This window comes from Sorex fumeus, unplaced genomic scaffold, assembly GCF_029834395.1.
Source record: "Sorex fumeus unplaced genomic scaffold, SorFum_2.1 ptg000047l, whole genome shotgun sequence".
NCBI classification, from domain to species: Eukaryota; Metazoa; Chordata; class Mammalia; order Eulipotyphla; family Soricidae; genus Sorex; species Sorex fumeus.
The window spans coordinates 5,369,419-5,505,782 of NW_026606104.1; the positions used below are offsets into that span (position 1 = coordinate 5,369,419).

Sequence of the window (136,364 nt, forward strand, 5' to 3'; positions counted from 1 at the left end):
TGGGTGTAGCCCTCCAACAAAACAAGCATAAGCAGTTTCCAGTTATTTCAAAGTTTATAATCACCTTTCTTCCTTTAAAATAAAGGTGTTTGGGCCAGAGAGACAATACTTTGGGTAGGCTACTTGCCTTTCATGCAGCCAACTTGAGTTCCACCCCCAGCAGCCCATAGGGTCTCTTGAGTCCTACCAGGAGGGAACCCTGAACACCACCAAGTATGGTCCAAACACAAAAGCAAAACCAAAGTTCTAACACTGAAGACTTTTGGTGCCTGACTGCTGTTGCTACGTGCGGCTCGGAGGACCTGCAGTCAGATCCGTGGCAGTATTTGGCATGTTATCACTCAAGGGGTTGCTGGGTGCACATGGGCCATGTGGCAGGAAGTACAAGGGCGGGAAGGTCAGTCAGAATAGATGCTCCTCCCCAAGGTGTCGCTGAAGGTCCACGGAGTCTGGCTCTGCAATGTGGCCCTTGATCTTCAGAGGCCACATCGCCAGTCCAATGAAGTGACTGGACACATGTGGGGGTTGCGTGCCCCCTAGAGGTCAGTGTGCATTCAGATAAGACCTTGGGAACAAGGACTTGCTTCTTATGCACATTCCGTTCTAAAAACCCTTCCACACACTTCCCTCAGGTCCACCTGCCTGACTCTTCCAAGTATTTCCTTTCAGCACCAACATGCAGTGAAACCTGCCCAGATTAGGACTGGAGCGATAGCACAGCAGGTAGGGCGTTTGCCTTGTACACAGCCAACCTGGTTTCGATTCCCAGCATCCTGTATGGTCTCCCGAGCACTGCCAGGAGTGATTCCTGAGTGCATGAGCCAGGAGTAACCCCTGTGTATCACTGGGTATAACCCAAAAAAGCAAAACAAAGCAAAGCAAAAAAAAACTGTCCAGGTTACTCCCATCATGTTCGCAATATGGAATATTGCCAGGGCAGGCCAGCCCTCCAGCCCTCCAGCACTACACTAGGTCCCTGTGTTGGCCAGACCTCAGGCCCAGAGCAGCCCCAGGGCAGCCAGGGTGTCCTCTCCTCTTTGCCTTGTGGGTCTGTATCGCCATATGGCCGCTGCTAGTGCTTGGTTGGACGGTTCTAACGCAGTTATTCACCCATGTCCTGCATCCCACCCCTAGGGAATGCAGCTCAGTTCCCTAAAGAATAGAGATCGTGAGAGAATGCTGTTGAGATAGTATTATTATTTTCTGGCCTCAGTGGGATATAAAGTCACAAAGAGTAAGGTACAGTTCCCTGTGTGTTCAAGTGCCCTACTCTCTATACAACAGGCTAAGTACCTGGACTGTAGGAACAGAAAGAATTCAGGCTACACGGTGAACCCACATCCACACCGCAAAGGAAACTCTGGGCCCTAATAGGATACTGTCAAGTGTGGATTCCAGGATATGAGAAAACAGCCGAAACCTTCCCTGTGTGAGAGCCTGAAGGACATGACATTCTGCTCTTTGGGGGATAAGACAGAAAACTGCTTTTCTGGCCTTGAAGGAAAGCTTTTTTGTTTGTTTGGTTTCTGGGCCACACCCAGCGATGGTACCCACTGCTCTAACCCCTCACTGTTTGCTTTTCTATGTCTAATTGAGTCAAGAACTCCAGTGCTATCCCTAACCTCTCAGAAATGGACAGGGGAAGGGCTTACGAGGTTGTGGCAAAGCTAAAGTTGGTGCTTGGGTTCAAGTTTGTTTCACGGTCAAGAGAGACAGTAAAGTGGGTAGAGCATTTGCCTTGAATGTGGCCGACCCAGGTCCAATCCCTAGCATCCCATATGGTCCCTTAAGCATCGCTAGGAGTGATCCCTGAGTAAAGAACCAGGAGTAACTGATATACCAGGAGTAGCACACCACATTGGATGGGATATAAAGTTGAAGGCAACCAATCTTGATTAAGAAAATATTAGCACATAGGCTCAACCTGTAACAACATGTTAGTCATCTCTTATACAAAGCCTTAATGGCTCCAGGGTGAGATGCAACAATCTTCACATACTTTCTCCTAAAGAAATCTTTTTTTTTTTGGTCACACCTGGCGATGCTCAGGGGTTACTTCTGGCTTTGTGCTCAGGAATTACTCCTGGCAGTGCTCAGGGGACCATATGGGATGCTGGGAATCGAACCTGGGTCGGCCACGTGCAAGGTAAACACCCTACCCACTGTGCTATCGCTCCAGCCCCTAAAGAAATCTTTTTTGATCATTTTTAGAAAATTATTCATAACAATCAATACAAAATAAATTATTTAGGGCCTGCTACTGGGGTAGGCTTGGGTGGTGGGAAGGAAAATTGGAAATAACGGTGGTGGGAAGACATAATAGTAGTGGGATTGGAGTTGAATATTGAATGTAGTAAATCATTGTGAACAACTTGACAAAAATAAAATTAGGGGCTGGAGCGATAGCACAGCGGGTAGGGCATTTGCCTTGCACACGGCCGACACGGGTTCAAGTCCCAGCATCCCATATGGTCCTCCACGCACCACCAGGAGTGATTCCTGAGTGTATGAGCCAGGAGTAACCCTATGCATTGCTGGGTATGGCCCAAAATAAAAAAAAAAACAAAAAAATTCAAAAAAAAATTTTAAAAATCCAGGAGTAAGCCTGAGCACAGCTGGGTGTGACTCTGGAGTGTGACCCTGTATTTAAAAAAAAAAAGTAAAATGAAGTAACATCGAAAGCCAGGCGCCTGGGGGATGAGCTCAACAGGCTTTGTGAGTAGCTTAGCACAGTCCAGAAGGGATTGGTGAACGCTTCCCCAGGAGTGGCCTCCCGGCCTCTCCACCCCACAGTCTATCCTTCCACCACAACCATCACTACTCTGAACATTATGGAGGAAGTCTTCTTTTTTTTTTTTTTTGCTTTTTTGGGGGTCACACTTGGCGATGCACAGGAGTTACTCCTGGCTCTGCACTCAGGAACTACTCCTGGCAGTGCTCAGAGGACCATATGGATGCTGGAAATTGAACCCGGATCAGCCATGTGCAAGGCAAATGTCCTACCCACTGTGCTATCGCTCCAGCCCCTTGTGGAGGAAGTCTTCAAGGATTTTATAGATACAAATTTTGGTGTTTGTTTTGGAGCCACAGCAGCGGTGCTCAGGGCTGACTCCTGGCTCTGTGCTCAGGGATCACTCCTGGAGGGACTTAGGGAATCAGATGGGGTGTCTGTGATGGAACCAGGGTCAGCTGAGTGCATGGCAAGTACTCTACCTGCTGTATAATCTCTCCACTCCTTTTTATATTGTTTCTTAAAAGAAAGTTAGAAAAATTCCCCTCTTGATTTTATTGATAGCTACTGAGTCATATGTTTGCATATATTTAAAGAATGTTCATTATACAAACATACTTTTTAACAGCTGAATACATATGCAACACTTTATTTGCCTCTAGATATTTCAATTAATTTTCAGTTTTATGACTGTAAATAAGGCTGCAGAGTATGCCTTTTCTTTGAGCGTTTCACATAGTGTGTTGGAATGGATCTCTTGTTGACTGCTCTTAGAACCATGACCACACACCCACTCCATCCCACCCCCGTGCCCCCTCCCTTCACTGCTCCCCCAGTCTCGAAGGATCATTTCACATCTCCTCTATGACTCCTCCTCGGGCTCCACTGCTCACCTCTTTCCTTCCTTCCAGGAAGACACCTGTGGGGTCCTGTCCCTTTATCTGTTGGTTCGGGATTTTGGGGTTTTATTTTGTTTTGGGGCTATGCTCAGTGGTGCTCAGGGCTTACTCGTAGCTTTGTGCTCAGGGACCACTCCTGGTGGGCTTGAGGGACCCTATGGGGTGTTAGGAATAAAACCCGGTCTCTGCCTGCGAGGCAAGAGCTCTACCTGCTGTACTATCTCTGCACCCTCGGGACAGAAAGAATTCTAAGGGGAAAGAAATAAGGAATTCCAGGTTTCATGGACCCTGGTTTCATCCCAGATACTCCCCTGAGAGTTCCAGGAGTGATCTCTGAGGCAGAGCTAGGAGAAGAAGGAAGAACATTCCAAGCAGCAAAATAGCGTCAATTGCAACTTGGAAAGGCAGGTGCGGGGGACCAGGTGGCAGGGGACTGGCAGAGTCACAGAGGGTTGGGGAGTCCAGTCCACTAGGGAGCCAAGGAAGGTGGGGGAGGATGGATGCTCAGCTTCCCCCGTCCCTCTCCTCACTTGTAGGTTGCTCTTGGTTGCCCAGGCCTCTGTGGGTCCACAGCAGTCACAGTCCTCTCCCAGGACACAACCCTGACAGCCACCAGGGGAAATGGGGACAAGTCTGCACCCTCAGCCTCCTGGGCTCCTCAGACACCACTGTCCTGCCTCCTCTGCCTGCCCTGCTCTCCCCTACCCTGCAGTCCCTTCTTACCCCTTTCCCTCCTCTGCCCTCCCCTCCCCTCCCCTGCCCTCCCTCCTCTGGCCTCACCTCCCTTCCCTGCCTCTCCCCTCCCCTCCCCTCCCCCTGCCCTGCAGCCTCAGGCACTTACAATCCTTGGGCTGCTCCTGGGTTCTTAGTACCAGTTTGTGCCAGCTGGCAGCTCACACCGGAGACAGGGGGCATGAAAATGGGGGAAGGGAGGAAGTGGGCAGGGGCCCAGAGGGAACAGGGGCCAGGATCTGAGGGTCTGAGGAGTGGTACTCAGAAGCTGGGTGGCCCATATGGGGGCCCTAGGCAATGAGAGTGGGGCTGTCCAGAGGAGCCTGGGGGTTTCCCAGGGAGCAGAGGAGGTGGGGGCCCTTCCCCCTGCACTGGCAGACCTAATCATCTCCCTCCTCGCCCCTAAACCCACCCCCTAAGCTGCCCCCACCTAATGCATCTGGGTCCCTTTAAGAGCCTCCTGGGAACTGGGACACTGGAGGGGGCTGGCAGCCCCCACCCCTCCCTCTGCCATGGCCTCTGCGCTCCGCCTTTGCCAGGGCAGACACGGCTGGAAGCAGGGCCTGGTTAGGGCTCCTCTGCTGGCTGGGGTAAGGCTCGAGCGGCTGGGCGCGGAGGGAGCGTGCTGCGGCGCAGTGGGTGGGGGTGCGGAGCAAGGAGGGTCTGGGGGTCAACTACAGTGGGCACAGAGGGGCGCCGGCCACGAGAGCCTCTGCTGCTACTTGGGGTCTGGACGTGTGCAGAGGCCGCAGGGGGCTGAGGCTGCAGAGCCCCTCCGTCCCCCATCCCTTCCCCATGACCTTTGTGGACTAAACTCTCAGCCACACCCGACCCACCTGTAGTGACAGACACGCCGCCCCTCTCGCCCCTCTTCCCCAGGGTGTGGACCCTGAAGCTTGGGAGCTGTGTGCAGCGAGTGGGGTCTCTGGGGTCTCTGCTCGACCTCTGCCCCAGATGATGCCACCCAGCCCTGGAGTGACAGGCTCTTCCCACCCGCCCTCTGCTCAGCCCCAGGGAAGTTGGGGTGTGCCCCTGCCCGGGAAGGAAGTCTGAGTCCCAGATAAGGTGCACCCACGGAGGCCTGTTCTCCGCACTCCGTGGTTCTGTGACTTGTTGCCTAAACAGATTTTCTTTTTTTCCAATTGTGCCACTGAGAAGGGTCCAGTGCAGAAAACCAAGGCGTCCCCTGTGTGTGAGCCCTGCGGTTCAGTCTCTTACTTCCTGAGCCAAGACCCCAGACTCCAGGCAGCCTGTGATGTCGTTGTCCCCCCACCCAGGCCCTCATTGGGGGGCCATTGAGCCTGAACCCAGAGGAGTCCCCCAGGCCAAGGCACTAGGGACAGCTGTCAGGAAGTGTGTGTGGTTAAGGACAGCTTCCATTTCTGCTTTCATCATCTGTCCAGCCTGGGGGAGAGTCTCGCCCCACTCCCCACCCCCAGACTGAAAAGGGAACCGGGCTGGTCCACGCAACCCTTCGCCCCATTGGGCCCAGCACACTCATTTCCGTCTTGTTAAAAATATCACTTGGGGGGCCAGAGCGATAGTGCAGTGAGTACAGCGTTTGCCTTGTACGTGGCTAACCTGGGTTTGATCCCTGGCATCAACATATGGTCCCCACCAGACATGATCCCTGAGCATAGAGCCAGGAGTAAGCTCTGAGCACTGCTGGATGCGGCCAAAAAAAAAAAAAAAAAGATAAGAACATCTCTAGGTCTTGAGAGGAGCTTGGCTGGGGCAGGCCTGCGTGAGTCAGGAGGGCCGGGCTGCCACACAGCAGATGGCACTGAGCCGGCCACATCTGGCTCAGGCGCCCTGGCCCGCCCGCGGCTCAGTCTTTCTGGAGGCCGAGAGGCCATTCCAGAAGGGTCTGTCCCAAATCCTAGTTTTACTAATGAAGAAGCGAGGCCAGAGGGGTTGGAGGACCTGGTACCAAGGTAACTCAAGACCAGAACTGGGATGAGCCCACCCAGAACTCCACTTTGTCTCTGCTGGTCCTGGGGACAGGGGTGTCATAAATTCAGCGCAGGCTTCCCTGTGTCTGCAGATGTCTCTCGGTCTCTGTCTTTCTCTGTCTCCATCTATCTCTTTATCTTTGTTTATCTCTCTCTGTCTATGTCTGACTCCTTGTCTCTGAGTCTGTCTCTCTCTGTCTGTGTCTATTTCTATCTCTTTGTCTCTGTCTGCCTCTGTGTCTGTCTGTCTCTTTTTGTCTCTGTCTCTCTTCCGATCTCTCTTTGTCTCTGCCCCCACTCAGCCCAGAAGGTTATGAAGAAAGGGCCAAGGGTGAGGCTGGCAGCGGGACCTGTGGGGACCTGAGGCTGGACAGGACATCAACAGGATCCTGTCTCGCCCGTTGTTTTGCAGAGATGTTTGATTTATTTGCATCGATATTTGGGGGCTCGTTCGCATCCTCACTGGTAAACTCCATTTGCCTGGGGTCCAGCTGGCTGGCATCCAGGGGTGACCCCCACATCCACACATTTCCCAGGGGGAGTGAAACCTAGAGAAACTGACCAGCCCAGAGCCGCCGCAGGCGCCCAGCCCACGTGGGTGCAGACAGCCCCGCAGCGGGCGCGATTGCGGCAGGGGGGCCCCCACATCTGGAGCTCCAGGAGCCGCAGAAGGTGGGGCTGGGGGGACCCGGGTAGGAGGAGGCAGAAATGGGGAGATTGTAGTCCCTCCCACTTAGAGATGCGGTCGCCATGGTGACCGAGGACCAGTGAGGCGGGCTGGGGATGGGGATGGGGGGCGGGGGCGTGGCCGGGACGGAGCCCCGGGGAGACGGTTGCCGGCATTCCAGAAGGAGGGAAACGCCGAGGCACCCCCCTGCTCCAGGTAAGGAGGCTGCAGCGAGCAAAGCGAGTGGCGGGCCATTGTCTGACGCTGGCGGGGCCCCAGGGGGCAGGCGGGGGTCGGGCCATTGTGTGTCTGGGTCCGCGCCCCCGCTCGTCCTGCGAGGACACTTGGGCTGGGGCTCGGGGGCTGGGACTGGGGGCGGCAGGAAGGCTGTGGGGGTGGCAGTGCCCGCCGCTCCGCTCCGTAGGCACTTGGTAAACACAAGTTGATTTGACTGGAGGGTGGTCACTGCTGGGAAGCTGTGAGGGAAGCCGGATGGGGTTCTAGAACTGTGCTCCTGGGGTTGGGGGAGCAGGTGTCGGGGACTCTGCACCCACTGGTGCCTCAGGGAGGGGTGCTGAGCCGCGTCCCTGCGGCCACAACTCACTGTTCCAGGGAAGACAGGCAGGCGGGTGGGGGGGGCGGGGGGGACCTTCCAGGGGCTATGGGGGCGGAATTCCTGGAGCAGCTGGGAGGGGTAAAGGGGACAGGAACTCAGCATCGTTATGGTGGGGGTGTCTCCTGTCTGCACCCCAATGCAAGGGGAGAAAACAATTGAGGGATCCCCAGATTAGGCTGGAAGGAGCTGGGTTCCTGCGACCTGTCCCACAGCGGCCACCCGCCCCTATCGCTATGCAGGCAGCCCCACCAGCAGCCACGGCACTTCCTCTCCCGGCCCCAGTCCTGGTACATCCTGGGGTGTGCAGGCTCCAGTCTTCCCTGCAGTGGGAGTGGGCAGGCCCGCTGCACGCCTGGCAGGACCCAGTGCTACAGGGCATCTGGGACCCTCACGGTGCCCACGTTCAGACAGCAGCGCCGTGGCGGCAGCGGGGGGCCCTTGCAGGCTGCCCTGGCCCGGCTCTGCCCACTGCTGGCGAAGGCGGCTCCTGACTTTGAACCTGGGGCCCGGTGGCACAGGGACGGTGCTTGGGGGAAGGACAGTTCTTCATTCCAAACTGAGTCAGGAGGCCTCAAAAAATGCTCCAGAGATATTATTCCTTAGCCCAGACCAACTGGTGCTTGGACAACTCCCCACCCTTCTTTAAAGTGTCTGAGTGCTGGAGCAGGGTCTGGGAGAGCCGGGACTCTGCGTGATGAGACTAAGATTTAATTGAGGAAGATCTGGGTTTCACTTGGCTTTTTTCTAGTGCTGGGACTTCACATAGCACATCTGTGAAATGGGAATACAAGGCACCACCCAGGGTGGGCTTGGGTTGTGGGTCACAGCCTGACGAGGGACTGGCTAGAGGGGTTGGTACAAGGAGGACTGGGGCCGTGCGGAGAATTTCTGGGTGTCTGCAGAAGGAGGAACTAGGCACTTCCGGGGTGAGGTGGGGGTGGAGGGGGCAGGGCTAGGCACAGAGCTGACCCAGATAAGCCAAATCTGTTCCATCAGACAGGGCAGGGAGGGTCTGTCCCCAAATCTGAGCTGGGGGGTGGAGGAAACTCAGGAAAGGTGGGGTCCAGGTCAAAACTGTTGTTCTTTATTTTAGGATTATTATTATTATTATTATTATTATTATTATTTTGGGTTTGGGGCCACACCTGGCAGTACTCAGGGCTGACTCCTGGCTCTGTGCTCAGGAATCGTTCCTGGCAGGGCTCAAAGGACACTATGGGGTGCCAAGAATCGAACCTAGGTCCACAGAGTGCAAGGCATGTGTCTTACCTGCTGCCCTGTCTCTCCTCCCTGAGTTATTTTGTTCTAGGCCCTCCACTCTGTGCACAGGGCCCACTGCGGCTGACCCTCAGCCTGGTTCCACACTCCTGAAGCCTCAGTGCTCCTCCTGGCCTTGTGGGCTCAGTGTCTGGGCAGGCACTGGGCTTGACCAGGGTCACACCTGGCTTGGGCGGTGGGGGGTTGGGGGGAGGGCACCCAATGCTAGGGATGGAACTTGGGGTCTCTGCATACAAGACACAAGTTTTGTGCTTTAGTCTTCGCTCTGGCCCTGGGAGTCTCTTTGATGCGGGAGAATCCAGCAGCTTTCCCTGGGCCCCCCAGCCGCCGTCTTTCCTCAGGGACCTGGCAACCAGCTGCCAACAGCTAGGGGGCTAAGAGGGATGGTTGGCGAGGGGTTGGGCTGAGCCTAGTGCCCAGAGGAACCGAGGGAGAGCTCAGTGACTAGCTGGGCATCAGTGTGGGCGTCAGCAGCAGGAAGGGCTTCCTGACCCGGAAGGCGCGTGGAGGAGGGGGGCCTTTATTGGAGTCATCTCAGCCCTGGGTGCTCCCTCACCAGCCTTCAGCTAGTCTCAGGCAGACTGCACAGAAGCACCCCAGTTTATAGGTCACAGAGCCCAGGGTGCCAGGTGCCTCATTAACCCTGCGTTATGAGGTTCCCCCTAGCTTAAGGGAGGGGTGAACAGCCACCACTGTGGGGGCTGGGTATACTCAGGAGCAGGTTCCAGAAGTATGAGCTCAGAGGGGGAATTTTCTAGCCCTCCTGAGCCTGGAACTCTGGTAAGAGACACGAAGGTCAGACTTCAGGAGGGACTTTCTCAGAAGTGCTTAGGCAGACTTAGTTTTACCTTTCTTTCTTTCTTTTTTTTTTGAAAAAAGAAATCATGTAATTTGGACCAACGCCCCCATCAGTGCTCAGGGCTTACATCTGGTTCTGTGCTCACTCCTGGTGTGTTCAGGAACCTTACTGGGTGCTGGGGATAGAACCTGGCCAGCCACATGCAAGGCAAGTGCCTTATCTTTGTCCAGTCTCTGCAAATCCATGCATGTTTATTTGTGTCATTATTCATCTAATATTTATATAAATATTGTTGTTTGTTTTTATATTTGAGCCACACTGGAGGTGCTCAGGTCTGACTCTTGGCTCTTTGCTCAGGGATCAATCCTGGCAGGGCTCAGAGGACCATACTTGATGCAGTGTATGGAAACCTGGGCTGGCCATGTGCAAAACAAGTGCCCTACCCACTGTCCTATCTTTCTGGCAGCATTTTTTTTTTTGGCAGCAAAAAAGCCTAATTGAGGGAACTGGAGCCACAGTACAGTGGGTAGGGCATTGGTCTTACGTACAGTCAACCCAGGTTCGAGCCCTGTCACCTCATGGGGTTCCCTGAGCACTGCCAGGAATGATCCCTGTAGTGCAGAGCTACGAGTAAGCCCTGAGCACCGTCTGTGCCCACAAAACAAAAAATAAGAAGCCTAAGTGGGCAGGAAGTGGGCTGTGTGAAGGTTACCGACTCTCTCCCCTCCCCCCAAGGCCCTGAGGAGGCTGTGGGAGGGCGAGGTGGGCTCCGTGGAAAGAGGACCCCTGATAGCTGGTGTCACGGGTGCCACGGCTGTCAGGAAGCCTGAGTGGAGGCAGAGACCAGCCGCTGTGCTGGTTCAGTGGGACCTGATCAGCAGGGCCAGGGCTGAAACGACCTTCCCGTGGTCTCCCTGGACGGAGTGAGGGGCGGAGTGAGAGAGGCGTGTCTGTTCCCTCCCGTCTCCCAGCTTCCGCCCCAGCGGGATCTGTCACAACTGGATAGGTGGAAAAGCAGGTTTCCCAGCCGCGCTTGGGCTGGTGTTGGCACTATGGGTACCCGGAGGGCCGCACACTGGGCCCCGGCGGGCCGAGCCTCCTGCCCTTGCTGGTCCCTGCTGGCCCTTGCCCCTGGGGTCTGAGAACCCCCCTCTCTTCTTCTCGGATGGCACCTGCACCCCGGAAGCCGCCTTTCCAACTGTGGCTGGCTCGAGGGTAGGTGAGATTGGTCACTCTGGGGTCAGAGGTGCCGGGGACGCTGTGTGGTGGGGACAGAGGACGTGGCTCAGGGATGGATGTTGAGGGAGCTGCTGGGAGACGGGTGGGCACCCTCTGCCCTGCCTGGGCAACACAGCCCCTGATCCCCGCTGGCCCCGGGGAGAGGCTGGACGGGCTGGCCAGGCCTGGCGGGCCGGCACAGGTCAGGGGAGGGCAGGGTGGGTGTGAGGCCCAGAGAGTCATAGAGGTGCCAGTGACGGGCGTGTGGGGCTGGAGAGGCTGTGTTGGAGGGCAGGGAGCCGGTCCTGCCTGGGACCTAGCAATGTGCTAGACTCTGGACTCCCGGAGGAGGCCAGGCCGCCAGCAGGCAGCTGGGAGGCTTCCTGAGATGATCCTGGAAGGCAGGGCAGGAGGGGAAAGCAGGGTCAGCCTGAGCCGTGATGGAAAGGAGAGGCTGGTCCAAAGAGGAACTGGGACCCCCTGCCCCTCCTCGGCACCCGCCTTCAAGCTTCTGCCGCCTGGGGCTCTCCCATTGGTCCCCGAGGGGGATGTGGTGAGGACTCGCTCACCCCAGCCTTCCCCTGTTTCCCCAGTGCCAGCTGCTGACGGCTGCCCGCGGAGCATGGCCCTCCCTGTCCTGGGCCTCGACCCCTGCAGCCTCCTGGGCCTTTTCCTCTTCCAGCTGCTCCTGCAGCTGCTCCCGCCAACCACGGCAGGGGACGGGGCACAGGGACCCGTGCCCAGGGTCAAGTTCCATGCAGGTAAGAGAATGCTGGGCAGGTGGCCGTGGGCACTGAGCTGGCGGTGGGCAGACGAAGGAGACAGGAAGTGAAGGGAGAGGGGCAGGATGGAAACGAGATGGCCAGAGAGACAGGAGGACAACTGGACTGAGAAGGGGGGAGAGAGAGAGAGAGGGAGAGACAGGGTCGGGGGAGAGGGAGAGAGAAAGAGAGTGAGAGAAAAGTAGACAGAGAACGGACGAGAGGAGAGGAGGGAGGAGAGGGAGAGAGATCAAGTATGGTCATCAAGTATGGTCCCCCAAGCCACAGAGGGAGACAGAGAGAGCAAGAGAAAGAAGAGGGAGACAGAAAGACAGAAAGAGATGAAGGAGACAGGAGACAAAGAGGGGAGAAAGAGCAGGTGGCAGCACAGAGTTATAGCATGAAGGCGTGTGGGGTGAAGTGCAGGGGTGAGGATGTGGGGTGAAGCACAGGGGAGAGGGTATACAGGGTGAAATGTAGGGCTGAGGATCTGCAGGGTACGGCGCAGGGGTGAGGGTGTGCAAGGTGAAACACAGGGGTGAGGGTGTGCGGGGTGAAGATGAAGGGATGAGGGTATGCGGGGTGAAATGTAGGTGTGAGGGTGAGTAGGGTGAAGTGCAGGGGTGAGGGTGTGCGGGGTGAAGGGCAGGAGTGAGGGTGTGGAAAAGAGAGGTGCTTCCCCAGGCATTGGCCCACTTCTCTAAATTTGGGGATATATTTTTTTTCTATTTTCATTTGTCGCCCACACCTGGCTATTCTCAGGGATGACTCCTGACTCTGTGCTCAGGAATCACTCCGAGAGGGGCTCTGGGGACCATATGTGGTGCCGGCATCAAACTTGTGTTGCCTGCATGCAAGGCAAGAGCTCTACCCCCTTGGACTATCACTCGGGCCCCTGGTGATTTTTTATTTCCTCTTGAAATGTCACTGTCACCTCTGTGCCCCTCAAGCCCCTCAGTGAGTTCCCACCAGGGCCCCTAAAGCTAAGTTCTGAGCTGGAGGCCACAACAGGCCGAAGCCAGGCAGAGATCAAGCTAGAATTCCTAGTCAGGACAGCGGCCCCAGGGTGGAGCCGCGGGGTTGAGGGCTTGTCACCTGGGGACAAGGCCAGAAGGGGAACCCCGGGCAGAAGCTTTGTTGTTATTGTGGTTGTTGCTTTCTTTTGGGGTCACACCCAGCGATGCTCAGGGGTTTCTCCTGGCTCTACCCTCCTGGAACGCAGGGGATTGAACCCAGATCAGCCGTGTGCAAGGCAAACATCCTACCCACCGGGCAGGAACTTAGCTTTAGCACCTTTCCAGCTGACCTAGTCAAGGCAATGCATGATGCCCGTTGGTGGAGCAGCGCGAGCACCTGGCATGGGCATGCCAACAAGGCCCAGACTTAGCCCCCTGCCCATGCACACCACAGGGCATTTCACTTCCCCAGCTCCTCCCTCCGTCCTGACCCCTGAAAGGAAAGAGTCGGCGTGTTCAGCTCCCCCAAAGTATGTGTCCGTTTGAGGGACGCGTCCCCCAGTGTGAGCCCTAGGCAAGCTCAGGGCCCCCTGTAACCCTCCCCCCCACCACGAGCCCCCACACCTGCTCTCACGCCAGCAGACAGGTACACCCACGATGCTCTGCACAGAACTTTCCTTTCTGGGGGTGGCCACGTCCTGCGGTAAGAGGAGGAAGGAAGTGGGGCTGGTGAGTAGGACCCCATGACTTCCGAGCCTGCCGGTAGCGGCCAAAGCTTCTGCCTATCAGCCCCCACCCCAGCCCCATCAAATGCAGCCCCAGGTCTGGAAGCACCTTTAGTGGGGCTCACTTGGGTTCCTGCCCTTTTGTCTGTCTGTGGGGGCAGACCCTCATCCCCAGCTCCAGGCTGCTATTACCACCCCCCACCAGTCTCACTACTGTGGGCAATGCACACAGATTTTGGGGGGCCTGCCAGCAGGCGCAGTGAGCAGGAACCACCGCCAAAGAGCCGGTGGTTCAGCTGCCAACGCCCAGGGAGCACTCTCTGCCAACTCCTCCCAAACCCACTCTGGTCACACTTGGAAAAGATCCGCTTTGCCCACAAACTTCCTGTCACTCACCCGCAGGGGACGGGCGCAGGGGGCTCAGCCTCTTCCACCAGAAAGGCCTCCAGGATTTCGACACCCTGCTTTTGAGCAGTGATGGTGGCACCCTCTACGTGGGGGCACGAGAGGCCATCCTGGCCTTGGACATCCAGGACCCAGGGGTGCCGAGGCTCAAGAGCATGGTAAGGAGGTCAGGGACAAAGGGCAGGCGCTGGGGATGAGGAGGGGTGGCAGCTGGCCTGGGTCTGCCGTCTGGGCTGCCCGGGCGATGAATAGCTGAGCAATTGGTGTTATTTATAATTGGCAATAATCAGCAGTTCCTGTCTTATTTATGTATCTGGTCCTGTAACAGACGAGAAATGTCAGAGTGGCCTCACCATGCCTCCCACACTGCTGGGTGAATGACAGTCATTGTTGAGTGGCTGAGAGGCACACCACTGATGTGGAGAGAAACACTGATTCAAAGTGTATCAATAATATGATCCCCGCCCACTCCCAGAAATCCCTGAACCTGGGTGTGAACAGCCGAGGAAGCCAGAGAAGGACAGACAAGGGGGGTGGGGAGGCAGGGACCAACAACCCATCATGAGGGGGCGGGGGCATTTCTCTGCAGGGCACCTGCTTGCCTGGGGTCCCAACTCAAAAGTCAGATTCTGGAGCTGGAAGTAGCTCAGTGGCAGAGCTCCTGCCTTTTTTGTGTGAAGCCCTGGGTTCCATTCCCAGACTGAGAAGGAAAAAAGGCTGGTGGGAGCCAGAAATGGATATTTTATTTTTTTTTAATTTTTTTTTATTGATGTGTATATGCGTGTGTGTGTGTCTGTGTGTCTGTGTGTGTGTATGCACAACCCAGCCGTGCTCAGGGCTTATTCCTGGCTCTGCATTCAGGAATCATTCCCAGCTGGGTTCAGGGGACCCTGAGGTGGGGGCTGGGGACATTGGGGATCAAACCTGGGTCCTGAGGTGGTTCAGAGTTGAAAGTGTCAGAGGTGGTCACAAGCTGATGTCTCTGTAACCCATCTGATCCCATAAACCATCATGGGGTCTGGGGCTTACACCCCTAAGCCAAGGAGGTGATGACCGCCCCCGCCCCAACCCCCCCCTCCCCCGCCAAAAAACTGGAATTCAGGACCCATCACTGCATTTCATCTCTCTTTTCCCACTTCCTGCTTCAGATACCTTGGCCAGCCAGTGACAGGAAAAAGAGGGACTGTGCCTTCAAGAAGAGCAATGAGGTGAGTGGGTGGGAGGGGGCTCGGCAGGGGGTACAGGGGCCCACAGAGCTGCTCTGGGTGACCGGAGAGGCACTTGCCTGCATGGCTGTTGCTAAGTTCTGTCCTGGTATTGAGGGGCCCTCAGACAGTGCTCTGAAGGCTTGAACTCTAACTCCCCAACCCCAACCCAGAAAATAATGCTCCTTTTTTTTTTCCTCCCTTTTTTCTTTTTTGGCCACACCTGGTGGTCTCAGGGTTTACTCTTGGCTCTGAGTTCAGGGAAACTCCTGGCAGGGCTCAGGAGACCCTATGTGGTGCCGGGGACAGAACCTAGGTCAGTTGCGTGCAAGGCAAGTGCCTTACCCACTGTCCTGTCTCTCTGGCCCCCAGACACAGTGTTTCAACTTTCTTCGAGTCCTGGTCTCCTTCAACACCACCCACCTCTATGCCTGCGGTACTTTCGCCTTCAGCCCCTCCTGCACCTTCATTGTGAGTTCTCTGGCTCCTCTCGGGCCCTACCCATCCTGCTCCACTCCGGGGCCCTGGAAAACCCTTCTGGAGATGCAGACGCGGCCTTGGTGTCTGACCTCCCCGATGTCCGTTCCCCTCCTCCCTCATACCCCTCATTTCCCCTGACATGAGACTCTGGCGTTTTGGCCCCTCAGCTTCTCTTCCTCCCCCTTCTCCCCCCCCCCTTCCAGGAACTCCAAGATTCTGACCTGCTGCCCATCTTGGAGAATGGGGTCATGGAGGGGAAAGGTCAAAGCCCCTTTGACCCTGCTCATAAGCACACAGCTGTCCTGGCAGGTGAGCATCGGGCTCTGGCCTCTGTGAAGTACAGGCTCTGATAGTGGACGGGAGGCCAGGCCTCAGGAGAGTGAAGGGGGATACACAGAGGCAGGAGGGTTGGTCTCAGGCTAGGGAGAGGCCTCACAGCCAGGAATCCCTTTACCCATGAGTCAGGCCTCTTGCTAGAATTGGAGGGCCTTGCCTTCCTGGACAAGAGCTGTTAGTTTGTACCTGGCTTCCTGGAGGTGATGGTCTTTTGTGTGGGATATGGAAAGAGAGCCAGATGGGGAGAAAAGAAGTTTTATGCAGGAAAGCAGGATCCAAGGTGCGGAAGCAGAAGGCGCCATCACCTTTGGCGGTACAATGAACAGTACTGCGTGGCAAGTGGTTCAACTGGGCATGTGGAAGGAGGAGACTAAATAAAAGTAAGAGAAAGGATGGAGTGACAGTACAGCAGGGAGGACATTAGCCTTGCACGCAGTCTATCAGGGTTTGACCCCCAGCATCCCATATGGTCCCCCAAGCTCTCCAGGATTGATTCCTGAGTGCAGAGATAAGTTACCCCTGAGCACCACTGTGTGTGGCCCCAAAGCAAAGAACAAAAACAACAATAAAAAAAGGAAGCTGGTAAAGTGCTCAAGTCACAGAGAGCCACAGGACCTAGGAGGGATGCTCAGTGGAGGGATGGTAGCTGGGCCTGGGTTTGGGGGGAAGGGGTTGAACTCCATAAAGGGGAGAAGACGGCCGTGAACGACTGTGAACACAGCCCCTTTCCCCTGCCCTAGATGGGATGCTCTATTCTGGCACCATGAACAACTTCCTGGGCAGTGAGCCCATCCTGATGCGTGCACTGGGACCCCAGCCTGTCCTCAAGACCGACAATTTCCTCCGCTGGCTGCAGCGTAAGTGCCCAGACACTGCCCCCTCCCCTCTCGGGCTGAGCCCTTGGCCGGGTGCCTGAGACCTGGCGCTTGAACGGCTATTAATTCCTTCCGCTCCCTTTTGTGGAGGGCGTATTGTGTGCGAGGCATTACCCTCAGGTTCCGGGGTACAACAGGGATGAAGACAAATATCCCCTTCTCTTGCAACGTGCAGCTTACGTAAATAAATTAACCAGTTGGCCCGGATCCCCCTCCCCACGATGCAAGCTCACTCCTAGGCCAGCTGCGGGGTTCCGGGCATCCTCCCGGGGTCTCCAGCGGCAACCCAAGGCATGGGGGAGGGGCGTGAAGGGGGGGTCCAGGCCACCCTCAGGCTCAGTGCCTGTGCTTGTCCGCCCCGCCCCCGCAGCCGACGCCTCCTTCGTGGCCGCCGTCCCTTCGACAGATGTCGTTTACTTCTTCTTCGAAGAGACCGCCAGCGAGTTCGAATTCTTCGAGAAGCTGCGCACGTCTCGCGTGGCCCAAGTCTGCAAGGTGGGCGGTCTGGGCGGGAGGGGCGGAGCTGGCCTTAGACGAGCCAATAGGGAGACGGTGGAGGCGGGCCGAGCGCCGAGGGCCCAATGGCAGCGGGGCAGGGGGCGGGGACTCGCGGGTCGGGAGGTGGGGAGGCGAGTGTCCCCTCTTGAACTCCTCCTTTGCCCCTAGAATGATGTGGGCGGTGAAAAGCTGCTGCAAAGGAAGTGGACCACGTTCCTGAAGGCCCAGCTGCTCTGCGCCCAGCCGGGACAGCTGCCCTTCAATGTCATTCGCCACGCGGTCCTGCTCTCCGCAGACGACTCCTCTGAGGCCCACGTCTATGCAGTCTTCACCTCTCAGTGGTGAGTTCCTACAGAATGCGGGGTTGGGGAGACTGAGCGTGGCATCCCCGACCCAGACTGGGCAGCTTTGGCTGGCTAAGAGGGCAAGGGACTGACCTTAACTGATTGCATATTTTGCATTCTCATCAGAAGATGGTTGTGGGGCCAGGGTCGACTCAAAAGGCTGAAGACAGGCAGGAGGCACAGGGTTTGATCCCGGGCACCCACCAGGAATGGCTTCTGAGCACTCCATTTAAAAAAAAAAAAAGGACATCTGGGGCTTGAGAGATAGTGTAGCAGGTGGGGCGTTTGCTTTGCATGTGTTCTACCTGGGGTTGATCCTGGAAATCCCAGGTGGTACCTGAGCCCTGCCAGGAGTGATCCCTGAGCATAGAGATAGGAGTAAACCCTGAGCATCACAGGGTATGGCAATAAAAAAAAAAAAAGGCATTTGTTCATCATCCCTTCTCAGGCAGGAACTTGACTCATGCCTCTTATGTAAATGTGAAAAATCACACTCAGAGAGGTTCTTATTAGTCTATAGGAGGCAGCTTACCAAAGCCAAATATGAAAGTGAAACGAAGAACTGGAAAGATAGTACAGAGAGTAGGCTCTTGTTTTGCATGTAGCAGAACCAGGTTTGATTCTTGGCACCACACAGAGTCCCCCAAACACTGCTAGGAGTGATCCCTTGTACAGAGCACTGCTGGGTGTAACTCTAAAACAAAGAAAAGTCAAAAGAATAATGTGAAATGGACTCGATAGGGGAGTGGGAATAGCAGGCAAATAAGGGAATCCAGGAATGGAGTCAGTGCAGCACCCAAGGACTGTTCAGCCCTGGCTCGGTCATTCTTTAGCTCAGAGCTGAGGGAAAGGCTCTCCGTGGCCTGAGATGGAAAGGAAGGAATTGCTTGAAGGCTGCGGAAGGCCCACAGTTAGTTAAAATAATTTAAAAAAGAAAAAGGAAAAAAAAAAGAAAGGCTCACAATTTGCTTGAGTTTTCACCATCTGGTCTGTCTCCACTTAAACACCTGCTGATGGGCATCAGGGAAGGACTGGTGTCCACAATCTCCAGAGTTTAGGACGAGGTGTGCCTCAGGTCAGAGAGAACAAGAGAGAATAAGGGAGGGGCTTGCCCTTGCCTTGTATGTGTCCAACCCAGATTCAATCCCCCAGGATCCCATATGGTCTCCCCAGCATTGCCAGGAGTGATCCCTGAGCATAGAGCCAGAGCACTGTCGGGTGTGGCCCCCCTAAAAAAGAGAGAACGAATAGACAGACCATGGCTGGAGCCAAGCATAGTATAGTGAGAAGGGCATTGCTTTGCGTACTGCAGACCCGGGCTTGATCCATGACATCCCATATTGTCTCCAGAGCCCCACCAGGATTCAGCCCTGAGCTCCACTAAGTGTGGCTCAAAGACGAAAAGAATAAAAACAAAAGCCAAACAGCTAGATGGAGCCGGAAGGAACAAATTCAGCCAAGTTGGGCTCTTGTACCCTGAGAACTAGGGATAAGGGGTCCCGAAAGGAGGGTTTACCCGGAGCCCTGCTATGATCTGTGCACCACCTCTCATGGTCATATAATAGTTGTATGGGCAGGGGCCAGGTGGGAGAGAGGTCTGAGAGCCCTGATGAGGGCTTGGGGGATGCAGGGCTGAAAGGTAGCCTCCTGGGACAGCGGGCAGTCACACAATGTCCCCTTCTCCCTGGCTCTCCCCAGGCAGGTTGGTGGGAGCAGAAGCTCTGCTGTCTGTGCTTTTGCACTCAGCGATATCCAGAGTGTGTTTGAGGGCAAGTACAAGGAGCTGAACAAAGAGACATCTCGCTGGACCACATACGGGTTCCCGGACATCAGCCCCCGGCCCGGCAGCGTGAGTACCAGCCCTCTCAGCAGCGTCCAAACCCAGACACAGAAGCTGCTATTCTGGGTGATGAACAATGATCATGGTCCTCCCTCCTGATCTGTTGCTCAGATGTCCACCCAGTTCCACAGCCCCACTGCCACTAGTGGCCAGTTCTGTCCCATACATAGAGTGTCTGTCCCTCATCCGTCACCAAAGGGCCTGCTAAAAAAACCTGTTTTATTGTGTTCCTGTTTTGGTAGTATCTATTAAATTCCTTTATTTATTTATTTATTTATTTATTATTTTTTTGGTGGTGGTGGACTGTAATCCGCAGCGCTAGGGGTTGGGAACCAGGTGGTGCCAGGGACGGAGCTGGCCCCTCTGTGTGCGTCATGTCTGCTCTAGCCCTTTGAACTCTCTCTGGTCCTGAATTCCCATTCTGGAAGGTGGGGATCTTTTGTTGTTGTTGTTGTTGTTGTTGTAGGGTTTTTTGCTTTTTTTTTTTTTAATTTTGTGGCCACACCCGGCAGTACTCAGGGCTTTCTCCTGGCTCTGCGCACAGGACTCATTCCTGATGGGAATCGGGGGACCCTGTGGGTTGCTGGGATTCACCCCAGAGTTGCAGTGCCCATGGCTGCATGCTAGCAGGAACCTGTAACCTTTGTGTTATCTCTCCAGTCCCTGTAACTGTGTTCTTGGTCTACCACCAGCTCTACCAGATTGGGCTGCAGCAAGAACTGTTTTGATACATCCCTTTCCAAATCTGTGTTCAGTGATATTATGTAGGTAGCTTGAAATTGACCGTAGCAGGACTATATATAAAGCAGGGAAATCAGTCAGTACAGCCCAGGGTCTGCTACTCCACTCCAGAGTTGCCTCGCTTACACTCTGTCACATCCCCCAGCATTGCTTTACATTTAGATCAGATTTTGTGTGTGTGTGTGTGTACGTGTGTGTGTGTGTGTGTGAGAGAGAGAGAGAGAGAGAGAGAGAGAGAGAGAGAGAAAGAGAAACTCCTGGCAGGTTTGGGGATTGCTCCTGGCTCAGTGCTCAGAGATCATTCCTGGCAGTGCTTGGGGGACCCTGCGCGATACCAGGGATGAATCAGGGCTTGGCTGTGTGTGAGGCAAGTGTGTTTTCAGCTGATTGGCTCTCTAGTCCTCTAAGTTCTCATTTTTTCTTCAGTTCCCATTTCGGGCTCAGTGATCTCAGACTTTCTGACCCAGAGGTTGCCTTGTAGTTTCTCATTCCTGGAAATTCCTCGCAGGTCTGAGATATGCAGCAGTGCAGATTTCTGTCATTCGGGAATCCCCATCCTTGTCACTTGGGGCATCCCCTATCGTCTTTCTATAGTGCTCTTCTGTATCCTATGGCTTCTTCTTCTCCTCTACTCTTCTCTATGTGATTGTGATGAGCATTGTTCACACACCCTTGCCTGCGTTGTTCTCACTTTGTTTGGTCGTGGTGATGGCCAGGAGTCACACTCTTCATTTGTGTGGTGTTGGCACATGCCTGGCTGCTGCATGGCTGGAAAGAGAGGACAAAGTGAACAAGGTTACAGCACTTGCCTGGTGTGTAGCAAACTTGGGATCATCCTTTGCATACCATAGTCCTCTGGTCTTTCAAGAATGATCCCAGAGCACAGAGCCAGGAGGGGGCCCAGAGCATAGTCAGGTGTGACCCCTCTTACAGAAATTAGGGGCCAGCGTGATAGTAAAGCAGTGAGGACATTTGCCTTGCACGTGGTCTACCTGGGTTAGATCTCTGACATCCCTTATGGTCCCCCAAGCACTGCTAGTAGTGATCCCTGGTAGGAGAAAGTCCTGAGCACAGCTAGGAGTGGCACCCAAACAAAAACAAAAGAAAAATCAAAAAGGAAGAAAGCAAACTTGTGGGGCTAGAACGATAGCAGGTAGCCTTGCACACATTGACACATGTTCAATCTCCAGCATTCCCTCGAACACCGCCAGGAGCAATTCCTGAGTACAAAGCCAGGAGAAACCCCTGAACATCGCTGGTGTGACCCAAAAGAGGAATTAAAAAAAAAAGAATACAGAAAGAAAGCTTGTAAGGCCCAGGACCAGAGTGCCCACACCCTCATAGCAGTGCTGGCCGGGCTCTATACCCATCACACTCTGTGGCATGCGGGAACCCAATGCTTTACTGAACTCTTACGCAAGCAAGTGTTCCAAGCTTCTGAACTATTCCCTTGACACCTCCTTTCTTTAGGGGGGCTTTGAGCCACACCCAGCAGTGCTCAGGGGGCCCTGTGTGGTCTCAAGTGACCTAATCCTGGTCAGCTACGCACGAGGCAAGCACCTTCCCTGCTGACCTGTCTCTCCAGCCCAGCCACCTTGCTCTACCTTGGTCTATATGTCAGTGTTGCTCTTGAGAAGCCCAAAGGTATTCTGATTCCAAAGTCTTTGAACAAACCTTTTTCTTTCTCACTGGAATCTTTATTTGTCCCCCAACCTTTTTTTTTTTTTCGGGAGGGGGAGTCTGGGGTTTTCCCCCCTGAAATTTCATGATGTTATGCTCTGTTCAGTTTTGTTTCTGCTTTTTGGGTCACACCCAGCAATGCTCAGGGGTTACTCCTGGCTCTGCACTCAGGAATTACTCCTGGTGGTGCTCGGGGGACCATATGGGATGCTGGGAATCGAACCCGGGTTGGCTGCGTGCAAGGCAAACGCCCTGCCCGCTGTGCTATCGCTCCAGCCCCCACTGTTCAGTTTTTTTTATGTTGGGTAAATTATTCCAATATAAAGCACTGGAAACTTAGTTTCTTCAGTTCTATGAGGTTTTCCTTAACTATTCACTTTTGTACTCCTTTCCTATTTTCAAAGCCTTTGCTTTTGTTCTGTTATTCTGCTGTGTCTCTTTGAACTATTGGTCAAAGTTTTGTTTTGTTTTTCTGGTAGAGTCTTTTGTGCTTCGAATATCTCTTTTTATCAAAAGAGTCTATAGAGAGGCCAGAGTGATAATACAGTGGATAGGGTGTTTGCCTTGCATGTGGCCAACTTCAGTTCACTCCCCGGCATCCCATATGGTCCCCAGAGCATTGCAAGTAGTGATTCCTGAGTGCAGAGCTAGAAGTAGCCCCTGTGCATTACTGGTGTGACTCAAAAAACAAAAATAAATAAATAAAAATTCTATAGAGTTAAAAAGATAAAAATTACAAATACCAGCATAATGGACCTTCATATGTCTATCAAAGAGCTTCAACTCAAAGCCCGAGTGTGTGACCAACCAGGTTCAATTGCCTGAACCCCATATGGTTCACTGAGCACCTCCAGGAGTGACCCCTGAACTCAGAGTCAGGAATAAGCCCTGAGCACAGCTGGGTATGGCCCAAAACAAAACACAATGAAAGGCCAAACAAACCTGTTTTGTCTCTACCCCATCCACTGCCCTCATTATTTCATTGAATCGAACCTGGGCCTCCCAGGAGCATGTGTTCCGCCCTGAGCTCTCTCCCAGTCTCTGCATCATTTTGGAGCCAAGTCCAACCCTATCATCTCATCTCCATTAGCTTCCCATGTGATTTCAGAGCCAGGAGCGGGCTTCCTTGTGGCTGTGGAGCCTAGGAGCTGGGAGCTGGGACCCAGCACGTTTAGCTCGCTTGTGGGTTGTGAGCAGAGTCTGCTGCATGCCTCTCACCTCGCCTGGCGAGCTGCTGGCAGGCCTGCTGTTGCTTGGCGCATACCCGCCTGTCTCTGCCTTCTCTGTCTGTCTCTCTCCCTTCTCCTGTAAGGATTGACTGCATGGGAGGTCCCCATAACCTAGAATGATCTCATCTCATCTCAAGGCCTTTACTTATGTCTTCAAAGATTTTTTTTTTTTTTTGCAAGCAGTGACATTCCTTGGTTTTACTGTTTTGTTTGATTTTGTTTTCGGGCCACACCCGTGGTGCTCAGGGCTTCATTCCTGGCAGTATTTGGGGACCATATGGGATGCTGTGGATTGACTTTGTGAAAGGCAAGTGCCCTAATGCCTCTACTGTCTCTCTGACCGTGCCCTAATGCCTCTACTGTCTCTCTGACCTCAAACTCTCTCTCTCTCTCTCTCTCTCTCTCTCTCTCTTTATATATATATATATATATATATATATATTTGTTTATTTTTCTTCTTGGGTCACACCCAACATTGCTCAGGGGTTACTCCTGGCTCTGCACTCAGGAATTACTCCTGGCGGTACTCAGGGGAAGATATGGGGATTGAACCCAGGTCGACTGTGTGCAGGGCCTTACCCACTGCACTATTGCTCCAGCCTATCTTTTGTCTTCTTCAGTCTCTATGTTCCCTCTCCATCTTTTTTCATCTTGCGACTGATTTGTCATATCCAGAGTTCTTTCTTTTTTTATGGTGCCCAAGAGCAAACTCAGGGTCTCACACATGTGAGGCAAGTGCTGTACCGCTGAGCCACATTCCCTGTGCCCTGCGGTCTGGATCTTGATGAACACTGATGGAGTTTAAGCATCTTCTGTAGCTTTTGGTCTAGACTCCCAGAGGAGGAAGTGGGTTTGGGTGGGTGAGGCTGTTTCATGTGGCTCCGTGCCTTCCCTCCAGGCAGCACACTCTTTACTCTGCAGGAAGGAAGAACTGCTCTCTCTTGTGGTTTTTCCAGCTAATAATGGTTTGTACTGCTGCCTCGGTTTCTGGTGGACAGCTTTGCAGCATCTCACCGTTGCAGCTGTACCCATCACACCATGGCCACCAAATGTACCCCCACCAGTGCCCTTCCAGCCTCCCTCCTCTTTTGTAGCCGGATTCCATTGTGAGTATCTAAGGGCTGGATGCTTTAGTCTGGGCGTTGTCAGCTTTGTTTCTTTATAGTTCACAAGTGAGTGAAATCATATGGAATTTGTCTTGCTCCTTGTAATTTATTTCACTGAGCAGATTGCCCCCAAGGCCCACATCTGTGTTGTTGCAACTGGCAAGATTTTATTTATTTATTTTTCTTGGTGGAGTAGTCTTTGAACCAAATTGGAGAATAGGAACTATATCTTTCTTTTTTTTTTCTTTCCTTGATTGATTTGTGTCAGATCTGGCAGACTTCTGGCTCCATTTTCAACAGTGCTTGGAGGCTCTTATATTGTTGGGGATAGAATAACAACTGCAAGAATAATAAATCGTATTTTATTTATCTATTTTGGCTTTTGGATCTTGCCCTGCAGTGCTTGGGGCTTACTCCTGGTTCTGAGCTCAGGGATCACTCCAGGAGGGCTCAGAGTATCCTCTGGAATACCACGAACTTAGATGTACCAGGGGTCAGCCACCTGCAAGGAAACTGTTTCTTCTGGATCATCTCTCCAGCCTCTTGGTTTGGTTTTTTAAAGCACACCCAATAGTACTTGGTAGCTACTCCCTGTGATGTGCTCAGGACTCACTCCCAGCGGTGCTTAGGAGAAGCAACTGGTGTCAGGGCTCGAACCCAAGCCTCATGAATGTACAGCATGGGCTTGGGGGACAAAGTTATAGTACAGCGGGTAGAGTACTTGCCTTGCATGCAGCTGAGCTTGGTTCAATCCCTGGCATCCCATATGGTCCCCCAAGCACCACCAGGAGTAATTCCTGAGTGTAGAGCCAGGAGAAACCCCTGAGCATCACCAGGTGTGGCCCAAAGACCAAAAAAAAAAGGCATGTGCTCAACCTGGGAAGCTCTCTCCAGCCCTTGAAAGCACATTTTCAGAAAAATATATGCAACCCAATTGTTTACTGCATCATTATTTGTAGCAGATATGAACAGATCCATATAAGTTCCCATCAGCAGGTGGCCAAGCGACTGTCATGGGTCCGAGACGCTCACAGGCTGAGCACATGCTTTGCAGGGATTGTGCTGGTTGCAAATGGGACACAGGATTTGAATTCATGGCCTTATGCTTGCAAGGCAGGTGTCCTCACCTCTGTGTTCCTCGACCACAACATTTTTTCCTTTAATTTTTCTCAGTTTGCAGGCCACACCTGCCCAACCCTCAGGGGCTACTCCTGGCTTGGTGCTTTCCCTTAGAGGTGCTCAAGGGACCATGTGGTGCTGGCAATTGAGCCTAGGCCTCCTGCCAGGAAAGCAGGTGCTCGGTCTTGTGAGCAGGTACTTTATATGCATGAGGCCTGAGTTCAGACCCTGACACCAGCTGGTTCCCCTGAGCACTTCTGGGAGTGAGTCCTGAGCACATAACAGGAAGTAGCCACCAAGACTACTGGGTGAGGCTCAAAAACCACACCAAGGGGCTGGAGAGATGGTCCAGACAAAGGGCAGATGCCTCACAAGTGGCTAACCCCTGATGCATCGAAATGCCTGGCACTGCAGGGAATGGCCAAAAAAAAAAAAAAAAGCCCCAAAAAACCCTGGTCAAAATGAAACAGAACATTTTTAATTCTTGTTTGTTCATTTGTTTTTGTTTTGCGGCCACACCCAGCAGTGCTCAGGGCTTACTCCTGGCTCTGTGCTCAGGGATCACTCCTGGCAGACTTGGGAGAGATATAGTAAAAGGCCAACCTGAGATGGATCCTGGCACCCCATAGGGCTCCCTGAGTCTCACCAGGAGTGATTTCCTGAGTGCAATGCCAGGAGTAAGCCCTGAACACAACTGTGTATAGCCCAAAAACTCAAAAAAGAAAAAAAAAATCTCTTTAGGGGACTGGAGCGAGCTCTAAGGGCTGGGCACAGGCTTTGCATGTGGACAACCTGGATTCCATCCCCCGCACCACATGGTCCCCTGCCCGGAAAGACCCCTGAGCAGTGAGCTGGGAGTAGCCCCTGAGCACTGCGGGCGGTGTGCATCTCCTTCCCCAGTCACTTTGGGAGGAAGCTAGAGTGAGCGTGTGCTCCGTCTGGCATCACAGGAGATACAGCTGTTGCTTTGCCGGTGAGAAAACTACAGCTTGGGTGAAGCCCCTTGTCCAGGGGACATGGCTGGTTGGTGACAGTTGGGGCTGGCCACAGAACAAAAGGGGGGCAAGAACGTGACCAGAGGCCAGGGCCGGGTGCCAGTGTTGGCAGGGCTGTGAGGCAACAGCCGGTGCAGCCCCCTCATTGCATGTGTGCCCAGAGCGGAGAGGGGCGTCTCCCCGAGTCGTGCCTCGAGTTCCTGCCTGCCGTGATGAGACGCGCTCTTTCTAGTCATGGTTCCCACCGTGGGTGCTGCGCCTCTGGGGGACACCGGGAGGGTGTGTGTGGGAGGGGCACAGAACCAGCCTCTGCCATCAGGGTAGCATTTGTTTATTTGCTCACCCCAGGTTAATTTTTTTTCTTTCTTTTTGGGTCACACCCGGCAATGCTCAGGGGTTACTCCTGGCTCTGCATTCAGGAATTACTCCTGGCGGTGCTTGGGGGACCATATGGGATGCTAAGAACCGAACCCAGATCGGCTGCGTGCAAGGCAAATGCCCTACCCGCTGTGCTATTGCTCCAACGTTCCCCCCCCCCCCCCCCCCGCAGGTTGATTTCTTTTTTTTTGAAGTAAGATTAAGGGCTTTTTTGTTTGTTGGTTTGGTTTTGGGGCCACACTCAGTGTTGCTCAGGGTTTATTCCTGGCTCTGCACTCAGGAATCACTCCTGGTGGGCTCGGAGACCATATGGGATGCCAGAGATTCTTTTCAAAATTATTATTAATTTTTCCTCACTTTATTTAAACACCGTGGTTTACAAAATTGCTCATGATGATTTATTACTGGCATTCCTATCCCAGTACCCATCCCACCACCACTATCACCTTCTTCCACCACTGTCTCCTTTTTCCCAGTCACCCCCAAGCCTGCCCCCATAGCAGGTCTACAGCAATTTTTTTGTACTGCTTATTACCACTAACTGTTTAACAGGATGATTACAAAAATATTTCTGTAGAAGAAAATTTGTGGAAGTTGTTGTATCTCACTGTGGGGACATTAAGTCTTTGAGGGTTTGCTAAGCTATTGTTGCAAGTTAAGCCTTGTGTGTTAATGTTCTGTTAGTCAGGATTGGTTAGCCTCTATGTTACACGGGAGGCCAGAGCTGAATCCAGGATCAGCCTTGTGCAAGGCAACTACCTTCCCTGTTGTACTATCTCTTGGGCCCCAAAGCAAGATAGTTTTTACCGAATGAAACTTACTTAGAAGATTGTTGTGCCAGGGCGGGGTCGGGGAGAGGGAGGGTGAGGTGGGCAGGGGACAGGAATAGCCACTCAGGAGAGAGCTTGAACTTGAAAGAGCAAACAAGCGAGGAAACAGATGAGTGAGTGAGACACATGTTCAAGGGATAAAACGGACTTGAAGAGCAAGCTAAAATTTCTTTTAAATTTATGGGGGGCCACAGTGCTCAGGGCTTTCTTCTGGTTCTGTGCTCAGGGATCCCTTCTTGGCCAGGCTTGGGGGAACTATATGTGGTACCAGAGATCGAACCTCGGTTAGTCGTGTGCAAGGCGAGTGCTTTTGCCCCTGTAATATCTCTCCAGCCCCACCCAGGTGAATTTCCAGGGGGCTACTGAGTGACTTTTCTGGAAAGTTCAGGGGCACCTGTAGTGTTTGGCTCAGCAGCCACTTGGCTGGGTGGCTGTGGTACCAGTCCTGGATGGATCAGGAAATAAGGGTTTGGTTTGCAGAGGGACCTCAGCCTGTCTCCTTGAGAAAGGGGCCAGGGGCACTGCCCAGTGCCCTCCTACAGATGCTCCTGCCTCTCAGCCACCGAGCCTAGAGGTGCCTGGTGCCCTGGGAACTCAGCACACAGAGGCTGGGGTTCAGTACTAGGCAGCTCCAGGGGGGCATAGGGCCTGTCTGGCATGTGGGTGCTGGGGACTCATTGTGTGGATGGGAGAAGGGGGAGTCGGAGAGGAAATGCTGACCACCTGCCTTCCCTCCTCCCAGTGTTCAGCCGGCCCTTCCTCTGATAAAGCCTTGACCTTCATGAAGAACCATTTCCTGATGGACCAGAAGGTGGTGGGACGCCCCCTGCTGTTCAAGGCGGGTGTGGAGTACACGCAGCTGGCAGTGGAGAAGGTGCTGGGCACTGAGGGACACCGCCACCTGGTCCTGTACCTGGGCACAGGTGAGTGAAGGCAGCAGCCTGGGGCAGGGAGTCAGCTGGTGGAGGTGGGTTTGAGCCAGTAGCCAGACATTTTCCTGGCCCCCCTGCTTTATGCCTGCGGGTGTGTGTGTGGGGGGGGGGGAGTCTCCCAGTGCCTCAGTGAGGGTTGTTTATCTCAAAGGGGCAAGGCATCTTGTGAGGGGCGGGCTGGCAACCTGGGCGCGGAGATCTCCTGCAGCACGTTGGCCAGAAAGGCGGTGCTGTGTTGCTGTGATTATTTTTGCTGTTAGGGGTGGATCCAGGGTTTCACACATGCAAAGCAAGTGACCTCCTGCTGGCCCCCTACTGGACTCAAGGACTCCAGCAAGGACCAGCTGGAGTGGGCAGAGGGCCACTGACAGCAGGCACAGAGAGGGCGGGAAGCCTGGCACCAGTCAGGGAGGGGCTGAGAGCCTGAGCCTCAGCTCCCCAACTCTGTCGGGGTGGGGGGTGGTCGGGGGCATCCCCCTGCAGGGTGCGCTCTGCAGGACTTGCGGGGGTGGGGGGAAGCAGGACTGACCAGGGCTGAGGCGGGGAAGAGACCGCGTGGGGGGCATGGAGCCGCTGAGGTGGATATACTCGAGCCTGAGTTAAGCGAACTTACCAGGGTTATTCTTTTTATTTCTTTATTATGCCTTGCTAGTTCTTCATGACTAAAATATGTTGTCAGGGATTGGGAACATTTTAAAGAAGAGTTCATTCATTTATTCATTCGTTTTTGATGGAGGCCACACATGGTGGAAACCTGGTGCAGCCATGTGTAAAACAAGGACCTTATTCGTTATAGTATTGTTCCAGGCCCAAAGGATGAATGTTGATGTTTTTGTTTGTGGTCCAAAACAAAAGAAATAAAATGTAGAGGTGTGTGTGTGTGTGTGTGTGTGTGTGTGTGTGTGTGTGTGTGTGTGTGCGCGCGTGCGCGCGCGTGCATGCATACTCAGGACTAACTCCTGGCTCTTCCCTCAGGGATCAGCCTTGGCAGGGCTTGGGGGGTCCTATGTGGTATATGGATCAAACCTGAGTCAACTGCATGCAAGGCCAGCTCCTTATTCGCTGTCGTATCTCTCAGCTGTGCCCAAGAACGTGCAATTTGCAAAGGAAGGATAGAAAGGCCATGAATTGCAAGGCCTTTGTGACTGGCACAGTTCAGAGGAGCTTCCTGGGAGGCAGAGGGGACTCAGTAGTCAGTCAGTTGGGCACTTGCTTTGCAGGCGTGAGGCCCTGGCTCCAGTACTGGCACTGCCAAAAGAAAACATAGAAGAGCCTTTCCCTGGGGCCAGAACAAGAGAGTGCAGTGGGTAGGGCATTTGCCTTGTATGGCGGCCTGGGATCCCTGGGATCCCATATGGTCCCCCGAGCGCCACCAGGAGTGATTCCTTAGAGCAGAGCGAGGAATAACCCCTGAGCATCAATCGCTGGGTGTGTGACCCAAAAAGCCAAAATAAAAATTAATTAAAAATAAAAGCCCTTCCCTCTGCGGGGAGGCCAGTGGCGTCGGGGGCTGCGAGGGGTGCTGTGAGTCCAGGCCTGCTCTCTGCCCTAGCCGTCGGGTCCCTGCACAAGGCCGTGGTGAGCGGGAATGGCGGTGCCCACCTGGTGGAGGAGATCCAGCTCTTCCCGGAGCCTGAGCCCGTGCGCAACCTGCAGCTGGCCCCCTCCCAGGTAGGACCATCCTCGGGGTGGGCGGGGCCTGGGTGCTGCTGTTGGTGCTGAGCTTTGCATCTCTCTCACAGGGCGCCGTGTTTGCAGGCTTCTCCGGAGGCATATGGAGGGTTCCCCGGGCCAACTGCAGTATCTACGAGAGCTGTGTGGACTGCGTCCTTGCCCGGGACCCCCACTGTGCCTGGGACCCGCAGGCCCGCACCTGCAGCCTCCTGCCGAGCCCCATCCCGTGAGTGCCTGTCCCCGAACGCTCCACCCCAGCCTCTGCTCCTCAGCCTTGCTGGCCCTTCCGACTTGCTCCCGGCCGCAGTGGGCTTCTCCAGGGGTGGGTTGATTTGTTTACCATGCTGGGGATCGAACCCAGGGCCTCGCACACGTAAGGCAGTGCTGGACATCAACGAGCTGGCTCCAGCCTGCTACCCTGCGCTCTCTGTTTTTTTTTCTGTTTCGTTTTTGTTATTGAGCTTTGGGGCCACCCCTCGATGGTGCTCAGGGGTTACTCCTGGTTCTGTGCTCAGGGACTATGCTTGGCTCTGTGACAGGAGTGCTCATAGCTAGCAGTGCTCAGTGGGACCCTATACAATACCTGGGATTTGAGGCCTAGTCACAGTTAAGATGCCACATTGCTGGGGCCGGAGCAATAGCACAGCAGGCAGGGCATTTGCCGTGCATGCAGCTGCCCAGGTTCAATCCTCGGCGTCCCATTTGGTTCCCTAAGCACTGCTAGGAGGAATTCCTGAGTTCAGAGCCAGGAGTAAACCCCTGAGCATCGCTGGGTAGGACCCAAAAAGGCAAAAAAAAAAAAAAAGATGTCACATGCTGCCCATTGTCCTGTCCTATCTCTCCGGCCCCAGGCTCACCCCCTGCCTGCCCCCAGCCTCCCCCTCCTCTGTATTAGAGCTTTTCCTTTCCCTGCCTTCTCAGGACTTCATGGAAGCAGGATATGGAGCACGGGAATCCTGACTGGGCATGCACCAGTGGTCCTAGGGGCAGGAGCCGGCCCCCTCTGAGACGCCCCCAAATCAGTGAGTGTTGAACCGGGGTGGGACGTGTGCAGAGATACAGGAGGACTCACTAACAGGAGCAGGCGTTGGCCCCTCAATTTCCTCCCCCCAACTTGAGACTGAGCGCGGGGGGTTGGGGTTTTGGGTGCAGAGAGGAGGGGGAGGAACCATTGCAGAGATTGGGGATTGGGGTGACCTTTGCCTTAATGGGACCATCAGAGTCGGGCATGGTGGGTCTGGGAAAGGGCTCAGAGGTGAGTGTGGGAGAGGAAACAGAAGTCAGATTTGGAGAGATAGGAGACATTTCCCCTGCTTCAGCTCATTACACTTTTGCTTCTCTGCAGTTAAAGAAGTTCTGGCTGCCCCCAACTCCCTCCTGGAGCTCCCCTGTCCTCATGTCTCGGCTCTGGCCTCATACCGCTGGACTCACGGGCCTGGCCAGGTCCCTGAGGCCTCGGCCGCCGTCTACAATGGCTCCCTCTTGCTGCTGCTGCAGCCCGGGCTGGGCGGCCTCTATCAGTGCTGGGCCACTGAGAATGACTTCTCCTACCCCGTGGTGTCATACTGGGTGGACAGCCAGGACCAGGCCCTGGCTCTGGACCCTGAGCTGGCTGGGATCCCCCGGGAGCGCGTGGAGGCCCCGCTGACCCGGGTCGGTGGTGGAGCCTCCCTGGCTGCGCCCAGGTCCTACTGGCCCCACTTCCTCACAGTCACCGTGCTCCTGGCCCTGGTGCTCTCGGGAGTCCTCATCCTCCTCCTGGCCGCCCCTTTGGGGGCCCTCCGAGCGCGGGGGAAGGTCCAGGGCTGTGGGACACCGCCGCCTGGGGAGAAGGCCCCTCTGAGCAGGGAGCAGCACCTCCAGAGCCCCAAGGAACACAGGACCTCGGTTGGGGATGTGGACGTAGACAACAACCGCCTGGGCGCGGAAGTGGCCTAGATGGCAGGCGTGGCGGGGCCATCCCAGGCTGGCCGGGGCACTGGGGCAGCGGCCAGAACCCGTGGGAGCAGCACAAGGACCATCTTTCTCCCAGAGAGAGCTCTGGCTGGGGCTCCTGAGCATGCCCCCGGGCGGGCCACAGCCCACTATGGGAACAGCCAGGCCTGGGCCTCGAAGGAGCTGCTGGCATCTTTCCTCCAGAAGCGGATTACTCCAGGACTCCCTCAATCTCCATCAGGACATGTGAGGATGAACGCCAGCTCCTGAGTCACTGTCTGAAGAGCGCTCCAGGGCTGAAGGCACTTGCCTCGCAGGCAGCTGGTCCTGGTTCATATCCGGCACCGTTTAGCGGTGCTCCTCAGGAGAGATCGTGAGTGCAAGCCATGAAGAAGTACTGAGCACCAGCCGTGGCCCCCAGAAACACACACTGACAAAGTCTTTGGAGCCAGAGAGACAAGACAGGGGTTCAGGTGCTTGACTTGCACCTGTCTGACCCAGGTTTGATCCCTGGCAACACACAGGGCCCCCTAGTGCCCCCAGGAGTGATCCCTGAGCTCAGAGCCTGGAGTTAGCCCTGAGCACTGCTGGGTGTGACCCCCCACACCCACCCACCCACACACATGCACAAAGAAAGGAAACAGCCGCTCCCGTGGCTATTCGGGCCAGTGGCCACCTTGATGCCAGCCTTCCTGGGCTGCAGGGAGGGTCCAGGTCCTCAGGGCTTCTGACCTCCTCCCTGAATTTGGCACCTTCCCTGTGCTTCAGGCCTGCCCTGGAATAAGACCCTCTGTCCTGTCTGCATGGCAGGACACCTGGTGAACCTTGCTCTGAGCCTGGTCCCTTCCTTTTCACCCGTTTCACCTCACCACCTCTCACTTCCCTTTTTGATTCTAATATTCAGAAAACTGCTTGGCACTGTTTATTTTTAATTTTGGTTTTTTTGTGGGGGGTGCACACCCAGTGGTGCTCAGGGCTTACTTTTGGCTCTGTGCTCAGGGATCACTCCTGGCGGGATTCAGGTATCATATGGGATGCCAGGGATTGAAACCGGGTCGGCCACATGCAAGGCAGGTGCCCCACTTGCTGTACTATTGCTCTGGCCCCAGGAAGTTTACTCTTTTTGGGGGGGTGGGGAGGGGATTGTTGTTGTTTTAGTCTTTTGGGCCACACCTGGTGGTGCTCAGCAGTTACTCCTGGCTCTGCACTCAGGGATCACTCCTGGCAGGCTCGAGGGACCATATGGGATGCTGGGAATCGAACCCGGGTTGGCTGCATGCAAGGCAAGCACCCTACCCACTGTACTATCACTCTGACCCCAGACAGTTTATTTTTTATTAAAAAGACAAAATTAATGACTGGTGTGCTACAAAGTGTGCTCACAGAGGACAGTGGGGCTCGGGGAACAGTCTGTAGGGGTGGGGACCTGGCCCCGGCACTAGTTCTGGCTCTTTTCAGACCTCTAGAAAGGGCAAACTGCTAGCATGTCCCTCAAACCTGGCCGTTTGGGGGCTCACAGGTACTGGTCAGCTTCAGTGTGGACCTGCAGGCCAAGCCACAACTCCCCACATGGCCGCTGACTTCCCAATCCTTCCTGAGCTCAGTTCTGTCCCTTGCCCACTGCAGCCCTCTTGGATGGGATTTTTACAAAGATGTTCAGTAAACGTGACATCCCCTGCTACCTTTCCCCTCCCTCTTGTCCCGAGGGTCCCTATTCATTCTCCAGCTAAGTCTGATCCGTGCATTTGCCCTGCCATGTGGTTCTTGTGTGGACCCTCTAACCACTCCCTCATCTGTAAGCCCCATTTCAGCCTCCAGCTGCTCCCCAATACACTGAGGCCTGTCAGGAGCAATCCCTGAGCACAGAGCCAGGGTTAGACCTTTTAACCTCTTGGGGTTTGGATCCCCCCAACTCCTGTGTTCAGATGCACCACTCCCCAAGTTTACTCATAAGTCTGAGTTTCAGACTCACACCTTACCCATAGACCACCTTCCCACCTCATGACCATCTGACTCCTCACCATCCTTGTATAGTGGCTTCCTCTTAAAATAACTTACTTGGGATGTGGTAAAAAGTGCCTCATACAAACAGATCCCCCTCTGCCCTTAAGAGAAGAGTTGTGTGGTGTTAGCTCAATGCACATCATTGTGTAAGAGACTGCGAGAACACATCCATCTTGCAAAACTTACCAACACTCTGACCCACAGTCACTCCTTCCAGCCAGCCCCTGGCAGCCAGCTTTTCTTCCTTCTGTCTCAAGGGAGCTCTCGTCGCCTCCAAAGTCAGATGCGACCAGCGTGTACTCAGGTCACTCAACAGGTTCAAGTTTGCACCAGGCCACTTGAAGGGTTTCCCTTCCAGAGGTGCTGTCTCTCTTCCTCCTCTGAGGGAGAGTTAGTGGGGTTCGCTTCTTGGGAGTTCTGAACACAGATGTACAGATATCTCTCCCAAACTGGTGGTTTCCTTATTAGAGAAATTTGACTTCACTAGCACTTTCTTCCTACTGGCTCCTTTTCTTCCTCATACACCTGCACCCCAATGCCAACCAAGTTCTAAGGAACTTTCCAGACATTCTCTCTGTGCTTACTGAAGGGACTGAGACCAAACATCCTGGGGTAGCTTGGGGGAGACCGAAAGACGGTGGATCACAACTGGGCTTCTGGGGACTTCCCCTACTACTTCTAGATTCAATCTTTCCTATCGAACCTCAATTTTCTCACCTATCAGGAGGAGGAAATGAGGGTGTGAGAGCAATAGCTTGGGGACTTACAGCCTAACTTCCTTTTTTGGCAGGGCACACCTGGCAGTGCTGGGGCTACTCTCAGTTCCGTGCTTTTTGGCTTAGGACGGATCTTGGGGCCACACCCAACGATGCTCAGGGGTTACTCCTGGCTCTGCACTCAGGAGTTACTCCTGGCGGCGTTCAGGGAACCAAATGGGATGCCCAGGATCAAATCTGGATCTGCCACATGCAGAACAAACACTCTCTCCACTGCAGTATTTCTCTGGCCCTCAGCTATGGGCTTATGAGTTGCTCCTGGTGGTACTCAGGGTCATGAATGTAGGGTTTGTGAAAACTCTGGCAACAGTAACAGGTTACTGAACATCTGGGTTTTTTTTGGGGGGTAGGGCGCCACACCCAGCAGTGCTCAGAGCTACACTTAGCTCTGTGCTCAGGGTTCATACCTGGTGGTGCTTAGAGAACATATGCAGTGCTGGGATTCTAACAATGTTAGAGCAGCCATAATCACGTGCTTATAACCATCGTACTAGCTCTCCAGCCCCAAGGCATTTGCCTTGCACGCAGCCAACCCTGGTTCAACCCTCTGGATCTCGGGAGGAACTTCTGAACACGGAGCTAAGTGTGTCCCCCCCCCCCAACAACTGTCACTGTCACTGTCCTCCCGTTGTTCATTGATTTGCTCGAGCGGGCCCAGTAACGTCTCCATTGTGACAATTGTTACTGTGTTTGGCATATAGAATATGTCACGGGTAGCTTGCCAGGCTTTGCCGTGCGGGCAAGATACTCTCGGTAACTTGCTGAGCTCGCCAAGAAGGGCGAAGGAATCGAACTTGGGTCGGCCATGTTGGCAGCTTGCAAGGCAAATGCCCTACCCGCTGTGCTATCGCCTCAGCTCCCCTCCCAACAACAGCTATGTTTATTGAATATGAGGTGGTTTTGGCAGAGCTCATCCATTGAATTTTTTTGGCAAACAGTAGAAAATATATAGAAAGGGGCTGGAGCCCCTCTATACAGGGGGAAGGCATTTGCCTTTCATGCAACAGAACTGGGTTTGATCCCTGGCATCCCATATGGTTCTCCAAGTACTACCAGTAGTAATTCCTGAGTGCAGAGCCAGAAGTAACGCCTGAGCATCACCAGGTATGACCCAAAAAAGAAAAAAAAAGAAACCATTAAGTAGAAAAACTTAAGAAGCTCTGACTTAGAGCATCTTCCTTGCATACACAAGGATGCCAGAGTTTGATCCCTGGGGTCTCGCATGCACTGAGCTTGCTTGTCCTGGCGGCTCTGCTCTCTGCTGTCGGGTGCTCAGCCCTTCCTGGCTCCACCGTAGAAGGTGTGCGATGCCAGCAACAGATGTGCCAACACCACTGCCAGAAAGTGTACATCCTGGTGAGTCCTGGCTTGACTCCCATAGGGACGCCCAGCAAACACATGTGCATGAACCCTACAACAACACTGTGTGACCTCCCCCACACACTGCCTAGCCATCAATATAGCCAAGTGTGTGAGTGCCAGCACCACAGTCCAGAAATGTTAAGAGCAGCAACAGAAAGAGAGGATGTGGATAAACACCCCAAAAAAGTCAGCAGAGCCGTAACACTCAAAACAGAAGAGGCCGGCCTGTGCAAGCAGAGTGGCGAAGTCCTTTGCCTCACATGCAGTCAACCCTGGTTTGATTGCCCTCACCATCGAGGGTCCCCGGAGCCCCTCCAGAAGTGATCCCCTGAGCTCAGAGCCAGGAGGAAGCCCTGAGCACTGCTGGTGTGGCCCCAAAACTAAACAAAGATACTGAATGTACTTGATGTGCTGGAGAACCAACCTCCCTCCCTGGGAATGTAGGGGTGTCAAACGCTCCTGCCCCCTCCACACACACACCTTTACAGGCCCGAAATGAGGCACAATGCCTCAGGAAAAGAAGCCTGGAGGAAATGTCACTGTAGTGAGAGCAAAACCACAGTCAGGCTCCTCCTGCTTGGCCTGTCAGAGACCTCTGACCTGACCTGAGGAGCACTTCCTCCCCCAAGGATTCTCTTCTCCATGGAATTTTGCTCACTGTGTCCTTGCTTCCCTTTCTGGCCACCGCTTCTCCTTTCCCCTTAACAGTCTTCTTTATTCATCATCTCTTACAAGTCACTTGGAGGGGATGGAGAGATAGTAGAGGGGTTAAGGCATTTGCCTTGTACACAGCCAACTGTAGTTTGATCCCTGGCATCAGGTATGGTCCCCTGTGCCCTCTCAGAAGTGATCTATGAGCACAGCGCTAGGAGTAAGCGCTGCTGGGTGTGGCCCCCAAACAAAAAGAAGTAAAGTTCCTATGACAGGACCAGAGAGATTGTATAGCGGGTAGAGCGCTTGTTAGTCCAGGTTCTATCTCTAGCATCCCATGTGGTCCCCCAAGCACTGCCAGCAGTAATTCCTGCGTGCAGAGCCAGGAGTAACCCCTGAGCACTTGCAAAGAAAGAAAACAAAGTTCCTTGGAGGAGCAAGTGGACTCAAAGCATGGGAGGGAGCACATGCTTTGCAGAAAGCCCAGGTTCCATCCCCACGATCCCCTGACAGCATTGGGAAGTGGCCCTCCTCCCCCTCTCCCCCCAAAAAGAAAGTAACTGAAATTCAGAACATAATGTTTTCAGGTTTTTTTTTTTTTGCTTTTGAAACACACCCATTAGTGCTAGGGGACATTCCCAGAGGTGCTCAGGATTCATGAGGAGTCAGCACCTCCACCCAGGGCTGGCGGATGTTGTGTGTGCCCAGAGATCGAAATCAAGTTGGCGCAAGTAAGGCAAGTGCCTTACCCACTGCACTACCTCTCCAGTCCTGGAGTTCCGTTTTCAGTATGCTAGAATCAGGCAGGATTCTCTAGAAGAAACATGACTAGTAGGACATGCCAGGATGTGTGTGTGGAATATGTGGGATTTTTTTTGGGGGGGGGGACCACACTTGGCAGTGCTTAGGGATTACTCCTGACTCTACTCAGGGATCAGTCCTGGTAAGGCCCGAGAGACCCTGTGGGGTACCGGGATTGAACTCGGGTCAACTGTATGCAAGGCGAGTGCCCTACCTGCTGTGCCATCTCTCTGCCTGGAATGTGTTTGTATGTGAATACACACAGATGTGTACATGTGCATGTGTACATGTACGTGTATGTACACATGTGAACTGCACTTGTGACGGAGCCTGGAGTCTGGCTAATCTGAATTCGTAGGGAAGCACTCTAAAAACTTGGGGTTGAAAGAGCTGCAGACATTTTTCCTTAAAGAAACCTTAGTTTTGCTCTGAAAGCCCTTCAACTGATTAGACGAAGCCCACTTATATTATCAAGGTAGTCTCTACTTAGGAGCTATTCTGCCACACCTGCGAAATACCTCCACAGAACACCTGATTACTGTTTGAATAACTAGGTGCTGTAATCAAGTCAAACTGACACAAAACTAACCATTATGTACTGGAAATGCCCATCTGATATTTGTCAACACAAATCTGAAGTTTAGAGGAATTTACTTATCCTAAAAGTCTCAAATATTTTTTGTTTCAACATCTGGTGGTGCTTAGTGCTCACACCTGGCTCTGCACTCAGAGATCACTCCTGGCGGTGCTCAGGGACCATGTGTGTGGTGCAGGGGATTGGACCTGGGTGGTTGCATACAAGGCAGGCACCTTACCTGCTGTACTATTTCTCTGTCCCCAGCTCAAATATTTTATTGCAGTAAAGTGAATGCAACATAAAATTAATATTAGTGACATCTAGTCACCACTGTCTAGTTCTATACTATTTTCATTACTCCCTAAAGAAGCTCCCACTAAATGCTTGTTCCCTAATCCTTTCCTGAATCCCTGCAAAGAGTAATACACTGATTTTTTCTGTGTTTTTGTAGGATTCTGTTTCCCCAGGTATGTCTACTTTGCATAGTTCAGGACCTAGCCCTGGACACTGTTTGGTGTGGCCCCAAAACCAAAATAAATAACTCATTTGAGGGGACCCCTCCTGGCAATGCTCATAAGAGTCACCTGTGTGCAATGCAAGCACCTTACCCCTTGTACTATGCCTCCAGCCCCCTTTTTTTGTTTTAGTTATTGACCTTTTTGTTGTTTATGGGCCAGACCTGGCTGTGCTCAGGGACTACTCCTAGCAGGCTCAAAGGTCCCACAATCTACAGTGCCGGGAATGGAACCTGGTCAGCTGTGTGCAAGTTCCCTACCTACTGTACTCTTACTCTGACACCATTAGTTGATGTTTTTGTGATGACAGGGGCCCCGACAACCACACTTGGTGTGGTTCTGAAGATCCCAAACAGTGGACTCTCTGGGATTGCCCTTGGACCTGTGGGGTGGTACCAGGGAGAGGATTTGTGGTTTGCAAGGTGGGCGCTTTTTTTGCTATTGAGCTTTCCCTGGGCCCCAAGTGTTTTTCAATAGTTGCATTATTTTACATTATAAAGGCCACACTGAGGGTTCCTTATTCATCCCCATTCTCTTCCACATTTGCTACTTTGTGGATTGTTTGAATTCCAGCCAATGATAGCTCATTAGTGTTTCCATTTGTATTTCCCCCATGACTAATACTATTTGTATATATTCTTTGGAGAATTGTCAATTCAAGTAAGTCTTTGATGTGTGTGTGTGTGTGTGTGTGTGTGTGTGTGTGCATACACACAAGTGCATACGTGCATGCACTCACTAGAATGGAACAGGATCCTCCACATGTAAAGCAAATGCTCTATTGATCAACGTTGGGTGTATGTGCTGTGGAGGTTGATCTTCACAGTATGCTAGGGGGTCACTCACTCCTGCTGGTGCTCACGGAACCATGAAGTGCTGGGAACTCAGGCCTTCAACATGCAAACCCGAGGCTTAGTCCATTGAGCTGTATCTCTGCCCCCACTTTGTTTATTTTTCTTGGGGGTGCTGGTAGTGGTGGTGACCTACTGCAGTGCCCAGTGCTTACTCTTGGCTCTATGCTCAGAGAGTTCTCCTGGCAGTGCTAGGAGACCATGTGGGGTGCTGGAAATCAAACCTGGGTCAGCTGCTTGCAAGGGAAATGCCCTGTTTGCTGTATCACTCTATGCCCCACTTCTTGTGGGGACATTTGGGGTCTCACTCCCTGGTGCTGGCTTTTCTCACCTCTGTGCTTGGTTGTTTCTGGCAGTGTTGGGAATAGAACAGATCTTCATGCAATGCAAGTACCTTAACCCCTATACTACTTCTCTCTTTTCTCCGTTGTTTTGGTTTTGGGGCCACATCTGGCTGCTGGAGCGGGCCCAGTAACGTCTCCATTGGAGACTTCCTTGTTACTGTGTCTGACATATGGAATACATCACGGGGAGCTTGCCAGGCTCTGCCCTGCGGGTGAGATACTCTCGGTAGCTTGCGGGGCTCTCCGAGAGGGGCGGAGGAATCGAACTCGGGTCGACCATGTTGGCTGCGTGCAAGGCAAACGCCCTACCGCTCAGAGTTTACTCCTGGCTCTGTACTCAGAGATCATGGGACTGAGGCGATGATCGAACCTGAGTCAGCTGCGTGCAAGGTCCCGTTTCCCCCCTCATTTTAAAATTTAGCTCTTTGTCTTTCTGAGTGGTAAGTAGTGTCACCTACCGGGCAGCAGTATGTTTTTAGTTCCTCAAAATTGTCTAACCCAGTCCTTCCAGCTGCAGCCTGCCTACCGTTTTAAAATGTTCTAGATACGGAAATGTATACAAAAATCAGACTAGATTTGAACTTAAGAATTACAATAGAGGGTCACGGATAGGGCGGGTAGGGCTCTTGCTTGCCTCGCATTCGGTCGACCGAGTTCGACCTTTGGAATCCCAAAGCTCCAAACTTCGGAATCTCGAACCCAGCCAGGAGTGATTACTGAGTACAGAGCCAGGAGTGAGCCCTGAGCACCACCGGGGTGGCCCCCCCCAAAAAAAGAGAAAAAACAAATTACAATAGACACGAAACACAAGGTGACCCAATTAGAACCGGATGTCCAAAGAGCTGCCGTCACTCAATTCCCACCCCCAAAGCTGGAAAGGACACGCACGCGCCGTAGAGCTGAGGGCACAGAGAAGGCAAAAGAGGCGGGGCTACTGCCCCAACTTAAAATGTCCTCCCGGCCTCGCTCCGGGGGCGGGGCTAGAGGCGGAAAACTATCAGAACCCCATTGGTAAACTTGTCCGCCGCTCATCTTCGCTCTGCCTCAGGGGCGGGAGTGAGAACGTCCATTTCCGGTTCCGTCAGTACGGGGAGCCGGGTCGAGATGGAGGAAGATGCGACCCGAGGCCGAGAGTCGCCGGGGCCAGAGGCGAGAGTGGGAGCTGCGGCCTAGAGGTCCGGGTCTGGGGTTCGCTTCGCTGGCGGCGGAACCTCCCTGATCTCGGAAGGTGAGACCGCCGCCTCGGGGGCCTTGAGGACAGCAGTGCCCGAGGTCCTGGCTGGAGCTGTCAGGGAGGCAGCGGGTGTCTTCATCGTTGGAGCACCCGCCGCGCACTTTGGGGGGGGGGGGGGATGGAGAGTGACTGCAGCCCGGCAGCTCTTTCCGTCTGAGGAGCATGCGGGGCGCTGACAGCGAGAGGAGCGTGGTGTGGGGGGCATGCGGAAGGACACGGAGGCGGCGGTGCGGGAGGGGGCTGGGGGTCCGCACCGGAGGTGCAGAAAAGGCTGTCACGTGGAGTGGAGGGAGCACTGTCATGTGGTGTTTGCGATGAGGGGTCACATGGGGGAGCGCTCGGGTGGGAATCTCATCCCGACTGCGGGGCGCTTGCAGTTCTCCGGCGGCCTGGGACCGCAGCTAGGCCGAGTGCTCACTAGGAAGCTGGGAGAACCGTGGGCGCGCCGGTCGGCGCTGCCATGCGGAGCCTTGATGCAGATGCCCTGGAGAGAACAGCAGCAGCGGGGAGAGCCAAGGTTTCTTTGTTCCCAGCTGAGGAAGGGGCAGCAGTCCCGAGGGCTGTCCAGTGGACAGAGGCAGGAGGTGATTGGAGATGATGGGGTGGCCGTGCAGGTCTGAATGGATCCAGCAGATTGTCGGTTTTAGTGGTAAGTAGAATAGTCACAGGGTTCCTCACCTAGTTGTCATCGCCCTGGACTGGGTTGTTACCATCATTTTAATACTGACGTCCCTTAACATTTCCAGCGGTACTTTCCAGTACCTGAACATAGGTTGTCAGCAGCAAGTCTAGTTAAAATGTTACCTTTTGGGCTGGAGAGATCGGACTGAAGGTGAAGGGGGAGGGGAAGGCTCATTGCTTGCGTGCAGCTGATCGGGACTCGATTTCCATTGGGTCCCTTGAATCCCACCAGGAGTGAACAGTGAAGAAACAGGAATAAGCGCTGAGCATAGCTGGGTGTCACCCTCCCTACTGTCACTGTCCTCCTGTTGTTCATCGAGTGGGCCCAGTAACGTCACCATTGTGAGACTAATTGTTACTGTGTTTTGCATATCGGATATGTCCTGGGGAGCTTGCCAGGCTTTGCCATGGGGGTGAGATACTCTCGGTAGCTTGCCAGGCTCTCTGAGAGGGGCAGAGGAATTGAACCTGGGTCAGTTGGGTCGGCAGCGTGCAAGGCAAATGCCCTACCACTGTGCTATCGCGCCAACTTCTCGGCCTTTGGGCTAAGATCAAGTGTAATATCACCCTCCCTCAAAAAAAAAAAGGAAAAAAGAAAAAAGAAAAAGAAAGTTAGCTCTGTTCAGCAGGTCTGGGTGACATTCTGAAATTCTGCAGATCTGCCCCATCATTTATCCCAGGAGGTACCCAGGCTGCCCCACTCTGAATGTCAGGAATGTAGAACAACCCATCCACAAGAACTTTCTGCAGAGAGAGAAGCACTTTCTCGGTGGCCCCACGTTTGTCATCCAGTGGCAGAGTTCATGTGTTTCATCTATGAGGTCCAGGATTTGCGACTGGAATCACCACCTCTGCCCCTCCGCTGCCTACCGAAAAAAAAAGAGCAAAACATACTGTTAAAGGCATTCACAGATAAGCTCATGGGAACTATGCCACTCTGCCACATAACTCAGCTCCCCATTTCAGAGATGAGCAAACTGAATTTCAGTGCCATGACTTGGTCACCAACCTCGTAAATAATGGAGATACAACTCCAGCTTGCCTCTTTGGATTACAAGTTTGCTCTGTATCACTTTGCTATCCAGGTGACATTGTCCCTCAACCTAAATCTTCCCAGTGATAGTGTGGGGAGAGAGAGGTCACACTTGGCAATGCTTGGGGGACCATATAACATCGGGGATCAAACCAGACTTGACAGTATACAAAGCACCAAAGTGCCTTAACCCCTGTACTCTCTCTCCAACTTGCCTGGTGTGGTTTTTAGTTTTTGTTTTTGTTTGTGTTTTCTTTGACGAGGGAGCAGAGAGGCGCCTGTTGGGCGAGTTTGGCTCTTGCTGTGGTGTGTCAGTAGAGAGGGTTCTGCTGAAACGCCTACTTGGTGACGTGGGGTCATCAGGATCATTGTTGGATCTCCATAGAAAGCACTGCAACATTTGTGCCTGGACATTGTTCACATCTGGGAGAAAGGCCCAGAAGGGAGGTCATGCACTCAAATAAGCAAAGGGAGAAAACTGCGAGCAAGTGTGGGAGAGGGAATTGGGTGCCAGGAAAGGTTGAAGGCAGCTCCCTGTAGGTTTCTTGGAGGCGCATCCAGAGCCGCAGGTCTCTCTCTGCGGGAATCTGGGCAGCTTCAGGGACACGGATTGAGACCCTGTCCTTAGGGACAGCTCGACCCTGTGTGGGCACTGGGTGGGGTTGCTCCTCTCTCAGGTGGACCCCTTCCTGATCTCTGGCCCCTAGGACAGTGGTAGGAGTCACCCACATGGGTGTCCCTTGTTCCTTCAGAAGATTTGTCATTTGGGAGTTGGAGGATAGCTGGGAAGCGGGGCCCTGAGCCCTGTGCTGCTCTTCGTCTTCTGTGTTGGTAGAGAAGCGGCATCTCTGCTCCTGTATCTCGGCCTACCCCTGCCAGTACCGCGGTCCTCCTTCTGCTTGTGACAGCGAGGTGCCCACCCTGCCCCTTAGTCTGGCCACCTCACAAGCACCCAGGTAAATCGGGGGCAGTCTGCAACTCCCCCCCCCCCCCCCCCGCAAATGTACTGAGGAGACCCCGGAGCTGTGCGGAGCCCTTGCATGGCTGGCAGTTCTGAGGCCCACCCCGGTGGGGGGGTGACCTGGTTCTGGACCGCTCAGGGTGGTTTGTGTTGGAGGTCACTGCTCACAGGGGCTCTGGGGCCTGGCGGTGCCTAGGCGAGTTCCTGGCTGCATTCCTGCCACCACCTCTGACCTCCGGCCTGACCTTGGTTCTTTTGACCTCTCTGACTTGCGGTTTCATCACTTGGTAGAAGTGTCTAAGTGCCCAGGGGAGTGTGAAACTCAGCAAGTGAAAAGCACTCAGGACACCTCGTTGTCCCCAGTTGGGCAGTAGTAATGTTGGCAGTGACGGGGAGTCTTGAAGACAGTCACCATAGTGGGAAGACAGTGTGACTCCTTCTCTGGAAGTGACTCCCTGGAGAACATCATCCCTCAGGCTGCAGGGGAGGCAGGGAGGAGGCCGCTGTGCCATCTGTGGGGGTCTTCTGGAACCCACTCATGACCCACACACCAATTCCTCGTCCTGGCCCTGCCCTGGGCTTCTCAGCATCCGGCCGTGGTTGCCTCCTTCCCACGGTGTGGATGTGCCCTTCCTTCATGGTGGTGGCATTCTGTCAGGAAGCCCAGTGTTCACAGGAGCACCTGGCATCACCACTAATATGTGCCCAGTACGTGGTGTCCCCTTGTTTGACCATTCTTTTTTTTTCTCTTTTTGGGTCACACCTGGCGATGTACAGGGGCTACTCCTGGCCCATGTACTCAGGGATTATTCCTGGCAGTGCTCGGGGGACCATATGGGATGCTGGGAATCGAACCCGGGTCAGCCGCATACAAGGCAAACACCCTACCCACTATGCTATTGCTCCAGCCCCTGTTTGACCGTTCTTTGTTTATTTGTTTTTTTTTTTGCTTTTTTGGGTCACACCCAGCAATGCTCAGGACTAACTCCTGGCTTTGCACTCAGGAATTACTCCTGGCGGTGCTCCAGGGGCCATATGGGATGCTGGGAATTGAACCTGGATTGGCCGCGTGTAAGGTGAACGCTCTACCCACTGTGCTATCGCTCCAGCCCCTGTTTGACCATTCTTAAGTTTGAAGTTACTGGTTTGGGGCAGGGGGAGCAGACAGGGCACATGTGGCAGTGCTCAGGGCTTACTCCTGGCTCTGTGCGTAGAGATTACTCTTGGCAGGGCTCAGGGGACCCTCTGGAATGCCAGGGATTGAACCAGAGTTGGCGGTCGTGTGCAAGGCAAGCACCTTCACCCTTGTCCAGTCTCTCCGGTCACTAGAAGTCACTGGTTTTATCTAGTTATTAAGCTGGTCAGTGTTGCGACTTCCTGGCTGCTGGAATGCTACCTCAGTGTGCTCCGGTTTCTTCATCATGTGTTTTATACTGATGCTCTGGAGGACACCCGGGCTTTCTTGAACAGACCACACCTCCCTCGGAGGCAGAACCTGCATCTTCTGTGTCACTTGAGGATGCCAGGGATATCTTGGATATCATGGGCGCTGAGATGGAAGGGGCCAACCATGTTCTCTTTGCATTCTCTCCAGGTTCCAGACGTGACTCAGTGAAATGCCTCAGCCCATGGCTGTGGCTTTGTGTTGTCTGGAGTGAGTTATCTAGTAACCACACAGGACTCTGACCTTTGGCTGCTTCCTGACTTTCTGACTCCTCTCCCTGGAGCCAGGGGGATGGTGATGGGGTGTGAGCGCCCCATTTACTTTCTGCCTCCGCACTGTTTTTTAAGGCAGCCCAGGGAAGACGAGTGCAGGGAGTGTGGACGGGGGAGTTCTCAGGGTTGGCAGGGGATGCCAGCAAGAAGGTAAGGTTTGGACTGGAGTAACTATGGTGGGGAGGGCATCGGCCTTGCATGCAGCTGACCCAGGTTCATCCCTGACACCACATAGGGTCCCTGAATTCTAGGAGTGATCTCTGAGCACAGGGTCAGGAGTCAGCCCTGAGCATAGTTGGGTGTGGAGCACAGAACAAAAGAAAGGTGAAGAAGTTGTTAGCAGATGGGGGCAGGTGAGGGCAAGAGTCAGAGGCGGTGCCACCTCAGGACCCAGAGCATCCTATCCCCGCTCTGAGTGCGTCCCTGTGACCCTGGGACAGCCCTTTAGCCCTGACGGCTCTGTCCTACCTCCTGTGCTCTCCTGAACATCTGCACAGCGGGCCTGCGAACAGATGCCGTAGAAGCACCGAGCCCCTAACTGAGGATGAGCGAGTCATGCAGCCTGTATAGCAAGGAGGGCTTCCTGAAGGAGGGTTCCTGAGTCAGGACTGTTCAGAGCCGACGTGATGGGCAGTTTCCTTGTCTGTGAAGGGAGACCCCGGTAGCTGTTGGCACATTCAAGCTGGTTAAGTCGGAGCCTTGGGAGTGTCAGAGGGGCACCTGCAGCAATCGGACACAATCATATGCCCACCCTTGTCCCCTCCTCCCCTCCTAGCCCCAGGCCTGCTGCCGCCATGGAGGACAAGCGCAACATCCAGATCATCGAGTGGGAGCACCTGGACAAGAAGAAGTTCTACGTGTTCGGGGTGGCCATGACCATGATGATCCGAGTCAGTGTCTACCCCTTCACGCTCATCCGCACGCGGCTGCAGGTGCAGAAGGGCAAGAGCATGTACCACGGCACCTTCGACGCCTTCATCAAGATCCTGCGGGCAGATGGTGTGAGCGGCCTCTACCGGGGCTTCCTGGTCAACACGTTCACGCTCATCTCTGGCCAGTGCTACGTCACCACGTATGAGCTCACCCGCAAGTTTGTGGCCGACTACAGCCAGAGCAACACAGTCAAGTCGCTGGTGGCCGGCGGCTCAGCCTCCCTGGTGGCCCAGAGCATCACGGTGCCCATCGACGTGGTCTCGCAGCACCTGATGATGCAGCGCAAGGGGGAGAGGATGGGCCGTTTCCAGGTGCGCGGGACTTCAGAGGGCCACAGCGTGCTGGCCTTCGGGCAGACCAAGGACATCATCAAGCAGATCCTACGGGCAGATGGGCTTCGTGGCTTCTACCGAGGTTACGTGGCTTCGCTGCTCACCTACATCCCCAACAGTGCAGTGTGGTGGCCCTTCTACCACTTCTACGCGGGTAAGTGGAGGAGTCTGGTGGGGGCAAGGGTGCGGGCGGGCAGAAGAGAGGGGCAGGGCTGGGGTGAGGGGCCAAGGGGGCCAAGATTTCGGTGTGATGCCTGTTGAGGTTGGGGTGCTGAGGGAACATTAGACTGTTCATTCAGCCAACATCTGAAGAATTCAGAGATGTGCTTCTTTTCTTTTGTTTTGTGGCCACACCTGGTGATACTCAGAGCTTACTCCTGGCTCTGTGTTCAGGGCTCACTCCTGGTGGGGCTCGGGAACCCCGACATGGTGCCAGGGATGGAGCCCAGGCTGGCTATGTATGAGGGAAATGTCCTACCCACTGCCCTGTCTTGAACTGTGTGGAAGTGAAGAGGTTCAGAATCTCGCAGAGTCGGGGCTGGACAGTGCTGAGGAAGGCAGCTGGCCCAGAAGCTCACTGTAGACCTGGCAGGTTCACCTTCCAATTCCTGCCTCCAGGGCTGGGCTGGCACAGCGGGCAGGACCATTCCTGACACACCTCCAACCCAGGTTCAGTTTCTAGTACCGCACGTTTCCTGAGTATCATTTGGGTAGTTCTGGAGGCCCCCAGCACAATGGGGTGGCCCAGTCGTCCCCGGAAATGGGAGTCACACAGATAGGGACTCACAAAACCCACTGTGGTCCTGAGGAGGCACCGCCTTTGGCTTCTTGCCTTCATCTGCCCCTGTCTGCCAACTCTCTCACCCTTTTTTTTTTTTTTTTGGTTTTGGACTCCACACCCGGCAATGTTCAGGGGTCATTCCTGGTTTTGCACTCAGGAATTACTCCTCGTGGTACTCTAGGGGGACCATATGGGATGTCAGGGATTGAATCCAGGTTGGCCATGTACAAGGCAAGTGCCTTTCTGCTGTACTGCTGTTCAATCTCTGCTGGATGTGACCCAGAAACAAAACAAATAAAAAGAATAATTTTGTTCATAGATACTTGACTGTTTTGGGGGGTTAAGGGAACACAGTTTTACTCTGGACTTACTCCTGGCTTTATGCTCAGAGATTACTCTTGGTGGGCTCGGGGACCATATGGGATGTTATGGATCGAACTTGGGTCAGCTGTGTGCAAGGCAAGCGCCTGACCTGCTGTACTGTCGCTCCAGCCCCAGACATTTTACTTTTAAGGTATTTTCCAGATGGGGGCTTACTTGGTTGAGGGTAACATTTTTAGGGCCCTCAGTATGCATTCCCCAGATGTCCGTCTGAGGAGGGGGTGGATGGAGGGATGGAGTGTATTCCCAGAGTCAGCACTGAGGGACTGTGAGAACTCTACAGGCTGAGCCTGGCTTTGCAAGCGACCCTTATGTACCACTGGGAGGGTCCCCACTCCCCCCCATAATGTGGAGGTGCATGGGACCTCCGTGTGCCAGTTGCAGCTTTGGGTGGCAAAATGCCCGGTAGGGCAGGCCATGCTTGCACCATCCCTGTGCTGGCTTCCAGCCCTGCCAGTGTCCGTTTGTCCCCTCCCATTTGGAACTTTCCTGATCAGGTTTTGTAAGAGGCTCCTAATCTGTGACCCTTCAGTTTCCCTGGCCCTGTGCTTTCCTGCTTCTCCCCGTTTCTCTGATCTCACCGTCTATGTTCTCTTCCTAGTTCTATTTCTTGGCTTTTTCACCTGACACAGTGGAATTCAGAACCTGGGGCTCCGCACTCCTCCCTGTCTTCTAAAATTCTGGGTTTTTTTCTTCTTTTGTGCTATCTCAGATTGAACCCAGGTCTCAGATATGCAAGCCTTGACTTTACTACTCTATTAGACTTCCTTTGGGCCGGGGGGGGGGGGGAGTGTTAGAGGGAAAGCCAGTGATGCTCAGGGGCTGCTCCCCAATCTGTGCTTGGGGTTCCAGGCACTCCAGGCAGTGATCAAATGATTTTGCAGTGCCAGGAATCGAACTGTGGTGTCCTGCCTGCAAAGTGTGTGCTCTACCCTCTGAGCTCTCTTCAGCTCCAGATCAGATTCTTGGGGTGATGGTGCTCAGGAAACAAAATGGTGCCAGGAATGGATCCTGACCTCATGCTGGCAAAGCCTGCACCCTCTGATATTGCTCCTATATTGCCCCACATTTTTAAAATTAAAAATAAAAATTTAATTAAAAAAAATTTTAAATTAAAAAAAAATTATTTGGGGAGGGGGAGTGGAGCACCCTGTCTGCTCTACTATTGCTCTATTGCTCTAGCCCCCATCCTATTAATCTTTTTTGATTGTTTTTTTGTTAAGGGGCCACGCCTAGCAGCGCTCAGGGATTACCTGGCTGTGCATACAGGTATCGCCTCTGGTGGTCTCAGGGGAGTGGATGCTGGGGATTGAGCCCAGGTCAGCTATGTTGCAAGGCAAACACCCTGCCCACTGTTGCTTCAGCCTCCAACGTTTGTTTTTCTTTTGTTTTGGGCCCACACTGATGGTATAAAGGGAATTATTCCTTTGCCAGGGGAATAACTGTTCCCAGCTCTGTGTTTATGCTCTTTCCTGGCAGTGTTTAGGGAACCATGTGGTACAGGGGATCATACCAGGGCCTCCCGGATGCAAAGCATATGCTCAGCCCTTTGAGCCATCTCTCTGGCCCTGCCTCTTTCTTTCTTTTTTTTTTTTTATATGGGCTACACCTGGCAGTGCTTAGGGCTTACTCCTATCTCTGTGCTCAGGGATCACTCCTGGCAGGGCTCAGGAGACCATATGGGGTGCTAGGTTGGCCTCATGCAAGCCAAGCACCCACCCTGCCTGCTATACTCCAGCCCCCCATCCTACTTCTTTCTTAAGGCAGTTCTAACATTTGCCTGATGCTCTCCTTGTGTGACTTACCTCTCCTGCTCTGTACAGGTGGGAGGGTCTTATGATTTCTTTTTCTTTTTGTGGTTTTGGGGCCATACCTTTTGGTATTCTGTGCTTATTCCTGCTCTGTGCTCACTCCTGGTGGAGCTTGGGGGCTTATGTGGTGTTGGGGATTGAATCTGGGCTAGTAGCATGCAAGGCGAGCATCCTACCCACTGTACTATCTCTTGAGCCCACAGTGGTTTCCTTTTGGGGTGCCAGGAATCAGCCCCTGGCCCTCATCCATGTGAGTAAGTGTCCTGCTGCTAAGCCACATTCCTGGCCCCATTTTTTGCTCCCCTCCGGTGCTCCATGAATTTGCATGTCATCCTGTGCCCTGCTCATCTTTGTATGTGCCAGTTTTGGTATATATGCTGCCAAAGCCAGAACAGGTTTTTCTCTTCTTTTTGAATTTTATGGTCTGGGGCCCAAACCCAGCAATTCTCAGGGTTTACTCCTGGCTCTGTGCTCAGGGGACCCTGTCGGGTGCCAAGGATCAAACCTGGTACGGTTGTGTGTAAAGCAAGTGCCTTCCCTGCTTTCCTGTGTCAGCGGCCCCGTTTTCTTGAGTTTAGCCTCATGCCTCTCAAGGGCCGGGCTCCTGGGGAAGTGTCCACACATAGAAATTGGCCTTGGTTCTTTAGCCAGAAGGGACTGGAACCAGTTCACCTGGGTTTCTCTTGTGCTGTGCCGGGAATGGATGCCCGGGAAACTTGTTGAATGAGTGACAGCACGAAAGAGGTGTGGGTCTGACCCCCACCCTCTTGCCTGTTTTGTCTTCCCTCTCTATGCCCTGGAGTATGGCATGTGTAGCTAATTTGGGTCTTGCTGTGACTTGCAGGCCTGGGAGCCGATGCCGGCAAGCCCAGGAAGCTCCTCGTGCCAATGCAGATACCTCTGGCTATGTTTGCAGTTTCTTTCTTCCCTGGCAGTGCTCTTGGCTTACTCCTGGCTCTGTGCCCAGATTACTCCTCATGGGACTCGGGACCCTTTGTGGTGCAGGGGATTGAATCAGGGTCAGTTGCATGCAGGGCAAGTGTCTTAAACCCTGTACTCTGTCTCTAGCCGTGGCGAAAGCTTAATTAGCAGACAGAAGGTGCCCATGAAAAGGACTCTGGACAGCTTGAGGAATTCCCAGAGGCTATCACTTCCACCCTGCCATCCCCATCTCTCTGTTTGTCCCTTAGTCTTTGATTGTCAGGCTGTAAGCTTCTAAAGTTTAACACACTGGGACAGGGGGAAATGGAACATATACTTTTGCATGCCAAAGTCCTTGATTCAGTCCCTGACAACGAATGGTCCCCCAAGCTCTGCTGAGTATGGCCCCCAGCCAGAAACGACAGCAAGAAAAATCCCGGAAGTGTGAGAAAACATTTCTTTTTTGTTTTGCAGGGATAGGGAGTGCCTTTTGGGGCCACACCTAGCAGTGCTCCAGAGCTGTTCCCTGAGCATTGTTCAGGCTTGAGCTTAGGGTCCTGTATGCTACCCAGGCCTCCTGCCCACAGAGCTGTGCCCTGTGCCCACTGAATTATCAGCTCACGAAAAAAAAAAGTTTGTGGGGGATTTGTTTTTGGGCCACATGTGGCTCTGTGCTCAGGGATCAGATGACCCTGGCAGTACTCAGCAGACCACATGGGGTACCGGGGATCAAACTATATGCAAGGTTAACACCTTTACTCCTGTACTGTTTCTCCAACCCTGTAGGAAAAAAAGATTCTTAAAGGTTTTATGATCATTGAATTGTTGAGAGAAGCCGGCAGGTGTGGGGTGTAACTCAAGTTGGCAGAGATGCCTTGCACGTACAATGCCCCGGGGTTCAGTCTCTGGCTCTGAGACCCCTGGCATCCATGTACACTGCCAAGTGTGGCCTCCATAACAACTGAAAGAAAAAAAAAGAATGAATGAATAGACTGAATTGTAGACAGAAAACTGAGAGGGAATCTTTGAGGTGTTGAGTCTGTCTTACCACAGGCTCAGAGCAAAAGCCAAGGGCCTATCAAAAGACTATGGGGTTCTGAGTGAGTTACCCCTTGAGCCTCAGCCAGTGTTCTTTCCTTCTCTGCCTGCTCCACGCCTTGGCACTGCACGCTGAGTTTCAGGTCCTTTGCTTGGGATTGTTCCAGAAAGCTATTATCACAGATTTGTGTGGGATGCATCTTAAACCTCACCTTAGAAAGGGTTTCCATGACTAGTTGGTTAAAAACAGCAACCTTGGGGCCGGAGCGATAGCATGGAGGGGAAGGCGTGTGCCTTGCACTCGGCTGACCCAGATTGGGCTCCTGGCAGCCCATATGGTTTTCTGAGCCCGCCAGGAGTGATCCCTGAGCGCAGGGCCAAGAAGAAACCCTGAGCACAGCTGGGCGTGACCCAAAAATGAAAACAAAGCATACAAAAAATATAACAACTTTGGGGGCCAAGAGATAGTATAGTAAAGGGGCTGGAGTGATAGCTCAGCAGGTAGGGCGTTTACCTTGCACCCGGCCAACCCGGGTTCGATTCCCAACATCCCATATGGTCCCCTGAGCACCGCCAGGGGTAACTCCTGAGTGCAGAGCCAGGAGTAACCCCTGTGCATTGCCGGGTGTGACCCAAAAAGAAAAAAAAAAAACAGAGATAGTACAGGATGGGGTTAAGGAAGTTTGCCTTCCATGTGGCTGACCTGGGTCTTCCTTCCCCTCTCTTTGTTTTTTGTGGGTGCTTGAAGGCCCCTCCCAGCTCTGTGCTGGGGGAATTCGTCCTGGCAGTGCTGATGAAACCAGGGTTCCCACTTGCAAACCTGTGCTATAGCCCATTGAGTGTCTCATAATGTTTTATTTTATTGTTCGCTCATACCATCATGTCTGACATGGCTGTGTATGCCTGATTTGTACCTGTTAACTATCATCCCCTGAAGAATGAAAGTTTCTTAATGGCAGGGACTTAACACTCAGCTACTGTTATATCCTCTGAGCCCAGGTACTTAAATACTGAATAGATTATTATTTTTTTGGGGGGGTCACACCCGGCAGTGCACAGAGGCTACTCCTGGCTTTGCACTTAGGAATTACTTGTAACAGTGCTCGGGGGACCATATGGGATGCTGGGAATCGAACACGAGCTACATGCAAGGCAAACGCCCTACCTGCTGTGCTATCACTCCAGCCCCGATATACTGAATAGATTTTAATTTTATTTGGACCCATACCAGATTGTGCTGTGGGCTACTCCTGGCTTTGTGCTCAGGGATTGCTCTTAGCAGTGCTCAGGGAACCATGTAATGCTGGGAATCAAACCCAGGGTCTCATATATGCAAGACAGATCTTCTACCACTGAGCTCACTTTCTGGTCCTTGTTTTTATTTTATTTTAATGTAATTTTTAATTTAACTTACCAGTTTTTGGGCCAAACTGGAGGTGTTCAGGGCTTACTCCTGGCTCTGTGTTCAGGGGTCATTCCTTGTAAGGCTTAGGGGAATCCATGGGGTGCCGGGGATTGGACCCTTGTCAGCCACATGCAGGGTAAGTGCTTTCCTCTGGACCTCTCCAGTACTTAGAAGAGTCTTGTCCCATTCAGAGTGTGGGGCCAGTGCATTAGTACAGTGGATGGGATGCTTAACTTGCACGAGGTCGACCCTGGTTTGATCCCTGGAATCCCATATGGTTCCCTGAGCTCCACCAGGAGTAATCCCTGAGCACAGAGCCAGGAGTAACCCCTGAGCATCGCTGCGTGGCCCAATCCCCACCCCTGTGCACCCCCCTCACCCCCTGACCAAAAAAAAAAAAAAAAAAGAGGCTGGCACTGGGTAGACTTCCCTGCCGGTTTGGCCAGGCTCGGGGAGTGTGTGTGGTCTGGGGCGGCCCAGGGCTGCGGGAGACACCTTTTTCAGATGTTTCTCTCCTCGCATTCCAGAGCAGCTCTCGCATCTGTGCCCTAAAGAGTGTCCGCACATTGTCTTCCAAGCCATCTCCGGGCCTCTGGCTGCAGCCACTGCATCCATCCTCACCAATCCCATGGATGTCATCCGTACCCGAGTGCAGGTAAGAGCGACCGCCCGCGTGACATGCCCGCCCCCCCCCCCCCCCCCGCAGCATGTCCCCCTCCTCCCACGTGTCCCCCTCCTCTCACATGTTCCCCTCCTGCATGTCACCCATCCCACATATCCTCCTCCTCCCACATGACCCCTCCTCCTGCGTGTTCGACCTCCTCCCACATGCCCCCCTCCTCCCACATATCCCTACTCCCACGTGTCCCTCCTCCCGCAGGCCTCCACCTTCCTTGCCTTCCCCTCTGCTCTGACCCCTGGTGTGTCATGAGAATCTGGTGTTCCTCAGAATTCCAAGTCCTGTTTCCCCAGTCCAGCCAGTTCTGCTCAGGCAGCCTCTTTCTGAGCTGCTGTTCCCCAGCAAAAGCTGCCTGTTGGGACTGGAGTCATAGCACAGCAAGCAGGGCACATGCCTTGCATGTGGCCGACAAGAGTTTGATCCCCAGCATTCCGTATGGTCCCCTAAGCCCTGCCAGGAGTAACCCCTGAGCACTGCCTGGTTGGCCCCAAAACAAAACAGTACAAGAAAATTAAGAGTCCTGTCTTCAGGGGTTGGTTTGGTTTTGGTTCACACCTGGCAATGCCCAGGGATTACTCCTGGCTCTGTAGTCAGGAATTATTCTTGGCGGTACGTAGTAGAGAGACCATGTGGGATGCTGGAGATTGAACCCAGATCAGCCATGTGCAAGGCAAGTATCCTACCCGCTATTCTATTGCTCTGGCCTGCCTTCAGCTACTTTAATGACGATTTCACATCACCTAAGTCAAGCAAATAGACTCTGAGTGAAGATGTACAGTCAAATGGTCGATGTTGCTGTATAAAACTTAAGATGGAGACAGTAAGGGTTATTAGTTTAGTTTGGGGGCCACACTCAGTGAGCTCAGGGCTTAGTCCTAGCTCTGTGCCCAGGGACCACTTCTGCCAGGGCTTGAGGGACCCTACAACAAGCCAGGGACTGAACCAGGGTCAGCTGCACACAAGACAAGTATCTTTACCCTTGTAACTATCTCTCCAGCTCCAAGAATAGGCGGTTTTAATATCCGATTTGACTAGCTTATGAGAAAAACGAAGATTCAAAGATGATCTTTGGCGTCAACAAAAAAAAATAAGCGAAAAAAAAATCACCATTAGACTTCAGAAACTTAATCTCTTTTTTGTTTTTGTTTCAGGGGCCACATCCAGCAGTGCTCAGGGGTTGCTCCTGGCTCTGCATTCAGGAGTTACTCCTGGTGGTACTTATGGGATGCTGGGGATTGAACCCAGGTTGGCCATGTACAAGGCAAATGCCCCACCTGCTGTATTATTGCTCTGACCCCTGAGAACGTAATCTTTTTTGGGGAGAAGACGCCAAGGGCAGGAGTGTGGCCTTTGTGTGAAGGGGGCCTGGGCTCAGTCCCCACCACTCCATGGGGCAGCCAGGAGGACTGCCAGTTATTGTTTCAAAACAGTGAAAAGAGAACCTGACCAGGAGAGGGCGAGTGACAGTGCAGTGGGCAGGGTGCTTACCTTGTAGGCAACTGATTTTAGTTCAATCCTGTCAACCCATAGGTTCCCCTAACCTTCCAGGAGTGATCCCTGAGTGCAGAGCCCTGAGCATCATGGGCTTTGTCCCCCAAACAAAAACAAACAAGATTTCTAGGAGAACCACACCATTGGATTAGGAGTAGGAGGAGTGGGAAGATAAACGGCCTTAACAGGTTGGGGTGAGGCACTCTCTTTGGTGTTAGGAGTTTGGGTTGGCATCAGAGGTAAATCTGGGTGCTTTTGTCTCTAGGAAGGAATGACACCCACCTATTTGAAAGTGAGTGAATCAGGGACAAGGAATATGTGAACTCAGTGGTGTAGCACGTCTTGGTGTAGCACGTCTTGGCTGTGTAAGGTCCTCGACCTGATCCCCAGCTTCCTTTTCCACACCCGCCTCCTCCCCAGTATAAATTGGCATTAGATGGATTTGCAAATAAGATGCAATAAGGTGAAGAAAGGTTTTGCCCCTTTCTCCACTGAGCCTTGTTGGGGTGCCCTGGGAGGGGGTCTGAGGGGAAGCATAGGCCTCTACCTTTGGAACTCCCAGATATGGGGAGGGGACATATTTGTCATATAAGTGACCACCTGGTAAGGTAAGACAGAATAGAGGCCAATTGAAAAAGGGGTCTAGCTGTTCTGCATTTGTTGAGGGTCTGGTTGGGTGGTCCCTGAGGCTGCCAATACAGTAAGTCTTGACAGTTGTTTAAATGGTAGTGTTAAGTCTTGGTTTAAAAAGTAAAATTGAAAGGGGGTAAAATAAAATAAAACCAGTAAAGGGGCTGGAGCAATAGCACAGCGGGTAGGGCATTTGCCTTGCACGCGGCCGACCCAGGTTCGATTTCCAGCTTCCCATATGATCCCCTGAGCACCACCAGGAGTAATTCCTGAGTGTATGAGCCAGGAGTAACCCCTGTGCAATGCCGGGTGTGACCCAAAAGCAAAAAAAAAAAAAAAACCCACAAACAAAAAAAAAACCAGTAAAGTGGGTCTTTCCATTTGCTTATAAATGAATAAATTAAGTGGCAGGCTCAGGGGCATGAAGGGACCCTGCATTACCATCTGACGTGATAAAGTAAGGTAGTCATGGGGTACACTCGGACTATTGGCCAGGAGGGGGCGCAGAGTGGAGTGCTGATCACTCAGAATCAGAGACTGACAGAGCTGCAGTGAGACCTTATAGATTTGTTTGTTTGGTTGGTTTGGGGGCCATACCTGGCGATGTTCAGGGCTGACTTTTGTCTTTGCGCTCAGGAATCACTCCTGGTGGGGCTGAGGGACTCTGTATGGGTCTTGGGGATTGCACCCAGGTGAGCCGCATACCAGGCATGTGCAGAACCTGCTGTACTAGCACTCAGGCCCTAACTTGATTTTTGTTTGTCTGTTTTGGGGTCACACCTGGCGGTGCTCAGGGCTTATTTCTGGCTCTCAGGGATCACTCCTGGTGGACTTTGGGGACCATTTGGAGTGCTGAGGATTGAACCTGGGTTGGCCATGTACAAGGCAAATGTTCTGCTTGTGGTATTATTGGTCTGGGCCCCTAATTTTTTGTTTTTTTGTAGGAGAACACTCACGGACTGACTACTCTTTTTGTTTCTGGTGGTGCAGTGGATTGAACTCAGGGCCTCACACAAGCTGTGTGCTCTCTGCCTTCTCCACCCCTCTCAGTTAGTCCAGGCCAGCCACAGAGCACTCAGTCCAAGGCTCCTGGCTCCTTAACTCCTCTAAGGAGAGACAGTAACTTGTATTTAATTATTTAAGTCTCTCTTTTTTACTTCAAGGGAAAAAATTGTCAAGGCTGAAGAGATAGTACAATAGAGTTTCAGGGCGTGGAGCCCACCCAGTTTCAGTCCCCAGTACTTCGTATGGTCCTTCAGGCACTGCCAGAAGCCTTCCCTGAGTGCAGAGCCAGGAGTATAAAAAGGAAAAATATAGCATAAAAGCCATGACAAACAGGCAGAGAAAGGTGGCTCTGTAATCCTGTTTTCTCATGATGTAGATACAAACTGTTGTCACTTTGGGTTTGGTTTGGGGGCCACACCCAATGGTGCTCAGGGCTGACTCCTGGCTCTGTGCCTTGGGATGACTCCTGGTAGTGCTCAGGGGACCCAATGCAGTGCTGGAGATTGAACCTGGGTCAGACATTGCAAAGCAAGGGCCTTAATCCCTGTACTATCTCTCTGGCCCCTCACTTTGTTTCTGTTGTGGGGGAAACACGCAGTGTTGCTCAGGGGCTATTCCCAGCTCACTGCCGGGGATGAGGATGGGAATTGCTCTTGGCGGTGCTCAGGGTTTGCTCCTGGTGCTGTTGGGGGACCATGCAGGGTCGGGAATTGAAGCTGAGGCTCCCACATGCACTCCAGTTTCACGAGCTCTCTGGCCCTGTCCCTTAAGAAAACAGATCTGAAGAATTGCGCCGATTCCCTGCAGTGCGGCCCTCAGCAGGTCAGGAAGCTGAGCGCCCAGACCCAGGCATGGGTCAGCCAAGCCCACACTCGGCCACTGCTGCCGTGGCCCTCAGAAGCATATTCTGGCCCTCTGGCTAGTTCTTGCCAGCAGTTTCAGGTGGAGGGAGAGTGTGCAGGGGGGCTCTGAGCCGACCACTGACCAGTGCCTTCCCCTGTGTTGCCTTTTCCAGGTGGAGGGCAAGAGCTCCATCATCCTGACCTTCAGACAGCTGATGGCCGAAGAGGGGCCATGGGGCCTCATGAAGGGCCTCTCGGCCAGAATCATCTCAGCCACGCCCTCCACCATTGTCATTGTGGTGGGCTATGAGAGCCTCAAGAAACTCAGTCTCCGCCCGGAGCTGGTGGACTCGAGGCACTGGTAACATGGTGGGGAGAAGCCTGCCGTTTCCCACTGCACGGGGTTGGGGCAGAGTGGGGAGGAACAGGTCCTCTCCCGGTGTCCCCCCCAGCCTCTCCCACCCCACAGCCCTATCCTGGGCCGGGTGGCCTGTCTGGGACAGTGACAGAGACTTGGAACCGCCCTTGCAGAAGAGGCTCCCTACACTGGGTCCCCTGCTCCCACCATTTTTAACTCTCTTGCCAAACTTCCCTCACATAGTCCAGCCCGAAGGACATCCGTGTGCCCCTCGGCCCCTGCCCCCGTGCTCCCTGCTTGCCCCGTGGCTTCCGCCTCCACCTGTGTCCTTGTGCTCCTGAGAGCTGTACATAGAGCTTGCTGGGCGCCCCACGTTCTGAGCCACTGCTGTAGCCCCTTCCGGTCTCAGCTCTTAGACTGGCTTATTTGTATCTGGGGTGGAGGTGCCCTACCAGACTACCCATTGGGGACAGGGTGGGGGGTAGGGGGCCACACAGACCAAACCCCGTTCCCCCTCATCCTCTCTGTAGAGTCCTTAGGTTGGGGAGAAACGTTGATGCTCTCTTGTGAGGTGTATTGTTTATCATCTGTGAACCAGACTAGTCATTTCCTGTTCAAGCCCTAGTCCCGCAGTCAGACATGTGGGAAAACGTAGTGTGGACCTCGAGTCCACTTCCTTGTCCTTTCCACGTCAACCTTATTGGCCCAACAGCCCTAGGACAGTAGCAGCCATTGGCTTCTTGGCCCAGACTCGTAGATGAGACCGTCCGGGACACACTGGACTTGGGAGCACAGTGAACGGTTGAGAGAGAAGATGGACTAAACAGTGATAGGAGAGGGTCTGTGTGCCGCAGAACGAGGCCCCAGGCCCAGGTTCTGAGCAGCGCTCACCAGCTGGTGGGCACCCCAGCCCTTGGACTTCTGGAAGCATGTTCTCATGAGGGGATCCCTGAGAAATGGCTCCACTGGAGGAACGCCTGTCTGGAAGAGAGCCGAGGGGCTCCAGAAGCCATGGGACACAGGACCAGAGCATTTACCAGCATCAAACTGCCGAGGTTCTCTGCTAAAGCTCCTGGGAGCCAGATGACAACCCCCCACCCCCACCCCCAAGCCTGTGTTGCAGAGAGCTGGGATCAGCAAGTGGAGTCGCAAGGCATGGCAGACCGCGAAATACTGGGCCGAGGCCATCCTTCCAGTCTTATTGGTCCCAGCCTCTGGGGAAGGCCGCGGTGCCAATGTGAAAGGTGCTCAGCTCCCCGAAGCCTTGATTCTTCCTGTGGTTGCCCGACATTCTGTCACCCCAGCCAGATGAGAAGCCAAAACCCGTATTTCTCTGCTTTTCACCACTACCACCGCCCGTCTGGGTCCTGCATCCTTGGGGGGGGGGGGGTCATTTTTCCTTTCTCTCATTTTGTTCCTTCTTGCACCTTATTAAGAGTCCTCCCATTTTTCTCCATAAATGCTCAAACCCCGTTCCCCCTCATCCTCTTTGTAGAGGAATCTTCCTACGCCATCCCACCCCCAAGAACCACCATGTCACAGAAGCACCTGCCCCCCACTCCCAAGCTCCTGCCCGTGCCATGAGATGGGACCCACCGGCTTGGCTTCAGTCTGCCTGTCGGGGCAAGGGGGGGGGAGCGGGGGCCCGCCGGGGAGTTGGGGGTTCTCCCCCCAGACTCGGCTCTTGGACGGTATTTTTCAGCTTCCCGCCCCACATTTTCCACCCTCCCTTGGGCTTCCGTTTTCCCAGGACCATAGATTGTACCAGCTGGAATTTTTAGCCCAAACTGGAGTATCTTGCGTGAAAAGCTCGGTAGCCAAGCAGCCTGGCGGGAGTCACGGAGGCCCGGGGAAACGAACATGCGGACGCAGTTAGCCTTTGATAAGAGGGCTCGTGAATGGTAACGGCGAACTTTCACTGTCGGCACTGTGCAAAGTCTCTGAAATGTAATTAAAAGTTTTTATGGAGCCCCTGTGCTGTGGTTTGCGCGTATTCCCTCGGGTGCAAAGTCGGTTCACGGAGGCTACGGCGCGGCTCGCGAAGGCTTTCCCCGCCTCCCGGCGGAGGGCAGCTCAGTGACAGACAGGCCGCTGCTTCCAATCGGAGGCGCCCGGCCCCGCGGGCGGCCAACCCGGTGCGCCGGTGGGCGGGGCGAGCGGACCAGCTCAATTTGGCGGTTCGACTTCAACATGGCCGAGGCGAGTAACGTCAGTGCAGGCGGCTGCTGTGAGGTAGAGGCTCCCGAGGGTGAAGCCTCGGGATCGGTGCCCGCCAGCCCAGCCCTTTCGAGGGTGAAGCTCCTGGACACCATGGTGGACACTTTCCTCCAGAAGCTGGTCGCCGCAGGGAGGTAAGATGGAGGAAGTGCAGCTGTGGGCAAATCCCGAAGTTCGGCTAGGGCGGGCGGGCCGGATTTGTCCCGCCAAAGTCTCGATCCCGCGAGACCGGGGGGGGGCGTGACCTGGTGTGGTCACGTGGGCCCCGGCCCGCGACCTAGTGCGCCTTAGCTACTAGTTTTCTCCGGGCTTATGATTGACAGCGAATGCACAGGTTTAGGGGTTCGATCGATGACCAGGTCGGGACCCAGAGTCACGTGGGCAGGACAGTCCGGCCTCCTCGCTGGCTCGGCTGCAGCTCGCAACCGCGGCACGGGTGGTTTTGCGAATTCAGCGAGGAAAAATACTCTCCGGCGCCTCCAAGCGTAATTTGCTGTGGGAAAGCGAATTCGCCGGGAGGACCAAGTGTATGACGGTAACTCTTGCTGCCTTGGTTTTGATTGTGTATGGCCCTGACGCATCGGAGGAAAGAGTTTCCCTCACCATTGCACTTAGCACTGCAGTTAGTGCTGAAACTGACACGCTTTACAGAACTCAGCGTTCCCCACCCTGACCCTGTCACCCAGACCACTATCCATAGACTCATAAAGACTCCCGGAATCGTTCTCTCCTGGTCTTATGAATGATTTTATTTGGGTTTGGGGCCAAGTAGGGCTCCCCTCAGCACTGCGCCTCCTGCATGCAGGCACTTCAGTCCTTTGAGCTCTGTTCTCTCTCCTGCCAGGCACATCCAGCAGTGCCCATGGCTTACTCCTGACTCTGCTCATGGAACATTTCTGGTGGGGTTCAGGAGGCCCTAGGTGATGCCAGGATCGAACCCAGGCTGGGTACATGGAAGGCAAATGCCTTTCCACCTGTACCAACTCTCCGGCCCAGTTCTTAATGAAGCAGAGTGGCAGTCTAGGAGGTTGGTAAGACGTGGAGAGCTTAAATTCTTGTCTCAGTGTCTCTTTCTCCAGACACTCAGCTTTCTCTTGATTACGGGCCTCTCTGCGGCCAGGGTCAGGCCCTGCACGCCCCCTGGTGGACAGTGTGAGATCGCCGTCCCCTCTGCTAGCGGTGGCCTTACATGGCTGGTGTCCTTATGTGGTGCCCTTCATGTTTATCCGCACTGATCACAATCACGATCATCCTGTTGTTCGTCGATTGCCTCGAGCAGACCCCAGTAACGTCTCCTTCGTCCTAGCCCAGAGATTTTATAGTGCCATATTCAAGGCTCTTTCAGGGTTAGGAGAATGAGACCCATCATTGTTACCGGTATTAAGCATATTGGGTACACCATGGGGAGTTTGCCAGACTCTGCCGTGTGGGCAGGTCACATTCGGTAGCCTGCCAGGTTGTCCAAAGTAAGAATGAGATAATAAGATGTCGTTTCCAGGAGCTGGGTTTTATAGTCTCTGGGTCTTGGCCGTTGATGGGATTACCTGGCGCCAGGGGCAGTTGGTGGGTGTGACCCCTGCCTACTGGAAGATGGAGGATCTGGGTGGAGGATGCTCAGCCCTGATCCGAGCAGGCTTGGAGATCTCAGCCTGCCTTTGTTCCTCTGCCGGTGCCTTCATGCATGTGGAGAGTGGTCCACACTGATAGCAAAGCATTTTCAGGTTGATTCCTTTTTTTGGGGAGGGGTCACAGCTGGCAATACACAGGAGTTACTCCTGGCTCTGCACTCAGAAATTACCCCTGGCGGTGGGATGTTGGGAGTCGAACCCAGTCGACTGCATACAAGGCAAATGCCTTACTCGCTGTGCTATTGCTCCAGCCCCTCAGGTTGATTCTGAGCTTAAAGATTTTTAAGTTAATTAAAATAATTTGGGGAATGGGCCAGAGTGGTAGTACAGCAGGTGGGGCATTTGCCTTGCAGGCGGCCAACTGGGGTTCAATCCTTGACACCCTGTATGGTCCCCTGAGCTTTCCAGGAGTGATCCCTGAACTCAGAGCCAGGAGTAAGCTCTGAGCACCAATGGGTGTGAACCAAAAACCAACAGATAAATGTTTCATTTGGGGGATGTCACTCCTGGACGGTCAGGAGGCCAGGCAGTGCTGGGGATGGAACTAAGGGCCTAACATATCACATGATGGTAGGTGCTGAACCACTTGAACTGCACCCCCAATTGTGAAGTTGTTGTTGTTGTTATTATTATTATTAATATTTTGTTGTCTTGCGGCCACCCTAGGGGTGCTCAGGGCTTACTCCTGGCTCTGCTTGAGGATCACTCCTGGTGGGACTTGGAGGAACCATATGGAATGCCAGGGATTAAACCTGGTCAGTTGTGTGCAAGGCAGGTACTGTACTTGCTAAACTACTGCTCTATCACTAAAGTTACTTGGTTTGTTTTGTTTTGGGGTCACACCTGGTGATGCTCAGGGGTGGGTTACTTCTGGCTCTGTAATCAGGAATCACTCTTGATGGTGCTCAAAGGACTATATGAATGCTGGAGATAGAGCCCGGGTTGGCCAAGTGTAAGGCAAATGCCCTACCTGCTGTACTATCACTCCAGCCCTGAAAGCTAATTTTTTTTTGTTTTCATTTTGTTTGGACATACCCAGCAATGCTTAGGGGTTACTCCTGGCTCTGTGTTCGGGGCTGTTCCCAGGATTGCTCAGGAAACCATGTGGTGGCAGGGCAGGAACCTGGGCCTCCTGCATACAGAGCCTGTGCTCAGCCCATTGGGCTCTCTCTGGCCCTGAAGTTAAGTATTTACAGTTAAACATATGGCTAAACAGTGTAGTGTGCAAGGCAAGCTTGCCTTGCACCTGGCCAACCTGGGTTCAGTCCCAGCCCCAGGAGTAATGAGCACAGAAGCCAAGAGCCCGGAGTAAGCCCTGAGTGCAGCTGGGTGTCGCCCCCCCCACCCCCCCACCCCCCCCCCCCCGCCAAGAAATCACTTGATCACTTGACATCTCGTTACTCATCAATTTGCTTAAGCAGGCGCCAGTAACGTCTCCATTCGTCCCTGTCACGTGCTAGTGTAGCCCAGTGGTGTCTGCTAGTTCTAGGAACACGAAGAGCCTCAAACTGATCGTTCAGGGTCTTGATGAAGAAGTCTGACCATCTTGTAGGTGGGCGGCCATGCAATCTTTTGATGTCCCGTGAAATCCAGTCAGTAATGGCTCTAGTCCAGAGGTCGTCTCCAAATCTCATTACGTGTCCAGCCCATCTGACTTTCGATGCCTTGGCAAACGAGACAGCATCCTTGATTTTTGACTGTCCACGGAGGTCGGAACTCTGGATTCTTTCTCTCATTTGAGTGAAGCGTGATACTCCAAGCATAGCTCTTTTGATTCCTCTTTGGGAGACCCGAATAGCGTTCTCATCCTGTTTTCCTAGGGCCCAGGTCTCTGAGCCGTATGTTAATATAGGAAGAACAGTGGAATCGAAGAGATGTGCCAGGAGTCGGAGGTTCTTCGTCCTCTTAGCTATTTCTTTGATGCTCTTGAAGACATTCCAAGCCGCTCTCTTCCTCCTGCGCAACTCAGGTGCCAGGTCATTCGTCATGTTGACTTCTCGACCTAGGTACACTGTTGCATTCGGAGATGTTCGTTCTGTTGAGTGTGAATGGAACGTCAGGAATGAGATCGTTTCTCATAAACATTGTCTTCATGAGATTCAGCTGTAGTCTGACCTTTGCACACTCACGGTCGAAGTCGGCCAGCATTTGTGCCGCTTGGCTAATGTTTGGTGTTACTAGAACGATGTCATCAGCGAAGCAGAGGTGGTGTAGTTGCCGACCGTCTATCTTCACTCCCATTCCTTCCTACTCCGGTTGTCACATGACGTTCTCGAGGATGGCACTGAAGAGTTTCGATGAAATGGTATCACCCTGCTGAACCCCTCTCTTGACATGGATGATCACTTCAAAAAATATAATAATAATATAAAGTTAAACATATATAATGACTCACAGTGAGTTGGGGGTTTTTTCAGGAAGGACACCTGGCCATGCTCAGGGCTTTCCCCTGACCCTATGCTCAGGGATCACTCATTGCAGGGCTTGGGGCATCATATGTAGTGCCAGAGCATTGAACTAGGGTTGGCCGTGTGCACGGCAAGTGTCTGAACCCCTGTCCTATCTCTCCAGTCTGTAGAGTAAGTTTTTCAGTGCAGTAAATGAGATAATTTTCCAATAAATTTAAAAACAGTGGAGGGTCAGGAATGTGGCTCCAGCAAATGGATATTTTTTTTTTGGCTTTGGGTCACACCTAGCAGTGCTGAGTAAGTTATTCCTGGCTCTGTGCTCAGGGTTTGCTCCCAACCATGCTTGGGGGTGCACGCAGTGCTGGGGAGGCTACGCCTGCGCCCAGCCCCTGGAGCCCTGTCTCTGACCTGGAACAGCCTTTAATGGCATCTGGATGATCAGCTGGCTCCCCGCTGAACTCACCATCCATGTGAGTGAATATTCATGTCCTGGCCCTTTTATTTGCACAGCGTGTCAGCCTGTGGGGTGCCCTGGGGTGAGGACCCACTTCCCTCTCGTCCCACTCACATTGTCCTTCAATCCTGCATTTCCACTTTCAGTCGGCATTTCCACTTGTGGACTCCTGCAAGGAGGCCTGTTTCTGGGTTCTTCATGTGCTGTGAATTCCCCGGGCCCCAAAGGGGACACCTGCAGAGGTCACAGCCTATACTGCCCCACGCGGTCCTGGACCTGCGCCACCACCAGCTGCCTGGAATTGAGGGGAGATGTGTCCGGCCCCTTGGATGCCCCTGGGCTGGGAGGAGGCCCAGGATCTCCCTCGACCAAACCCGTGTCAGACCACAATGACCTGCTTGAATGCCAGCCTCCGGCGCGGCCGCCCGCATTCCCCCCACTACCACCCCAAGCCGCAGACTGTGTGGCTCTCAGAGCCAGCACCACAGCAGATGTCTGCGGTTGTGCTGAGGGGGCAGAAGACACCCCCATCCCTGTGCTGTGCTTTTGGGGCCTCCCTGGAGTCGCAGATGTGTCTGAATACTGAAGATGTGCTGGCTGATGCTGCCGGTGTCACCCCACCACCCAGCGCAGGCAGTCAGGAACCAAGAGCCCAGACCCTCCGAGTGAAGCCCTGGCCCACGGTGGGTGCTCGTTTCCGACAGTCTTACGTGTGCCTTCTCAGAGCCAGTCTGGAATGGAAGGGAAATGGCAGTCGTATCCGTTTGGAAGGGCAGAGGGAAGCCCATGGATGATGATTGGGAGGGCTTAGGTGTGGCATGTGCCTTCTCTTGGGGTAATCTATTCTCAGGGTATATCGTTGAGCTGTCAGGAATGTCCCCGATTACTGACCAGCACACGGCTTACCTGCTCTTCTCATCAACCCCGGGGAGCTCTCACTCGTTACCTGTTCTCAAGTCTCACGGCCTGGGTCCAGAGAAGTGACTCAGTGGTAGAGCACTCACTGTGCATGTGAGAGATCTTGCATTTGAAGCCCCATACTGCAAAAATAAACGAACATGGATTGGGGGGTCAGTGGGGTAGGATGGGGTGAAGGTGCTTGCCTCGCACGTGGGCCACCCCAGATTCTGTCACCGGCATTGCTTTGTGTCCCTGATTCTTGTAGGGAGTGATCCCTGGGCATAGCTGGATGTAACACAGAAGAAAGCAGAAATAAATAAATAAATAAATAAATGGATTAGCAGAAAAATATGGGTTGGGGTTTGGGAAGGCCTAGGGAACTAGGAGGATGAGGGCCCCAGCACTGATTCCCCAGATGGGTATGGGGGTCGGTCTGACCATCAGCTTGTAAGTACCTGATTTCACCTGACCTGCTGCCAGCCCACAGGGATGCAGAGAGAGAGAGAAAGAGAGAGAGGGAGGGAGGGAGAAAGGGAGGAAGGGGAGAGGGAGGAGAGAGACCCTCCCTCAGGCCTGCAGAGAAGCCTCCATATCCGCATCCCCAGCTGGAAGATGGAGTAGCCAGGACAGAATGTGGTGTGGGGGGAGGGGTGGCAGCAGAAAGCTGGGCAAGAAGACAAGGGGAAGTGGACACCCAGGGAGGGTGTGGTGAGGGATTGTGTTATGCACAAAACCCTGTCATTAACAATGTTGTAAACCCCCAGTGCCTAAAATAGAATGCAAAAAAAATGTTTTTAGATGAATAGATTTTAAAATGATACAAAGAAGACGAGAATGGCAAGTAAATGGTCCAGAGTTCAGCTGTGTCCCCCCCCCCCCCCCCCGTGACAGTGACTCTTGTCTCCCACCTAGAGGAAGGCACCTCAGCCGCTGCCCTGCCCACCCCTCATTGCATTCACTTATTTTCTCCCGAATTCAGAAGAGATTTTTATTTACGGGGATAGAAGGAAAAAGAAAGGGGCAGAAAGCCCCCAGGATTAGAGAAAGGGTGTCTCTCTGGGGCCTGAGCGATGACAGCGTGGGAGGCACTTGCTTTGCAACGGTTGACCCAGGTTCAATCCCCGGGATCCCATATGGTCCCCCAAGCACCACCAGGAGTAATTCATGAGTGCAGAGCCAGGAGTAGTAACGCCTGAGCATTGCTGGGTGTGACCACCTCTGCCCCTCCTCCCCCCTCCACAAAAAAAAGAAGAAAAGATCTCTCTCAAAAAAAAATGAAAAAGATCTCTTTTTTTTTCTTTTTGGGTCACACCTGGAGATGCACAGGGGTTACTCCTGGCTTATGCACTCAGGAGTTACTCCTGGCGGTGCTCAGGGGACCATTTGGGGTGCTGGGAATTGAACTTGGGTTGGCTGCGTGCAAGGCAAACACCCAACCTGCTGTGCTATTGCTCCAGCTCCAAGAAAAGATCTCTTAAGCAGAGATCGTTAGACCTGGGGTTAAGTGGCTTGACTGGGAGGAAGCCAGTATTCCCCCTCCAGATCAGAGCCCCAGGACATGGCTCCAGGTCAGAGCTCCCAGCCGGGGAAGATGACACCTTGCTCCTGGCCCTTTCTGCTCTGCGAGCACAGAGGCTGCCTGGATAGGCCTGAGTCCTGTGTCCTTGGAATGGCCTGCTTGCCTGCTGGGTGTCTGTCTTCTCTTCCCTTCCCTTCTCTTCCCAGAGGCCCTGCACACTGGGCATTGGCTTTCTGGGGAACACCGGCTCTAGCTTCAGTGCTCCACTGTGGCCTGGGGTCCCAGGTAGCAGATCAGTGGCTCAAGAAAGTGAATTTCTGGCCTCAGCCGACAGGGCAGGCACATGCCACTGCACTGTTCCTCCAGTCCCCTTGCAGCTCTTTGGCTTCATTTTTTTAATTTTTAAAAAGCTTTTGGAGGGCTGGAGCGATAGTATAGCGAATAGGGTGTACTGTACACAAATGGCCCGGCTTCGATCCCTGGCACCCCATATGGTCCCCCTAACACTCCCAGGAGTAATTACTGAGTGCTGAGCCAGGAGGAGGCCTTGAGAGCACTGTTAGAAACCTAGCAGTGCTGGGCATCAAAGCCAGGACCTTCATCGAAGCATGTCGGGGCCCATATGTTCGGTAAGTGCCTGGGCCTGCTGCTGAGCTCACCCCTGTTCGTGAGCTCCTGGTGGGAGGAAGGAAAGTGCCCTTGAGGCCCTGGGCCTGGCCTCCAGCCCAGTAGGGGGCAGGGATGACAGAGTCCACCACATGTGGTCCCCGCACCAGCACGTTAGAAACTGTTAGGCCAGAGCAATAGTCCAGTGGGTAAAGTGTTCGCCTTGCACTCGGCCAACCTGGTTTTGATCCCTGACACCCCATATGGTTGCCCGAGCACTGCCAGGAGTTAATACTTGAGTGCAGAGCCAAGAGTAACTCTTGAGCACCACTGGGTGGAGCCCCACCCAAATAAAATAAAACAAATTTTTAAAAAATGCTGTTGCTGGAGTGACAGTACAGTGGGTGGCAGCACACCATATGGTCCCCTGAGCCTCGCCAGGAGAGGCTCCTGAGCTCAGAGCCAGGAGTAAGTCCTGAGCACCGCTGGGTGTGGCCCAGAAAAGAAAGACTGAAACCGGGTGTGGTGCCACCATCTTCGGAGTTGTGGCCAGCCCAAGTCAGGGTGCCCCGGGCAAGTGCCTGAGCCCCCAACTGCCTGGCTTCTCTCCCCTCCAGCTACCAGCGGTTCACCGAGTGCTTCAAGCGCTTCTCACAGCTGCAGTCGGAGATGTCGCAGCGAATCTATGACAAGTTTGTGACCCAGTTGCAGACGTCGATTCTGGTGAGTGGAATCAGCTGCTGCAGATTAGGGGCTCACCTCTGGATTCAGACCTGAAGGCGGGGGACCCTTCTGGGCCCCTTTCTGTGGGCAGTGATCATCACCCCTCCCTTCCCAAAGATACGGCCCCTGGCGTGTCCCCTCCCTGCTATCCTAATTATAAGTGTACAGGTCGCCGACGCCCTGGGGTCTTCCCCTGCTGTGTGTCTCTGCGGCCTGCAGCAGAGCTGCACACAGGGGTGCACTCTGGAACTGCACCTCTCAGAGGCACAGCAGGGGCGAATCTCATGCCCTGTGGTCATGCGTCATGGGCATCAGCATGTGCATCCCGCAGCTGCAGAGGGCTACGCTGCGGGAGGACTGGCCAGCCTCCTGTTCTGAGGCCTCACTTTTGTTTCCCGCCTTCGTGCTGAGAGTCACTGCTGAGAAGTTGGAATGTTTATATTCCAAGGGGGCGGACAGGAGCCCAGGGAGTTGGCAAATTGGGCTGAGCTCAGACTGTGCATGCTGGAGGCCTGAGTTTGATCCCCTGCCGCCTCCCCTCAGTGCTCCCAACCTCCAGCAACTGCTGGTGTAGCCCCCAAACAGTAGTAACAACAAAAAGACACAGGACAAGAATCATCGCGCCACACGTGCTCTCGGCAGTTTTCAGCAGGTTCCTGCTGGGCTTTTTATGGCTCTTTCTTCCTTCCTCTTCAGGAGGAAATTGCAGAAATCAAGGCCGAGGGGAACCTGGAAGCTGTGTTGAATGCCCTGGATGCACTTGTGGAGGAAGGCAAAGATCGCCAGGAACCAGCCTGGTGAGAAGGGGCCCCTCAGAAGGGCTGACCCCATACAGGACCCGCTTAGGAAATGAGCCCTTTGGTTGTGGGGGAAGCCAGCACGAGTGTCCATGTAGGGGCAGGCAGTGAGGGGCTTGCGACCAACTGCGAGGAGTTGTCCAGTTGAGGGTCGAGTCCGACCGAGCCTGGGGAAGCAGAGTGGAAGTGTCTGGAATCTTCTGTTGGTGGGGCCACCCCATGCCCAGATTTTGTGCACTGATTCCTTCAGCCTACCTTTAGGGACACCTAAAGGACCACCTGACCCTGCTTTAGACGCCAAGACCCCCACAGTAGACAAGACACAAGCTGTGTGCCAAGCAGGATGAGAAGGGCGGAGGAGACATGGGGCAGGGGTCCCAGAAAGGGAGGTCTGAGCCTTTGTCTCCTGCTGCCCCTCTGAGGAGGGTACTGGGCCCGAGGAAGGGGCCGCTCCTTTTCTGTGCATTCCTGTATGTATGGTTTTATGCACTTGACCTTGGTACCTGAGAAAGGAAGTTTTGAGGTCATGCAGGAAGCCCTGATTTCAGTCCACAGCATCTCACAGTTGTCCCCTGGGCTCCTTAAGCACTGCCAGGGACACCCCCCCAAAAAAAAAAAAATAATAATTGTCCCTGTTGCTGCTGCTCCCGTGATGGAGCTTGCACACCTGGGGACTCGCCGGGTCGTACTTCCTAGCCCTGGCCCCCACTTTTGTTTTTGCAGTACCTGTGCTTGAACACGGCCTCCCGTGTGTAAGGCGAGTGCGTCCCACTGCGCCCCTTCAGTGTTGCGTGTTGCTGCCAGGAGCCGCCCCGTTCACTGTGGCCTGCAGGGGGCAGTGGATCTCCAGCGCCCCAGAGAGCAGCCCTGGCAGCACTGACGTGCTGCAGCTCGCTCAGCGGCTCCAGGGATCCAACTCACAGCTCTAGCCAGAAAACAATCTCCCCAGCACTCCCCAGGAGAAAAAAAAAGGCCTTTTTTGTGGTTCTGGGATTGGCCCCACGTCTCATGCATGTCAGGCCTGTACTTTACTTTTAATAACATGTTCCACTCCTGGGGGGAAAAATTTTTTTTTTAGTGTTTTGGATCACACCTGGTGATGCTCAGGGGCAACTCCTGGCTCTGCACTCAGGAATTACTCCCAGGGGTCCTCAGGGGACCATATAGGATGCCAGTGATAAAACCGCATGCAAGGCAAACCCCTACCTGCTGTGCTATTGCTCTGCCCACCCCCACCCCAAAACAAAAGAGACTTTTTTTTTTTAAATAGATTTTCTTCCCCCCATGGTTTTGGAGCCACACCAGGCACTGCTGAGGGGCTTCTTCCCGTTCAGTGCTGGGTTTCCTTGGGCAGCTGTATGATGTTGGGGATCAAACCTGGGCATCTTACATGCAAAGCCTGTGCTCTAGCCCAATGGCCTCTCTGGCCTGACAAAAATAGTTTTAAAAAGGACCTATAGGAGCAAAAGCGAGAGAGCGAGTACAACTAGTAGGATGCTTACTTTGCAGCTAGCCTGGGTTTGATCCCTGCACCATGTATGATCCCTGAGCCCCTCCAGAAGTGATCCCTCTGTGCAGAGCTTGGAGTAAGCCTGGAGCACTGCTGGGTGTGGCCCCCCAAAAGCCTAAAGTAATAAACGGAGAGACAGTTTAGTGGGCTGACTCTTGCTTTGTACGCAGGAGGCTAGGTTTGACCCTCAGCACCACAGGGTCTCTTAAGTACCACCATATGTGCCCCCCTCCCCAACCAAAAAAAAAAAAAAAGAAAAATAAAGATCCAGTGGCCTTCAGTGCCCATCGGAGGTGACTTGTCTCCTTATTCTGGGCACGTGGGATCCCATTTTGCCCACTGCCCCTCCTTTCCTTCCTCATCTTTCCTAACTAGCCAACATCTCAGATCTCAGGCAGCAGTGCTCTTTGGGGGCTCTTGTCCTGCTCCCTCGCCCAGCACTCAGCTCAGTCTGAACCACCTGGTCACAGCAGGGCTGGAGCGTGCCCCCTCGCCCACTCATGCTGGGCTTGTGCGTCTGGCTGGGAAGGCCGAAGAGATGGTGGGAGGTTCTGGGCACGGAGGCCAGGCCGAGACTGAGCCATGGGGTAGGGTCCGGGAGGGACATGGGGTATGTGTGTGCCTGGGGGCGGGGCAGGAGGCTCAGGGTTGGGTGGTCCGAGCCTCACCCCTCTTGTCTCAGGCGCCCCAGCGGGGACCCAGAGAAGGATCTGCGCAGCCCCCTGCTGCCTTACTTCCTGCAGCAGCGGGACATCCTGCGGCGCCGCGTGCAGAGGCAGGAGGCTGAGAACCGGCAGCTGGCAGAGCAGGTGCTGGCCGGGCGCAGGCAGGTGGAAGAGCTGCAGCTGCAGTGCGGGGCGCGGTGGAAGGCCTGGCAGGTGAGTGGGGGGCCGGGCTGCACCTGGCACACAGTCACACAGAGAGTAGCCCCCCTGTGCCCCCAGCACTGTTCTTCTGGGATGACCTGGACCTTTATTTCTTGCTCTCTAGGTTTTTAGGGTCACAGCTGCTGGTGTTGGTGGGGGGGGGATCTGCGGGGGAGTAGGGGCAGCTGCTCCCAGCCCAGCCGAGCCCAATGCTTGGGGCACTCCTGGTGCTCTCCATGCTCCTAATGGTGCTCCTGAGGATTTAGACCTCAGTGTCCTGCAGGCCGAGCACGTGTGCCAGCCTGTTGCGCTGTCCCTGCCCTGACCTGCCTGAGGTGACTGGGGCCTAGCTGGGGAATGGGGGTCAGGCTGGGTGCTGGGCGCAGCACAGCTGCAAGTGGAGCCATGTGGCTGCCAGACGCCAGTGTGACCCCGGGAGGGGCTTCTGGCTCCTCTGTGCTCTCCCCCCGCTCTCTCCTGAGGGCATCAGCACCCCGAGTCCTTGGCTCCTCTTCTCAAATCCCAGAGAGCTGGCTGAGGTGGGCAGTGAGCCGGATGCAGTCTTGGCCCAGACTCTTTGGGGTCAGGTGAATCGGGAATGGCCCCAGCCCCCCGAGGCTACCTCCATCGCTCTTCTCTCAAGGGGAGCAAAGCCCTCGCCCTGCTCTGAGGCTGCCAATCTACGGGGGATCCCAGGGAGCGCCCTCGGCCCACCCCACTGTCCTTCCTATGTTCGGAGCTCGGCTGAAATCACCTCGCTCAAGGGTCTTGAATCTGCGGGAGCCTTCCGCGGGGTCACGACACACGGGGAAGCGGGGGAGAAGGGTCCCAGCCCATCGTCTGTCCGTCTGCACAGGCTCTGCACAAGGAGCAGAAGGAGCTGCTGGCTGTGCTGCGGGAGCCTGAGTAAGGAATTGGACGAGCAGAAGCTTCAAGGTAGAGCCAGTGGCCATGCACAGCCTGGACACGTGGCCTGACAAACAGCAAGGCCTCAGCGTCACGGACACAGAGGGTTGACCCGAGGCCACAGAGGTTCCCACTGGCTTGTACTCTGGGGCCTTGGCCATGCACACCGAGCCCGCCCGGTTGCCAGCTCCCTGGGGAGCTGGGCCCAGTCCCCATCCCACCCTCCCCCACGTGGGGAGCCTGGTTTCAATCTCCTCTGATTGCCCCCTTGCTCGCCAGCCCCGGGCCTGTATCCCACATCTGTAAATAAACTTCCTCCTACACTGTAATCTGTGCGGGCGCTTCCTCCACTGCCTCTGCTTCCGGCCACCAGACCCCTGTCTGCCCCAACTCCCTCTACTCACGGCCCTAGGGCAACCCCAAGAATGCCCCGGGGTGAAGGGGCAGGGTTGGTGGGGCCACACCCCTACAGATTTGAGTCTGGGAGCACACAGGAGGATGTCGGGGCTGTGCCACTCCAGGGAGCCAGTGTGAGTTGGGGGAGCCCTGCAGAAGGCAATGTGTAGAAGCCGAGCCCGGGCAGGGTGGGGTTAAGAGGACAAGTCCCCCACCCAAGTTCACACCAGAGCAACTGCAAGGCAGGAGAGTGGGCACCCCGGAGCGGAAGCCTGCGAACAGCCCTCCCTCCCGGCCTCTTCTCCCAAGGGTGAGCCTGGCACTGCCCCCACAGCTGCAGATCACAGCCTGGGTCCGGCCTCGGGCTGGTTCTGCAGGTGCCCCCGGGAGACTGGCTGGGCTGGGGGTGACGAAGGGGCCCAGGGCAGGGCCCGGCCATGTAATTGCAGCCCACTTCCACCCCCGCTCCCAGGGGCCTGCCCGCCCGCCACAGCCTCAGCCACAACATCCTTTGGGGTTTGGCCTACAAAGCTAGGGCGGATGACCCCCAAATAGCCTTGGCGTAGTCCCTGTGACCGCCTGCACTGTGGCCTGGCGCCCCCTCCCTGGGCACAGCCCCGAGAGTATAAAGTGGCCGGGTTGGGAGCATTGGCAGCCCAGCAGCCTCCAGCAACCATGAAGCCCCTCACGCTCCTCGCCCTGCTGGCCCTGGCCATGCTCTGCTGCACCAGCCAGGCGGGTGAGTGCCCTGCCATGCCCGGGCCGTCTTCCCCTCCGGAGGGTCCAGGGGCAGGGCTGATGGCTCCTTCTTTCCACAGATGCCAAGCCCAGCAGCCCAGAGCCCCGCAAAGGTGCAGGTAAGAGGGCCCCCAGGGGAGCTGACTGCAAACCCCCACCCCACCCTTGGTCCCCGAACCCCCATCCTCACCACTCCTTCCCCATCTGTGCCCTAAATTCATCCCACCCCTACCACAGCCTTCATGACCAGGCAGGAGGGCAGCGAGGTGGTGAAGAGACTCAGGCGCTACGTGGACCCTGGCCAGGGGTAAGGCTGTGGAGCAGAGTTGGGGATGCCGAGACTCCTGCTCGTGGGTGGAGGGTGGCTGGGTGCTAGGCCCGGAGGCTGAGGTCACTGTATCGGGCCCAGAGCCCCAGCCCCCTATCCAGATCCCCTGGAGCCCAAGAGGGAGGTGTGTGAGCTGAACCCGGACTGTGACGAGCTGGCAGACCAGATTGGCTTCCAGGATGCCTATCAGCGCTTCTATGGCACCGTCTAGAGCCTGCGCCCCACGGCCAGTCTCCCTCTCTGCCCCAGACCTATCCCCTGCCCCCTCCCTCACTGCCCCAGACCCACTGCACTCCCGGCCCTGCCCACAGGAATGGGGTCCCTTGTCCCAGTCGCTGTTCCAGAATAAACACCCGAAAGGATTTGGTCGTTGTGAGTCTTTGTCTGTCCCAGAGAGGAGTAGGGTGGAGAGATTTCGCCACTTCAGCCCCAGAAAGTATCGTTTATTTGTTATCTGTTGCTTCCGGAAAGGGGTTTTCCTAAGGTCTGACAGTCCCCATCTGACTCCCAACTGAACCCACACAACCACCCATGCAAGGCCTGGTCACCTGGAACACAAGCTGTGCTAGGACGGATGTGGTGCCCACGGGCCTCTGCACCTGACTTAGTGGCCCATGGAGCCCCAGGACCGATGAGCCATTTCCCCATCCTAGCCTCCAGCCACAACCCACTCACCTCCCCACCGACCCTCGCCACATCCAGCCCCGGCGCTGCCTCTCGCTGTGCCCCCAGCCTTGGCTGCAGGCTCAGGGTGTCCCTACCTTAGCAGGCTGGCGGAAGGCTCCACCCCAGAGCCAGGCCTGGCCTCTGCCTCCCGCCAGCCTTACTGTGGCTTGGCCTTCGCACCCCCCTCCAGCGGGGCCTCCTGCAGCAGAGAGGAGGCCCTGGGTGCCCGGAGCAGGGTCGCTGTGAAGGCAGCGATGATGAGCAGGTTCCCGGTCACTGCCAGGCCCAGCGTGGCCAGTGTGGGCCCTGGGCCCAGTGGGGGCTCCTTTGCGGCCAGCCAGGCCCGGCGCCCACCCATGTCGGCCAGCACTGCCTCCAGCTGGAAGTGGGTGCCCAGCACAGCGCTGATGTGGAGGAGCTGGTGGCTGTGGCCTGCAGGGAGAGGGGGAAGCTCAGCAGAGCCCCGCTCTGTCCACCGGCCGGCGAGGTACTCCCAAGCCTCCCGTGCTGCCTCCCTGGCTCCCACACGGCCCAGGCCTCACCGATGTAGTCGAAGCGCCCGGGAGCCAGGCGCTCGGGCAGATGGGAGGCGAAGAGGAAGCCGGTGAGGCCCGCGCAGAGAAGGTGGTGGCTGTGGCTAGTGCTCAGTGCCTCCTGCCCGCAGCTGGGGGCCCTGCCCCAGCACAGCCAGAGCTGGGGGAACAAGAGCACTCTGGGAGGGGTGGCCGAAGAGGGCCCCTGTGTCCAAGATCCAGTGAGCACTGGGGACTGGGGAGGGGAGCGGGTCTCGGGCCCCTCACCCGATAGAAGAGCGGGAGGTTGTCAAACAGGAAGGGGCAGGCGAAGGCCGCTGAACGCAGGAGCTTGCTGAGCCGGGGGCTCTCCAGCTCTAGGAACCTGGGTGCCAAGACAGGCTGGTTACCTCCTGGGCTGCCGCCAAGGGTGGCCACTGGGGCAGCCCTGGGCCTGTCGGGCAGGGATGCCCTATGACCCCCCTGGCAGAACTGGCCCCAGGGCAGTGCTGCGGATCTGAGGAGCAGACCAAGGTGGAGATGTCTCAGCCATGCCAGGTATCTGCGTGTTTGGGGGTGCGTTGCCTGCCTCCACGCTTCACCTGGGAACCCACCGGGAGTAGCAGGAGAGGCTGGTGCAGAGGAAGGTATTGAGTACAGCAGCTGGTACGAAGAGCTGGTGTAGGCGGCTGTGCAGCCAGGCGACCGGCATGGAGTAGGCTGCGTAAGCGAAGGCACAGCCTGTGGAGAGAGGGGAGCTGAGGCCCAGGCGCCCCACCGCCCCGCCCAGACCCCCACTCGGCCAAGTGCTCACCCAGGCTGTAGAGGCTGAGGGCACCATAGTCCAGGAAATAGCAGATGTGACGCGCACGGGCCGACATGGAACTGAAGGTGTGGGCGCAGCAGGACACCAAGGGGTAGAGGCAGGTGGGCAGCAGGAAGATGAGCAGTGGCCAGTGGTAGGGCTCCGCCTGGAAGCCCAAGCCCCCTGCTAACACCAGGAGACGCCACAGGAAGTACCTGTGGCAGGTGGGCACATGCTCAGGCAACATGTGGAGCCCATGGCAATCCCAGAGCAGCCTCCAGCCCCCACACACAGCATCCCTCACCAGGTGGGCAGGAAGTGAGTCCAGATGTTGACTGTCTCATTAGTCATTTGGAAGGAGCTGAGGACACAGTCCAGAGCCGAGCTGGTGGGGTGCCGGTACCCCGCGATGATGCTATCCTCCCAGAACACCTGTGGTGGGGTTGGGAGAGCACCGTGGGGCCATGTGCCAGGCCCCGACACCTATGCCAAGCCTTTGAAAACAGGACTGAAGCCAAGGACCCCCAAACCAAAAGAGCCCCCAGCCCCCACCTTGCCCAGGGGCCAAAGCTGAGACAGAAAAGCCAGAGTCGGGGAACAGAGGCGTTTGGGGGTGCCAGGGGACACAGCATGGAGGCCACGGCCTGCTGCTCCAGGATCAGAGGGCACTGCTATCAGCTGAGACCCCCTCCCTGTCCCGGGTCCCCTCACCTGTGGCAGCTGGTGTACTTGCAGGAGCTGCGGCAGCTTGAGACTGAGCATGGTGCCCTGTACCTCACGCCAACCTGGAGACAAGATGGGGGTCGGGGTGTGGGCACTTGGCCCCCAGCTGGGTCCTTTCAATGCCCGGCCGGGCCAGGCTGTATGAACAGACTTGCAGGTGGAATTGCTGGCCCAGCCGCACAGCCTCCTGGTGAGCCCAAACTTCTGACCAGGCCCTGCCCGGGGCCTCTGTGGTCCCACACAAGGGGGGCTGGGGGGGCCAAAGCTCAGCGTGGAGCCAGACCCGGCAGCAGTGGCCCCTGTCTCAGTAACCCTGAGCCTCACTCGTTACCTCCCAGCACCCCCATTTCCTTCCCAGAACCCCGACTGCTAGGCCAGTGCCTAGTCAGTCCTGCCACCACAGGTCTCCTGGCCCAAGGCCTGGTAGGACTAGAACACTCATGGCACCCAGGGAGATGCCCAACAAGAGGCTGAAAGTGAGGGATGTCAGCTCTGCCACAAGCCGCCCTCCCGTGCCCCCCAGTCAGGACCTGTGCGCGCTCGGCCTGTCTCTCCAGCCGCCTCTCCCCGGCACATTCCTTGGCACAGGCACAGGGGCAGGGCTAGCAGGCGTTGGAACCGCCACAGGAGGGAGAATCGGACACTCCCCCACCTCCCCAGGCCAGAACTTTCCAGCAGCAGCACAGCCTCGCCCCACCCCTCTTCCTGCCGGCCTCGCCCATCCTTGTTTGTGAGAGTCCAGACTTGCACACCAGTGGGGGCCGTGGGGTGGGAACAGGCCTCTGCCCCTTCGCCCAGCCGACTGGAGGCACCCTTTCCCATCCTGAACTGGAGCCCACAGGTATGTGGACCTGGCCCAGTCCTGCACCTGCCAACCCTCAGTCAGAGTGAGGTGGTGGTATGGAATGCCTGAAGGGGACACGTGGGGTGGCCCTTCCACGTGCCCCCAGCCACAGGGGCGTGGGAGTTGGGGAGAGGAAGCCTTGGGGCTCTCCCCTGCACTGGGGTTCAACTCTCTGGACCATGCTGTAGCCAGGGAAGCCAAGCAGCCTGCCCTGACCATCATCTGTGTCCCTCAGAGCTGCTGACCCCAGAGGGGCTTCCTTACCTGGAGATGGCCGGTGGGCCTAAGCAGGGGGCAGGGGGACCATCAAAAGGCCTGCCTGGGACACCAGGAAGGGCGGGAGTGGGGTTCCTGCCAGCCAGGCTGACCGCAGGGAGAGGAGAGGCGGGCGGGCCAGGCCTGGGCGGGGAGTGGGAGACAAAGGGGAGGCAGGGAACAATCCCAGCCTTGTCCAGCAGCACAGGGTGGCCCTGCCCACTAGCAAGCAGCTCCCTGGGCTCCTGCAGAGGAGGCCAGATGGAAAGGCCAGGCTGGAGCCTGAGACAGGGCGGGGCTCCAGGGTCTCCCTCCCAACAGTCCCAATCCCGAACATGGTGTCAGAGGCTGCCTGGCGAGGCTGGCAGTGTGGGCACCTGCTGGACAGCCCCAGGTGAAGGCCTCTGGGAGAGGCAGGGCCCCTGCTGGGCCAGCCGGGATGCATCACCCGACACTCTGGTGCCAGTGCTCACAGGTCACAGCGTGGACACAGGCTGACCCATCACTGCACCCTGAGCAAGAGGCCCCAGACAGCTCCCGCTGGTGAAGGCGGTGCTGGAGGGCCGTCCCCATCATCAGGTGGAGACACCTCGGCACAGGGCCACCACGCAGCCTCTCCAGCACGCAGTCGCAGTCGCAGCCCCAGCCCCAGAGAGGCACGGCAGAGAGGCAGCAGACAATGAGTGGGCTCTGGGAGGTCTTTATTAATGATGCTTCAGTCTCGGTCTGGGTCGGGGACGAGGAGTGGTGCCCCCCAGGAGTCCCAGGCGTGCTGCCTCAGAGGAAGGAAGCGGGGAGCCCGTTTCTGGGCACTCGGGGGTGTGCGGCTTGCACTGGGCTGGCGGAACAGCTGAGCCCCAACCACAGTTGGGTGGGGAGGGTCCAGGCGATCCTGGCCCAGGCCTCCCCTTTGCCCGCTCCTGTACTGCCCTGAGCTCTCCATTATCTCGGCTCCCACCACCCACCTTGGTGCTCCGAAAGCCAGTCCTGGGCTCAGCCCTGCAGGCTCTGTCCTGGGGAGGGTAGACGTGGGGCCGCACCTCAGGGCAGAGCCCCACACCCCCAACAGGCAGCTTCCAAGGGCTTCTCCCACCTGTTACCAGCCCAGACAGTAAAGGGAGCTGCACCCCGTCTACTCTGCCCGGCACAATAACCCAGGTACACAGTGACTGGGGCTACAGGCCCTAGAGGCCAGACTGCTCCGCCCTTGGGGCCTGTCCTTGTCCAGATGCTGACAGTCGGAGGACATGAGGCGATGCCCGCAGCAAGACACGACAAGCTCGGCCCCACTCCGGGGTGGGCAGCTCTGGGCCCCTCTTCTGATTCCCCACGGCCCCAGAGTGGCCCAGTCCCTCCCTGGGAGCTGCGAGGAAGACGGGGGTCCTGGAGAAGGGGCTGCAGAGGAACCCCAGACTCCTAGTGGACTCTCCCGGGGCCCAGAGGCTTCGCGCCTGGCCCCACCCACCTCCTGGGTGACAAGGGCCCATCCTCTGGGCCCTGGGCCCCCTCCTGCTGCGGGACAGCAGGGGAGTGGGGGCAGGAGGCTGGCCACTCGCTTGAGCACTTTCCTCGTTCCTGCGTCCTGGCAGCGGGCCCCGCCCTCCCCATGCTCCTGCGCCCTCCCCGCCTGCACGTGCTGAGTCTGCGTGTGGGGGTGACGACGGTGGTGTCCTGGCTGCCAGAAGGGCAGGAGAGGTCTGGAGTCAGCCCCACGGCAGGGCCTGGGGGTCAGTCTCAGCCCATCTCCTTCCACTGCTTGTACAAGTCCAGAACGTTCTTGATGTCCACACTGGCATGTGCAGCGGCCTGCAGGGCTGCCTGTGGCCGGGAAGAGGGAGTGGGCGCAGGTGAGACCCAGGCCCTGCCGAGGACTCCTCCCCACCCTGTCCTCACCCGACTCACTTGCATGGGGCCTGAGAGCGCGCTGGGGTTGTCCAGAGGAAGGCCTGTGACGATGGTCACCATGCCACTTGGGTCCTCCTCACCTGCTCCCTGGGCCAGAGTCAGCTGCTTACAACTGTCCAGGATCTTATAGAGAGCCCTGGAGGGGGAGGTGCCAGCCAGAGTCAGCCACCATACCTGCATCTGGCAGTGTCTGCGGGCGGGTGTGGGAGGAGCCTGAGCCCCTGAGGACCCCCCCCCCCAAATATGAGGAGATGGCCGTTGAGGGGCTGTGGGTGAGGCTGGCACTCACCAGGCATCGGCATCCTGCCTCTTCAGTTTATGCCGCTCAAAGCTCTTCCCCACCTCTTTTTGGCAACGAATGTACCTGAGGAGGAGTGGGGAGTGTGGGGTGGGTAGGCACAGGGTGTGGGTGTGGGTGTGTAGGGACTGCACTCCCCACCCCAGCAGCCCATTGTGGAGCAAGGCCTGGATCCCCAGGGCTCTGTGGGGCCCCCTGGTTTCCTTTCGCTGATAGCATCAGGGCCCGCTCCCTTGGGCTCCCAGGGATGCTTTTCAGCTGGCTCCTGCTCCTGAGGCGGAACAAGCAGGGTTTGTGCGGCTGGAGGCTGCTGCAGGAGAGCAGGCCCCTCTCCGGCCCTCTGCAGAGGCCTCTTCTGACCCAGAGGCCACAGGAAGGGCCTGACCGAGCCTCGGGTGATTCTCTGAGGGTGTTCCTGCCTGGGAAAGGTCACCTGCCCAACACTACCCCACCCTGGCGTCGGGAGTCTGTGTCCCAGGGAGGCTGATCTCAGGGGTGCCTGCGGCCACGCCCCTCCAGGCACTCACCTGTTTCCTTTCTTAAACTCAGCCTCCAGGTAGCGGATCCCATCTCGGGCCCCCGGGTGCTCCTTCTTGAGCAAATCCAGACCATCAATCACTGGGGACAGAGTCAGAACAGGGCAGCTCAAGTTCTGCGCAGTCTCAAGGCACCCCGCCTCCGCCCGTGAAGTCCCAGCAGCGGAGGGTTCTCTGCTGCCTGGTGAGTCGGGGCCTAACTGAGCCAGAGGGGCCCGTTTCAGAGGGGGAGGTGGAGGCTTCGTGAGGATTAGCAGCTCCAGAGAAGAGCCAGCGTCTGTCCGTCATTCCACCTGTCCCTCCACACCCAGAGGCTCACCTGTCCTCGGAATGATGACAATGAAGCGGCCGCTGGAGGCCAGCTGGCGGATGATAGGCAGATGGTGGCAGAGGGCCTGGGTGTCAGGGACGAGGTAGGGAGACATCGCTGTCTGGGCCTTGGGCTGCTGCAGGCTCCCTTCCAGCTGAGAGACTTCGAGCTGGTGAGAGGAGGGGGAGGGGTGGGGGCCATGGGGACCCTTGCAAGGATGGACTAGAGCCAAGGGCCCCCAGGCCAAGGAGACAGACTGAGGGTTGAAGAGAGGAGGCGGCAAGGGAGGAAGGCTGTGGGTAGCAGGGGGGGCGCCTGGAAACGGGGGGGGGGGGGGGGGGGAGGGTGGAAAGCTAGCCTGCCGTAAGGCCCAGCACCCCGGCAGAGAGCGAGGGAGAGCAGAGCAGTGCGCACTGGAGCCCCTACCTGGAGCCGCAGCTGAGCCATGTCCCGCATCAGCCTGTTCCGCCGAGCTTCCTCCTGTGCCTGGGGAGGGAGTCAGGAGCCACGTCTGGGCTGAGGAACTGGTGGCGCCACCCAGAGTGGCCCGAGGGCAGGTAGGTCCCCTCAGGAGTCTCCTGCTCGGCCAGGGCAGCTAGTTTGGTCCTGGGGCGCAGTGGGAAGCTGCCACCTGAACTGGGAGCACACGCTGCTAGGCTGCCTCCAGTGTCTCCTCCCCAAGTTTCCGCGTGCAGCTGCCTGGCTCTTCCCAGCTGTGTCCCCCTCGGGAGACCACCCGCCAACCCCCTTGCCAGCCACCGCCCCCCGTCTACCTGCGAACCTCTTCCTGACCTGCAGCTGCCACCCAGATCTGGCCACCCACTGCCCCAGTCTCCCACGGTGCCCAAAGCTGAGGCAGGCTGACAAGACAAGGGGAGCCACTGGGGTTCTGATGAGTGTGGAAGAGCTTTGAACTATGACCTCAGAGGTGGCTCTTCGGGCTACACACAGGGTCTGCAGGAAGGAGGCCCGTGGCCGGGCCGAGCCATGAGTCCTGCAGGATGTGATCCCACCCAATTATCTGGGGGCCAAGAGGGGATGACACAAGTGGCAGAGCACATGCCTAATATGTGAGGAACCAATGCATGGTTTTCTGAGTACTGCTGGATGCCCCCACTGATGAAGAAATAATACCAGTGAACGACAAGAGCATCACTGCTGAAACAGTACAGCTCTTTCCCGGGGAGGGACCAGATTCAAACTCTGATAGCACAACAGGTTTACAGCCTCAGACCCAAGCTGGGAACTAGCCAGAGTAATGAGGAGATTTCTGGGGAGGGCTTAGGGGGAGGTGGCCTGCTTAGAAACCAGCCACTCCCCACCAAAGAAAAGAAAGAAATGACGACAGGAAACCATGGACAGAAGGGGGAAAGCTGGAGCCCTGGCAAGTTCCAGCCACAGTAGCATAGGGGCCCCGAGGCGGGGTGGGGGTGTGACCAGCCTCCCAGAGCTCAGGACCAGGCCTGGCCTCTGCTTCCACTCGGCTGCCTCCAGCTCTCTCAGCACAGGCCGCTGCCACCTACAAACCAGACCTGCACTCGGGACGGCACTACACAGGCAGCACTGCTGAGGCTGCAGACAGGAGGCAGCCCACTAAGGGACCCGAAGGCCCTCCTGAGGTCACCAAGAGGGTCTCAGATGCTGCAGGTGAGTGGAAAGGTCACAGACATGCTAACAGGTTCTGGTGGGTTTTTGTTGGTTTTGTTATTTTGGGTCACAATTGGCAGTGCTCAGGGCTTACTCCTGGCTCTGCACCGAGGAATCACTCCTGGTGGGGCTCAGGAGATCCTATGTGGTGCTGGGGATGGATCCCAGGTTGGCCATGTGCAAGGCAAGTGCCCTGCCCGCTGTCCTGTCTCAATGGCCCGAGAATGGTTCTCAGCGAGCCTGAAGGGTGGCAGGGGGCTGGACTCACCATGCGGAACTGGGCCTGAGCCTGCTGCAGCAGGGTCTCCTGCTCCGATGGGCCGGTGCTGACGAAGATGCCCACCTCCGGGCTAAACTGCAGGATGCTGCCTTGCAGGCGGGCGACGAAATGGCCAAAGCTGCGGATGCAGCAGATTCGCACGACTGACTGAGGAGACACAGGAGCCCGGCCTGGCTGAGCAGAGCCTGATGGGCACCCCTGCCTCCCTCCTTCCCATCCACGAGGGCACCAGGGGGTGGGGCCGGAGAGTGGTCCATCCCGAGTTGCCAAGACAGGTGTGAGCACATGCTAAGGGGATGCCAGGACTGCGGGCGAGGCGGGAAGGCCCCACCTGCGTGGAGATCTAACTCTGGCCACTGAGAACTTAGCGAAAACATTTTGATTTCTGTTTTGGAGCCACACATGGTAGTGCTTAGGGCTCTGCGTTCAGGAATCACTCCTGGTGGGCTCAGGGACCATATGGGGCACCAGAGATCAAGTCCAGGCCGCCTGGTGCCAGGCAGGTGTCCAATCCACTGTACTATTTCTTCTGCTCCTAAACTAGCATTTTGGGGGCTGGAGCGGGTAGGGCATTAGCCTTGCATGCGGCCGACCCGGGTTCGATTCCCAGCATCCCATATGTCCCCTGAGCACCACCAGGAGTAATTCCTGAGCGCAGAGTCAGGAGTAACCCCTGTGCATTGCCGGGTGTGACCCGAAAAGAAAAAAAAAAAAATAGCATTTTGAACCGGTATTTTCAGTCAGCAAAACTCTTCTCCCATTTCCAACAAAAAATCTTCTCCATGGGGGCCAGAAAGATAGTACAGCAGGTAAAGCACTTGCCTTGCATCTGGCTGACCTGACCAGGATTCAATCCCCAACATCCCCATATGGTCTCCTGAGCCCTCCAGGAGTGATCCATGGGCATAAAACCAGGAGTAAGCCTTGAGTGCAACTGAGTATGGCCCTCAAAATAAACAACAAAATCTTCGCCCAGGGCCTGAGATGTGTCTCAGAGGTAGAGCACTTGCCTTGCATATGCGATGCCCCAGATTCAATCACTACACTGAAAAAGTACATTAAAAAAAAAAACCCAAAAAAAACACCCAGGCTGGGAAGAAGGTTCAAAGGACCAGACCATGTGCCTCGTACACAAGAAGCCCCAGTTCCCTCTCTGACACTGCTTGATCTATCCAGCACCGCTAGGGATCACCCTAAGCACTGCCTGAACACCCAAAATTAAAGTCTTTGTTGTTTTAGGGCCACGCCCAGCAGTGCTCAGGGCTTGTCCTGGCTGTAATCAAGGACTGGTGGGCTCAGGGGGACCTGTGGGCCGCTGGCAATCAAATCCAGGTAGCTCTATGACCCAAAAATGAAAACTGCAAAGAAGCCCTCTACCAACGATGAAAATCTTATTTTTCATCCCCAGTACGAAACACACTAAACCAAGCTGCTTGGGCTGGAGACGAATCAACAGGAAGTATGTATGTGTGTGGGGTGGGGCTGGGGGATGAGATGTGGTAGGTAGGAGACTTGTGTATTCAGCTTCCCTCTGTCACCCCCAGAGGACCCACGAGGCCACAGAGCCAAGAGCAAAGTCTCTGTGGTTAGTCTGTAGGCGGCAGGTGCCTGTCCAGCTCTGACACTCTGAGCCCAGAGCAAAAGAGAAGGGCCCAGGCGGGGCTGAGTGGCACAGCGCTTGCCTTCCTTGTGGAAGAACTGGTTCTATCCCAGCCCTTGGGCCAGAGAGAGCGCACAGTGGCAAAGGTGCTGGGAGAATAATGTCCTGCTGACCCCAGACTGATCCCCCGAACTGCAGAGAGTCCTCAAGTACTGCCAGGGCTCACTCTGGAGCAAAGCCAGGACTAGCCTGAGCACCGCTGGGGTGGCCCTAAAACCTGGTCTCTACCAAATCCTCAAGAAAAGATTTCAAAGCCCTAATGATTCCTGTGCTCTGCCTTGCACCTAAATGGAGAAGGATCTTAGGAAAGCAGAGACACACACCAACCCCCCCCACCGCACGCCCCATAGCAGGTTTAGGACACCCTGCCTGAAAAGGGCGGGGCTACAGAAGGAGCCCAGAAGCAGGACGCACAGCTTGGAGGAGCATGGCCCTCCTGGGTTCCAGCCCCAGCACCACACAGAAAGGGCTGAACTTGCAGGCCTGGGGTCTCTCCCAATGGGTGTCCTGGGAAGCCTGCATGTGGTCACAGCAAGGAGAGCCTCATCTCCTATACACACACACAAGCACGCGCACGCACATATAGGGGTTCACCTCTCCTACACAAACACACACACACACACGGCCTCCCCTCCTCTACACGTGTGTGCATTTAATGCCTCACCTCCTCCCCTCCACACATGCGCGGAATCACTTCCTCTCCTTTTATATGTGGTCTCACCTCTGCTTCTCCACACAAATGCGGCCTCCCACCCTCTCCACACACATGCACGCGGGGCCTCACCTCCTCCAAGGCGCTGAGCAGGGGCCGGTCTCTGTCGAAGTGGAAGTGCCTGTGGGCAGCCCGGAGGGGAGGCAGGTTGCGCAGTGCCAGGTCCTCGGGGAGCAGCAGGCTAGAGGTGAGGTCAGGCAGTTCACAACCTGCCAGAAGATCCTGGACCTCGGGACACAGGGTCAGGCCTGGAGTGGGAGAGGACACGTGAGGCCACCACCCAGTGGGACACAGGCCCTGACCAGACCAGGGGAAAGACAGGAGGCGAGGGAGGGGGGCATGGGGGTGCTGGCCAGCAGAGCCCAGGGGGTGGTGCTGAGGAGGGGAGGGAAGGTCGGTCCCTATAAGCACTGCAGAGACCAGAGAGGCTGTGCCCACAGGACTGCCGTGTGGGAACGGCAGGAAGGTGAGGGATGGGCTCGGGGGCTCACCCGACTCCTGGAGCTCCCCAGCAGCCGGCAGCAGGTTCAGCAGCACAGACAGGCGGTTCCACAGACTCTGCGAGCTCTGGGGAGAGAAGGACGCTGGGAGCACGAGGCCTGGTGCTCAGCTTACTTCCTGGCCACTCGTGATTCCTTCCTGGGTCTGTCTCCTTACAGACAGGTAGGCAGGACAGGCAGCTCACAGGCTCTGGGTGCCAGGGCGCAATCTGCAGCACCCCGCATCAAGAGGTCCTGAGCTCTGCGAGTGTGGCCACCCCTGCCATCCCCAACCATGGCCAAAACACCAAGAAAACAGAAAAAGCAAAAGGCCCAAGAGCCAGGAAGGACTCAGGCTCCGGGCAGCAACAGAAGCAGCAAGTGGAGGAGGGAGTGGGCCCCAGCTGGGCCCTGACCCTCTGTCAGAGCCCCTGGGCTGAGCTTCTCACCTCTCCCACGGCCCCTCAGCAAAGGTGACACCTCAGCTCTCCCCCCGCATGAAGTACCAGGCCCAGCAGAGTCACTGACCCTAACTGTGAGTCGGACAGTCACGCACCTGTGCACACACAACAATGAGGTCCGGGTTGGTCCGCAGCCAGTCCAGGAAGACTTTCACGGCGGGGAGCAGGCCCTCGGCCACTAGCACCTGCAGCTTCTCCTGGATGCTGCGCTCGTTCCGACAGGAGCGCCCGCTCGACTCGCTCCCCTCTGACTCCGAGCCCTCCTCAGAGGCTGGGTGGGGGAGAACAGGGCTCAGCTCAGTGCGGGGGGGGGGGGGGGGGGGGGCACCACTCCCCCCACCCCCTCTGAGAGTGCTTCTGAAGAATCCAGGTACCAAATACATCTGAGTCACTCAGAGCCCTGCTGTGCTGTCTGCCAGCCCACCTTGGGCCTTCTGAAACAGGTATCTTAGGGACAGAGTGACAGTACAGGAGGTAGGGCACTTGCCTTACATGCGGGTCCAATCCCCAAGCATCTTCTGAGCACCCTATATGGTCCCCTGAACCTGCCAGGAGTGACCCCACAGCACAGACCCAAGAGTCAGCCCTGAGCAGTGAGGTGTGATCCAAAAGACAATTTAAGAGCCAAAATGAGCTAAGATGGGGAGTGGGAGCATGCTCCAGGTCAAGGCACTGCAGCGAGCACAGGAGCTCGGGCAAATGGCAGCGTGGACTGGGAAGGGGGCTGTGAGTCACGTCACACCCAAGCCAGTAGAGGCAGCAGGAACAGGGCCATCTCAGAAAGGGACCTGCGGCAGCGCCCAGGAACACAGGCGGGCCCCAGTGAGGAAAGGGCGGATACCTGGCTCCGAGGGCTTGTCTACGTCCCCGTTGACACAGGGCTTGTGGCCGTCAGTGGGCTGAGGCTCAGGGGTGGGCTGGAGAAGCAGGTTGCTGAAGGTGGGCGCCAAGCGGAAGCAGCGCTTGGTCTGAAACATCTGGGTGGACATGGCTTGTAGGTTGCTGGCCAGGCTCGCCTCACTGGGCGCCAGGGGGCCATTGAGGGTCTCAGGGGCCTCGGACCGAGCCCGCGGGGGCTCTGAGGCTGGGGACCGTGTTCCTTCTTCGTCCTCCATGTCTTCCAGGTCTGACCGCGACTCTTGGCTGTTCATTTCCGAGTCTGTCTCGGCATCAAAGGCTGTCCCCCCGCCTTCGAGACTCTTGTCGGAGCCACTATCAGAGCCCTCGCTGGCCCGTGCCGAGTCGGGGCTGGAGTCTGACTCGAAGCCTTCACTCAGGTCACTGTCATCGCCGGCTTTGGGTGGATGGCGGCGGCGGCGGAGGCAGGAGAGACGCGAGAACTTGCGACCCTTCCGGCCCTCTCCCTCTGAAGGAGCCGCAGGCGGGGGCTCAGGCCCCGGCTCCTCCTCCTTCTCTAAGGGCTCCTTAGACTCCGCTTCATCTGGGGAGGGAAGGAAGCAATGTACTCACTGGGGCCTGGGTGCCGGCCGGTGCACTCCCCACCCCGCCACTCATCCAGCCCGCGCCCGGCCCTGCAGTGCTGCACCTGTGCCGTCACTCTGGAACGCCGGCACCGGGTTCTCGCCCTCCTCCAGCTCCGCCTGCAGCCGGATGTTGACATGATTGACGAGGTGGGAGAAGAGGGCCAGGGTGAAGGCAATGGCTGCGCTGTACTGCTTGGAGCCTACAGTCAGGAAGGCCGGCATCAGGGGCCGTAGCTCTGACCAGGCGGGACGGGCCAGCAAGTGAGACCCGTCTCGCCTCACGTCAAGCCCTCCGAGGTCCAATACCTGTCCAAGCTGCTTCTAAGGGCAGAGACTGCTCGGGTCTCTGCACCACTATCCACCCTGCCATCTAGAATGTGCCAGCTCACCTGGTGCCTCCTCCTGCAAGCAAATCCTCGTGCCATCCTACTCCCCCAGCACCCATACACCTGGTGCTGCCATTCCCTGGCCCCTCCAAGCCTACTCCGCATGCACCCCCACCAGGAAGCTCTCTAGAACCTGCCCTGACTCTCAAGCTCTGAACTCTGCCTGGCCTGGACCATCAGCTAAGGCTCTGCCAAGTGAAGTGTGCACACCCCTGCCCCTCACCCTCCTGATGGAGGAAGTTTCTGGGGAAGTGGCTGTGGAGGGGCGCCGGCCCTGAGCATTACCTGCTCTCTTGAGGCTGTGCACGCCCATGAGGCAGATGATGAGCATCTGGAAGATGAGGAGGTCGGGGAGGAAAGCATAGCCACTCTCGTACTCCTCCTCCTCCTCGCTGGCCAGGCTCAGGCTGGACGAGGAGGGCAGGTAGAAGAGACAGAGGTTGAAGTCTTCCAGGACAGACTGGCAGAGCGCGGTCAGCTCAGAGTCCACAGAGCTGGGAAGGGACAAGTCACAGGTCAGTGCCAGGCCAGAAGAAGTGGAGTACCTGGAGCTGAGACTTGAATGAAAAGTGAAGTTTTTATTTGAGTCAGGTTTTCCTGGCCGGCAAGGCCTTAGTGCAAGCATCGGGCAGATGAGCCAGCAGGGGAAGGAAGTGAAGGGGCCTCCAACACCATCATCTGCTGGAAGAGCCGACCAGGAGGCGCAGAGCCCTGGGCAGACACAGGTTTCAGAAGCCTGAACATGCTGGACGGCAGGTGGCACCATCACAGACGGGACGCAGTTCCTGGTGGCTCTCTAACTCACCTGCTTTTGGGCTGCAGCAGACTCTGCAGATACATAAAGTTCACCAGCAACCTCTTAATGTCTTTACATCTGCAACGAGAGGGGCCCGACACAACGGTGAAGGGCCGCTGACCTCCAGGACCCATGAGCCCATGCAGAAGGGCCCCCCACGCTGCTCACCGCTTCCTGCTGGGCGACAGCCTCCGCGCCTCACACTTCTTCAGCTGGTGGTACATCCTGGCTGCCTTATCGTACAGCCGCTTGAGGTTCCCGTAGGCCCCCTCGAAGGACACTTCCGACTGGATGCTGAAGGAGACACCGAGGGGACAATTCAGTCTCAAGGGAGGAGGAACGGGAAGATCAGCACCTGGGCACCGGGTAGCAGTTCCCGGTAAGACTCAGTGACCGTGACCCCCCCCTCCCGCCCCAACCACCACCACCAAAACCCAGGGTGTGCGGAGTAAAGACAATGTTGGGGTCGGAGAGGTAGTAGGAGGTAAGGGGCTGTCCTGCATCCCAATTCCTAGCAACACCAGGGGTCACTCCTCAGCACAGTGCCAGGAACAACCCCTGAGCACCACAAGGTGGGGCTCCAGCCATACCCCTCCCCCCCAGAAGACATCTTCATCTCCTCTCCGTCTAGAAACAGGACAATCTACTATCACAAAGTTAACTTGGTCAATGAGGCCGGAACGATAGCACAGTGGAGGGGGTGTTTGCCTTGTACACAGCTAACCCGGGTTCGATCCCCAGCATCCCATATGGTCCCCTGAGCACTGCCAGGAGTCATTCCTGAGTGCAGAGCCAGGAGTAACCCCTGAGCATCACCCGGTGTGACCCAAAAAGCAAAAAAAAAAAAAAAGTTAACTTGGTCACCATCTCCAGAGTACATCATTCTCCATCTTCCTTGGGGGTTTTTAGGCCACACCTGGTAGTGCTCAGGACTTACTCCTGGCTCTGCATTTGGGAATAACAACTATCAGGACTCCAGGAACCATATGGGATACTGGGGATCAAACCCGGGTCAGATGTGCACCTCCCTTACCTGCTGTACTATCTCTCCAACCCATTTAATATTGGGGTTGGGGAGGGTGCAAGGCAGTGCTCAAAGTTCACTCCTGGCAAGGACTGGGGGACCATATATGGTGCTAGGGATCCAAACCTGGTTGAACACATGTAAGGCAAGTGCCTGCCCACCGCACTATGGCTCCAGCCACCTCCTCTTCTTTTATGTATGTTGGCAGGGCCCTCTCAGAGGTGCTTGGCAGGTCCAGAGCCCTACTGGGGATTTGCTCCCTGACGATGTGGTGCTGTTTGGGTCCTGCAGTACTGGGGCCATCTTAGCAGTGCTGGGGGTCTCCAGGGCTGCAACAGCGATTCTCTGGGACCAAGTGGCACTGGGAATCAAACCCAAGTCAGGTTAATGCAAGGTATGAGCCCTAACTGCTGTACTAACTACCGAACTCTTAATTATTCTTTGGAAATTTTTTTTTTAAGGGCCACAACCAACTCTGCTTACTTCTAGCTCTGCACTGAGGGACCCTCCTATCAAGGAACCATATGTGCCAAGCATAAACTGCACTGGAAACGGGCTGCAAGCAAGGTAAGCATTCAATCTCTCCTATTTGACACTGAAGTAACTGCCTTTTTTCTTCTGGTGCTGGGGACTGAACTCAGGGTCTCAAACACACAAGGTAAGTGCTCTACCACTGAGCTCCAACCCAGCCCGATGCATCTATGAAGAGCACAGCACTTGGGGTCAGGACTTAGGCTCAGAGGGAGAGTGCCCACTTCCCTTGCCCTTAGGCCCTGGCTCAGGTCCCTAGGTACCCTTGTGCCTACAAAAATAACCTCCATTAAGAACAGTGTGTTTAGGAACAGGTAGCCCTTAACAAGCATTTCCTGTGCACAGGGCATTATGTATGTGACTCTGGAAAATCCCCCAACACACAACACTGAATGCCGGAGTAACCCCACTATCAGATGCCGGACCCTGATGTGGCCATGCCATACTCGGGATCTGTGAACTCTGCCAGTCACACTTCAAGCTCCAAAACAACCTCTTAAAAATAAAAAGCGAGAACCGGAGCAATCGTGCAGTGGGTAGGGTGCCTGCCTTGTACAAGGCCAATCCAGATTTGATCTCCTGCAGTCCCCTAAACCCACCAGGAGGGATTCCTAAGTGCAGAGCCAGGAGTTAAATCCTGAACACCACTGGGTGTGGCCCAAAAACACACAGATACACACAAATAAAAAGCAAGGTCAGGACAGGAAAACAAAATGTCTGTGGTAAAGTACAAGACAGCCATAAATGATCTAATAGTCCTTCCACTGTGAAGGTCTGTATTCCTCTCCCTTCAGCCTTGGCAGGGGCATGAGTACACAAAGCTGCATTGACAAACAAAATATTCCAGAAGTTTCCAGGTTGCAGGCCCAGGAGACATGCAGACTGACATCTTTGTTTTCAGGGGGAAGACAGGGAGCACACCGAGTTGTGCTCAGAGCTTACTCCTGGCTCTGCACTCAGGAATCACTTCTGCTGGTGCTCAGTGAACCAAACTGGGTGCCAGGGATCAAACATGGGTCGACTGTGTGCCAAGCAAACACCCAAGTTCCTTTCTTTGCAGGGGGAAGTCCTGGGGTTGATCCTCAGCAACACACGGTCCCAGGGCACTGATGGATGTGGCTCAAAGACAAGAACAAAAATGGAAAAGCGAGGAGCTGGAGCAATAGCACAGTGGGTAGGGCGTTTGCCTTGCACGTGGCCGACCCAGGTTCTATTCCCAGCATCCTATATGGTCCCCTGAGCACCGCCAGGAGTAATTCCTGAGTGCATGAGCCAGGAGTAACCCCTATGCATCGCCAGGTGTGACCCAAAAAGAAAAAAAAAAAAGAGAAAAGCGAGGGACAAGCAGAATCTTCTTCTAAGTCTCTTGGCCACTTTTCAGAGTTGGTACCTCCTGCCACGACGGAAGAAATCCATCTGTGGTGAGGAAGAGGCACCAGAGGTGCTACCCTGAAGACTAGCTGCAGTCAAGGGTGAGTCAGACCGTGCCCAGAGCAAAAGATATGCTCAATGGAGTGCAAGCCACAAACCACGAGACAATAACTGAAGCACAGCAGGGGAGGTTCTGCAGGTGTGTTCCACACTTTTTTGTGGTGTGGGGAATCAAGCCCAGGGCCTCATCTATTCACAGCAAGTGTCTGACCACTGAGCCACCCTCCCCCACCCTGTATGGCTCTATCTGGAAGTGCCTCATCTTAGATCACGAGGAGTGAATGAGTGACCTAGTAAGGGAGGTTGTGCTGAGGAAGGCACGGAGTAGGGGAAGGACACATGGGGAGGCTAGGAACCTGTTCAGTCAGAGATCCCTGCCACAGGCCGGAATGACAGTACAGCGGGTAGGGCATTTGCCTTGTAAGCGGCCGGCCCAAGTTCAATCCCCAGCATCCCATACGGTCCCGAGCACAGCCAGGAGTGATTCCTGAGTGCAGAGCCAGGAGTAACCCCTGAGCATCGCTAGGTGTGACCCTCCCCCTGAAAAAAAAAACCAGAAATCCCTCCTCACCAGGAGGGCAGGAACTCACCAGCAGAGCACATGCTGTTAAGTGTAAGGCCCCGGTCTTAAGACCCTGAGCCCCCAAGATAACGAAAATAAAAAAAACTTCCACAAAGAAATATTCCAGTATCACAAGAGGCCCAAGCAACAGTAGAGTGGGTAAGGCTTGCCTTATATGAGCCAACCCAGGTTCAATCCCTAACACCCCATACGGTTCCTGAGCCGGCCAGGAAGTGATTCCTAAGTGCAGAGCAGGACTAAGCCTGAGGCACTCTCAGGGGCACTCTCCCCCACACCCCTCCACTCTTGTCAAAAAAAAAACAATACTTTGGACCCAGAGACAGGACAGTAGGTATGGCACCTGCATCACATGTGATCAACCTGGATTTGATCCCAGCACCCCATGTTTCCCCATGTACCACCAGGAGTGGCCCCTCCCCACTCTACACCGCCCCCCCCAGAAAAAAAAAACACTTTGATAGTTTCCATTACATGGCCAAGAGAACCAGGGATGTTGGCATGCGGCACCGTAGGACAGAAATGATAGAATCAGGTCCTTCACTTCACACTGTTACAAGTGACCACTGATGCTACCCTACAGAGCCTGTCCCCTTGCTGCAGATCTGTTAGCACCTCTTCTGCGAATGCTTCGGCTTCTCAAACGCACTTCTTTCTCCTGGCAGCCTGTTGTGCACCATGATGCAATCACTGCACTTGGGTTAGCCTATTAAATAGCCTGCAGTGTATCTGGCTATGATGGCACAAGTATCTAAATCTCATGAACTCCGGATGAGATCAGTGTGGGGTCCCAGGAAGCAGTGATCCACCCTGCTTGGGTCACCTCCACAGGCTACCATCCACTGCCGGTCCCTGGATCCCCTTTCGACATGGACAAGCTACTGGATTTTCTTTTTTTTTTTTTCTTTTTTGTAGGAGTACTGCTATTTATTCAGCCACGGATTAGCTGATTGAATTGGGCATGAACTCCACCTTAAGCTACTGGATTTTCACAGCCAACATCTCCCCCTTTTGGAAGACAGGAACAACGGATGGTGCCAAGTGGACCAGCTCACCAAATCCAGGGGTTGTGTGAGGAGCAGCGGGGCTCTGTCAGCATGCCCCGAGGGGCCTGTCCACCCAGCATCCTGAGCTGCCTCAGCCACAAGCTCAAGAGTGGAGGAGGGGTAGGGAGCAAGCAAAGTGAAAATGGCACGGGAAAGCCAGCGGGGCAGGGGATAAGCTGGCAGACACTCACCAGCGCAGGTAACAATACATGGCTTCCACGTTATAGTACTTGCTGCCTGCAAGGGTGCCCAGCTGGTTGAAGGGCATTCCTAGGGGAAAAGCCAGATGGTTTGTGGTCACAAGTCACCCAGTACTCATAGACCTTCCAAGCTAAGCACCAGGGAACTGGGACTACGGGGCTGCAACTCAGGGGTCAGCAGCCTGAGTGTTTGTCGAGGGGACTACTAAGCTCTCCTCGGATCCATCCAGTCCATTCCCGCCTGACCTGCCAAGACGTCAGCACCCACGGGTGCTAGTTCCCCAGTGCGGGGCTGCTCTGCCACGGTGCCCGCACTCCAGAGAGCCCTCTCTGGCCCAGGATCCCTTCCCACAAGTTTCTGCCCAGCTCTCCTCAGAGGTGGCTTGTTCCTTCTCTCATGGAGCCTCTCAAGTGGGCAGAAGGCTGGGGTCACCACCTTCTCCAGAAACCCTGGGGTAGGGAAACTAGCATGTTCCTCCTCCTCCACCTCCTTCCCTCTTAATTCAAGACTTTCACACATCCAACCCGTCCTCCCATCTCTAAGGACGTGACCGAGGGCAGGGAAACAATCCAGGCAGAGCAGGATCAAGTGGGTTAGGAGGCCGTGGGCCCAGTGCGCTCAGCAGAACTGCCGCTGCCAACAGCCCTCCCTGTGATAAGGGTGTGAGCTGACAGGCCCAGGCAGAAGCCACTTACCAATCTGGGGAGCAACTGACAGGGCTTGGTAGTAAAATCTCTCAGCTAGCAGCTCAGTGTCCACGCCAGCTAATTCGTTCTGATATCGTGCTGTGAGAGAGAGAGGAGATACACCATGATTCCCGGCTTCAGAAACCCCTTCCCGTACGGAAGCTGAAACAGGAACCCGGGAGGGAGACACTTGAGCTAGGGCGCAGGCTGCCCAGGTCTCCACATAACCATGCCAAAGTGTCAACTCGCTGTTCCTTGCTGAGGTTCAAATGAAACAATATGAGGGCAGGACACTTGCCTCACATGAAGCCAATCTACCTCCGGGACCCCATATAGTACTTCATGCCCTGCCAGAAGTGATCCCTAAGTGCAGAACCAGAAGCAGAAGTAAGCCCTGAACACAGCCAGGTGTGGCCCAAACACCAAAAAGAAAAAGAAAGTAAACAGTATTTATTTTTGTTTTAAGGGTTGCTCCTGGTTCTGCTCCTGACATCAGGAATTACTCCTGACGGTACACAGGGGACCATATGGGATGCTGGAGAATCGAACCAGGATCAGGCAAGTGCAAGGCAAGCACCATAACCACTGTACTCCCTCTCTATCCCCAATATTTAGTGTTTATAAAGGAAACAGGTTCTTCTTGCTTTCTCTTTCCAGTGTAGGGGAGCCGCATCAAATGTAACTGGTTAAAAAGATAGCTCAAAAAAGCACTTGCTTTGCAAGCAGGTGACCCGGGTTCGATCCCCAGCACCCTATATGGTCCCCTCAAGCACCACCAGGAGTAATCCTGATTGCAGAACAGGAGAAGCCCCTGAGCACTGCCAGGAGTGACCCCCATCCCCCCCCAGAAAAAAGCAAAGAAAATTTCAGTCTGGAGGGCAGACAGATAGTATAGAAGGTAGAGAATTTGCCTTGCAATTGACCCAGGTTGAACTCCTAATAATCCATATGGTCCCCCAAGCACTGCCAGGAGTGATATGAGTGCCAAGCCAGAAGTAACCCCTGAGTATGGCCATGTGTGGCTCCCCCAAACCCACCCCCACCCCTGGGATGGAAAACGAAAGAAAGAAAATTTCAGTCTGGCACCTCAGAGTGATCCCTAAGTGCAGAAGCAGGAGTAAGCCCTGAGCATCTTCAGGTGTGGCTCAAAAAGAAAAAAGAAAATTTTTTAGTCTGCTGTTGTTTTAGTCAGGGAGGCTACACTCTTGGGAGGATGGGTTAGATGTGAGAAGGTCTTGAATTAAGAGGGAAGGAGGTGGAGGAGGAGGAACATGCTAGCTTCCCTACCGCGGGATCTCTGGAAAAGGTGGTGACCCCAGCCTTCTGCCCACTGTACTATCGCTCCAGACCCCTGAAATTTTCTTAACCCTGACATTCTCCAGAGCTCAAAAACAAAGAGCTCCTTGCTCCTGCTTTCACAACCCCTCTCTGACTTGCAGTAGAGCAGTTAAGAGCAGTCACGAATGGAGTTGGACCTGTTGGTAACAGCAGGAGGGCATCTGCCTTGCACACAGCGAATTCAGGTTCAATTCCCAGCATCCAATATGGTCAGCTGAGCACCACCAGGAGAAATTCTCGAGTGCAGAGCCAGGAGTAACCCCTGAGCACATCGAGTGTGACCAAAAAACAAAAAACAAAAAAAAAAAACCAAACCCACAAAACCAGCAGCCGCAGAGGAAAAGGGGCGTCAGCAGAAGTCCTGGTTCTATGGCTGTCCTTCCTAGACAGGAGCACCCACCACGGGAAGCAGCATCTGCACTAGAGCCCAGAAAAGAGATGAAAGCTAAGACTCTTACACAAATCTCCCAGGTACACCAGACACCGGTGGCAGGCCATCTGCGCCCAGTCCATCTCCTTTCCGGTGGCAGATACTGACTTCTTGCATCCTGAGAGAAGAAAGAAATTTGTGAGGCCTTTCCTCTGACTTGCAGTAGGAAAATCCTAAATGCAGAAAAGAAAGCATCCAAGGCTTGTCTTAGGATACTGTCTATGGAGGAGACACTCATTCTGGACCCAGGCAGATGACACAAGGAAAGCCAGACTCACTGGGACGGCTACTTCAGTAGACCGGAAGCACTGCAAAGAAAGGCTGGGACTGGAGCAACAGTCCAGTGGGAAAGGCGCTTGCCTCACACACAACTAACCCAAGCACAATCCCTGCCATACCATATGGTCTCCTGAGCACTGCCAGAAATTCCTGAGTGCAGAGCCTGAGGTAACCTCTGAACGTCACTGGGTGTGGGAGAAAAACACGCGCGCGCGCACAAAAAAAACCCCAAAAGGCTGGGGTACTGAACCCAGGCAAACAACGTAGTAAAAGGTCTCTTGAGAGGGCTTTAGAAGAAGGCAAAGGAGGAAAAGGTGAGGCTCGCACGTCAGGACAGATGCCTTAGGCAGAAGCTCCCCACATGGAATTTGGTAAAGCCAGGATCCCTGTCCAGAAAGAATGAAGCATGAATGGAAACCAACATCAAAGGCTTCTGCCTAGAAGAGCAGAACGCTTCATCTCATGAAGGCATGAGATGGAGTTTGTCTTGCATGAGGACTGCTGGGGGCCAGAGATAAACAATGTTCCAGCTCTCGTTCCTCCCTTCCCCGTCAGCCATGAACTTCTCACTCAGAGAGTAAAGCATCCTTAGGGGGCTAATTTTCCAGCCCCAGGTACTGGCCTAAGGGTTTCCTAACATCAGCATAATAGATCTCACAGCCACCCTATAGCAGTTTCCTGGTTCCCAATACTTCATACTCATGGGAGCGTGTAACCTGACAGTCCTCCTTCAAAAGCTGCCTGGCTCCAGCCCTTCCTCATAGCCCCTGCTCTGGAGTACAGAGCCCTCACTTGAAGAAGCTTCCAAGTTTTCTAGAGTGACATCCCTTTAGGGGGCCAAAGAGAGAAATTATCAATAAATGAAAAACTAAAGGAGTCTGGGCAGGGACTGCAGCAACAATCTAGCGGAGAGGGCGTTTGCCTTGCACATGGCCAACCCAGGTTTGATACCCGGCTTCCCATATGGTCCCCCAGCACCATCAGTAGTAATTCCTGAGTGCAGAGCCAGGAGTAACTCCTGAGCATCACCAGGTGTGACTCCTAAAAAAAAAGGAGGGGGGGCCTGGGGGCTGGAGCAATAGCACAGCAGGTAGGGTGTTTGCCTTGCACGCAGCCGACCTGGGTTCGATTCCCAGCATCCCATATGGTCCCCTGAGCACCGCCAGGGCTAATTCCTGAGTGCAGAGCCAGGAATAACCCTTGTGCATCGCTGGGTGTGACCCAAAAAGCAAAAAAAAAGGGGGGGGGTCTGGGAAACCTTTAAAGTAAGGGTCTTGATATGCTGCCCATGTGCTGCTTGTGCCCACATGGCCGAGCATATGTGGCGCCCGCATCTCCCCTTGAGATGTGTACTTTCCTATCTAATGCTGGGATATGTGCAGGGGCTCCTCCATCTTTGGGGAAGCCTACACTGTCTCTTGAGTGCATTATTCCCTGCTTTCTCCCACTTTCTCTTCCTCCTCCCCCTCGAAAGACTCCAAATAAAATCTGTTTTACTTTAAAAAATTATAGGTCCTTCTAGCAACACTATGAAGTGTACCTCAGATCAATGGCACTTTTATTTTGGGGGCTGGATTGTACCACAGATAAGGAGTCTGCTCTGCACATGGCCGAGATGGGTTCAATCCCCAGTATCCCATAGGTATCCGAGCAATGCTAGGAGTAATTCCTAAATGCAGAGCTGGGAGTAATCCCTGAGCATCACCGGGTGTACACCCCCGCCCCCTCAAAAAACATAAACATACATATACATACACACACACACACACACACACACACACACAAATGATTTTTATTTTGTTTTCAACTTCAGTGCCAGGGATCATATGTGGTACTAGTAGATTGAACCAGGGTGACAGCCACAAGGTCACAAGCAAGGCAAACGCCCTCCCTCCTGGTACTGTATCTGCCTCTGGCCTGAACTTTAATCATCAAACACAAGACTCTGCTTCTGATGACGACAGGCTATCACACGGGGCACAGCTCAACCACTGATCACAATGTCTGCTCAAGTGAGGACAGGGGCAACAGTCTAGCGGAGGAAAGGACAGAGAGCGGAGAGAGAGGAGGGTGTTCCACAGTGGCCTGGAGTGAAGAGAAGCTACCGCCCAAAACAGCAGGAACCTACTAGAGGCACTAGTACCCCAGATGGCTGAGAAAGGATCTGCATCTTGCAAGAATGCCTACAGTTTCCCCTTTTTATTCATTTACTTTTGGTTTTTGGGCCACACCCGATGATGCTCATGGGTTACCGTACCCACTATACCACCTCACTGGTCGGTTTTCCCATTTTTTAAAGTTAAAAGACTTTTCCAGAGTGAAAAGAAACAGTGCCAGTTGAATTCAACTGTGAAAAGGAAAGAAATGCAGCTACCACCAGACTCCAGTGTCAAACCTCCTTGGTCATGCTGCGACCACCCCAACTGCTATCCCAGGGATAGGATCCGAGACCAACAGCGGCCTCCTCTTTCATTAAGACCTTTACGCCGATCATATGATTGTTAGGACAAATCCAAGCTTCATGAACAAGGGCTGGAGAAACAGTATAGGAAGGAAGGCACTTGCCTGGCATGTGGCCCGCTATGACCCTAGTTCAATTCCCAACACTATATATGACCACGAGTGAACCCATGGGTTCACTCCTGAGCACAAAGCCAGGAATAGCAACTGAGCACCACTGGGTGTGGCCCAAACTCCCCACAAATAAACTTCATGAGCCAACTGTAGATCCTTTAAGAATCCCGACTACCTGGGTCACAAGTGACACACCCCACAGGGTGCAAAGATCAGAGGCGGAGGCAGGTGGACTTATTCCCATTTTCCGATCTCACTGACCTATGAGGGGATCTGTGACATGGGTCCAGTCAATGCAACACTGCAGCTCCAGCTGGTAGTGGGACTGGATATAGAGAAGGAGGTGCTGATAGAATCCAATACCAGCAACCAGGTGTGTCCTGTAGGCACATTCCAAGGTGCTCCGGCTGTGGATATGCTAGAGACAGAGAAAGAGAGAGGGCTGGCTAAGTAATAAGCTCAGAGTCCCCTACTCCCCTCCCAAAAAACCTGCTCATCAAAGGAAAGAAACATTTTCTTGGCTCTGGAACTTCACCCACAGCTCCCAATTCTAAATTACTGTCAGAGCCTTAGTTCCTCTTCTGCCTCCCCATAAGGATCAGGCACCTGCCTTCTTTCTCTGACCCTCCCTTGTCACCTTCCTCTGGCCAAAGCCCTCGCTTCAACCTCAACCTCTCTCTGGTTCACTTTCCTACCTATCTCTTCCAAACTCAAGCGCTCCCCTTACCTTCTTGTTTGTCTTGATAAGCTGGATAACTTCGTAGTACACCTTTCTCCACAGCAACTCCTCAGCCTTCCTCCCGTAGTCTACTGGGTGCAGGAACATAAGCTTGACGCAGAGCTCACGCAGCCTGCGGGTGGGCAGGAGAACATGAGAGAAATGGCCCTTCCTTGGGAGACCTAAGGACTGAAGGCAATGACAACTGCCAAACTCTATGCCCCCGAGATATCCAGGGTAAGACCTAGGTCACAGTGATCCAGAAGACAGCAGAGCCCCAAAAGACAGGCAGGAGCAGAAAGAGGGGTTTGAAGAGGGTTTTTTTTTCGGTGGGGGGGCGGGGAATTAGGGATCACACCCAGCAGTACTCAGGCGTGACTCCTCACTCTGCTGTGCTTGAGTGATTGCTGCTCCCAGCTCAACCATGTGACCCTGGAAATCAAACCCAAGCTCCCCACCCAGGCAAAGAACGCACTTTTTGAACTCCTATTGCTCTGGCCCCTAGACTTCTTTTCTTTTCTTTTCTTTTTTTCCCCCCTTTTTGGGTCACACCTGGCGATGCATAGGGGTTACTCCTGGCTCTGCACTCAGGAGTTACTCCTGGCGGTGCTCAGGGGACCATATGGGATGCTGAGAATTGAACCTGGGTCGGCCGCATGCAAGGCAAACGCCCTACCTGCTGTGCTATCTCTCCAGCCCCTAGACATTTTCTTACCCACACTCTTCTCTCCTATTACAGTTACCTTTTTTCTCTTTTTGGTTTTTGAGTCACACCATGTTGTGCTCAGGGGTCATTCCCAGTAGTACTGGCGGACTGAACATATGGTGCCAAGGACCAAGTATGGGGCACACAAAGTCTGCATTCCAGGGCCTGGAGCAATAATACAGTGGGTAGAGTTCTTGCCTTGCACATGGCAAACCTGGGTTCCACCCCTGATGTCCCATATGGTCCGGAGTCCAGTCACAAGTGATCCCTGAGCACAATGCCAGGAATGAATCCTGAGCACCACCTTTTCCAAAGGGAAAGGGAAGGTCTACATTCCAGACCAATCTTCTTTTTCTTCCTTTTTTTGGTTTTGTGGTCACATCCAGCAATGCTCAGGGATCACCCCTAATGGGGCTCAGGGGGCCATATGGGATGTCAGGCATGGAACTTAGGTTGGCCGTGTGCAAAGCAAGATAGAATGTTATTCTATGAGTACGGCCCCTCCAGACCAGAGGGGCTTTTTTGATCACCTCTTTCTCTGCTTAACAACTTGCCCGCCTATAATGTCATTCTATGGCACCAATCTATGAGATGTAGACACCACAGATGAATGAGAATCTACCCATTTCCTAGGAAGGCCAGAGATTTCAGAGCCCTTCACTGTACCACGTGTTCAGGAGGGAAGAGAGGGACGCACAGACCATGTGACAGATGAGGGTACATATGGGGAGGGCTAGAAAAACAGTGAGGATTGGTCTCCAGCTTACTTGTTCCTCAGGCTAATGTTCTCTGGTTTGAACACTTCTTGATAAGCAGTTTTGTTGCAAAGGATGAGGTCAAGTCGATGCACCGCCTCCACCACAGCCCTGCAAGAAAATACAAGCAAAAAAAGCCTGGAGTTTTGTGTATGGTTCACTGAGATGCAGGACGGTGATGCCAGAGAAGCTAATCTGGGCTGAGCTCCGTACAAAACAAAACAAAGATTCTCTCACCCCATCTGGTGCACACAAACACCCCACTTCCCAGCATATCTGACAGCGATTGGGTTGTCAAAACTGTGGGCAGGGGGACGGGGCAGAGAGACTAATTTGCAACAGGCATTTAGTACTACTACCAAAGAAGCCACAGTACCCAAGACAGTCACACAACTATCCTGCACCAAATGTCAACAGTGCCAAAGTGTCTGAAAGGGAGACTGCCAGTCAGGTGAGGTTTTTGGTTTTTTGGCTTTTGGGGGGAGGCAGGTGGCACATACTGGTGGTACTCAGGACTTATTCCTGGCTCTGCACTCAGGAATCACTCCTGGAGGTGCTCCATAAGGGGACCATAAGGGAGTGGGGATCGAACCTGGGTTGGCTGTGTGCAAAGCAAACACCCTACCCACTGTACTGTCACTCTGGCCAAGAATATCTAAGAGTTTGAACCCTGGCCGCCACTTACTCAGTCACTTGGGGCAAATTATCTAACATAAGCCTTAGTGACTATCATCAATAAAAATTAAGATAGCAACAGCAAATGCCTCAGAGGACTGTTGTGGGAATGTCATGAAGTAACTTACATACAAAATAATTACATCCCCATTGGTCTATGACAAGTTACCATAAAAATGAATGGTAACAGGGGCTGAGGAGATGCTCACACGGCTGATGTGCATGCTCTGCATGGAGGAGCTCTGGGTTCAATCCCTGGCACCATATGGTGCCTGGAAGTTGCCATCAACCCCTCAAAATGCAACTCTGACATCACAACAAAAAGAAAGAAAAACTTCTTAGAGGCCGAAAGAGACAGTAAAGAAGTTAAGATGTTTCTCTTGCACACCACCAACTTTGGTTTGAACTCCAGGAATACCTAAGGTACTCTGACCTACATGACCCCATCAGGGGTCACCCTGAGCATGAGCCAGGAATCACCTCTGAGTACTTCTGAGGCCAAACACACACACACACACACACACACACACACACACACACACACACAAATTTTTCTTTCTTTTTTTTTTTAAATTTAGAATTCTGCTTAGGACTATATGGGAAGTGAGGCTCTGGGAGGAAGGGAGTGGGTTGCTTAGTTGTGAGGTCTAGATTCTGACGAAGTAACTTAAATAGAGAGAGCAGGCTCTGGGTCCAGAGTGCCTGGGTTCAAACCCTAATTCCACTATCGGCTATGTGGTCCTGAGAAATATGACTTCCTCATGTCTCAGTTCCTCCATGTATAAAATGGGACTATTCACATCTGGTCTTTGAGGGTTAAATGGGCTGATCATAAAGCACTCATCACAGTGTCGCCTATGTCGGTGCTTAGTGTTAGTCTCCATCCTCCATGTGACAGCTGAGGAGGAGACTGCAAGCACTAAGAGAAAAGAGGAAGGAAACTCTTCTAAGGGTTGGCTAAGATGTCCCTGAGGGAGCTGTCATCTCTGAAGGTAAAACCCAGAGCATGTCAAAGAGCAGCTGTAAGAGCAGGTCAATCGGGCACAGCTGTGGACACAAAAGCAATAAAAATGAGTCTCAAGCAATTGAAGTTGTATCTGAAGAGCGAAATGTTTTCCTGGGCTGGGCAAAGTGGGCCTCAACCTCCTAGCACCGGAAAGGCACACCCTCAAGGGGACCCCTGCTCTGGGAGAAGTGGCCCCAGCCCAGGGTCTGGTGGCAAGAGCTGGAAATCAGAGTCTTCCAGCACTCTAGAGCTCAGGTCTACTCCAAAGACCCTGTGGGCTGCCTGCCCTGACAGCCTGCCTGGCCCTTCATGCCAGGGACAATCTGGCACTTACTCTGCCACCTCAGATCCCTGGGTAGGCCCTTTAACCTCAGTGCCTTGGATGGGACTGGGGGTGTGTGTTCATGGATGGGATCCACAGGTCTTCTCAGAGTCTCAGTCCGCAAATGGTTAGTCACGCTACACTAGGAAGTTCTAACTGGAAAGGGCAGGGACAATGTAGCGCTGGGGAGGAGCTGGAGCTCTCCAACCCTACCCAAGTGCTCAGGGGATACTTCTGGCCCCTCAGAAGCCGTTCTCAGGGACCATGTGATGCTGGGGATCAATCCTGGGGTTCCTGCATGGAAAGCACCTGTCCCTAATTGCAAGGCTTTTTTTTTTTTTAAATATTTGGGTATTTGGGTCAGACCCATAAATGCACAGGGGTTACTTCTAGCTCAGCACTCAAGAATTACTCCTGGTATTGCTCAGGGGACCATATGGGATGACAGGGATAAAACCTAGCTCAGCCGCTTAACCACTGTACTAGACTCCTAATGGCAAATTCTTAAACCTGAGAAGATACAGCACTTTTTTCCCCAGACCCCATGAGACCACAAGTTTTCTACCAAATTTTAACATCCATTAGACAACAAAGTACCACTAGTAGTCTAATATGTCATTTTCTATTTTAAGGTTAGCACAGTGTAAAAAAAAAACAAAGGTATGGGTATGTAGTGTCCAAGAGCTAACACAGGGATAAGGTGTTCTCCACGTTATCTTGCAGACCTCAGTTCAAATTCCTGGTAACACAGATGATCCCTTAAGCACCACGAGTTACTCCTGAACACGAGCCAGAAATAACCCCTGAGCCTCCACTAAGTGTGATTCCAAACCACTCTCCCCCAATTTGTGTATATAACTATGTAAAAAAAACAGTTCATTGGCGTAACTAATTGGTTCTGTGTCCCTTCCAATATCCCTTTTCCCACTGCCATTTCTTCGACATGGTGCTGGAAATATTAAAAATGAAAATATTTCTAAATTTCGTTTATAGCAGTTCAGATTATGAGAATTATCCAAACTTATAAAAGTTCCAAGTGAGTAACCTCGTCGTCTACAAACATGTTTGTCCAAGGCAGAGAAACGATACCTTCCCCCCCCCCCCCACAACTTTCTTTCACCAGAGACCAATGGCCTCAAATTTCCACCCCACTTTCAAAGTCAGCAGCATAGGGTTCCATGCAGGGAAACGCTTGTGCATGAATGTGGGCCACACAGGAGAACACATCAGCTTCTGGCCCCAGTTCTGGGCTACCAGAGACTTGAAGAAAAAACTAGAGGATGACAATGTTTAGGATGAGGACCATGGCCATTCCCCAAAGCTGGAGCCCAAGCAAGGATTTCAGCAGACACTGCCCACGCGGTGTCTGACAGGCGGCACTGCCACTTGGCAGCATGATGAGGCACACGTGCCACCCCCAAACCCCCACAAGCAATTCATCCACCCAAAGACGGCTGGGGGCAGCCAAAGTGGGAGCCCAGGGCTGCGGGCTTGGATCACTTCTCTATTTTTAGAGCAGCCTGCACTCCCCTCTGCCTTCTGGCTCACAGAGCTGGAGCAGCCAGGGTGCATACCCCAGGGAGAAAGAGCCAACCTGTCTTAACTCCTTCCCTGCCAAGACTCAGCCATAGCTCCAAGACTTCTCCTGTCTGCAGCCCTGAGCCCAATGAAACCCTGCTTCCCGCTTCAAAGTGGAAAGCTCCACCGGCTGCTTGGCCTCACCCTCTTCCCATCCAGTTCTAGGATCCATGTTTCAGACCACTCTGCCTCGGGAAAGACTTCCAACTGGCGGTTTCCAACAGAGGCCTCAAGGGCTATAGGTAGGGCTTGAGCGGAGGGCACCGGCGGGAATCTGAAACCAGGGACTGCAGCCATGAGCTGCGAACAGGAGTTGGGAAGGACAGCAGGACTCAGGCGTTACCACCAACTGCCCTGACATCAGCTCCCAAGTCCTTCCCGGCCCTCCAAGTCTAACACAACTCGCAACAACCACAGACCGGTGCCTCAAATTTCCACTCCAATTTCAAAGTCAGCTGCATACGATTCCATGCAGGGAAACCCATGTGCACGGAATGTAGGCCACACTGGCGAACACATCATCACAAGTCATAGGTCCAACACGACTCCAGGTTCTCTCTCTCTCTGCCTCTGCATCCAATTCCCCAAAACGCAAGCCCGAAGGGATTCAGGGAGAACCCAATCAGAACCTCTCCTTCCTAAGCAGGGGAAACTGAGGCCCAAGGTCACACACAGTGCGAGGGACAAAGCCAGCACCTGCCGCTGCCTTCACTCCGGGGATTCTTGCGGGGCTTCGAAAACCGCCTTTTTCCCTTCCGGGTTTTGCCCCTTTCGGGCACCGACCCGCTCCGGACCTCGCCCCCTCCCCCCAAGACCTCCCAGCCCTCAAGTCCCACCTTCCCGGCCAAGATGAGTCAAGCGCGGGGCCCGCCGCGAGCTCACGGCGGAAGGGGCTCCTCCACGTGCTTCCCTCCAAGCCTCCCACCCACCCAATTCCCCCTCGCGGCTCCAACTCGGGGTCCCGGGCCCCGCCCCCGCTGCTCCCTCCAAAACTGCACCCTCTCGCCTCGCGCGCCCGCACCCCGGCCCGGCCCCGGGCCCCGCCCGCCCGCGCCGGCGGCCCCGCCCTTGGCTCCCCCACTTCCCCGGGCGGCTGCACTCACGCCCCGGCCCCTCTCACCGGTAGAGCCGCTTAGTGTGGAGGACCTTAGCTTCGGGCTCGCTGCTCTCCCCTGGGGGGGGGCCTTGGCTCATGGTGCCCGGGCCCGGGGGTGGTTCCCGGTCACAGGCCCCCGTCGCCCACCGCTACTGCCACCGCTGCCGAGTCCGGCCGTAGCCGCAGCCGCCACCGCCGCCGGCCCTGCTCAGCCGCCATCGCTGTGAGGCGGCTACCAGCGACAGCTCCTCCTCCGCCTGCCAACTCTCGCGATACCGGCTGCAAGATTGCGGGCCAGTGGCCGGCCGCTGCCAAGTCTCGCGAACTTCGTTTTCCCTCCGGGAAGTTGCCAGAACTAACTCCGGGCAGCTCTGGCCTCTTTCCGGCTCCTTCAAACCCTTGAGCAAAACTTTATTGACAAACGCCGCCAGAGAACGAACAGTGGCGTCAGTGGGAGGAGGGTGCAGCTAAGATGCGCTGGGACAGATGGGTTCACCGCTAGGAGCGTCACTGTGCTTTGTCCTCCAGCGGACATTCGGTCCATTCTTCTGCTTCTTCAGCCTCCTCGCCACATCTGATCCGAACCTCCTTCGTAAAATTGGGTAGATTGACTCCAGTTCCCCTGTTAGTTAGATAAACCAACCACAAAACGTGTCCGTGTAAGTTTCCTGGAGGAGGGTCAGGAATGTGACCTTAAGAGCAGAGCCCACGAATAAAGAAGCGGTAGGAGCCCCTCACCCGTCAGCTCTGCCTCCCAAAGACACATACTTACACACGCAACTGTTACCAGTTTAGTCACCGCTTATGGAACACTTGCTACCTTGCAACTGCAACTGGCTTCTGGAGGCGCAATGAGCAACCCCAACCCTGTCTCTGCCCTCACAGAGTTTAAAAGACATATAAAGACATAAAGCTGGAGCGATAGTATATCGGGCAAGGGGCCGCCTTGCTGGGTTCAGTCCTCAGCATCCCATATGATCCTCCAAGCACCACCAGGAGTGATTCCTGTGTGCAAAGCCAGGAGAGAGCCCTGAGCGTTGCTGGGTGAGGTTCCCAACCCAAAAACGAACAAAAAGACATAGGGGGTAAATTCCTACACCAAGGAGAAGCCAGTTCCTCACTTCCCCCTGCCCCGCCCATTGCTTTCTTAAACCTATTAAACAAGGTGGGCACCAGACTGTACAGCGGTTAACTCCTGGAGTAATCATCCAGGAGTCAATCCTGAGACCCCAGGTGTGGCCAGAAATAAATAAATAAATAATGGGGACGGGAGGCAAAGAGATTTGCACAAATTAATTCCCTTTCCACCAATATTTCACCTGAACTCAGCCACCTACCTTCTTTCTCCTGAAACAGCCTTTCTCTCTCTCTCCCTCTCTCTCCCTCTCTCTCCCTCCCCTCTCTCTCTCCCTATCTCTCTCCTTGTAACCTTCTCTGGCAAGTTTCCTGGTTGAAATACTCATACATCCTGATTGCTGGTTGAATCCCGGCTCAAATGTTGCCTCTTCATAGGTTTACCCCTACTGAAAAGGTCTTACTGATTTAGTTGCTAGGGGTTCCTGTATCCTCACTGAACAAGCTCAAGGGCAAAGAGCTTGCCTATCATTCATCTTGCTTTCTCCTATGATTGTGTGTAGAATAGCAGGTGCTTAATATATGCTGAGTAAATAAATACAGACACCCTGGCTCTTTGCTGGTGTCCCCCATCGTACTCCACAGCACTCTTTGAAGTAGAAATAAATCTTCCTCTCTGCTTTTCTGAACTGGGGCTTCAACCCACCTCTGTGCCTGGGGGACACACCTACCACTGTGTCCTGCTGAACCCCCATTTCCAGAAAGGATGACTCCTCCTCCAATGCTTTTTCTGTCGGCAGATTCAGCAGGGCGGGGCGGGGCCTGCCCCTTTAATCTGGGCCCCACCTGCTCTGGTCAGACAGGTTTGGAGACCCAGGTGAAGAGAGTTAGAAATACTTGCAGAGCCAGCGGAGAGCTAGGCAGCTCCGTCCCAGACGCTGGGGACCCTTCATCTCTCTCCAGATGGAAAGTAAGAGGGAGTCATGGATCCAAACAGCAGGGGGTAGGAGATCCCTTGAGGTGACGGAGGGAGGGGAGTCAGTCCCATTCAGGAGCTGAACAGGACAGGGGACGGGAGGGAGAAGGAACAGGTAGATGAGGAGACAGGGAAACAGCCATGATCTAACCTGGAAGTCAGCATGGCAAGCCCAGGCCGTGGGAGCTGGATGAGGTGGGCTCAGGAGGAACCTTGGAAACTGACCAAGGACCCAGACCGGAGACAAAAAAAAAAAAAAATCGAAACCCCCCCCAAAAACGGGTGCCCTGTGACTGCCAGCTCTCGGGACAAATTTGCTGACAATTGACTGTGATCCACTGCAGGGGAGCTTAGTTTCAAAGGGGATCTGCTGGGGAGGAGATGAGGGGTAGTAGGGATAAAGGGGTAAGGCCAAGCTCTCTGTCCACAAGGTTCTTAGTGGGGAAGGAAAGTTTTGGCAAAGTTTTAGACCCTTCCTTCCCCTCCCATTCCTGCACAAAGGTGGCCCTGACCCTGGGGGTTTAGGTGGAGGTGGGGAGAAGTTGTGGGTGGTGTTGAGGTCAGGCTGCCAGGGCCCCCTGACCCTGCCTCCCCCCTCGGGTATGGGATGTCGAAAGGCCGCCTCCACTGGAGTAAGGTCCCTCCCGCCTGCTCTATGTCAACACCTCCGTGGACTCTGTTCCCCCTGCTGATCTGCCAGGTCTGAGCCCAGGAGGCTCACTGCACCGAAGAGTTCCCGCTCCGCCGACCGGCCTTTTAATTTTTTTGTCTGTGGGCCACACCGGGGTTACTAAGGGCTTACTCCTGGCTCTGCTCTCAGCGATCTCTCCTAGCAAGGCTTGGGGGACTTTACCGGGTGCCAGGAATCAAACAAGGGTCGGCCACGTGTAACAACCCGTCTTCTGACAGGGGGGCCTTCCTGTGTCCCCTCTCCAGGGTGACATGACCTCGGGGTGCACCCCAGAACGGAGACATCAGGATGACAGAACCTGAAAACTTGGCCCTGCTGGAGGTGAAGGGGCACGAGGTCCCAGAGAAGAGCACCCCTCAGGCCTTGGTCCCCAATGGCCAGCAGCTGGAAAGAGAATGTGGGTCCGAGTCCCCCCCGGGAACTGAGTCCCCCAGAGTGGGGTTTTCTGCCGGGTCCCCCACCGATGGCACGGGGACTGAGGACGGGCTGAACAGCACAGTAAGTGAGGCTGCCACCTTGCCCTGGGGGTCCATCCCCCAGCCCAGCGCCCCCTTTCCGGACCCTCCCGGCTGGCGCGACATCGAGCCTGAACCCCTGGGCTTGGAGTCACCCACCAAGCTGGAGGAATCGCCCGAAGACGATGTCAACCTGCTGCCCGAGAAAGCGGCCCGGGCCTTTGTGCCCATCGACTTGCGCTGCATCGAGCGGCGGCCCCCAGAGGAGCCCAGTGCGCGCGGCGAGGCGGGCACGGGTGATCGCCGTCGGACCTTCCTGCCAGCCCGGTCCCCGCACCCGGAGCCCCCTGAGCGCAAGTGGGCCGAGGCGGCGGTGCGGCCCCCGGCCCGCGCCTGCGGGGGCTGTGGTGTGTGCAGCGGCCGCGAGGCGCTGCGGGCCGTGGCGTCCATGGGCGCCGCGCTGGTGCTCTTCCCCTCGCTGCTCTACGGCGCCTACGCCTTCCTGCCCTTTGACGCACCCCGCCTGCCCACCATGAGTTCCCGCCTCATCTACACGCTGCGCTGCGGGGTCTTCGCCACCTTCCCCATCGTGCTGGGTGAGCCGGGGTCCCTGGGCGCTGGGAGCACCCGGCTGCATGGCCTGGGAAGAGGAGCCCCTTACCTTCTCCTGCCCTGGACCGGCAGGGCGAGGGGCTTCTCACAAGAGCTACCCTCTGACCCTGCTCCTCCAAACACCATCTCTGCCCGCCTTCCTTGAGCCCAGGCCACAAGCCCAGTTCCCAGCATCCTGTTCCTCTTATTTCTTGTTTGGGAGGAGGGAGGTTTGGACCACCTGGCTCTGTGCTCAGGGCTCACTCCTGGTGGGGCTCTAGGGACCCTACGCAGTGCTAAGGGTGGAATCCTAGCTAGCGGCACCCAGGCAAGTACCTTCCTCCACTCTCCGGCTCCGCTCTGACCCTTGTGTTCTCCCACCCCATTCAGGGCTCCTGGTCTACGGACTGAGCCTGCTGTGCTTTTCGGCTCTCAGGCCCTTTGGAGAGCCGCGGCGGGAGGTGGAGATCCACCGGAGGTACGTGGCCCAGTCAGTCCAGCTCTTCATCCTCTACTTTTTCAACCTGGCCGTGCTCTCCACGTACCTGCCCCAGGATGCCCTCAAGCTGCTGCCTCTGCTTACGGGTCTTTTTGCAGTCTCCCGGTGAGTTGGGGCTGGGTGGGGGTAGGGTGGGGTGGGGTGGGGGCTGTGGCAGGGACAGGTAGCCGTGGGGACTCAGGACCCAGGCGTCTCTGAATGTCTGGAGAGTCAGGCATGGTAGAGCGTAGAGCTTTGTGGATCCAGTGTCCACCTCCCTGGCTGCCCTGCAACATGAGTCCAGCCCCCCTCACCAGCTGCAGACAGCGCATGGAAGAAGGCGCTTGCCTTGCACATGGCCAACCCCAGCACTATCAGGAGAATCCCTGATCATGGCAGGGTGTGGCCCAAAAGCAAAACCACAACCATTAGTTCTGCATAAGGCATTTTCTCTCCTCATAGTGCTAGAATCCGCTGCCTGGCTCTCCACTTTGGAACTGCCTAGAACAAAGGCAGCGATTTGAGGACATTCTCACTCATGCCACCCCAACACCCCACTACCCCACTACCTCAGGGATTATTCTATGTGGTTCTGTTTCCTACTGTCCCTGGGTAGGAAATTTCCTACTTGTAAAGAGGAGGGAATTATTCAAGGTATTGCTCTCCCGGTGATATGGACTTAAGCCACGCAAGCTCTAGTTTGATATATTATTTTATCACTGAAGTCCTGGGTAAGCACCTTAATCCAGAAGACACTCAAGCATTCAGAAACCAAATTAGGTCGTATTACTTTTGTCTCTTTTTTTTTTTTTTTTTGATTTTTGGCTCACACCTGGAGATACTCAGAGGTTACTCATGACTCTGCACTCAGGAATTACTCCTGGTGGTGCTCAGGAGACCATATGGGTTGCCGGGGGATCGAACCTCGGTTGGCCACATGCAGGGCAAATGCCTTCTCCACTGTACTACCACTCCGGCCCCCACTTTTGTCTTACGGTCTTCTCTTGTGTTCCTTTTAGTATAGAATTCTCGGTAGCTTTAACTGCTAAGACATTCTTTCTAATCAGACTTTACCTTCCATTTCTGATTGAAATCTAATGGTCATCTGTGCTTTCAGACTTGTGTCTCATGCAGTCATGCCATTTTTTTCTGAAAATATGTCCTGAGATGAACATGTTCCCTCTTATGTCACTCAACCTCCTACCTCTTTTGAGAAATGCTGCTCTCAGGTAGAAGTTGGTTTAAGGCTGGAGAGATGGCTAACAGGCTGGGGCGCGTGCTTTGCATGCCAGAGGACTGGGCTCAATCTCCAAGCACCGCATGGTTCCCTGGACACTGCTGGGAGCAACCCCTGAGTACAAAGCTGGCTGGGAGTAGTCCCTAGTACTGCCAGGTGTGGCCCCCCTGAACCAAATAATTCAGTCATTCATCTTAATTTGCTTTGTTTTAGGGGCTACACCTGGTGGTGCTCAGGGCTTACTCCTGCCTCTGTGCTCAGGGGTCACTCCTGGCAGAGCTTGGGAGATCATGTGAGGTGCCAGAGAACAAACCCAGGCTGACTGCATGCAAGGAAAGCACCCTACTCAATTTACTGTCTCTTCAAACCTCATAATTATTTTGACTTAAAAGAAGTTGGTTTAAGCAGTAACAATCATCAGTGAGCTAAAGGATGACTCTCTGGGCCACATTACCTCCTTTTTTTCTGTGGGAAGGGGTGTGTTACACATCTGACAGGGAGGGATCACTCCCAGATTCCCATAGGAGCATTCAGTGCAGGAGACTGAACACAGGGCTCCTGCCCGCAAAACATTTGTCCTTTGAGCCCTCTCCCCTGCACCATGTCACCTATTTTACTAAGAGGTAATCACAGACTGGGGAAGAAACCTAGAATGCAGGCCCAGAACACAAGTGCCTTCCCACTCTTATGTCATTTTATGGCACCCATAGGCAAGCTCAAAGCTTTGTGTTACAGTTTCCTTGTCTATAGAATTGTCTGCATTTAGGAGTGAGCTGGCCATATAGTGTTGGCCGCAGTCAGGTGCCTGGGGAGCATGGCTGTGTGGCTTTGTCTGTGCTTTGTAGCTGATATGCACCCCTCACTATCAGGAATTACTCCTGGCAATGCTTGGAGGACCATATGGGATACAGAGATAGAACAGGGTCCACGTGCAAGACAGGTGCCCTATATGCTGTACTGTCACTCCTGCCCCCTAATTTTAGGTATCTTGATCTGTTTGCTCTTCCTTCTCTCTCTAAAATGGAAGGCAGGTGCTGTGTGAACATGGGTTTAAGTCAGTTTGACTGTTTCCCAGATTGGTGACCTTTGATCAGTTTTACTTAACCCCTTTAGTTCCTTATTTTTTTTGTTTTTTGGGTCACACCCGGCGATGCTCAGGGGTTACTCCTGGCTCTGCACTCAGGAATTACTCCTGGCGGTGCTCAGGGAACCATATGGGATGCCAGGATTCGAACCCGGGTTGGCCTACCCGCTGTGCTATCGGTCCAGCCCCACCCCTTTAATTTCTTCCTTTACACTGTAATACACTGTGCTGTAACACAATGCTGTAAAAGAAGTGGGGGCTTGAGTGATAGTATAGCAGGTAGGGCATTTGCCTTGCACCTGGCAGATTTGGGTTCAATTACCCATATCGTGCCCTGGAGCACTGCTAAGAATAATTCCTGAGTGCAAAGCTGGTAGTAAGCCCTGAGCACTTCAGGGTGTGTCCAAAAAAACAAAACAAAACAAACAAATGAACCCTGAAGCTTGGTCAGAGAGACAGTACAGTGGGGAAGGCACTTGTGCCCAAGGCTGACCCAGATTTGATCCCTGGGTCAAATGGTGGTTCGTCCCCTGAGCCCTGCCAGGCGTAACCCTTGAGCAATGCTGGTGTGACCCAAAAAGCAAAATTTTTCATTTCATTTCATCATCCTGTTAATCGTCGATTGCCTCGAGCAGGCCCCAGTAACGTCTCTTTCATCCTAGCCCTGAGATTATATTCACGGCTCTTTAGGAGAATGAGACCCATCATTGTTACTGGTATTTGGCATATTTGGTAGGCCACGGGGAGTTTGCCAGACTCTGCCCTGTGGGCAGGCTACATTCGATAGCCTGCAAGTTTGTCCAAAGTAGGAATGAGATAATAAGATGTCGCGCGGCCGTGAATGCGGCCGCGCGGTTCTGGGATCTGGATTTTATAGTCTCTGAGTCTTGGCCGCTGATGGGATTACACGGCGCCAGGGGGCCAGGTGGTGGGTGTGACCCCCGCCTACTGGAATTTGGAGGATCTGGGTGGAAGATGCTCGACTCCAAATCGAGTAGGCTTGGAGGTCTCGGCCCCGGAACCCGCGTGGCTTTGTCCCTCTGCCAGTACCTTCAGATGTGCGGAGAGTGGTCTCAGCATGGTGGTGGCTGGTCCTGGAGGTCTTCGGCTGCCGTAGCCCTGGTCGGGGCGGGGAGGAAAGCTCAACCCGCTCCCCTCCAAGGGACTCCGGGAAGGAACACCCAGAACACCCAAAAAGCAAAATAGAAACCAAAAAACAAACAAACAAAAAAAACCCCTGCAATGGTGGGGGAAACTCAGTGGGAGACTGCATGTTCTTTATATATGAGGCTCAGGGTTCCATGTCATACATCTCATACTAGTTTCCTGTGGAGTCGAGGTGGGGAGATAAGGGAAGCAAATAGGGTGGCTGAGAATCACTAAAGGGAGAATTTATTTTATTATACCCATTGGTGAGAAGGACAAACTGGCAGGCTACCGAATGTAGCCTGCCCACAAGGCAGAGTCTGGCAAACTCCCCGTGGCGTAGCCAATATACCAAATACCAGTAACAATGATGGGTCTCATTCTCCTAAAGAGCCTTGAATATAATCTCAGGGCTAGGATGAAGGAGACGTTACTGGGGCCTGCTCGAGGCAATCGACGAATAACAGGATGATTTGTGATTTGTGATACCCATTGGTATATTTTTGTTTGGTTTTGGGGCTTCCTCCTGGCTCTGTGCTCAGAGATCACTCCTAATAGTGCTTCAGGTACCCTATGTGGTGCCAGGTTTTGAAGCAGGCTCAGCTACACACAAGGCAAGTACCTTACCTGCAGTACTATTTCTCAGATCCTAATTCCTTTTTTTTTTTTGAACCTAAGATAGTGGGTTTTTTTTTTTTGGCCTTTGGGGCAGTACCTGGCAGTTCAGAAAGCTTACTCCTGGCTTTGCATTCAGGAATCACTACTGGTGGGGCTCAGGGGACCAGATGGGGTTCTGGGAATTCAACCTGGGTTGGCCACATGCAAGGAAAGCACCCTACCCCCTTGTATTATCCTTGTATGTACTATCCCCCTTGGGCAAATTATTTTTATAATTCTGGGCCTCAAACCTGAGGCCTCATGCATACAAGGCATGTGCTTTACCACTGAGCCCTTTCAGCCCCTTGGTAGGTTATTTTGGGGGTGTGGGAAAGCTGCAACCCCCATATCCCTGATTCATATCACATGCTATGGGGATGTTGGATAGCAGGAGAAACCTGTGGGTACCCTGGCACTGCTGTACATACAGTGTGCGTGATCTCTCTAGCACCTATCGCCTCCAGCTAATTAACTTCCCCTGACCCTTCTCTTGCCTCCCCAGGCTGATTTACTGGCTGACCTTCGCAGTGGGCCGCTCCTTCCGAGGCTTTGGCTACGGTCTCACGTTCCTGCCCTTACTGTCCATGCTTGTGTGGAATCTCTACTACATGTTCGTGGTGGAGCCTGAACGCATGCTCACGGCTGAGAGCCGCCTAGATTACCCAGACCACGCCCGAGACTATAGGCCCCACCGTTGGGGCTGAGCCACCCTGTCCTGTGCACCCAGTCCAGGAAATCTCAGTGGAGATGAGTCCCACAGCTGCTGTCACCGGCAGGGCGGGAACAGACTTTCTTGCAGCCAGAGATGGAGGAGTCAGTCCCACAGGCCTCCGGGGCAGCCCGGTAGCAGCCTCCTTCCCACTTTGCCCTGGGGTATTCAGCACTGTGGGCTCAGACGCCTATCTCCAGCTTCTAGGAGCAGCGGGCAGCCCCTAGCTATGGTGGTTATTCCTGGGCGGGTGTATGGGCAGAGGTGCTGGGGAAGACTGGAACGATGAACAAGGCCGAAAGAGAAGAATCTGGACATCAAACCAAGCAGTACTTTCACCTTAGGGAGGATCCAAAGCATGGGCTCTGGATCCCCCCAGCACCGGCCCCTCCTTGGGCCTTTTCTCTTCCACAAGACATTCCAGCTGCCTAGGACAGCTCAGTATCCTCTTCCTTTCCAATGAATTTAAGGCGCCTGGAATGTGCCACCTCTAGAGTGCGCCTGGGCAAAGGGCAGAGAGGGAAACCTGTCTCCCCAGTGGGTCTGGGGTGGATATACGGGATGTGTATGTGTGCCACAATAAATGACTACCAGCCTTCCTGGCTTGCTTTTCCTTTGCACCATCTCAAGTGTCCCTTCCTTGTCCAGTTGGCACCCAAAAATTCCCAGCTTCCTGTCTGGCAGAAGCCTGGTCCCATGGTAAGGGCGGGAACCAGGCCTGGAAAGGAAGCGCAGCAACAACCCGAAAGGTACCTTCCACTGCAGCCCCCCCCTCTGTCCCCCCCCCCCCCCACACACACACAGCCCAAGAACAGCCCAGCCCACTCACACACCAAGAGACAAGGTCTGTGGAAAAAAAATAAGTATTTCATTTCCTCCAGGGCAGCCCAGCAGCCAAGGTTTCTCTTTCAGGAGTGGTCCGAGGGAAGCAGAGGATGAGGAGCAGGGAGGCAACAGAGGGGTCCTCCCTCCAGAACAGTTAACACTGAGGCTGGTCTGAAGTTCTGCACAGAATTGACAGGGGAGTGGGGAACCTGCTGTCCCTCAAATATGCACATTCAAGGTGCAGCCAGGCAGATTCAGCAATGTCCAGCCTGAAGACGGGCTTCCAATTTCTTTCTCATGTTTGGGCCACACCCAGCAGTGTATTCAGAGATCACACCTGGTGGTGCTCGGTCATCCTACACAGTGCTGGGATCCAACTCACGTTGTCTACATACCAGCCAAGTGCCTTCAACGCTGTGTTCTCTCTCAGACCCCCGACGGGCTTCAATTTATGGGCTGGTATTCCGAGTACCGCTTGGGACCCAGCAGAAGAAATAGACCTCCTGCCAGGAGCATAAGCGTGGGGGCTCCCAGGGCTACTGCCATGATGCCCAGGACCAGTGGGGACAAGGTGTCCACCGGTGGGGTGCCCATACCCAGAATCATCGACCTGGAGTGGGTGGGGGCGAGAAAGAGACGTAAGCTGGCCCTACTCTCCTTCCCAACGGTCTCCCAACCTGGGCCCAGCCAGACTCACCAGCTAAGGTAATATTGATCCCAGTAGCCGGGGCCTGTGGCAGCCCCAAATGTCAAGTTGAAGGCACATGTGTTGCTCTGGGACCCAAAGAAGGCTCGAACGATGGGTGACTGAGGAAGGAGGTACTCCTCAGGATGGTACACAGGGGATGTCTGGCAGGACAGGGCTGAGTCTCGGCCTCTCTGTTTCTGGGAGAAAGCCACAGGGCGCCACTGAACGAAACCAGATAGGAGGGAATCCCAGAGGAGCTGGTCCAACTGAGGAGAAAGATGATAAAAGCTGGTGAGAAGACCAAGCTGTGCCTGAGCCTTCTATCCACCATCCCGTCCCTCCCCTTTTCTACCTCCACCTGGTATTCCTGGTTCTAGAACTCACAAGCTGTTTCCACCAGGGCCACAATCTCGCCCCTGCACAAAGGGGAACTGGTCTTTTCCCAGCTCTGCTTTTTTTCTCTGAGTGTGTGTGGGTTGGGGGGTAGGGGGGTTGCTTGGATCACAAGGCTTAGGTTACTCCTGGCTCTATGTTCAGAGATCACTCCTGGTGGGGCTTAGGGGATCCTATGGGGTACCAGGATTTGAACCTGGGTCAATCATCACAACGCAAGGCAAGTGCCTTCCCCACTATCCTGTCTCTTGGTTCCCCAGATGGAAGTCTGCATTTCGCTGGCTCCTGGGGGCCCTAAGCTGTTTCAGATTCCAACTGCTGAGTGGGCCCCCTCATTTGCTCCTGCCTCCTTTCTTGTCCACCTGTCCCTTCCACCGAGGGTGGAGACTGGACTACATTCTTCAGCACTTTAAGGAGCTGGATAAAGTGTGGCCTAATAAAGTGTGATTTTCTGGGGTCCTAGCAGCATATCCTCCTCTGCTCCCCTACCCCCTACCCCCTGGCAGGCTGACCTGAAAGATAGTAGGGGTGTACTCATCATCAATGGAGTGTCGCTCCTGCATGGATGGGCAGTCGGGGCTCTGGCTCACAGTGGCCACCTCCAGCCCGAACAGGGAGTGGTTTCCCCGGGGCTTGGCTCCGACCAGGGCCACCTCCAGCTGGCAGGTGTCTGCTGTGTGCAGCAGGCGAGGAGGCTGGGCAGGTCGGCCGGATCTGGAGAAGGCCTGCACCTAAGAGCCCAGAGACACATGAGTTGTGTGTGGAGGTGGGGGGTGGCAGGCTTCAGCCTGTGCATGCTGCAGGCCACCCCCATTCATCACAACCTCCCTTGTCAACAGACATCAGCTTTCACTGGGGTCCCCACACCCTTACCCTGAAGGTCAGACTGCCATTGGCAAATGCCCCTGTGGAATCATTTGTGGGACAGCCTTGAAACGTGGCACTCAGGGTGGTCACATCCAGCGAGTCACTGATGTTGTTCCAGGAGAACTTGGCCAAGGAGTATGGCGGATACGACTTCCCAGGGGGCTTTGTGAACTCGGAGATGTTGGTGACGTCAAACTCAAACAGCTGGTGGAGGAGGGAGTTGGGTTTGCCTGTGTCCAGTTTTCTTTTCATTTTTTTTTTGTTTTGTTTTGGGGGACATCAGGCAGCGCTCATGGCTTACTCCTAGTGAGGGTCTGGGACCCTATAAAGTGCTGGGCATCAAACTGGGGTCAGCTGTGTGCAAAGCAAGCACCTTTTCTGCTGTACTCTGCTTTCTGGCCCCAGATTTCTGTTGAATCACAGACCATATCAGCCTCCATCCCACCTCCACTCCCCCAACCTCTGTCCCCCAAGTCTCACCTGACCTCTTTATGTGCGGGTGCTCCCCCCCACCTTCTCTCACCCTGGTAAAGACAACTGCAGAAGAAAAGCGGATACTGTCCTTAGGGAGCACCATCAGGCCCCCTTCTGGCTCGGGAGAGAGGAGGAGGCTCCAGTTGACTCTGAGCGAACTGTTGGGGGTGTTCGTGGCCACCAACAGCACAGATGGCGGCCCCAGGCTGCTCCATACATAATGCAGCGTGGAATTGGTGCCCACTGCCCGGATATGGAGTAAGTTCTGCGGAGGGTCCATCCAGTCAGGGACGACCTCCATAAAGACCTAGAACAGAAAGCGTTGAGAATCAGAGCAACAGGATATGGAGGTGACACTGGGTTTAAGAGCTGCTTGGGGCGGTGGGGGGCTGGGAAATCCTGGCAGAGGGTGGGTGCTCGGAGCCCTACGCCAGCATGCACATGGAGATCCTGTAAAGGGCAGAGAAGAGGTGGTAAAGGAGTGGGCAGGCCCAGGCCTGTCCAGAACTCATTGGGAAGATCAGGTCACGGAGCTGGGAGAAAACAAAACAGCCAAGACTGGTCGGGAGCCGGAAGCCCTCCCACCGTTGGTCCCAGACGGACGTCCGCCCCCAAGCCCGGGAATGATCTCCGCAGGCTCCTCGTCACCCCGATCCCACCCCGCACCCGCGCCGGGGCAGCATTTACGCAAACCCTAGAGCACACCAGCCCTCACCTGGCGGGTCTCCTCTCCCAGTAGCCCAAGGGGCACGGCCGACAGCAGCAGACTGAGCACGAGCCCGGGGCTGGGGGCACGGCGCCCCCAACCCCAGCCCGGCGTCTCCGAGCCGCGCATGCGGCCCCTGCCTCCGAGTGCCTAGGGCACAGGCGAGTCACATGACCGGGCGCGTCAGCTGATACCCTTAAGGGGCGGGGCAAGAACACCAGCTCTTAAAGAGACCGTTCCCCTCACCAGCGCGGGGCTTGGGGAGGAACTTGGTGGTGATTGCTTTCCCTTCTGGACAGAGCCAAGCTAAGACTTACGTGCAGCTTTCCTCCTAACCCCTCCTACCAACCAGTTCAACTCAATGGACTTGGAGTTAAGGTCTAAAGGCGACCTTCAAAACGACTCGGGAAGGTTAGAGGAATTGGAATTTCATGGATGCCCCTCAGAATGGTTGTTTGGGGGCTATACCCGGCTGTGTTCAGGGCTTACTCCTGGCTCTGCGCTCAGTACTTGTTTCGGGGGAGGGGGGCGCTCAGAGTACCGTATGTTGGTGCCGGGGATCGAACCGAACCTGGGTAGGCCGCGTGGAAGGACAGCGTCCTGCCCGCTCCAGTCCAACCCTTCGAGTGTTTTGTTGTCTTTTTGTCACTCTGAAGTGTCTGTTAAACTCTCAGATTCCAGAAGAGCAGTTTTGTTCGTTTGGGGTTTGGGTCCACAGAAGATGGTGCTTATGGGGATCGAACCTGGGACTCTTGTACGTAGAGTATACGCCGTCAGCCCTCTGAGCCATTTCCCTGAGCCTAAAAAGTTCAGTTCTGTTGTGAAGATTCTCAAAAATATTGGATTGAGAGCAATTTTCTTTCAGACATACATGGCTAAACGAACGCTTTGTTGTTCGTTCTTTCTTATTTGATGCACATGGCACCAAACTCGTAAGATAACAAAAGGGCTTTTTTTTTTTGGAGGGGTTATCACACCTGACAGAGCTCAGGACTGACTTATGGCTGTGCACTTGGGACCCTCTGCAGTCCTGGGGATGGAACCCAGGTTGGCGAAGTGCAAAGACTTGCTTCCTGTACTACTTCTCCAAGTTCCTCCCCTTTGATTGATGCAACTCATTTTTATTGCAACTGGAAGACAATACATTACAGGGATTTATGGTAGGTCTGAGGGGAACTGTTATTTACAGTAAGTGATGAATGGGGGCTAGAGCAACAGTACTGGGGGTAGGGTGTTTGCCATGCATGCGGCCGATCCGGGTTTGATTCCCAGCATCCCATGTGGCCCCCTGAGCACCGTAAAGAGTAATCCCTGAGTGCAAAGCCAGGAGTGACCCGTGCATCTTCAGGTGTGGCCCAAAAAGGCAAAAAAAAAAAAAAAAAGTGATGAAATAGCTTGTCTCCAGCAACATGAAGAACTGAGATGGGAGTATGGTAGCCTCCAAAGCTCCTTTTGGGCTCCTTCTGGTTACATAAACCAAACTGAACATAGCCTTCTTCCTTCATTTATATTCTTCCTTTCTTATCTTGATATTGAGTTTCTTTATTCTGATACTATTTTTTTGGTGGGGGGGGAGGGAGCCACATCACACTATACTCAGGGGGTTAACTACTGATTGCACTCAGGAATTACTCCTAATGGTAATCAGGGTACCATAAGGGATACCAGGAATTGAACCCAGGTCAGCTGTGTGCAAGGCAAGTGCCCTAACGCTGCACTATCCCTCTGGCCCTCCCTGATATACTTTTGTGTTTTTTTAAATTTTTTTTTAAAGCATAGTCTTTTTTTGAGCATATTCTGCAGAGAGCCACACCAGACTATGCTCAAGGGGTTAAACTACTGACTGCACTCAGAAATTACTCCTGATGGTAATCAGGGGACCATCAAGGATACCAGGGGTTGAACCCAGGTCAGCTGCTTGCCAGGTCACCCTACCTACTGTACTATCACTCTGGCCCCTATACTTCCCCCCCCCCCTTTTTGGGTCACACTCTGTGATGCACAGAAGTTACTCCTGGCTCTGTGCTCAGGAATTACCCCTGGCAGTGCTCAGGAGACCATATGGGATGCTGGCCAACCCGGGTTGGCCGCATGCAAGGCAAACGACCTACCCGCTGTGCTATCGCCCCAGCCCCTATACTTTTGGTTTTTTAAGTAAAACAAGTAGTTTGTGTGTATTGCTTTCTGGGCGACGCTCAGTGATGCTCAGGGGTTACTCGACTCTGCACTTGAAACCACTTCTTGTGGTGCCTGGAGGTTCCCTAGGGGTTGCTGGGGATCAAACTTGAGTTGGCTTAGAGGAAAGAAAGCATCTACTCACTGTACTATCTCTCGGGTCCCCAGTAGTTTTTATTGAAACAGATGTGATGGGAGAGAGAAGGGTGTGTTCCAAAGAACATAGGCAAGAGAAAGAAGGAAAGTGCCTGCCTGGGGTGGGAGTGATAGTATAGCAGGGAAGGCATTTGCCTTGCATGTGGCTGACCCAGATTCAATCCCCAGCATTCCATATGGTCCCTGTCCCGAGCGCTGCCAGAAATAATTCCTGAGTGCAGAGTCAGAAGTAACGTCCCTGAGCATCTCTGGAAGTGACCCAAAAAGAAAAAAAAAATCTAAAAACCTAAAGTGCCTACCAGAGAGAGGCTGGGTAGTGACAGTGGGTGGTGGAAGGGAAACTGGAAACTGGGGACATTGGTGGTGGGAAATGTATACTGGTGGAGGGATGGTGTTGGTACATTGTATAACTGAAACCCAATTGTGGACAGCCTTGTTAACTGTGTACCTCAAGGTGATTCAATTGAGAGAGACAGAGAGAGAGAGAGAGAGAGAGAGAGAGAGAGAGAGAGAGAGAGAGAGAGAGAAAATACTTCTCCAGAGTGGAAATAAGCAAAGAAACAGACAAGTAAGCAAGAAACATATTATCAAGGGAGAACATGGGCTTGAACAGCAAGTCCTGATTTAAAAGCTTAAATCCCATGATGCCCAGGAGACTATGTGGTACTAGAGAGGTGCTCAGCCCATTACACTCTCACCAGCCCCCAAAATTCAAAAAGAAAAATTTTTTTGGGCTTTTTGGGTCATACCCACTGATGCACTGGGGTTACTCCTGGCTGTGCTTGGGGGACCATATAGGATGCTGGGAATCGAATCTGGGTCGGCCGCATGCAAGCCAAATGCCCTACTCGCTGTGCTATCACTCCAGCCCTTCAATCGTTTTAAATCAAAAAGGTAATGTATCATTTGAGGTTTCAACTCTGATATCTGGTAACCAAAAAAAATCAGGAATCTGGGGATTAGAGGAGCCAAAGCAATAGTACAGTGGAGAGGGCATTTGCCTTGCATACAGCTAATCTAGGTCTGATCCCCAGCACAAAGTCCCGACCACCACCAGGAGTAACTTCTGAGTGTAAAGCAGGAGTAACCCCTGAGCATCACCAGGTCCACCCCAATACCCAACCCCCTCCAATCCACATCCCCCCCTCAAATATCTTGTAATTTGAGAGATGGTATAGGTTAGTCTAGGTGCTTGCCTTGCAAACTGTCATCCAGGCTTCATCTACACAGGGTGTAGTGTCCCCAGAGCCCTGACAAGAGTAATGCCTGAGCACAGAACCAGGAATAAGTCTTGAGCTCCACCCCCCACTCCCACCCCAGAATATTCTTGGCTAACTCAAAGGTTTGAGTAGTCAAAAACCCAACCTCCCTCTTCCACCCTGAAAGCTTTACAGGGAGGAGAGTGGGGTTTGGTAGCATTCAGTTTGACAGTGGGAAGGAGCGGCAAGTCAGCATGGGGCCAAGTACTTCGTGCACAGAATTCCTATGCTCAATGATTAACATTCACCACAAGGCAATCAAGTAGCTTGGGTGGCCTTTGTCAAATTCCAGCTTTGGGTAAGCACAAAGGGGCATTGAAAGCAGCAGCTCTATCTAACATGCCAGCAATTTCTACAGATCTGAAGACACTGCAGTAGGTACTTAAAGGAAAGAAAAACTGCTTCACCATCAACTCTGAAACCAGAAGGTGCCTGGGACAGAGTAGAGGAAGCCTATGGGGATGACTAGATTTCTCCATACTTTCTCTGACTACTCCCCCATTCCTGTAAGCTGGCTGTGCTCCAGGTGTCTCACACACACACACACATTGTTTGTTGGAGTCACTGGGACGCTTGGTGGTGGACGCAGAGATGGAACTCAGGACCTCACACATGCAAGGCAGGGAGCTCTACCACTGAGCCACTGGGCCCTCATTTATCAGATCTTGCTTTTTTTTTTTTTTGTGGTGCTTGGGGACCAGGGAACCATAAGTGATGTTGGGCATGAATCCGAGTTTGCTGCATTCAAGGAAGTACTATTGCTCTAGCCCCTCATTTCTTAGGTTTAATGTATTTTTTTTCCAAGATGTTTTTGAGAATTCAAATATCATTCAAACTTAAAAACTGCACTCTTCACTATTGTCTAAACTGACGGTGGAGGCTCGCCCTCTTAGCTGGACCCACCTCATGGTCACTCCTATCACTAGTGCAGCACATCTTTTTTCTGTTGTGTTTACAAGCACCAGGCTACAGTGAAGCCCCAAACAGCACAGGGATGAGAGTGCACTAAGCTACAGGCTCAAACCAGCCAAGCATTGGATCACGTTCAGTGCATGTGGGACATGGGATTTGAACTTCTGAGCATGTGACTAATTTTCTAAGCCCTGCACTATTTTACTGGGACAAAACTTGGAACGATCTTTAAGATCTTCAAGTTCCTAGGGTATTAATAACACTGCAAATGAAGAAGCAGAGTTCAGCCACAGGCAGGTATTTCAGACTTTGTTCCTCACAGGAGAGGAAAAGCCTGGCGGAGCTAAGCAGCTTGTGTAGGATCAGCAGGCGTGAGTCAGGCCCAGACACTCCAGAGACCTGCTCACACTCTCCCCTTCACTTCATTTCAGTGAGTGCTTGGAAAAGCCTGATTTCTAGGGCAAGACTCCATACTCAGGAATTCCAGATCTGCCACTTACCAGCTCTGTGACAAAACTACTTGTCTAGGCTTTAAATCCCCCCCTTCTCTTTTTTATTGAACCAGAGACAGACCCTTACAGACATCTCATACTATTCATAACAAACAATACAAAATAATAATGGTGGTGGGAGTGGTGTTGAAATATTGAATGTACTCAATCGTGAACAAATTTATGAAAAGGAAATTAAAAAATTTTAAAAAACCCAACAACACAACACAGTATGAGACAAACACCCAAAGTCAGGGGGAAAAAAGGGTCAGAAGGACTGGTCCATGGATGGAAGCCTGCAACAAGTGGTGGGGGTGCACGGCAGTTAGGATAGAGAAGGGACCACTGAACAAGGATAGTTGGAAATGATCAAGAACTGAGTGCTGGGGCTTGAGCAATAGCACAGCAGGTAGGGCGTTTGCCTTGCATGCGGCCAACCAGGGTTCGATTCCCAGGATCCCATATGGTCCCCTGAGCACAGCCAGGGGTGATTCCTGAGTGCAGAGCCAGGAATAACCCCTGTGCATCGATGGGTGTGACACAAAAAGCAAAAAACAAAAACAAACAAACAAACAAAAAAAAACACCCAACAACAACAAAAAAAAACTGAGTGCTGAAAGTAAAGGAACAAACAAGACAAACAAAAACAAGATAACCTTTCAGTACCTATAGTGCAAACCATAATGCCAAAAGGTGGGGGAAAGCGGGGGTGGGGAGAGAAAGTGAAAGAGAGAGAGAGAGAGAGAGAGAGAGAGAGAGAGAGAGAGAGAGAGAACAAGCCTGCCATGGAGTAAGAAGCTGGAGTGGGGGGATGAGAAGGAAACTGGGGACACTGGGAAATATACATTGATGAACTGACAATGTTGGAAAATGGTATGACTAAAACCCAGTCACGAAAAACCTTATAGCTGTGTATCTCATAGTGATTCAATAATGTAATTTAAAATAAAAATAAACCCCCCATCCCCAAAGTGGGGGAGAACATTGCCAGTTTTATAGTGAGATGAGTTAATGTATGCAAAGTGACTAGAACATGTTTATTACACAGCACTATTGTTAGCTGATCTAATATTCAACTGCAAATGACTAAGTCTTGTGGTGAGAGAGGAGATAAAGACCGCATGAATCATTACGGGTAATGGGGCCCCAGTAGCCAAGAGGAAGGACTCGAGAAGGGGGGAAAAAACCAAACAACAAACCCCCACACAGAACTTCCCGAGGTCAGGCCCCACCTGGTCTCCAGTATCCCAGGGCCATTCCTCAGATTCCCCCCCTGTGGTAAAAACAAAGCTCAGAATGAAATCAAAATCCTCTGTCCTGGCTACCAGGGAGGGCAGAGGAACAACTAAGAGAGCCAAAACACAGAAGTGAATTATCAACAAGACAGGGAGAGAAGGGAGGGGGAAACAAATTTCAGACAGAGAAAGTATTTGGAATGCTACAAGATACAATACAGAAAAGATGTCACTCAGGACAAACGCCCAGGCCCTAGCTCATACTGGGTGTTGCTATACATACTACTACAGGTGGGAAACACCCATAGTCGGGACAGGTTCCTCCAGTTCTATGGGTGACGAACACAAAGTGGTACTTTTTTGAGGGGGTCCACACCCAGCTGTGCACAGGAATCACGCCTGGGGATCAAACCTAGGTCATACAAGGCAAGGGGCCTTTACACACTATCTCTGGCCCCCAAAGCGGTTCAGCTTCGTTTTCTGAACTCCCATAAGGACAATGTTATTAGCATCTGCCAAGGAGTCTGCAGTATACCTTACTTCCAAAAGGCAACACCTCAGTGACCCAATTTCTTACCTCCTGTCTTCTCAGTAAATTTCTCTACTCCTCCCTCTTGGCCAGAGGGAATATAACCCAAGGTTGAAAAACACAACAACTGTCTCCAATGACTTAGATTTAATCATCGGAAGCAAACTAAAAGGAAAGCTTACAATAGAGAAGAATTACATGTCAGTGCCTTTTGCAAACTGAGCTGGGACAGAAAGGAACTAGGCTGTCCTTCAACCCGCTCCCTTCCAAACAAAGACACCCACAGTGTCCATGGTGTCTGGCTCGGGAAGGGGAGACGCTGCTGGCTGTGTGTGTTGAGGTCACCTTGCCTGCCACTCACTCCTGGCCAGCATCAGGGGCCCCCCCTTGCCGGCTATGCTCATCACCCTTCTTTTTGTGGCCGGAGACGATGTCATCGATCCGCAGCAACAGAACTGCAGTCTAGAAAAAAAAAATAAATAAATAAAACAAAACAAAACCCTCAGCCCCAAGTCAAGAGAGAGGTCTTGTTTTCAGACATAGTACTTCGGCCCTCCCAGAAAATTACCATTTTATCTGAAATCTACCGTTTCAGCATTGAATGTAAAATGCAGATGGTCCCTACCAAGGGAGGACAACTTGCGCAATGTCAACTCACCTTTTCTATGAGCTAAAGTAAGTGGGTGGGTGGGGGAGTTCCTTGGGAACAAATGACTTGTAGGCCCTCGCTTTCACGACTGGACCGAGCACACTGACTTGTCTCTGGAAATATGCCGAGCACATGCCTTATGTACTCACCTCCACTGCTGTCTTATATGTTTGTAGTTTCACAGCTAATGGCTCCCAGATGCCCAATTCTTTCATGTCCACCAAAGTTCCTGTCTCACCGTTCACACCCCAAGTCTCACAGTTTTCCTGGGTGTGTTTGGCCTGTAGATGGAGGAAGCAGAAATATTAATTATAAGAATAAAATTTTTGGAGAAAATATGTTGGTGGGGCACACTGAATAAAAAACTAAATCCAAATAGGGGCTAGGGATGTTCAGCAATCCACTGGGCTGAAGACAGACTTATAGAAAGAGGTTAGAGGAAATAGCAGTAATAGGAAACGAGGAAAAAACTTAAGAGAATGGCACAGAGAGTTCACTCAATAGGCTGAGCATATGCTTTGCATGCAGGAAGCTCCCTTTCCATCACCAGCACTGCCAAGACTGACCCTCTACAAGTGGTTGGAAGCAAACATGGACTGAAAACCAAATCCAAATTGTGAGAAAACTGAGAGAAGAGATTTCAAGGTATTAACTGAGGGGACCAGGACAGAGATGTGACTCATGCTGTTAGGTCCACACTGCTTTCCTGATCTCATCACAATAGTAGGGAAACTAGGGAGGACTCACCCGAAGGGAAGTAAGGAGACGGATGGTGCTAGCACCACAGTTCTGAATAAGGGTCCGAGGGATGACCTCAAGAGCCTGGGCAACAGCTCGGTATGGCCACTGCTCCACACCAGTCATGGCCTTGGATTTCTCAGTCAAGGCGTGGGCCACAGCCAACTCAGAGGCCCCACCCCCTGGAACCAGCTGCGGGTCCAGGAGAACATTACGGCACACCTGCATGGCATCCTGGAGGTTGCGCTCTACCTCCTGGGAACAGAAGCAGAAAGTAGGACATTAAACACTGCTGACTCAGGCTAGATCAGAGCATCAAAGAAATTGCTGACTGCCAGGCTCCAAAATCCAAGGAAGGAGAGAAACTAAACCCATGCTGGGCAGGGCAACATTGCTGCTATTTTATTGCCTTGGAAACAAAAAGACACATCATTTAGTTTTTAAAATCCAAGAGTGTGGGGTAATAAAATTATCACTTCGTTTGTTTGGGGGTCATACCTGGCAACATTCCTGGATGTGCATGGGGAACCATGATATGCTGGGGATCAAACCCAAGTCGGCCACCTGTACAGCAAGCTCCCCACCTGCTACATGATCTTTCCAGGGCCAAAAGTGTCACTCTAACCATGCAAGTTTTGTCTACCCTGCTAGACAAGTGTATCAGCTTCATTCCTTGCTGCCTATGCCATTTGCTTTTTGGGAGGGGGGAGGGCTAGGTAAAGAGAAAGCCCATACCCAACAACACTTGGGTTACTCCAGACTCTGCACTTAGGAATTATTCCTGGCAGGTTCAGGAATTGAACCTGAGTCAACCAAGTGTAAGGCAAACACCAGCCCCTCTGTACTATTGCTCCAGCCCCTGGCTGTACTCTTCAGGAGAGCCCCCTTAACTTGCTAGTGACCTGCTCTTTTGTAAGTTACTTAAGGTCACTAAAGAAAAGAATACAGATAATTCAACCTTAAAAATGATGGGACCAGAGCAACAGTGCTGCAGGGCATTTGCTTTGCATGCAGCCAACCTAGGTTTGATCCCTGACATCCCACATGGTTCCCTCAGCACCAGGAGTAATTCCTGAGTGCAGAGCCAGGACCAACCCCTGAGCAACACCAGGTATGGCTCAAATAACCAGAAGCAAACAAAAAAAATCATAAACAGGGGCTGGAGAGATACCATAGCAAGGCAGGGTGTTTGCCTTTGCATGCGGCCAACATAGGTTCAATCCCTGGCACACCATAAAGTCCCCTGAGCCCCACCAGGAGTGATATCTAAGCAGACAGAAAGCCAGGAATAAGCCCTGAGCATTCCGAGATGTGGCTCAAAAACAAATGATCAACAGGAATGCTTAACACTACGTACACTAAAAATAACACAAATGGTAGTTTCACTTATTTAAAAAAAAAAAACCCTACACAATCAGAAAAAGAGTATAAGAGGTATTTGCGGCTATAGATCCAAACAAAACAAGTAAGAGCTATAAATGGGCAACAGATATTTGCAGACCTCGTGGGAAGCATTCAAGAATGGGAATCACTGAGTTCACTCAGCCCCATCTCCAATGCTGACTCACCGAGAGAATCTCTTTGCTAGCTCCCCGGAGGAGAATGGTGCAGGCCTTCGGGTCTTTGCACTCAGTGATGAATGTAAAGTACTCATCTCCAATCTTCTTAATTTCCAACAGGCCTGCGCCTGTACCAACATCCTCTTCTCTTAGTTCCTCTGGTCGGCTGACTATCCGGGCCCCACAGGCTCTGGAGATTGGGTGGGAAAGACCAGATAATTTCAGATATTTTTAGCTAACTCCCCAGAGTCTGTGATGGGAATAAGGACAAAACAAACTGCTATAAATATGCCTATGTCTAGCTTCAATCAAGAGGTCTGGGAAGTCTGTTGAAAGAGATTTTCAAACATCAAGGTCAAGCTTCCTTAAAGAGTTTTGTAAAAGCACATGCCTTACATGTCTGAGGTTTTGGGTTTAATTCTTGGCTATACACGTGTCACCAACTAATTTGACTCAAAAAAAAAATATATATATATATATGTATATTTTGCTTTTTGGGTCACACCCGGCGATGCTCAGGGGCTACTCCTGGCTCATGCACTCAGGAATTGCTCCTGGCGGTGCTCTGGGGACCATATGGGATGCTAGGAATCGAACCTGTGTTGGCCATGTTGGCTGCGTGCAAGGCAAACGCCCTACCTGTTGTGCTATTGCTCCAGCCCCTCAAAAGTATATTTTGTCAGTAAAATTTGTATAGTTTTCTTTGTGTAATTTGATGTAGGCTTCCATAGGCAAAGCAAACCTTACAGAAACAGTCTGCTGCACACTCAGGTCCCATATCAACAATCTTTTTTTTTTTTTTTGCTTTTTGCTTTTTGGGTCACACCCGGCAATGCACAGGAGTTACTCCTGGTTCATGCACTCAGGAATTACTCCTGGCGGTGCTCGGGGGACCATATGGGATGCTGGGAATCGAACCTAGGTAGGCTGCGTGCAAGGCAAACGCCCTACCCGCTGTGCTATTGCTCCAGCCCCCATATCAACAATCTTAAATAAATGACTATTGATTGACGAAAAGATAGTTTTCAGGAGATAAGGCATGAGGATAACCCCAGAAAGACTCCCAGTTGGCATATGATCCTCTGATTACCACCAGAGATGATCCCTGTGCACAGAGCCAGGAGTAAGCCCTGAATATCACTAGGGTGTGGCCAAAAGGTAAAAAGTAAGTAAACAAATGAATACTGAAAACAAATGACATATGAGCAAGAACACCAGTGCAGAAGCACTGAATACAATCTAAAGATGCTCCAATTCATCACAGTCCCAGCGGCAGTGGACCAGTTCCAGTGCAGGCAGGCTGAGCATGCAAGCCCCATGACTGAAGTGGCCATGTGTGACCACAGCTACCGCTGATATTTAGGTTTGAACAAAATGTATGGAAACATTGTAAAATTAGGGCAATTCTCTAGTCATTGAAACAAAATCACCAAAAGGGGAGAAAAAGTGTTTTTAGGAAATACAGATTTTAAAACTTTAGTATTAAAAAAAATCTAATGGTGTATTAATGGCAACTGAAGATCAACGGAAAGGAACTTGCTGATGGTTCTAATTCTGAGTTACAAAAGACAACTCTGTAAAGGACTCCTAGTGATCAAAGCAGTAATACCAGGCAGCATAAACTTTCTCCTACTGCTCAGAAGGCCAGGCCCACACAGCCATTATCAGATCTTAATAGTGGTTCTGAACCATTTTACACCTAAGGACTGACAGTGCAGACCAACAGGAAACCATAGGCCGAGAGAAGCTCTGACTACAGTGAACTCCAACCCATAATTTATTCGATGACCGCATCTTATTCCTTTCCTTTTCAGGTAGAGATGATTGGACAATGAGACTGTTAGATGGAAGCACAGGGGAAAGAACTTTCTATCCTGACAGGATCGACTCACCTGGCAATGCGATTATTGTCTGTCTTTCGGACTCTTCGGATAGCTGTGATGTTGGCTCGCATGAGGTAGTGCTGAGCCAAATCTGCAAGCCCAAAGGTAGAAGTGTCAAGATGGAAGCCGTATATCCAAAGTTTGGAACTGGTTTTATTATTTTTCATTCTTATTGGGGAGGACAAGAAGCAGTGGGGTTTTCTAGGTGATGCTTAGGGACCATATGCAGTGCCTGGGATCAAACCAGTGTCAGGGCTGGGGAGACAACGGAGGTGCCCCGAGTGTAGCCGAGGATGGCCCCAAAAGCCCAACAACAAAATAAAAAATAACCGAGTCAGGAGCATGCAAAACAAGCACTTTAACTCCCTGATATTATTTTACTTTTCCCCACCCCCCACCCCATGTTTTTTTTTTTCCTTTTTGGGTCACACCCAGTGATGCTCAGGGGTACTCCTGGTTTTGCACTCAGGAATCACTCCTGGCGGTGCTCGACCCCCCCCCCCCCGTTTTTATTTTTACCAAACCCTGACTTTTGTGCTTATGATTTTTATGCTAAACCAACATGGTGGTGGCCATTGGGAGGAGCAGTCATTCCCTTTCACACAGTCCTACCAGAGATGCCCTTTTCTGTGATGACAACATCAGGCTTCAGGTGGATAATGTCCTCGCACAGCTGCTGTATGTATTCTTCTTCCATTTGGAGAATTCGGGTAAAGTCTTCTTCTCGGGTGATCTCAATGTCAGTCTGTGTGAAAAAAGTTATTCTAATTTAAAGAATTTTAACAGGGTTAAGTTCTTCAGGGTCATCCTAACAATTATGCTCCCTCTGCCTAGCTTTCTTCTCACTATCCTAGAAAAGGTGTGTCAGAATAATATCAAAGCCTGGGTCCACCTTCTTAAACCAGTTTAACTCCAACAAGTCTATTGCTGAACTCCATTCAGTCACTAAGAAAAGAGATGGCTTCCTGTGATCCGCCAGTATACTCCAAGTGGGCCACAGGAAGAAACAAGGCTGAAAGGTAGCCATGATCAAAAAAGATGAGAAATGCTGCTTTGGATCTGGCATATGTAAAATGAAACTCAAAATCAACTTTTTATTTTGTTTGGGCGCCACACTTAGCAGTGCTCAGGGATCCCTCTTGACAGTATCTGGGAAATCATATGTGATGCTGGGGATTGAATCTGGGTAGGCCAGGCAAGCAAAGCAAACGTCCTATCTGTGTACTATTCTCTGGCCCCCCAAATCAACTGTTCTAAAGGTTATTTTAAGCAGTAGAGATTCTATGTGAGAGTCAGTTACGAAGACAATGTAATAACTGTACCTTTTATGTCCCCTGTTCACATTAATATAATTTTGGTATTTGGGCCACTGGGAGCGCTCAGGGGCTATTCCTGGCAAGTCTGAGGAACTATATGTGATACTGGGGATCGGAGTTGGCTACATGCAAGGAAAGCATCTATCTCTGTACTCTCTGGCCAAATGCAGTCAGAGATCTTATAAACTCTTAAGAAAAAGGCAGAAGCCTCACCTGGCTTTCTCCTTTCTTGTATTCCAGAGAAGAATCCAGCAGCACAATGCGAGGGTTCTTGATATAGCGCCGCATCCGTGGATGGGTCACGTCCTTATTAATCATGACTCCACGTAAGACACAGGAGTCCTCAATGATGCCTCCAGGTATCTGAGAAAGAAATATATTAGTTCAGTCAAGTAGACTATTTATCAACTCCTTTCCCAGATGTTCACCCTTCCCAAATGACTTGTAATTTCAAACTTCCAAAGTATGTTTTAGCCGTGAACTTCTAATATCAAACAGTTACCACGCATCTAGGTCAGCTGAAAGTAACAGAAAGTGAACGACGACAAAAATTTAAAGGGGACCAGATCGCTATTTCCTGGAGGCGGGGACACACACAGACACAGACACAGACACAGACAGACACAGACACACACAGACACAGACACACACAGACACACCCACCCACCCACCCAGAATTTTTAGGGTTGGGGCTCCATCTACTGGCCATAGCTATTTGTGCTAATACTTAGGGGAAGAGGTGACACTCTGGGAGACCTTGTGACCTGGGAAGAGGGCTCTCTCAAACCCAAAGCACGTGTTCAAAGCAGAGAGCTTTGAGGGCCAGGTACAACTTATTAGTAGAGCTCTTGCCCTGCATGTGAGGATGTGGGAGAAAAAAATCTTAGGGCCAAAAAATTAGCTCAAAGGATTGAGCAGTGCTTTGCATGTAGGAAGCCTGGGATCAATCCCTGGTACTGCAAAGTTGCTAGAGCACTGCCAAGAGCAATCACCCCAAAAGATAGCTTTGCGCTCTTCTCACCCATACTGTTGTAATTTTTTTGTGGGGAGATCGTACCCACTGGTGCTGAGTGCCTAGTTCTGGCTCAGTGTCAGGGAAGCAAATTGGGATTGACCACATGCAAGGTTAATTTCCTTAACCCTTATAATATCTCTCTGGCCTCCGTTGTTAATTTTTCATCTTTAAGAAATCAAAGAGGGCCTGGAGCAATAGTACAGAGGGTAGGGCGTTTGCTTTGTACGCAGTCAACCCGGGTTCAATTCCCAACATTCCATATGGTCCCCCGAGCATCGCCAGGAGTAATTCCTGAGTGCAAAGCCAGGAGTAACCCCTGAGCACTGAGCATTGCTGGGTGTGACCCAAAAAGGGGAAAAAAAAAAAAGAAAGAAAGAAATCAAAGAGTTTGAGAAAGTTATCTGGGACTTATTAGTACTACTCCATGAAGCTCATGTATACGTGGACCAAATGGGACACAAATGCATCAACATGAAGACACTAATCCCTTTCCCAAGTGCATCCACTGTATGAAAACCTTCCATTTCTTGGTGACTATTCCCGTAACACAAAAACAGTAATTCAAAAAAATATGTGCACACCTATGTTCATTGCAGTGTCAAACACAATAATTAGTGTAAGTATAATGACAGATGAATGGATTAAGAAATTGTGGTGCAGGGGTGACTTAATACAGCGGCTAAAATGCTTAATCCAGGTTCAATCCCTAGCACCCCATATAGTCCCCTGAGCCCTGATCCCTGAGCACAGAGCAAGGAATAAACTCTGAGCACAAATGGATGTGGCCTCAAAACAAAACAAAAACATGTGGTATAGATATACAATGAAATACTATGTAGTTATAAAGATAAAATGAAAGCTTACAACAACTGGGATGCAATGGGAAGGGAATCACGTAAAGCAAACTTAATTTTTTTGTTTTTTTGGGTCACACCCAGCGATGCACAGGGGTTACTCCTGACTCTGCACTCAGGAATGACTCCTGGTGGTGCTCAGGGGACCATATGAGATGCTGGGAATTGAACCTGGGTTGGCCATGTGCAAGGCAAACACCTTACCCACTGTGCTATTGCTCCAGCCCCAATGTTAAAAGACAAATAGCAAAGTATCTTTCTTACTGTGGTTTATAGTATAAAAAAAAATAAAGCAGCCAGGAAATAATCAGATGCTGATAAACCCTTGGCTTTGATGACAAAATTGAGATTTCCAATCCATGGAGGAAGAAAAGTGTGTGTGTATGTGTGTATGTTCGTATGTGTATAGGGGGAGTTGCTGTGGGAACTTGGGTGGTGGTGAAGGTGTGGTGACTTTGTACATCAAAACCATAAACCTTAACACTACTATAATCATATTAACTGAAGTACACTAAAAATTAAAATGTAAATAAAAATATATAAATTGGGCCAGAAAAATAGTACAGCAGGAGCTTGTGTAGCAAGTTGTCAACTCAGGTTTTATCCCCAGCACCACAAAGGGTCCCTGAGCCCCACTAGAAGTGATCCTTGAGCACAACCCAGGTGTGGCCCCCTCCAAAAGGAATGAACAAAATATTCACTCACAAACAGGATAATTTATGCTACAAAATGTTTCTGAAGTACTCATTAGACATTTACCTTTTCCACCTTCGCATATTTCTTGATGTCAATCTCTTTCCGACCATTTTCCTCAAATTGTACAGTTTTGACAGCATCCAGAGCAATGCTGGAAGCCAGAGAGGACCAGCGACTGATTGCTTTGGTCGTGATGGAGCTGTTGATGATGTTCAGCATCATATCTCGGTTATTTACATCAACAGGGGTACTGGAGAAAAGAAAAAGTAGAGAGTTATGTTCAGCAGGAATCTTGGATATTGGGCGGGGTGCTTAACTCAGTGACTCTTAAGCTACAATTAGTGACCAAAAAATGACATTAGGGGACCGGAAAGATAATACAACAGGTAAGGCATTGCCTGTTGGGTTCAATCTCTGGCACCCAGTATGGTGCTCCAAGCCCCACCAGGAATGATTCCTGACTACAGAGCCAAGGATAAGTCCTGAGTACTGCCAGGCACAGCCACAAACAAAACAAGACATCTACGGTTGGGGCTGGAATGAAAGTATAATGGGGAGGGTGCTTGTCTTGCACACAACTGACCCGGGTTTGATCCTTGGCATCCCATATGATCCCCTGAGCACTGCCAGGAATAATTCCTGAGGACAGTGCCAGGAATAAGCCTTAACCAACCCTGGGTGTGCCCCCTCCACCAAACACAAAAGGGGACAGGAAGATGGCTCAAAGGGTTAGAGTGAATGGTCTGTATGCGGGAGCCCTGGGCTGAGTCAGCAATTGCTCTCAAGCACCTCCAAGTGTGGGCCCAAGACATAATAAAAGACATCAAGTATTGTCCATTCCTCTGCTTTTCAGCAGCTTACAACTAAGCCATCCTTGGAAGTAAACTCAGATTTCTAAAAAATCTGTTTCCATATCCAGGAATTTCTTTCTACAGGATCTTATAGAAAAATAATTTGTCCTTACCTTCCTGCTTCAGCCTAATACACTCCAGTATCTGTAATTTTCGTAAAGATATGGCTTGTTTATGATGGGGCCACATCTAGTGATACTCAGAGCGTACTCCTGGCCTTATTCTCAATGATCACTCCTGGAGGGCCAGGGAGAACCATAAGTAGTGCTGCTGAGAGTCAAACCTAGGCTGGTCACATGCAAGAGCCCTAACCGCTGTACTCTCTCTCTGGCCCTACTATATTTTGTCTTTTATTGTGGTGCCAAAGAGTTATCTTTGAAACCTTATCCCATAATTAGTAAATTCTCGAGAATTTCTCTTAAGGGGCTGGAGGAACAGCCCCCCTGACACACACACAAACACGCCTCAATCTAGAATCTTTTTTTTTTGCTTTCTGGGTCACATCTGGCAATGCACAGGGTTCCATATGGGATGCTGGGAACCGAACCTGGGTCGGCCGCGTGCAAGGCAAACACACTACCCGCTGTGCTATTGCTCCAGCCCCTCGATCTAGAATCTTAATAGAGTTTACCACCAAGCAATATTTACAGTTTTAGTTTGATATCTCTATACAGTGAAACTTTAGAACAGAGGCTTCCAAAATTATTTGACTGCTCCTTTTCAAGTTAAAAAAAAGGAAGAAAAAAAGAACCATCTAGCAATCCCCTAGAAATTTGTTTTTGGGCAACAACCAGCAGTACTCAGGACTTTCTCCAGACTCTACACTAAAGGATCACTCCTGGTGGGGTTCAGTGAACTATATGGGATCAGGGATCAAACCCAGATCAACTGCATGCAAGGCAAATGCCCTTCCACTATACAGTGCTCTGGCAGCCCCTAGAAATCTACCTTACTTAAGGCTCTTCATTCACCCTCTCATTCACCTGCCAACAACCAATTTGGAAACTTACAGAATCATAACATGAAGCCATAAGATACCCAGGTAACATCTTGTTCAAAATTTCGTATGTGGCCCAAGAGATAGTACAGGGGTTAATAAGGCACTTGTTTTGCATGCAGCCAACCCTGGTTTTTTTTTTTTTTTTTTTTTTTTTTTTTTTTTTGGAGGGAGAGATTTGTGGGTCAATGCTCAGGAGTTACTCCTGGCTCTGCACT

General features: G+C 53.6%; 9 protein-coding genes across 11 annotated transcripts in view; 5 read left to right on the forward strand and 4 right to left on the reverse strand.

Annotated features, from left to right (window-relative positions):
- The first annotated feature begins 11,337 nt into the window (after positions 1–11,337).
- On the forward strand, positions 11,338–32,124 carry SEMA4A (semaphorin 4A). The gene is made up of 14 exons (XM_056122999.1): positions 11,338–11,653; positions 13,737–13,897; positions 14,888–14,947; positions 15,317–15,415; positions 15,628–15,733; positions 16,501–16,617; positions 17,006–17,130; positions 17,302–17,474; positions 19,176–19,326; positions 28,138–28,318; positions 29,880–29,998; positions 30,070–30,227; positions 30,923–31,023; positions 31,347–32,124. Exons 1-14 carry the CDS (start codon positions 11,515–11,517, stop codon positions 31,937–31,939), a joined length of 2,283 nt encoding a protein of 760 aa, XP_055978974.1. The 5' UTR covers positions 11,338–11,514; the 3' UTR covers positions 31,940–32,124.
- An 8,763-nt stretch (positions 32,125–40,887) lies between these two features.
- On the forward strand, positions 40,888–60,017 carry SLC25A44 (solute carrier family 25 member 44). Its single transcript, XM_056122994.1, has 4 exons — positions 40,888–41,045; positions 46,218–46,861; positions 53,572–53,699; positions 57,865–60,017. Exons 2-4 carry the CDS (start codon positions 46,237–46,239, stop codon positions 58,054–58,056), a joined length of 945 nt encoding a protein of 314 aa, XP_055978969.1. The 5' UTR covers positions 40,888–41,045; positions 46,218–46,236; the 3' UTR covers positions 58,057–60,017.
- A 185-nt stretch (positions 60,018–60,202) lies between these two features.
- On the forward strand, positions 60,203–73,018 carry PMF1 (polyamine modulated factor 1). The gene is made up of 5 exons (XM_056123311.1): positions 60,203–60,400; positions 68,399–68,504; positions 69,201–69,301; positions 71,494–71,689; positions 72,534–73,018. The coding sequence occupies exons 1-5, from the start codon at positions 60,240–60,242 to the stop codon at positions 72,585–72,587; spliced, it is 618 nt and encodes a 205-aa protein (XP_055979286.1). The 5' UTR covers positions 60,203–60,239; the 3' UTR covers positions 72,588–73,018.
- A 232-nt stretch (positions 73,019–73,250) lies between these two features.
- BGLAP (bone gamma-carboxyglutamate protein) lies at positions 73,251–74,261 on the forward strand. The gene is made up of 4 exons (XM_056123312.1): positions 73,251–73,718; positions 73,798–73,836; positions 73,955–74,024; positions 74,127–74,261. Exons 1-4 carry the CDS (start codon positions 73,655–73,657, stop codon positions 74,254–74,256), a joined length of 303 nt encoding a protein of 100 aa, XP_055979287.1. The 5' UTR covers positions 73,251–73,654; the 3' UTR covers positions 74,257–74,261.
- Positions 74,262–74,771: 510 nt separating this feature from the next.
- PAQR6 (progestin and adipoQ receptor family member 6) lies at positions 74,772–77,460 on the reverse strand. 2 transcript variants are annotated; one of them, XM_056123287.1, is made up of 7 exons: positions 76,740–76,901; positions 76,333–76,460; positions 76,038–76,243; positions 75,838–75,964; positions 75,512–75,608; positions 75,254–75,404; positions 74,772–75,143 (listed from the first exon to the last, which is right to left on the reverse strand). In XM_056123287.1, the coding sequence occupies exons 1-7, from the start codon at positions 76,788–76,790 to the stop codon at positions 74,869–74,871; spliced, it is 1,035 nt and encodes a 344-aa protein (XP_055979262.1). In that variant the 5' UTR covers positions 76,791–76,901; the 3' UTR covers positions 74,772–74,868. The 2 variants fall into 2 exon arrangements, 1 of the variants encoding a protein (XP_055979262.1); XR_008793709.1 differs by adding an exon at positions 77,282–77,460 and having other exon boundaries at positions 75,005–75,143; positions 75,254–75,608; positions 76,740–76,813.
- A 1,074-nt stretch (positions 77,461–78,534) lies between these two features.
- Positions 78,535–106,046, reverse strand: SMG5 (SMG5 nonsense mediated mRNA decay factor). Its single transcript, XM_056123099.1, has 22 exons — positions 105,805–106,046; positions 101,116–101,214; positions 99,652–99,775; positions 99,186–99,342; positions 96,100–96,189; positions 94,313–94,402; positions 93,608–93,686; positions 88,973–89,098; positions 88,814–88,882; positions 88,294–88,502; positions 87,685–87,822; positions 86,980–87,579; positions 86,234–86,409; positions 85,690–85,765; positions 85,271–85,446; positions 82,815–82,973; positions 81,326–81,385; positions 80,909–81,068; positions 80,581–80,671; positions 80,045–80,119; positions 79,753–79,891; positions 78,535–79,668 (listed from the first exon to the last, which is right to left on the reverse strand). The coding sequence occupies exons 1-22, from the start codon at positions 105,876–105,878 to the stop codon at positions 79,585–79,587; spliced, it is 3,051 nt and encodes a 1,016-aa protein (XP_055979074.1). The 5' UTR covers positions 105,879–106,046; the 3' UTR covers positions 78,535–79,584.
- Positions 106,047–108,562: 2,516 nt separating this feature from the next.
- On the forward strand, positions 108,563–115,383 carry TMEM79 (transmembrane protein 79). The gene is made up of 3 exons (XM_056123538.1): positions 108,563–109,572; positions 109,958–110,171; positions 114,672–115,383. Exons 1-3 carry the CDS (start codon positions 108,810–108,812, stop codon positions 114,871–114,873), a joined length of 1,179 nt encoding a protein of 392 aa, XP_055979513.1. The 5' UTR covers positions 108,563–108,809; the 3' UTR covers positions 114,874–115,383.
- A 340-nt stretch (positions 115,384–115,723) lies between these two features.
- Positions 115,724–118,991, reverse strand: GLMP (glycosylated lysosomal membrane protein). 2 transcript variants are annotated; one of them, XM_056123138.1, is made up of 6 exons: positions 118,841–118,991; positions 118,175–118,432; positions 117,658–117,855; positions 117,297–117,515; positions 116,401–116,657; positions 115,724–116,313 (listed from the first exon to the last, which is right to left on the reverse strand). In XM_056123138.1, the coding sequence occupies exons 1-6, from the start codon at positions 118,958–118,960 to the stop codon at positions 116,148–116,150; spliced, it is 1,218 nt and encodes a 405-aa protein (XP_055979113.1). In that variant the 5' UTR covers positions 118,961–118,991; the 3' UTR covers positions 115,724–116,147. The 2 variants fall into 2 exon arrangements, with proteins under 2 accessions (XP_055979113.1, XP_055979114.1); XM_056123139.1 differs by lacking the exon at positions 116,401–116,657.
- A 6,729-nt stretch (positions 118,992–125,720) lies between these two features.
- CCT3 (chaperonin containing TCP1 subunit 3) overlaps positions 125,721–136,364 on the reverse strand; it is an 18,286-nt gene continuing 7,642 nt past the window's right edge. The window contains exons 7-14 of the mRNA XM_056123569.1: positions 134,362–134,548; positions 131,947–132,096; positions 131,030–131,162; positions 130,427–130,508; positions 128,544–128,724; positions 126,985–127,230; positions 126,387–126,518; positions 125,721–126,050 (exon numbers count right to left, since the gene is read on the reverse strand). Coding sequence (XP_055979544.1) covers positions 125,946–126,050; positions 126,387–126,518; positions 126,985–127,230; positions 128,544–128,724; positions 130,427–130,508; positions 131,030–131,162; positions 131,947–132,096; positions 134,362–134,548 — 1,216 coding nt within the window. The 3' untranslated portion in view covers positions 125,721–125,945. The remainder of the gene's footprint in view (positions 126,051–126,386; positions 126,519–126,984; positions 127,231–128,543; positions 128,725–130,426; positions 130,509–131,029; positions 131,163–131,946; positions 132,097–134,361; positions 134,549–136,364) is intronic.

Excerpts from the sequence above, each read along its gene's own strand:
- BGLAP (XM_056123312.1), top strand. The coding sequence starts at position 73,655 with ATGAAGCCCCTCACGCTCCTCGCCCTGCTGGCCCTGGCCATGCTCTGC. Across the intron at positions 73,719-73,797 it reads CTGCTGCACCAGCCAGGCGG|ATGCCAAGCCCAGCAGCCCA; the intron begins GTGAGTGCCCTG and ends TTCTTTCCACAG. Across the intron at positions 73,837-73,954 it reads AGAGCCCCGCAAAGGTGCAG|CCTTCATGACCAGGCAGGAG; the intron begins GTAAGAGGGCCC and ends CCCCTACCACAG.
- GLMP (XM_056123138.1), bottom strand. The coding sequence starts at position 118,960 with ATGCGCGGCTCGGAGACGCCGGGCTGGGGTTGGGGGCGCCGTGCCCCC. Across the intron at positions 117,516-117,657 it reads ATGGCAGTCTGACCTTCAGG|GTGCAGGCCTTCTCCAGATC; the intron begins GTAAGGGTGTGG and ends CTGGGCTCTTAG. Across the intron at positions 116,658-117,296 it reads ACACCCCTACTATCTTTCAG|TTGGACCAGCTCCTCTGGGA; the intron begins GTCAGCCTGCCA and ends CTTTCTCCTCAG.
- PAQR6 (XM_056123287.1), bottom strand. The coding sequence starts at position 76,790 with ATGCTCAGTCTCAAGCTGCCGCAGCTCCTGCAAGTACACCAGCTGCCA. Across the intron at positions 75,965-76,037 it reads CCTCAGCCTCTACAGCCTGG|GCTGTGCCTTCGCTTACGCA; the intron begins GTGAGCACTTGG and ends CTCTCTCCACAG. Across the intron at positions 75,144-75,253 it reads CGGGCGCTTCGACTACATCG|GCCACAGCCACCAGCTCCTC; the intron begins GTGAGGCCTGGG and ends CTCTCCCTGCAG.
- SMG5 (XM_056123099.1), bottom strand. The coding sequence starts at position 105,878 with ATGAGCCAAGGCCCCCCCCCAGGGGAGAGCAGCGAGCCCGAAGCTAAG. Across the intron at positions 101,215-105,804 it reads CACACTAAGCGGCTCTACCG|GGCTGTGGTGGAGGCGGTGC; the intron begins GTGAGAGGGGCC and ends ATTTTCTTGCAG. Across the intron at positions 88,503-88,813 it reads CTGCTGCAGCCCAAAAGCAG|CTCTGTGGACTCTGAGCTGA; the intron begins GTGAGTTAGAGA and ends GTCCCTTCCCAG.
- PMF1 (XM_056123311.1), top strand. The coding sequence starts at position 60,240 with ATGGCCGAGGCGAGTAACGTCAGTGCAGGCGGCTGCTGTGAGGTAGAG. Across the intron at positions 60,401-68,398 it reads AAGCTGGTCGCCGCAGGGAG|CTACCAGCGGTTCACCGAGT; the intron begins GTAAGATGGAGG and ends TCTCCCCTCCAG. Across the intron at positions 71,690-72,533 it reads CGCGGTGGAAGGCCTGGCAG|GCTCTGCACAAGGAGCAGAA; the intron begins GTGAGTGGGGGG and ends CCGTCTGCACAG.
- SLC25A44 (XM_056122994.1), top strand. The coding sequence starts at position 46,237 with ATGGAGGACAAGCGCAACATCCAGATCATCGAGTGGGAGCACCTGGAC. Across the intron at positions 46,862-53,571 it reads CTTCTACCACTTCTACGCGG|AGCAGCTCTCGCATCTGTGC; the intron begins GTAAGTGGAGGA and ends CTCGCATTCCAG. Across the intron at positions 53,700-57,864 it reads TCATCCGTACCCGAGTGCAG|GTGGAGGGCAAGAGCTCCAT; the intron begins GTAAGAGCGACC and ends TGCCTTTTCCAG.
- SEMA4A (XM_056122999.1), top strand. The coding sequence starts at position 11,515 with ATGGCCCTCCCTGTCCTGGGCCTCGACCCCTGCAGCCTCCTGGGCCTT. Across the intron at positions 16,618-17,005 it reads TTTCCTCCGCTGGCTGCAGC|CCGACGCCTCCTTCGTGGCC; the intron begins GTAAGTGCCCAG and ends CCGCCCCCGCAG. Across the intron at positions 19,327-28,137 it reads TCAGCCCCCGGCCCGGCAGC|TGTTCAGCCGGCCCTTCCTC; the intron begins GTGAGTACCAGC and ends CCCTCCTCCCAG.
- TMEM79 (XM_056123538.1), top strand. The coding sequence starts at position 108,810 with ATGACAGAACCTGAAAACTTGGCCCTGCTGGAGGTGAAGGGGCACGAG. Across the intron at positions 109,573-109,957 it reads CACCTTCCCCATCGTGCTGG|GGCTCCTGGTCTACGGACTG; the intron begins GTGAGCCGGGGT and ends CACCCCATTCAG. Across the intron at positions 110,172-114,671 it reads GGTCTTTTTGCAGTCTCCCG|GCTGATTTACTGGCTGACCT; the intron begins GTGAGTTGGGGC and ends TTGCCTCCCCAG.